Here is a 144179-nt window from a genome sequence, read left to right as displayed (position 1 = left end):
ACTGTTGGGTGTTCAACCAGGCAGGCAGATTAAGCGCCGACAGTGAAGACAAGGGGTTGCATAGCGATGACGACGAGGAGCCCCGGCCGCCGAACAACAATGGACAGAAGGGTTTTCCCCCACAAGTGCGGACGGTGAACATGATATACACCACCCACGTCCCCAAAAGGGAGCGGAAGCGCGCGTTAAGGGACGTATACGCGGTAGAGCCAGTTGCCCCAAAGTTCAACCCATGGTCCTCCTGCCCGATCACCTTTGATCGAAGAGATCATCCCACTAGCATCCGTCATGGCGGATTCGCCGCATTAGTTCTCGACCCAATCATTGACGGATTTCATCTCACTAGAGTCCTTATGGCCGGCGGCAGTAGCCTGAACCTGCTTTACCAGGATAAAGTGCGGAAAATGGGCATAGATCCCTCGAGGATTAAGCCCACCAAAACGACCTTTAAAGGCATAATACCAGGTGTAGAGGCCAGCTGCACAGGCTCAGTCACACTTGAAGTGGTCTTCGGATCTCCGGATAATTTCCGAAGCGAGGAGTTAATCTTCGACATAGTCCCATTCCGCAGTGGTTATCATGCACTGCTCGGGCGAACCGCATTTGCCAAGTTCAATGTGGTCCCGCACTATGCATACCTTAAGCTCAAGATGCCAGGCCCTCGAGGAGTAATTACGGTCAATGGAAACACCGAACGCTCCCTCCGAACGGAGGAGCACACGGCGGCCCTTGCAGCGGAAGTACAAAGCAGCCTCTCCAGGCAGTTCTCCAGTCCGGCCATTCAACGTCCGGACACCGTCAAGCGCGCCCGGAGTAACCTACAACAAGACCGCCTGGCACGTTCTGAGCAGCCGTAGCAATGCGGCCCCAACCCCAACCCCCGCAAAAAGGCGACGCTAGTACTTCGCGTCCATAACTACGCTCTGGAAATACCATGGGCATAGGGGGAGGGGCTCCATCACGGCACGCCCAAAACACGGCTTCAACCGCACCAGGGGCTGCTGAATTTTTTTTACTTTTCTCTTACTTCCAGGACTCTACTCTTCGGAAGGCTTGTTCGGCAGTTTAATTGCCGCACAAACGATGCAAGAACCAGGGAAGCAGACAAGCCATGCCGCATTACGGAAATCACAGGCGGTCTCTATCACGAGCAGTATACCTATTTCGCATACTATTCCGCAGCTTGCCCCTGGAGCAGACATGTTAAATAGTCTAACTTTTCATTTATCGCATTACTTGTATCGTTCTGCTTTGATCGCAGCTATTTTAATGAACAATGCATAGCTTTTGTCTATTTTTTGCATTACCTTTATATATATATATGTGTTCCTTAATGACATGTTGCACCCGTACACTTTGGTACGGCCAAAATACGCCAGGGGCTTCAGTACCCCTCAACATGGTGTAAGAAGTCTGAACACTTTAACAAGTGCGGCACCCCGAACTTATAGCATTATATGCATCGGCTCCGAATCATGTCTTGGGTCAATAGTTGGGTTTGCCCGGCTCCTATGTTTTGGTGCCTTATGTTCCGCTATATCGGCTAAGGTAGCACTAGGAGAACCACTGCGATTGTGCCCCAGTTGAGCTGGGCCGAGCACCTCAGTGGAGAAAGCTAAAATTGACCGTCATGATGAGGCGAGAGCTGGTCGCTGTTCGAGAGGTCTTTTCGAGTCCTTAAAGACTTATGCCGCTTAGGGCGAGGAGTCGTCTCTGTCCGGCCAAGGCGTGGATAGCGCCCCGAACTCGGTCTTCCGAATACTAGGGGCTTCACCGAAATTTAAAATTATAGAATTCTATGGCTAAGTGAGAGTGTTCACGCATTATAGTCCGATTGCCTCGTTCGTTGGGCTGAGCGCCTCCCTCGAAGGACCCAAATATGGGGAAAAGAGCACCCAGGTTTATCCCCGAACACCCCAGCACTAGCGGCAAGGGGGCAGAAGCCGACGACTCGCCATCTCTCAGTATTGAGAAACAGCCGCACAGAAGGTAATATTTTAAATTCAAGCAGCATTGCTCAACACATATGAACAAGTTTTCAGCGCACAGGATAACACGAGCGGGTTTTACTCAAAAAATACATCCTTGGTACATTCATCCGCAATAAGGCGGGCACCCTTCAGAACATCCTTATAATAATTCTCGGGCTTGCGATGCTCTTTCCCCGGCGGTGGCCCGTCCTTCACAAGCTTCTCCGCATCCAGCTTGCCCCAGTGCACCTTAGCACGGGCAAGGGCCCTACGGGCACCTTCAATGCAAACGGAGCGCTTGATGTCTTCAAGCCTTGGATAGGCCTCCACCAGCTGTCGCCCCAGCCCGAAATAGCTCCCAGGCAGGGCCTCTCTAGGCCACAGCCGAACTAGGAGGCCCTTCATGGCCTGTTCGGCCGCCTTGTGGAGCTCGACCAGTTGCTTCAGCTGGTCGCTCAGGGGCACGGGGTGTCCGGCCTCAGCGTACTGAGACCAGAACACCTTCTCCATCGAGCTGCCCTCCATGGCTCGATAGAATGCGGCGGCATCGGATACACTCCGGGGAAGATCTGCAAATGCCCATGGACAGCTCCGGATTCGGGTAAGTATCAAGTAACTCACGTTTGTATGTTTACTTTGCATAAAAAATGCCTTACCCGCCGCTATCTTCTTCACCTCATCCAACTCCCGGAGGGTCTTCTGGGACTCGGTCTTGGTAGACTTGGCATTTTCTATAGCTGTCGCGAGCTCGGACGCTCGCGTCTTCAAGTCAAGCTCCAAACTCTCATGTTTCTTCATGAGAACCTGGAGCTCTTGCCGCACCTTGCCAACCTCGGCCTCATACATCTCCCGCTCGGTGCGCTCCGAGGCCGCACTCTTCTCGGCCTCAAGCAGCGCTTGCTTAAGGGTCGCCACCTCGGACGTGGCCCCTACAATAGCCATGTCAATCCTGTCATTTTTTGCAATTGCGCCTTTTTTATATACATATTCAAACAGGGTATTTCTTACCTTCCTTCCCCTCGAGCTGCTTCTTGGCACGCCCGAGCTCTTGCTCGGACTTCTTGAGACTCTGCTTCAGCATGTCCACCTCCGCAGTCAGTGCGGCGGACGCTAGCAGAGAAGCCTGCATATGCATATTGACTCCTTTTGTTAGACTCCTGCGAATTGTTTGATCCTCTATTCGGCTTTTCTTCCCGAACGCCCAACAGAGCATCAGGGGCTACTGTCTATGCGGTAACATTATTTGAACATTCTTTACTTACCTCAAAGCCTGTTAAAAGGCTTGTACAAGCTTCAGTCAGTCCGCTTTTGGCAGACTGAACCTTCTGGATCACCGCACTCGTAATAGTGCGGTGCCCCTCGTTGATGGAGGCACCTTGGAGCGCCTCCAACATATTGTCCGGCGCCTCCGGTTGGACGGAGGTCACCGGCACGGTAGGCTTGCTCCTCTTGGAAGGAGGTCGCCCGTCGGACTCTGGAACCCTTGAAGATTCCGGAGCTGTGTCCGGCCTTAAGCCAGACTTGGAGCCTTGGGGGGTTTCATCCCCTTTACTCCTGGAGTCCAGGAGGTCGCCTTGCGGCGCCTCCAGGACCACCTCCTCCCGGCTTGGAACCTGTTGGGACAACACTTCGGTGTCGTCCGCGGGGCAGGGGGATGAAGCCGTCGGAAGCGAGTTCACCCCCGACGGGTCCAGTGAGCCGCTCGACGATGCGTCGAGCCGGTCTTTGGGTGGGCTGCATAAACATATTCGACATAAGGAAAAGCTGTGCGAAAAACGAATACTATGAATTACCCCGGTATCCGGACACTTACGATTTCGCCAGGGGCTTGGCCCTGGGCTGCCACTCCTCTTCGTCGTCGTCGGTGTCGGTGGAGCAGTCCGGAGGAAGGGTTTTCCTCTTCTTGGACCCTCCGGCCTCCTCGGAGAGGGCGTCCTTCCTTTTCTTCTCTCCTCCCGCTGGAGGGGAGAGGTCTCTTCTTCTTCCTCCTCGTCGTCACGAGAGGAAGGCGCTTCGGGATCGTCGGATGACGAATCCGACACCTCCCGGCGCCGGGCACTCTTTCGAGTCCCCGTGGCCCTTTCCGTGGCCTTCTTCTCCGGCACCACATAGGGCGTCGGAACCAGCAGCTTCGCCAAGGGAGTGTCCGCTGGGCCTTCGGGCAGAGGAGCCGGACAGTTGATCTGTCCGAACGTCGCCAACCAATCCTATCAAAGATAAGGGAACTCAGATCCCGCATAGAGTCAAACTATGAAAAACTGATACCCTGTAAAAGGACAAAAATGGCTTACCGCATGAGGGTGATGCTGAGTACTAAATCCGCAATCCTCGGCAGCGGATGGAGGAGCCTCGGCGCCCTTGAAAAGCACCCTCCAGGCATCTTTGTATGTCGTGTCAAAGAGCCTGTTTAGAGTTTGATGTTGCGCCAGGTCGAACTCCCATAGGTTGAAGGCCCATCGTTGACACGGGAGGATCAGGCGGATGAGCATAACCTGGACTACGTTGACAAGTTTGAGCTTCTTGTCCACCAGGGTTTGGATGCATGTTTTGAGTCCGGTCAGCTCTCCTTTTTTACCCCACGACAGGCCGGTCTCCTTCCAGGAGGTGAGCCGCGTAGGGGGTCTGGACCGAAACTTGGGGGCTGCGACCCATTTGGGGTCGCACGGCTCGGTGATGTAAAACCACCCTGATTGCCACCCCTTCAGGGTCTCCACAAAGGAGCCCTCGAGCCACAGGACATTGGCCATCTTGCCAACCATGGCACCGCCGCACTCCGCCTGGCTGCCGCGCACCACCTCTGGCTTGACGTTGAAGGTCTTTATCCATAAGCCGAAATGAGGGCAGATGCAGAGGAAAGCCTCGCACACGACGATAAACGCCGAGATGTTGAGGACAAAGTTCAGGGCTAGATCATGGAAATCCAGGCCGTAGTAGAACATGAGCCCCCGGACAAACGGATGCAGAGGGAAGCCCAGTCCGCGGAGGAAATGGGGGAGAAATACCACCCTCTCATGGGGCCTAGGAGTGGGGATGAGCTGCCCCTTCTTGGGAGTCGGTGCGCGATGTCGCTGGCCAGATATCCGGCCTTCCTCAGCTTTTTTATGTGTCCCTCCATGACGGAGGAGACCATCCACTTGCCTCCCGCTCCGGACATGACTGGAGAAGGTCGAGGTGGTAGTGCGGACTTGGGCGCTGGAGCTTGAGTGTGCAAGAATGGATAGGCAAAGGAGGAAGAAGGCGTGGGTGAAAAGGTGGATCCTTATCCCCTTATATGGGTGGGCGCGACTACATGCCCCCACCAGCCTGGTAAAACTTGCTTATCTCCAAGCGCCGTAATCAAAGGCGCGGTTGGGTTACCCATGTTCGTATTGATGAGAATCCAGGAATAAAGGGACACGATCTCTGCTTTGACAAGACGTGCCAAGGAAACCGCCTCGCATAACGCGCTAAGGTGGGATAATGAAACGATTTGGATAAAGGCTTGGCTGTGGCGTGTCGCACCATGGAATACGTCAGCAGATTAGATTTGTGTTAATATTATTATTTTCTCTATGGCAATATGTGGAAACTTATTTTCGCAGAGAAGGACACTATCTTTGTGTTCAAAATCTTCTATGAAGTGCTTGGAGGAGGAACCCCCCTTGCAATGCCGAAGACAATTTGCGTGTCGGACTCGTCATCATTGAAGCCTGGTTCAGGGGCTACTGAGGGAGTCCTGGATTAGGGGGTGTTCGGATAGCCGAATTATACCTTCAGCCGGACTCCTGGACTATGAAGATACAAGATTGAAGACTCCGTCCCGTGTCCGGAAGGGATTTTCCTTGGCATGCAAGGCAAGCTTGGCGATACGGATGGTCAGATCTCCTACCATTGTAACCGACTCTATGTAACCGTAACCCTATCCGGTGTCTATATAAACTGGAGGGTTTTAGTCCGTAGGACAACATACATATCAACAATCATACCATAGGCTAGCTTCTAGGGTTTAGCCTCTCTGATCTCGTGGTAGATCAACTCTTGTAATACCCATACCATCAATATTAATCAAGCAGGACGTAGGGTCTTACCTCCATCGAGAGGGCCCGAACCTGGGTAAAACTTCGTGTCCCCTGCCTCCTGTTACCATCCGGCCTAGACGCACAGTTCGGGACCCCCTACCCGAGATCCGCCGGTTTTGACACTGACAATGAGCCCCCGGACAAATGGGTGAAGAGGGAAGCCCAGTCCGCGGAGGAAATGGGGGAGGAACACCACCCTCTCATGGGGCCTAGGGGTGGGGGTGAGCTGTCCCTTTTCGGGAAGCCGGTACACGATGTCGTTAGACAGGTATCCGGCCTTCCTCAGATTTTTGATATGTCCCTCCGTAACGGAGGAGACCATCCACTTGCCTCCTGTTCCGGACATGGCTGGAGAAGATTGAGGTTTGAGTGCGGACTGGGGCGCTAGAGCTCGAGTGCGCAAGAATGGATAGGCAAAGGAGGAAGAAGGCGTAGGTGGAAAGGTGGATCCTTATCCCCTTATATGGGTGGACGCGACTACATGTCCCCACCAGCCTGGTAAAACTTGCACTACAAGAAATGTGTTAATACATGACGGATTTGTGGTGACAGATTCGGAAACCGTCATGGACAGACTGGTACAGCCCGCAAGCCCACCTAAGCCCGCCTGAAGCCCTAAACCATTCCTCGTATATAAAACCTAACCCTAGAGACACTCCCAATCTTTCTCCTCCTCCGCCGCCGCCCCCATCTTGGCCCTCTCTAATTAGCGACTTTCTGCCCTGCCCACACCGCGTCACCGTATCCTCCTCCTTTGCACGGCCGTCGTGCTGCTCCTGCCCGTCGTCCAGCTCCTGCTCCTCCACCGGAACCAACCGGAGCATGCCTGGAAGTGGAGGAAATTCCCGTCCCTCTCTGTACTGGATCTGGATCGGCTCCCATGATTCTTACTCCCTCTGCTGGTAAGGACGCACTAGCACATCTACTATCTTTTGCAGCAAAGAATCGAACTAAATCCAATTCAGTTCAGGCGGACCTCTTATCTTTGCGAACTTTTGTGCTGATCCGGCATGGAGGTCAAACCCAATAACGGCTTGTCGGAGCGGAGCGGCCGTGCGGTGGCCTACGGCATGGCTCAGTAGAGGGAGCAGCTCAGCGGCATCGCCGTTTCCTTCCTCGTCCATGAGGTCTGATCTCCCGCCTGCCCCATACACCGAAACTCAAGATCCACTTGTTCTTGTTTTTTTTCTTTTTTCTTTGGACTAATCTCATAGCTTCTTGGTCAGTTCGTCTTTTACCCCAAGATAATTTCCACAAATCAGTATCTTCAGTGATTTTGGTCTGTGGCTACCTAATTCTACATCTAGAATAGAATAGAACAGGTTGAGAGGATCGATCTGAAACTGAGTAGGCAAACATTTCAGTCTAGGTTAGTCGGTGTCTTTGGAGCAAAATTGAACGCCCCCAAAAGAAATATCTGCACACAGGACAAAAAACAAAATGGTATTTTGAAACATCTGAATAAAATTTCAATGCAACGAGAGCGCCATATCGGTAGACTGCTAGAGTTGTACTTGTTTTCATTTCTTGCCATTTGATTTGCTATTAATCTTACTTTCTCAATGTACAGATGTGCTTCACAAATGTTAAAAAATCTTGATGGTTAACACTTTAACTTAAGGAGATATTTCCATAAGCAAGTTTAGTTTCTTGCTGTGCTGGGTTTTATTAGCTTATTCTGAATCTGAACATGACATGACAAACCACTGAAACATGATCAATTTTTTTTCTGTGTGTATTTAACAAGTTTCTTTGATTGATTGGCATACATCTCACGCACACATACTGGATTGCAGCTGTGCGGCCAACCTCTGGCTATTGCTTCTTCCTCCCTGATGGCGGCGTGGAACAACAGTGGGTTCCGCTAACCCTGACCGCGACCTAACATTCATGGACTGAAGCGTTGGACAGGCGCCCACTACTCGGCTCTGCATGTCTGGGTCATCTGAGATAAGTTATTATGTCTCTTCCTTAAAGTGAGATCGTGTGCTTCTTTGATCCAGTTGTAGTAAGTTGTACAAGGCCTTAGCTGGTTTTCAGGGAGGAACTTCATCTCATGGCTGAAACTTGGGTAAAACTATGGGCATACAAAATATATCTTTGTTTTTGTTGCCTTACAAACATGGTTATGAACGAACTAAATGTTGGCAAACAACTGTATATCCATCCTCACTTATTCTGATATTTTTGGAAGTGAAAGGGAGTAAGGATAGCGCAGAGAGCAGAGAGCACACCGGTTATATTGGAAAAATTGGTCGAAGTTACAGTCCAGTATCTGGCATAAATATAGGACAACTGGAATGCCTAAATGCACACAACGTTGATGGTAAGACATGCATGACAACTACCTAACACGATCAGATTATTCATTTCATAAATTTAGACAAAAAATAGTATTGCCTTCACAATGTCCACCAATGAATATCTTTGTGCATTTCTAGACCTTGAAGTTACATAAAAAATCCAATTTATCTTCTTGCTTGTGTCCTGGAAGGTTTCAGCATGTGTACCTATATCAGTGATTACTTTTACATGTGTTCTGATTCAGCTTGTACCTTCATTAACGTGAAGTAATTTTTAAGATATATATAGACTAAATTTGTAGTCTGATTCGTGCAAGCCTTCTTCCTACTGTTGCCACTTTGTATAAATATATACTGGTTCGTGCAAGCCTTGCTCCTACTTCAAATTTGTAGTCTGAACGTACCTATATATCCGTGCATCAGACTAAATTTGTAGTCTGATTCGTGAAGTAGGAGCAATGCGTCCTACTACTGCCACCTTGTATAAATATATACTTGTTCATTTCGTTTCATTATTGTTTTTCCTTATAAATAGTAGTACTATGTTGGTCAAGTGGGCAGCATATAAAATTGTTATGCACAGAAGTAACAGGATAATAAAATCAATGGGTTTATGATAGAAAAGCTTTTCTGTATATCCTGAATGAATATAAACGATGCATGATCATTTCAAGCTGCACTTCCCTATCTATTATTTCATTGTTTATCAAGTATTTTCAAGTTTCATAGTCCATTACATTACAAATTTTGTTTTTTCATCTAATAACAAATACATAGCTTAATGTTCCATGAATAAAACTAAGTGTGGGAGATCTCTCAAGGAAATTGTATCATATTCTTTGGCGAAATTTTCCACGCCATTTGAAGTTCACTTGGCAGGCAAGTATTGTTTACTATTTGTTATCCCTTTGAGATGTAGTTGCAACATAAACATTGCCGCTGCTCGTCGACCTGGATGACATAAACTTCAAATGTTCATGTGTCAACAAGTTTACACATCATGGGGGGATATTGTTTGTTAGTGATATGCCATTTCGTTGGCGGGTTTATATGGCCTCAACTACTGCTGCTATAGTACTTAGAGCTCTGTGATGTGTATTTTTTCACTTTGTCATTTGAATTTCATTTGACACACTTTTCTTTGTCTTAATTTTAAGAAACCACATGTTTACTCTTGTTTTATACTCCATCTATAGGCACTATAAGATTTAGGAATTCTGGACATCATGTAATTCATTTTTTATTTTTGTTGCAATTCTCTTATTTCTACCATCCATTCATATCTCCAAATATCTAATATTTTTGTAAATATGCTAGGTAATATTGGATGGAGTGCTACTTGGTGCTGCCCACCACAATCATCCACAGCATGATAGTTGCCATCAAGAGCGTCGACGGCAAGAGCCTGAATAACAACAGACTCAATAGTTTATGTGTTATGTTGATGTAAAATGGATTGTATTGGTTCATATATAACTTTGTTGTGTGGTATATTTTCTCAACCTATGTTGTATGTTATCATTTTGTAGAGGATTTTTTTAAACTGCTATGTTGTAGATACGTATAGATGGACTTGATAAACTTTGTAATGTTTCACACCATGCAAATAATTTTTGTTGGGCCAAAATTGGCATTAGGATTTGTGTATCGCATTATGTTAAAAACATACTGGGACAAACTTTGGCCAAAAGAAATGGGTTAATGGGCTCAAGAAAATTTAAACTGCCTTCTAAATTTTGCCTAAATCCATTACGGATTTCGTGACGAAAAATAGTATCCACGTAGGCAGCCACATCATTCGAAATAGTGAATTGAAAATCCTATGTGGCGTTAGTCCATGACGGATTATTCCGTCACAAAGGCTTGGGCTTGGGTGGGCCCGGGGCAGATCCATGACGGCCAAGAACCGTCATGACTGGTACGATATTAAATTATGACGCGATATACATGACGGATTTCAAATCCGTCAAGGATGGGCACCCATGACAGTTTTTCACTAATCTGTGACGGACTAGATCCGTCACGTATTAACAGATTTCTTGTAGTGTCGCCTATTTCCAAGCGCCGTAATCAATGGCGCGGTTGGGTTACCCATGCCCGTATTGATGAGAATCCCGGAATAAGGGGACACGATCTCTGCTTGGACAAGACATGCCAAAGAAACCGCCTCGCATGACGTGCTAAGGTGGGATAATGAAACGACTTAGATGAAGGCTTGGCTATGGTGTGTCACACTATGGAATACGTCAGCAGATTAGATTTGTGTAAATATTATTCTCTCTATGGCAATATGTGGAAACTTATTTTGCAGAGCCGGACACTATCTTTGTGTTCAAAATCTTCTATGAAATACTTGGAGGAGGAACCCGCCTTGCAATGCCGAATACAATCTGCACGCCGGACTCGTCGTCATTGAAGCCTGGTTCAGGGGCTACTGAGGGAGTCCTAGATTAGGGGGTGTCCGGATGGCCGGACAATACCTTCAGCCGAACTCCTGGACTATGAAGATACAAGATTGAAGACTTCGTCCCCTGTCCGGAAGGGACTTTCCTTGGCGTGGAAGGCAAGCTTGGCGATACGGATATACAGATGTCCTACCATTGTAACTGACTTTGTGTAACCCTAACCCTCTCCGGTGTCTATATAAACCGGAGGGTTTTAGTCCGTAGGACAACATAGACAACAACAATCATACCATAGGCTAGCTTCTAGGGTTTAGCCTCTCCGATCTTGTGGTAGATCTACTCTTGTACTACCCATATCATCAATATTAATCAAGCAGGACGTAGGGTTTTACCTCCATCGAGAGGGCCCGAACCTGGGTAAAACTTCGTGTCCCTTGCCTCCTGTTACCATCCGGCCTAGACGCATAGTTCGGGACCCCCTACCTGAGATCCGCCGGTTTTGACACCGACACTCAACAAACACACCGCAAAAAGAAGATTACATCGAATAAATCTCCACGAGAGAGGGGGAGAACATTGTATTGAGATCCAAAAAGAGAGAAGAAGCCATCTAGCTACTAGCTATGGACCCATAGGTCTGAAGTAAACTACTCACACTTCATCGGAGGGGCTTGGATGATGATGTAGAAGCCCTCCGTGATCGATGTCCCCTCCGGCGGAGCTCCGAAACAGGCCCCAAGATGGGATCTCGTGGATACAGAAAGTTGCGGCGGTGGAATTAGGTTTTTGCCTCCGTCCCCGATCGTTTGGGGTACGTGGATATATATAGGAGGAAGAAGTATGTCGGTGGAGCTTCGAGGGGCCCACGAGGCAGGGGGCGCGCCCTAGGGGGGCGCCCCCTACCCTCGTGACCACCTCGAGGCTTTCTTGACGGAGGGTCCAAGTCTCCTGGATCTTATCTGATGAGAAAATCATGTTTCCGAAGGTTTCATTCCGTTTGGACTCCGTTTGATATTCCTTTTCTTTGAAATCCTAAAACAGGCAAAAAACAGCAATTCTGGGCTAGACCTCCGGTTAATAGGTTAGTCCCAAAAATAATATAAAAGTGGAAAATAAAGCCCAATAATGTCTAAAACAGTAGATAATATAGCATGGAGCAATCAAAAATTATAGATACGTTGGAGACGTATCAAAGAAATGTGTCCCTGTTTCTTGTTCCCTCTTGCAAAGTGGGCAAAGGCCACAGTTTTGCCAACCACGCTTCTCCAGACGATCGGCTGTCCAAATCCTATCTTGCAAGGCCAACCAATCAAATAATTTAACCTTCAGAGGTGCCCAAGCCTTCCAAACCATATGGTCCATGGGGGATAGGGTCAAGCCTAGAAACTGAGCCTTGTAGGCGGTGCTCGCCATGTATATCCCGTCGTTCGCATGCTTCCAAATGATATCATCTTCCACATGCATATCAAGGCAGAAGCCATGCAAGAGCATCCAAAGGATGAAGAATTCCGAGATGTGGTTGACAGAGGTAGTGGTGCCTTGCTTTATTTTGAGGATCCAAGCATTCTCTTTGAGAGCCTCGCGCACCCTCCAATTCTTTCTTGTCGAGGCCTCAAAAATTAGTGGTGCAATGTCCTTGGGCTTACGACCAAGAAGCCAAGGGGAGTCCCAAAAAGGCGTTTTGGCGCCATCCCCGACGATGATAGTCGTAGATGCATAGAATAACTCACGGTCCTCTATGGTGCAGGTGAAGGAAATATTCCCTAGAGCCAATAATAAAGTTATTATTTATTTCCTTATTTCATGATAAATGTTTATTATTCATGCTAGAATTGTGTTAACTGGAAACATAATACATGTGTGAATACATAGACAAACAGAGTGTCACTAGTATGCCTCTACTTCACTAGCTCGTTGATCAAAGATGGTTAAGTTTCCTAACCATAGACATGAGTTGTCTTTTGATTAACGGGATCAGATCATTAGGAGAATGATGTGATTGACTTGACCCATTCCGTTAGCTTAGCACTTGATCGTTTAGTTTGTTGCTATTTCTTTCTTCATGACTTATACATGTTCCTATGACTATGAGATTATGCAACTCCCGTTTACCGGAGGAACACTTTGTGTGCCACCAAACGTCACAACGTAACTGGGTGATTATAAAAGTGCTCTACAGGTGTCTCCGAAGGTACTTGTTCGGTTGGCGTATTTTTAGATTAGGATTTGTCACTCCAATTGTCGGAGAGGTATCTCTAGGCCCACTCGGTAATGCACATCACTATAAGCCTTGCAAGCATTGCAACTAATGAGTTAGTTGCGGGATGATGTATTATGGAACGAGTAAAGAGACTTGCCGGTAATGAGATTGAACTAGGTATTGAGGTACCGATGATCGAATCTCGGGCAAGTAACATACCGATGACAAAGGGAACAACGTATGTTGTTATGCGGTCTGACCGATAAAGATCTTCATAGAATATGTAGGAGCCAATATGGGCATCCAGGTCCCGCTATTGGTTATTGACCAGAGAGGTGTCTCGGTCATGTCTACATAGTTCTCGAACTTGTACGGTCCGCACGCTTAACGTTCATTGACAATATAGTACTATGAGTTATGTATGTTGGTGACCGAATGTTGTTCAGAGTTCCGGATAAGATCACAGACATGATGAGGAACTCCGGAATGGTCCGGAGATAAAGATTGATATATGTGATAATAGTGTTTGGACTCCGGTAGGGTTCCGGAATTCACCGGAAGGGGTTCCGGATGTTTCTCGAAATGTTTGGGTACGAGAACACTTTATTTGGGACAAAGGGGAAAGCCCACAAGGTTTTTGGAAAGCGCAAAAGGAAGTTTTGCGGAGTCCAGGGGCCAGATGCCAAGGTCCCTCGCGTCTGGGTCCATACGCCGGGAACCCTGGCGCCTGGCCCTGGGGTCCGAGAAGGACTCTTGCCTTTTGGGTGAAACCGACTTTGTGGAGGCTTTTACTCCGAGTTTCGACCCCAAAGCTCAACATATAAATAGAGGGGCGGGGCTAGCACCCAAGACAGATCAAGAAACACCAAGTCGTGTGCCGGCTACCCCGTCCCCTCTAGTTTATCCTCCGTCATAGTTTTCATAGTGCTTAGGCGAAGCCCTGCAGAGATTGTTCTTCACCAACAACGTCACCACACCGTCGTCCTGTCGGAACTCATCTACTACTTCGCCCCTCTTGCTGGATCGAGAAGGCGAGGACGTTATCGAGCTGAACGTGTGCTGAACGCGGAGGTGTCGTACGTTCGGTACTTGATCGAGACGGATCATGAAGGTGTATGACTACATCAACCGCGTTGATAAACGCTTCCGCTTTCGGTCTACGAGGCTACGTAGACAACACTCTCCCCTCTTGTTGCTATGCATCACCATGATCCTGCGTGTGCGTAGGATATTTTTTGAAATTACTACGTTCCCCAACAGTAGCATCCGAGCCAGGTTTTATGCGTAGATGTTATATGCACGAGTAGAACACAAGTGAGTTGTGGGCGATACAAGTCATACTGCTTACCAGCATGTCATACTTTGGTTCGGCAGTATTGTTGGATGAAGCGGCCTGGACCGACATTACGCGTACGCTTACGCGAGACTGGTTCTACTGACGTGCTTTGCACATAGGTGGCTGGCGGGTGTCAGTTTCTCCAACTCTAGTTGAACCGAGTGTGGCTACGCGCGGTCCTTGAGAAGGTTAAAACATCACTAACTTGACGAACTATCGTTGTGGTTTTGATGCGTAGGTATGAACGGTTCTTGCTCAGCCCGTAACAGCCACGTAAAACTTGCAACAACAAAGTAGATGACGTCTAACTTGTTTTTGCAGGGCATGTTGTGATGTGATATGGTCAAGGCATGATGCTATATTTTATTGTATGAGATGATCATGTTTTGTAACCGAGTTATCGGCAACTGACAGGAGCCATATGGTTGTCGCTTTATTGTATTCAATGCAAACGCCCTGTAATGCTTTACTTTATCACTAAGCGGTAGCGATAGTCGTAGAATCATAAGTTGGCGAGACGACAACGATGCTACGATGGAGATCAAGGTGTCACGTCGGTGACGATGGTGATCATGACGGTGCTTCGGAGATGGAGATCACAAGAAGAAGAAGATGATGGCCATATCATATCACTTATATTGATTCCATGTGATGTTTATCTTTTATGCATCTTATCTTGCTTTGATTGACGGTAGCATTATAAGATGATCTCTCACTAAATTATCAAGGTATAAGTGTTCTCCCTGAGTATGCACCATTGTGAAAGTTCTTCGTGCTGAGACACCACGTGATGATCGGGTGTGATAGGCTCTACATTCAAATACAACGGGTACAAAACAGTTGCACACGCGGAATACTCAGGTTAAACTTGACAAGCCTAGCATATAACAGATATGGCCTCGGAACACGGAGACCGAAAGGTCGAGCATGAATCATATAGTAGATATGATCAACATAGTGATGTTCACCATTGAAACTACTCCATCTCACGTGATGATCGGACATGGTTTAGTTGATATGGATCACGTGATCACTTAGAGGATTAGAGGGATGTCTATCTAAGTGGGAGTTCTTTAATAATTTGATTAATTGAACTTTAATTTATCATGAACTTAGTCCTGGTAGTATTAGCATATCTATGTTGTAGATCAATAGCTTGCGTTTAGCTCCCCTGTTTTATTTTTGATATGTTCCTAGAGAAAACTAAGTTGAAATATGTTAGTAGCAATGATGCGGATTGGATCCGTGATCTGAGGATTATCCTCATTGTTGCACAGAAGAATTATGTCCTTGATGCACCGCTAGGTGACAGACCTATTGCAGGAGCAGATGCAGACATTATGAACGTTTGGCTAGCTCAATATGATGACTACTTGATAGTTTAGTGCACCATGCTTAACGGCTTAGAATCGGGACTTCAAAGACATTTTGAACGTCATGGACCATATGAGATGTTCCAGGAGTTGAAGTTAATATTTCAAGCAAATACCCGAGTTGAGAGATATGAAGTCCCCAACAAGTTCTATAGCTAAAAGATGGAGGAGAATAGCTCAAGCTGTGAGCATGTGCTCAGATTGTCTGGGTACTACAATCGCTTGAATAAAGTGGGAGTTAATCTTCCAGATAAAATAGTGATTGACAGAATTCTCTAGTCACCATCACCAAGTTAGTAGAACTTCATGATGAACTATAATATGCAAGGGATAACGGAAACGATTCCCAAGCTCTTCGTGATGCTGAAATCGACGCAGGTAGAAATCAAGAAATGCATCAAGTGTTGATGGTAAACAAAACCACTAGTTTCAAGTAAAGGGACAAAGGGAAGAAAGGGGAACTTCAAGAAGAACGGCAAGCAAGTTGCTGCTCTAGTGAAAAAACCCAAGTCTGGACCTAAGCCTGAAACTGAGTGCTTCTACTACAAAGGGACTGGTCACTAGAAGCGGAACTACCCCAAGTAATTGGCGGATAAGAAGGATGGCAAAGTGAACATAGGTATATTTGATATACATGTTATTGATGTGTACTTTACTAGTGTTTATAGCAACCCCTCAGTATTTGATACTAGTTCAATTGCTAAGAATAGTAACTCGAAACGGGAGTTGCAGAATGAACAAGAGACTGGTTAAGGGTGAAGTGACGATGTGTATTGGGAATGGTTCCAAGATTGATATGATCATCATCGCACACTCCCTATACTTTCGGGATTAGTGCTAAACCTAAAATAAATGTTATTTAGTGTTTGTGTTGAGCATGAATATGATTGGATCATGTTTAGTGCAATACGGTTATTCATGTAAGTTAGAGAATAATTGTTGTTTTGTTTACATGAATAAAACCTTCTATGGACATACACCCAATGAAAATGGTTTGTTGGATCTCGATCATGGTGATACACATTTTCGTAATATTGAAGCCAAAAGATGCAAAGTTAATAATGATAGTGCAACTTATTTATGGCACTGCCGTTTAGGTCATATTGGTGTAAAGCGCATGAAGAAAATCCATGCTGATGGGCTTTTGGAATCACTTGATTATGAATCAGTTGATGCTTGCGAACCATGCCTCATGGGCAAGATGACTAAGACTCCGCTCTCCGGAACAATGGAGCGAGCAACAGATTTGTTGGAAATCATACATACTGATGTATGTGGTCCAATGGTCCAATGAATATTGAGGCTCACGGCAGGTATCATTATTTTCTAATCTTCATAGATGTTTTGTGCAGATATGAGTATATCTACTTGATGAAACACAAGTCTTAGACATTTGAAAAGTTCAAAGAATTTCAGAGTGAAGTGGAGAATCATCATAACAAAAATAAAAGTTTCTACGATATGATCGCAGAAGTAAAATATTTGAGTTACGAGTTTGGCCTTCAGTTAAAACAATGTGAAATAATTTCACTACTCACGCCACCTGGAACACCACAGTGTAATGGTGTGTCCGAACGTCATAACCATACTTTATTAGATATGGTGTGATATATGATGTCTCTTACCGATTTACCACTATCGTTTTGGGGTTATGCATTAGAGACAGCTGCATTCACATTAAATAGGGCACCATCTAAATCCGTTGAGACGACACCGTATGAACTATGGTTTGGCAAGAAACCTAAGTTGTCGTTTCTTAAAGTTTGAGGTTGCAATGCTTATGTGAAAAAGTTTCAACCTGATAAGCTCAGACCCAAATCGGAGAAGTGCGTCTTTATAGGATACCCAAAAGAAAATGTTGGGTACACCTTCTATCACAGATCCGAAGGCAAGATATTCATTGCTGAGAATGGATCCTTTCTAGAGAAGGAGTTTCTCACGAAAGAAGTGAGTGGGAGGAAAGTAGAACTTGATGAGGTAACTATACCTGCTCCCTTATTGGAAAGTAGTTCATCACAGAAATCTGTTCCTATGACTACTACACCAATTAGTGAGGAAGCTAATGATGATGATCATGTAACTTCAGATCAAGTTACTACCGAACCTCGTAGGTAAACCAGAGTGAGATCCGCACCAGAGTGGTACGGTAATCCTGTTTTGGAGTTCATGTTACTTGACCATGACGAACCTACGAACTATGAGGAAGCGATGATGAGCCCAGATTCCACGAAATGGCTTGAGGCCATGAAATCTGAGATGAGATCCATGTATGAGAACAAAGTATGGACTTTGATTGACTTGCCCAATGATCGGCGAGCAATTGAGATTAAATGGATCTTCAAGAGGAAGACGGATGCTGATAGTAGTGTTACTATCTACAAAGCTAGAATTGTCGCAAAAAGGTTTTCGACAAGTTCGAGGTGTTGACTACGATGAGAGTTTCTCACTCGTATCTATGCTTAAGTTTGTCCGAATCATGTTAGCAATTGCCGCATTTTATGAAATCTGGCAAATGGATAAACAAAATTGTATACCTTAATGGATTTATTTAAGAAGAGTTGTATATGATGCAACCAGAAGGTTTTGTCAATTCTAAAGGTGCTAACAAAATATGCAAGCTCCAGCGATCCATCTATGGACTGGTGCAAGCATCTCGGAGTTGGAATATACGCTTTGATAAGTTGATCAAAGCATATAGTTTTATACAGACTTGCGGTGAAGCCTATATTTACAAGAAAGTGAGTGGGAGCACTACAGCATTTCTGATAAGTATATGTGAATGACATATTGTTGATCGGAGATAATGTAGAATTATTCTACAAAGCATAAAGGAATGTTTGAAAGGAGTTTTTCAAAGAAATACCTCGGTGAAACTGCTTACATATTGAGCATCAAGATCTATAGAGATAGATCAAGATGCTTGATAAGTTTTTCAATTAGTACATACCTTGACAAGATTTTGAAGTAGTTCAAAATGGAACAGTCAAAGAAAGAGTTCTTGCCTGTGTTACAAGGTGTGAAACTGAGTAAGACTCAAAACCCGACCACGGCAGAAGATAGAAAGAGAATGAAAGTCATTCCCTATGCCTTGGCCATAGGTTTTATAAAATATACCATGCTATGTACCAGATATATTGTATACCCTACATTGATTTTGGCAAGGGAGTACAATAGTGATCTAGGAGTAGATCACTGGACAGCGGTCAAAATTATCCTTAGTGAAATAAGGATATGTTTCTCGGTTATGGAAGTGACAAAAAGGTTACGTCGATGCAAATTTTGACACTGATCCAGATGACTCTAAGTCTCAATCTGGATACATATTGAAAATGGGAGCAATTAGCTAGAGTAGCTCCGTGCAGAGCATTATTGACATAGAAATTTGCAAAATACATACGGATCTGAATGTTGCAGACCCGTTGACTAAACTTCTCTCACAAGCAAAACATGATCACACCTTAGTGCTCTTTGGGTGTTAATCACATAGCGATGTGAACTAGATTATTGACTCTAGTAAACCCTTTGGGTGTTGGTCACATGACGATGTGAACTACGGGTGTTAATCACATGGTGATGTGAACTATTGATGTTAAATCACATGGCGATGTGATCTAGATTATTGACTCTAGTGCAAGTGGGAGACTAAAGGAAATATGCCCTAGAGGCAATAATAAAGTTATATTTATTTCCTTATTTCATGATAAATGTTTATTATTCATGCCAGAATTGTATTAACCGGAAACATAATACATGTGTGAATACATAGACAAACAGAGTGTCACTAGTATGCCTCTACTTGACTAGCTCGTTGATCAAAGATGGTTAAGTTTCCTAACCATCGACATGAGTTGTCATTTGATTAATGGGATCACATCATTAGGAGAATGATGTGATTGACTTGACCCATTCCGTTAGCTTAGCACTTGATCGTTTAGTTTATTGCTATTGCTTTCTTCATGACTTATACATGTTCCTATGACTATGAGATTATGCAACTCCCGTTTACCAGAGGAACACTTTATGTGCTACCAAACGTATTATGGAACGAGTAAAGAGACTTGCCAGTAACGAGATTGAACTAGGTATTGAGATACCGACGATCGAATCTCGGGCAAGTAACATACCGATGACAAAGGGGACAACGTATGTTGTTATGCGGTCTGACCGATAAAGATCTTCGTAGAATATGTAGGAGCCAATATGGGCATCCAGGTCCCGCTATTGGCTATTGACCAGAGAGGTGTCTCGGTCATGTCTACATAGTTCTCGAACTCGTAGGGTCCGCACGCTTAACATTCGTTGACGATATAGTACTATGAGTTATGTATGTTGGTGACCGAATGTTGTTCAGAGTTCCGGATAAGATCACGGACATGACGAGGAACTCCGGAATGGTCCGGAGATAAAGATTGATATATGGGATAATAGTGTTTGGACTCCGGTAGGGTTCCGGAATTCAGCGGAAGGGGTTCCGGATGTTTCCCGAAATGTTTGGGTACGAGAACACTTTATTTGGGCCAAAAGGGAAAGCCCACAAGGTTTTTGAAAAGCGAAAAAGGAAGTTTTGCGGAGTCCAGGGGCCAGACGCCAGGGTCCCTGGTGTCTGGGTCCATATGCCGGGAACCCTGGCGTCTGGCCCTAGAGTCCGAGAAGGACTCTTGCCTTTCAGGTGAAACCGACTTTGTGGAGGCTTTTACTCCAAGTTTCGACCCTAAGGCTCAACATATAAATAGAGGGGCAGGGCTAGCACCCAAGACAGATCAAGAAACACCAAGCCATGTGCCGGCTACCCCGTCCCCTCTAGTTTATCCTCCGTCATAGTTTTCGTAGTGCTTAGGCGAAGCCCTCCGGAGATTGTTCTTCACCAACACCGTCACCACGCCGTCGTGCTGCCGGAACTCATCTACTACTTCGCCCCTCTTGCTGGATCGAGAAGGTGAGGACGTCATCGAGATGAACGTGTGCTGAACGTGGAGGTGCCGTATGTTCGGTACTTGATCAGGACGGATCGTGATGGTGTACGACTACATCAACCGCGTTGATAAACGCTTCTGCTTTCGGTCTACGAGGGTACATAGACAACACTCTCCCCTCTCGTTGCTATGCATCACCATGATGCTGCGTGTGTGTAGGATTTTTTTTGAAATTGCTACGTTCCCCAATAGCAGGGGTTGCCAAGGCCAACCCAAAGCTTTCTGGGCTCCTTCCATTCAAACCATAGCCATCATAACCGCAAGGCCCTTGCGAACTTTTTGGTGTTGAGCACTCCAAGGCCACTGTACTCCTTTGGTCTGCAAACCGCATTCCAGTTGACCTTACATTTGGCTCTCATGGTCTTTTCCGCACCCGACCAAAGGAAAGCCCTCTCAATCTTGTTGAGGTTATCCAGCGTGCTAGGGGGCACGATGAGAGGTGTGATCAAGAACACCGCTTGGGAGGTAATGACCGACTTGACAAGGGTCGTTCGCCCAATAGGAGTGATGTTTTGACCTTCCCAAGTGACGAGTTTTCCGGCCGCCTTGTCGACAAGGTATTGGAAGTCCACTGCCTTCAACTGCCACACCGAAAGCGGAAGGCCCAAGTATTTCATCGGAAAGGAGGCTTGGGTCGCCGGCATACTTGTGAGGATGTGCTCAAGATCAAGATGATTGCAATGAATTGGTACGACCGAGCTTTTTTGGAAGTTGGTGCATAGGCCCGTCACGTCACCGAAGCCCCGCAAGATAGCAGCCAGATTGTCAATGTCCCTCTTGATTGGCGCCACGAAGACCGCCGCATCATCCGCATATAGGGAGGTTCTCATGATGGCACCCCGACCACGAAGCTTGTGAAGAAGCCCTTTCCGTGTGGCTAGGTCCAGAATCTTATACAAGGGATCCTCCAGGACAAAAAGGAGGGGGAAAGGGGGTCCCCCTGTCGGAATCCGCTCCCGTGCAAGATTGGAGGGCCGGGCATGCCGTTTAATAGGATTCTTGACGAAGATGGGGATAGAAGCGCCGCAATCCAAGCCCTAAATTTAGGGGGGAACCCCAAATGTTGCATAAGCTCGAGAATGTATCCCCACTTGACCGAGTCGAAGGCCTTTTTTATATCCAGCTTGAAGAGGAGGGCGAGAGATTTTCTCTTATGCAGACGCCAGGAAAGATTCCGGACGTACATGAAATTGTCGTGGATGCTTCGCCTCTTGATGAAGGCACCTTGAGCATTGGAGACAAGGTCATCCATGTGGGGAGCAAGACGAAGCGAGAGAACTTTGGCAATAATTTTGGTGACGGCGTGGATAAGGCTAATAGGCCTATAATCAGAGATGCCTTCTGCCCCATCCTTTTTTGGCAGGAGGATCACATTGGCAGAGTTGACCCTCTACAGGTTGGAGGTGTGTAGGGAGTCGAAGCGCTGAACAGCCCTCATGACAGTGTGCTTGATAATTCCCCAACACTTCTTGAAAAAAATCCCCGTGAAGCTATCTGGACCGGGCGCCTTATCTTCGGGCATTTCTTTAATGGCAGCCCAAACCTCCTCCTCAGAGATGGTGTTGTCGAGACCTTGCAAATCATGAGGCTCAACATGAAGCTCCTCCTAATTGAAATCTCTGTTGCTCATGCTTCCCCTCCTCATCACCTCAGAGAAGTGGTCATGAACGAGCTTCTCTTTCTCTGTGTGCTCGGTCACCCAACCATTAGCATGCTTGATCCAATGAATGTGATTCTTGTGCCTACGGGCGTTAATGCGGCGGTGGAAGAATTTGGTGTTGGCGTCGCCCTCTCTCAAGTTGGTGATCCTGGCGCATTGGCGCTTCCTCGTCCGCTCAAGCACCGCCAGACTAATACCCTCTGCTTGAGCCTGGAGCGAAGGTTGCGCTCCTCCGGGGAGAGAGATCTTTCCTCTTGAGCAATATCCAACCGAAGGATGATGAGGAGTGTAGCATGAAGTTGAACCTTGGCACTGGAGAAAAACTTCTTGCTCCATTCGGACAGTCGCAACGCGGTTGTTTTGAGCTTATTGTGTAGAATGAGAAACGGCTCAGTGTGGCTCACACGCTCATCCCATGCCTTTTGAACCACCTCCATGAAACCAGGCAAAGAAACCCAGAAGTTCTCGAATTTGAAAGACCGTGGTCTTCTCGGCCCCTTGTCATCGGCAAGCAAAAGGGGACAATGGTCGGACAGGGAAGACGACAAAGCATGCAACACATGCGTGTTGAAAGTCATGTCCCAGTCCGCGTTGCAAAAAAAGGAGTCCAGCTTGCATAAAGTTGGGTTGTCCCGCTCGTTGCTCCAAGTAAAGCGCCTATTTTGAAGGTGGATTTCCTTCAGCTCACACGGTTGCAGAGTTGCACTGAACCGGTTGATCCTACTTCGATTCACATTTCTCTTATTTTTGTCATGTGCACGGTAGATTTGGTTGAAGTCTCCAATGGCCAGCCAAGCAACACCCACCGTTGGCTTGTGGGAGACCAGCTCGGCAAAGAAAGAATCCTTGCTGGCAGAGTCAGAGGGGCCGTAGACGGATGTTAACTTGAAACAGACGTCGTTTGCACGGATTCGAACGTTGCCAGAGAGGCAAAAGGCCGAAGTTGTGATGTCAGTGATCTCAAGAAGATTGTCATCCCACAGCAAGAGAATCCCTCCTCTAGTTCCCATCGCTGGTCGTTGCGCAAAGTTTTTGAGCATGTTACCACCCGGGAAGGAAGCGATAAATATATCTACATTATCGAGCTTCATCTCTTGCAAACACAGGATTTGGCACGAAGAGGCAGCGATCGTGGCACTAACTGTTGCTCTTCTCTCAGGGCAATTTAAGCCCCTCACGTTCCAGCTTAGAGTGTTGATGGAAGGCATTATCATGGATCACATGGAACATCTCATTGACTTGTCCAGGAGAAGATTACGAGTGCGTGGTCAAAGGGAAGAAACCCCATCAGGGAGTGACTACACTTGAGAGGAACAAAAAGACAGCATAAATACATACTACAGGTACGACCCACATACATTGCCCAGCCAGAGCAAGCTCCCTCCAACCTCATACTAAGCAGAAAAACTAACATCAGAACTAAAGGTGCCCCAACAAACAGACTAGGTTGTCAAGCCACCGGCGGCCACGAACCCAGGTTGACTTGGCTCGTAGCACCATCCTGGGCCTGCTCCATGGCTCCCTCTCCGCCATGGTCGATCAGAGCATCTTCAACTTCGTTGACAGCCGCGTCGTCGAGGTGGAAGAACCCTCTCATTGCCAGAATCACTTCAGGGGCAAGCTGATCCTTGAACTTGGAAGTGAACTCCTCCAGGATTGCCTCTGTCACGTCCTCTCCATTCTTGGTGATTCTCATCGTCCTGCAAACCAACTTCTCCGCAACTTTGGCCGCCGTAGATGCACCAGGGGCTCCAGTACGCTTGATCTTCTGCAAGGTGAGGCCGCCTTTGGAAGAGATCCTGACTCAGCCAGAGTCTTACGGCGAGCCACTGGAGGCCTGGGAGGGGGCGACTCAGGTGGGGCAAGGATACCCATCTGCCGATCCACAAAAAGTGGCGCCATGGCATCAGGGGAGCCGTCAGCGACATGAGCACAAGCAGGTGATGGAGTGCGGCGTAGCGGTCCGACACAGGTGAGCGACGGTGTGGGCGAAGAGTTGAAGCCAGGGGGCCTGGAGGGTGACACCAGAGGCTGAACAAGCATCGTAGGAGAGCAGAGCTCGTGCACTGCCGACTTGGCAGCCCCCCTGTCAGCGGGGATGATCTGGCCTCAGCACGCTTGGAGGTTGGGCTCGGCGGCAGCACAGTTGTGGGAGACAGCGGGGGCGACGCCGGAGGAGTTCTCTCTTCGAGGGAGCGCCGCCTGGAGGCATGGGGCGACGCCTGGCGTGTTGGGATGCGCCCACAAGCAGCAGCAGGCACGGACTCCTGGGCGTCCAGCATCTCAAGAGCGTGGACCGACGCCTCGCTGCCTGAGCCTGAGCCACGCCGGACGATAGATGCAGCAGGGGGCACTGGAGGGAAGGCCACAACAGCAGTGAGGGAGCTGACTTGGCGGCGTCCGCCGGACATGTCCCTGGTGCGGTCATGGCCCTCCTAGCATTGGCGCTCACACGGGTTGCGGGAGAGTGAGCGTCGGACCCTGGCGGCCCAGCCCTCACGTTGGCGTCCACCATCCTGACCACGCCTCCCGTCGCGGTCGCCTTCATCATCTCGTCTGTCCGCACGGAGCTCAGTGCACCCCTGAGCCAGGCGGCGATCCCTTGGGATGAAGGTGCCATCGACGACCTTCCTGTACCAGGTGAAATCATTCACTTCCGGAGGAGCGGGTTGTCGTCATCGTCCCTGGCCTTGGAGTGATCTTCGTGGAGGTAGAGGTGGATGATGACGTGATGGCGGAGGCCACGTCACCCATGGCGGCGGCGACCACGGGCAGGGAGCGTCAAGCACTTCACTTTGGGGATGGCATTGGGGTTCGACGTCCACGCCCAGAGCGCCAGGTCCCTGGTGTCCTCCTTGTGGAGCGACCGCTGCTCGATGTAGTCGAGGGAGCACCCACGTCCGATGAGGAAGGTGGCGATGTAGTTGTTCCAGCCGTGCAGCGGAACGCCTTCCAAGCAGAGGCGAACATGGTGGAGCTGGTCCTCGTTGTCTGCGTGTGCCTCGAGTCTCCACTCGCGCACGTAGATGCGGTGGTCGGCGCCTCGAAGATGGCCGCGGGACACGGCGTCGGCGCAGTGGTGTTGGTGCATGAATCAAACAAGGAACTGCTCGGGGTAGTGCTAACCACCTCGACGTCGGCGGGCCTTGTGCCCAGCTCCGTGGCGAGCTCAGCAGCCACCTGCTGGCAGGAGACATCCAAGCGCGCCCCATCAAGCCAGGCAACAACACAGTTGGAGGAGAGGATGGCCGCTTCAGCCTGCATCTCAGGCGTTGCCGGGACGACGACGAAATCTTCCTATGGCCTTAGCAATGCGTCGCTAAGGCATGGCACGGCGTGAGCACGACGAGGCATGGTGGCGGGGTTGGCGTGGAGCTGCAGTAGAGGGGGCGGGCAAGGGGCCTCCCAACGACGGCCCGGGCGAAGCGGCGCCTCGCGAACAGCAACTGCAGGAGCAGGGCAAGGGAGCAGAGGTGGGGGACAGGGAGGCTGTCGAGTGAGCTCAAAGGCTTCCAGGGGTTTCGATAGCCCCGCGACGTGTGCCCGTTTTGAGGCAGCGGGAGCAGCGGATTGGATCTCTGCACAGCGGTGCGGTGCCCTCGGTATAGGCAGCGGCAGCAGCGGCCTAGGAGCCAGCAGGGGATGGGCGCCGGCTTGAATGAGGGGGCGGCCAAAGCCAGGCGGCGCGGGCCTTTAGATGACACGACGAGCTGCCAGCCGCTGGTCACCTCAGCATCGCGCCCCGCGCCCGTCGACCTCGCCACTGGCTTGAAGGCGCGGCAGAGGCAGGGAGGAAGGAGGCCAGCTGCCCCGCATCCCCGCAGTAAGAGCAGCACCCACCAGATCTTGAATGCCCAAGTCGGCTGCAGAAGGAGTGGCGCGCCCCGAATCCGCCAGGGCCTGGCACGAAGACGTTGCGAGCAGCAGAGAGCCGGGGACGAGCACGCCGGTGGATGGCGGACCGCCACGGGCCGCCGGCAGCGAAGCTGGATCTGAGGTAGCAGGAGGCGGCGAGCACAGGGGCAACGCCAGCCGGGCGGGGACGACCGCAGGGCCGCCAGCAGGAGGCAGCGGCAGGGGCATGAACCACGAGGCAAAGCCCAGGTCCGAGCAGGGAGGGTCGGCCGGCGCCGCCGGCGCGGGCACTACGAGTGGGGAGTGCATGGGCGGACACATGACCTCGTGTTTTGGTTTGGATAAGCTACGCAAGAGATGAGTGGCGTCTCGCCATGGTTTGCTCCTATCACGCGGGCGGCACCCAGCCAGAGCAGAACGGCCAGCAACTTGCAGCACGGGAGAAAATTCCCCTATTCCGACGAGATTTCGGCAAAAATTGTAAGCACATGATGAATGATGTGAACCTGAACATAATGTTTTTTTGCTTCCTCGTCGTGATATTTTTACTGTATTTATGTTTTTTTATTCTGTATTTACGTTTTTCGGATCCGTGGTAGTGTAATATTTTACTGTTGACGCCAAGGACGGCGTAGCGGTTGGGATTCCTCCCACTCCAACTCTTTTCTTTTTTTGAGAATTCCAACTCTTCAACTTGAGCAAGATGATGATGTTTGGAGAACAGTGAGCGCACACAGCTGGCCTAACTTAATCTGTTCTCTTTACTGGCCAGAAATGAGTTGCCGGGCACACCAATACTTATCACCTGTTGGATTGGCGCCGTGTCTGTCCGTTGGTTCTTGTCTCTATCAAATACGGTGCCTTGTTTTTTTTTCTTCACAAACCAAAAATATCAAGTCCTCGATACCGACAAATTTGCACGTGCTTTGCGCCTTCGCTGGCTTTGGTATGAATGGACGGAGCCCCACAAGATGTGGGTGGGTTTTGGCAATCTTTGCACGGAGGATGACCGCCAGTTTTGCTACGCCTCTACCACCATCACTGTGGGTGACGGCGCTACAACACCGTTTTGGGACGCCCCCTGGTTTCTTGGTCGCAAATCCAAGGATATTGCGCCGCTAATCTACGAGGCATCAAGACGGAAGAATTGGTCGGTGCGTGAGGCTCTTAGAGGGAATGCGTGGATCTTCAAAATCCGCCACAACACCAATATCTCCGGCAACCACATTCGGGATTTTTTCACTCTTTGGATGCTTGTGCACAACTTCCACCTTGATGAACAAGCCGAAGATCAAATTGTTTGGAAACACGTGAATGACGGAATCTACATGGCGGCTACCGCATACAAGGCTCAGTTCCTTGGCTTGACCCTCTCTCCCATGGACCGCATGGTCTGAAAGGTTTGGGCTCCTCCCAAGGTTAAATTCTTTTCCTGGTTGGCATTGGAAGATAGGATTTGGACCGTCGATCGCTTGGAGAGACGTGGGTGGCCAAATTGCATCCTCTGCCCTCTTTACAAGAGGGAGCAGGAAATGGGTGCTCACCTTTTCTTCAAGTGCCGCTACACGATTAGGCTTTGGAGAGCCACCATCGTGAAGATTGGCTTACATCACATGGATACATCAACGTGGCACCTCCACAAAACCGTCAAAGAGTGGTGGGACAAGAGAACCGACTGTACCGATCCTAATTGCCATGCTATGGCCTTCCTCACCATGCTTGTCTCTTGGACAATTTGGAACCAAAGAAATGCTAGAGTGTTCCGTGACAAGTGCCTGCCACCGCCTATTATCCTTACCACCATCATGGACGAGGCCAAGCTTTGGGTAACCGCGGGCGCTAAAAGACTAGGGAACTTGTTGTTGCGCGAGTAATTGTCATGCCGCTTCTGTGGGTGTGTTGTAACACTCTAAACTATATTCTCTACTTATTTAATGGATGGGGCAAATCTTTTACCTCCGTTTTGAAAAAAAAAATCAGTTAAATCGAACAGACTATTGAAAAAAAAAAGTCTCAAACTAATCATTATTACTCTCTCCGTCCCATAATATAAAAGAAACACGCTTTTATATTATGGGACTGAGGAAGTAACAATTCTCTGCTCAAGCGTTGAATATATGACGAGTTGGTACTTGGTACTGCTACCACAACAACAAACTCGTCAAATTTCATCAAACAGGCACTGGCGAACCAAAGAGGAACCTTGGAACGTCAGCGTCGACGACGGCAGAGCAGGTCAATAGAACGCATGCATGACCCGTCGGAATAACTCCGCCGCGACGTATATGCCCGCGCCGAGCACCGCGGGAGGCCGGACTCGGTCGCGCACAGACACGCCCAAATGGACTCGGTGCTCTCAAAGGATTCGAAGGAAGGTTCTCTTGCCTGCGCACGACGGCACGATCGAGTCAGTACCTGAAACCTGGAGAAGTTCAATGCCGCCACAACTGTCAGGCAATCGATGGTTGCGTACATGAGTAGTAGTACGTTTTTCCAACATCTCGGGACGGATCCCAGCTCCGTTGGTCCAGGTAGGACGCTAGCGCGACCGATAATAATACGCCGGGGGAAAAGCTCATCGAGTCAGCAAAGCGCAGGTAAACGGCCTGCGCCGGAGGCAATGTACCGACCGAGAGCGAGAGCGGGCATACATTTGCGCCTGAGGCTCTGATACGGTGAGCAGCCATTAACGACCTATGGTGCGCGCCCTATCGGCTATCACACAAAACGGGACGAGAAGATTCGATTCGTTGTGAATTATTGCTGGTTTATTCTTTGTCTTTGCAGATCTTGCTGGGGGATCGGGGGCTGGAATTTGACTTGGCAGTGGTGTGCAGTGGCATGTCCCCGTCGTGCTCCGCTCGCATTGACCTGTGAAATACTCCCTCTGTCACGGAATATAAGAACGTTTTTGACACCATGCTAGTGTTAAAAACATTTTTATATTTTGGGACCGAGGGAGTACTACCGGTTTCTGCACTAGCACTACTGCTCTAGTAGTTCAGAGCTTGCAACACAAAGTCTGTTTCCCTCGGGCACAGGGTATCGGACTTGAAGACATAACAATTAGCTAGGATGATGACCTGTTATTGCTTAGCCTGTAGGCAGGGCAATGTCAACCAAATTGATTTCTGGTCCGAACTTCTGACTTTGTGCGTCTAAATCCTGAAAAAGGAAATGTTTCAGAAGTATCGGAATGTTTCTAGGCATGTGGAGATAACACAACCATGAAAGTTTTAAGATTCTGTAAATATTTGTTTGAGATAAAGCTGCACATGTGTTTTTCAGATTTCAAACCGAACAAATTAAATGATGTTCACAGTAAAAAAAAAACCCCTGTGTTTTCAGGTCATGCTATGATAGTCCCTCCCGGCACAGCAAGATTTTGTATGTTAACTCAGAATGAATTCAACTACAAATTATTTTAATTTCAGTGGTTGTCGAATGTTTCCATTACTAGCAAGCCGATTTTGAGTTTATAATTTGTGCAATTTTCACATTCTAACAACCTAAAAATGTTTTGATCATGTGTTCCTAATGTTTTCACCAAAACATAATGATTTGCTTCAATCATTTGCTATTTGTTGGTCATTTTTGTTTAATTTTGTTCGATCTACTCCATTGTCTATCCCTGATCTGTAGTCAAATTGTTGATCTAAACAAAATGGAAAATGTTCCATTGGAACGGATACATTTTCTCCAAGAGAAAGGCAAGTTTTGTTTCTACTCCCATCAATCGAGAATTTCCTTCCACATCAATTTACAATAAAATACTAACCATAGCAGACGCGCAAAACAGAAAATCGGCCATTTATATACATATACAGGAGCTCGCAGCACGGATCTGTTGAATATCTGCCCAGTAAAAAACCAGGTGCAGTTGCTGATATGATAGTGAAATAAACCGTTAGCCTGACGAACTCGTTGAACATCCGACGAGTCTGTAGTTGTACTCCTCCTCCTGTAAAAAGGCTAGTCAAATTTGCAACGAGTTCTCCTACTCTTTTTAATTCTGTAACGTCAGCATCGAACGATGCCCAAGCAAGTCAGCCGTCACAATAACTTGATCAGACGACCATGACCAAACAAGCAGAGCAACATTGGAGTTTACAACTGTCAAGAAAAGAGAAACATTAGACTTTGTACTATTTCTCCATGGAACTAAGCAGGCTTGGACTTGATCAGGGACGCGTGGATATAGGACTCTCGACTCGGAATGCATCTAGGCCAGCAGAGTTAAAGCACAGAGTTTTGCCCGCAGACCAGGGCACGATCAAGTCAGCACAACACACACTGTGCTACAAACCAGGCCGGCTGTAAAAGTTCAGAATTGCCTTCCATGGAAACTGGCTGTGTTTTTCCAATGTGTCGGGACAGATACAAGTTCCCTTGGTCCAGGTGTGAAATGTTCAACAGGCGCGCACGAAGGTAAACGGCCTTTGCCGGAGGCAACCGGCCGAACAGGCGGCGCCGCCATGCGCGCGGCCGGAGACTCAGTTTTGAGCCAAGTTAAATTGCCATGGCGACAAATGAGCTTTATCAGTTTCTCTGTGCTTGATTCTGCGTGCGTGCCGCCGGACAACTGCGTCTGAACCGTAGAAAGTGGGACGTGGGGAGATTCGATTCGCTGTGAACTGGTTGGGAATTGACATCGAAGTGGCATGTCCCGGTCGTGACCTATAATGCCGGTTCTAGGTTACGCAGACGTGTACAGGTTCAGAGTCTGTTTGCAACATAAAGTCCATTTCCCTTGGCTTAGGTTAATATAATGGCTAGGCTGGCCTGTATAACAGGGCAACATGCCAATGTCAACCATGTGATCTTAATTTGGTCTGAACTCTGGACTTTGTATAGTCTCATACGGATCTTTGGAGGTTCGTGTCATGTGGAAACAACAGACCATTAATGTGATGCACAGGTACTGCAAGGCTGATTCGAGCATATGGGGCGCTTCAACAGTTGAGGTAAATAAATTGAAAAAAAAACAGTTAGAGGTAAATATGCTAAACTGCACCAAGGGTGAAACAACTACATACCGGATGTTCGGTCAGAGGCGAACCAACTTGTGGTTGGATGGTTAGGACGACAGTGGTATTCCCAGCCCACCAGGTTCAAATTCTGGTGCTCGCATTATTTCTGAATTTCCGGCGATGCACGTTTAGTGGGAGGAGACGTCTCGTCGACTACGAGGCGCCTGTGGTGACTTCGTCAATTCAAGATTATATATCGGCTCAGTCTCTGGAGATGCTCATAGGAGTAGGGTCTGCGTGTGTGTTTATAGAAATGATTGTATGCGCATATATATGAACACCCTCGTCTATACTGTGTTATAAAAAGAATGTTCGGTCAGAGGTCAAACCTAACGAACCATTCCGGCCCATTCAAAATGGGGCGCGGGAGACGACGATCCCGACCGTAGGGTATGTACTTTATCTTCTCGCGCGTAATTTAGAAAGCTTTTTCAGACAAATTCTTAGGACAATTACCCCAAAAGGCTGATCACTGGAACCTGAGGGCATGTAGTGTTGTTTTGCATGTTTTTCAGGATCCTGGATCTCTACAATGGAAATGATATAGGAATACCACATTAGGATGGTGAGTGAAGTAATGGTCGTTTGAACTAAACACATCTTCAGCCGTTTGGCCCCTTCGGACGTCGAAAATGAGCCGTCTGAGGCCGAACCGGCGTTTGCTTTCGGTGTGGGGGCGATTGCGTTCCCAGTCGTCGCCCCCAGGCCGCCCCCGAAATCACGCAAACTCGGCGATCTGATACAAATTTGGCACAAACTCGGTGGTTTTTCACTTAAATTTGTACAAAAAACTGAGAAATATACAAACTACACCTAGAACTATGCTTAGCCCAACTACGTCGCGGCCGCCGCCCGCCTTCTACATGCCGAGGAGCCTGTAGAACTTGGTGTAGTCGCCGCCGTCGTTGTCATCGTCATCGCCGCCCTGTGTCCCGCCGGAGCCGCCGCCATCACTACTGCACCCCTGATCAGGGTCGCCGACGCGCGGGGGGTTGGACGGCCCGAGCTCGTCTTCCTCGTCGCTGTCGAGGACGACGACGCCGCCCTCCTCGCATCCGCGGTGCCGGGCCTTGATCTCCGCGTAGGCCCGGCGTTGGCGCGCTGCCTGCTCGCGGACATAGTCCGCCTTCACCCACTTGAGGGCGGTTTCGTCGAGATTTGGCACAAACTCGGCGGGGAGGTCGGCTTTTATAGCCGAAGCAGGGCGGTGAGAACCTGCATGCCGGGCGATGCGTGACGGGAGCGGGCGGGACGCGCGTCGCGGCATGTTCGCGGCGCCGCCCGTGAGGCATCAATGGAGGCTGACCAGCGCGGCAGTCTTGGCATTGATTCCCTTGGGAACCAAGGAGCTGAGGACGACGAAGCGGCGTGTCGCTGACTCGGCGGACCCATTCCCGTTCGCGCCAAAATCAGTTTCCCTGGCGCCCCCGGCACGCCGAGTTCGGCCTGAGTCCGCCAACGCTAGTTTCGGACCAAACCGGCAAAAAAAGGGCTCTTGGAGACGCGACTGGCCGTTTTTTGGGCACCGGCGTTAAAAAGGGTCTGGGGGGCTGTTGGGGGCGCGGATGGAGATGCTCTAAGGTGCTAGCCATACGAACAAATGTGTGCAGAGAGAAAAAAAACCGAACTTACACACTCTTCAGGCCGGTCTCAGTAACTTAGCCCATCCCTAACGGAATCCTAAAAAAAATCCTTCTCAAATCTTAATTACTCAAATAATTCAAGTTAAGAAAAAATGTGAGTACATTCGCAAAAGAAATGTGAGTAGGTAATCAAACCTCAAATCCAACTCCTCAAAATCTAAATTGTGCACACACTTCTCATTCAAAACTCAAACTGAAATTAGACTAATTAAGACCACATAGTGCATAATTATACATAATAGTAGTTCATAACACAACATCATAGTTCATAATTAAAGTAGATATCACTTACTTACAGATACATAAAGCTAAACCGAGCTCTGATCCTGGGAGGAGTTGAGGTTTATGACCGCCGATGGGCGGATTGCCAGAGTCCTTGTCAGCGTCGAGCTCATCGAAGAATGCGCGGCATCGATGCCCCTTGGCCAAGAACCGATGGTTGGCTTATGTCTTACGCTCGTCCGCGTTGGACTGCTCGAAATCTTGCTGGACCGCCATAAACTCCTCTTCAGCATCGAGCCCGGCAACTGCCTCCGCGTCGGCGGGATCTGTCGTGATCCGCGCCTTCGTCGCTCGGTCCTCCTCCTTATCGACAATGCCCACTCGTACTTCCGTTTTGCCCCGTCCCACGAGAGAGGGTGGATTTAGTCGCCGGCGCCGCTCTCGTCCTTGGTTTCCTCCTCATTCGACTCACATCTCTTTCTCTTCTTTGGTTCCTTTGCCATGGCCACGGTGAGCTGCGTCGCCTCCCGCTCGTCGTCGAAGTCATCGTCTAAGGATGATGAATCGATGGGGATGACCTCCAACATGGCGACGCCCCACCACCTTGCCACGATAGGCGGTAAGCCATGGCGATTGGAGCGACGGTGGTGACAATTTGGGGAGTCCGGGCAATCGATTTGGGGAGAAATGGGGGTGACAATGAAGGGTCTAGGAATTGGGCAGGGCGTCGACACAAATTTATAGGCATGGGGGTCAATTTGGTCGCTCGCCACCCGTTGAACCATTTTTCCAGCGAGAGGAGAAAAGAGGAGATTTGAGGAGGGTGCGAGCTGCTCAAATTGGAGCTGAAAAGGCTTCTTCGGACGGTTAACTCCTTGAAAAAAAATTGATGTAAAACTCAAATTTTTTAGTAGTTATTGGTATAGGGTTTCCCGTTAGTTAGGGTTTAACTCCCCAAAAGACGTCAATATGAGGAGTTTATTTTAAGTATTTCATTATGCCAGATTCTGTTCTTTCTTTGACGAGTGATTGGAGATGTTCTTACTGGTTAGGTGCTCCCTTGAGGAGATTTAGAGCATTCCTATCGCAGATCGCAACATGTCTATTTAAGTAACGAGAATCCATTCCAACAAAATATATATCAACCTTTAAAGTCTGCAAGCCATGTGATTTGATTATAGAATAGCTACTGTGCAGGCTCCTTTTGGACCTCACTTGGAGAACTTAGTGGAGAAGTATCAGTCGGCGAATAATATTATCAAGAATATACTGCTCCTAGCACCGTGTACACCGCGTCTGCTCGTGAGGAAAAAGCTGAGAACTTAACTGAACTGTAACAATAAAATAATAATAACTAATTAAAGCGGACGCAGATTTTGTGAACATGGTGCGCGCGCACCCTTTATAAATAGTAAATTCAGAAAATGCTAGAAAAAATAAAAAAATCTGAATTTATTTTTTAATATACATAGTCAACCGGTATACTCGCATATGAAGTCTCATGAAGAAATCACATCTGTAGTAATTTAGGCAAAAATGACAAAATCGAAACTAATCGAAGCTATATTAAAAGACACTGTTTAATGAACAGTATGATCGCATTTGTATTTTCTTCACTAAGAATATCATGGATATCAATACATCATGAAACTTCACACGTAAGTAAAATGACCGACTAAGGTTTATACCATAAATTTCAGATTTTTTTTATTTTTTCTCGTATTTTTTTTATGAATTTACTATTCAATGGGTGTGCACGCATCCATGTTCACCTTTGTATTTTCGAATTAAAGCGGGCAAAAATCATCTTGAATGTTGAGGGCGGAAAAGTAAGCAACCCAAAGTTGAGACGCGCTCAAGGCACAGCCCCACACGCGACCAACACATAAAGAACGTTGCTGTCCGATCAGTTTTAGAGTCATGGACGTCTCGTGAGTGAACTTAATTACCTTTATTTGTCTGCAGCTAGCTAAGCAAAGCAAAAGTATTCCCCACAAAAAGATAAAGAAACTCGAAAATATTTTCTGCGAAATCATTCAGATACAGAGGCTTGAAAGGGAATCATCACAAGTAGTATAATTTTTTGAACGGAATTATGACAAGCAAGGCAATCTCAAGTCTCATAGGCACAAACCAAGTGAGAAATTCTGCTGTAGAAAAAACCCCTGAGAATTTGTACCATTCTCGTCCATTAGTAAATCCCCGGAACAGCACAAAGGTAAGCACAGTAATAAAGTTAGATAACACAGAAACTACTAATCCATTTCATTCCTCTGCAAAAATTACAAATGAACATGTGTACAGATTCATACAAGGAGTAGTACTCCCTCTGTTCACTTTTATAAGGGCATGTACAATGGTTGATAAAGCGGTCTTATCTTAAATCTTGCATGTAATTTAGAGATAACAAAAAAACATGTCTACAATGGGTCATCTCTTAGCCTTATCTTCAATAACTAGTTATTCCTAAAAATATGGTGAGACATATTGTGCTAAGAGATCATCTCTTGCCTTCTCTTAATTAAGAGAAGACAAGCCTTCTCTTATGATTTCTCTCTCCTCCACCTCATCATTTATCCTACGTGGCATTGCTAAGATAGAACCATTGTACATGCCCTAAGGCTTTGAAGACATTTCAGACAAGGTTTAAATTAGCTCCTTTTCAGTTATCTGAAACAATTTATAAAAATAAACGGAGGGAGAATCTGCTGGATAAACGGATCCAAGCATCGGTGCGCGCGAAATAGAGGCGCACCGTTCACCACTAGTGACTAGTGAGCTGCGTACTACCAGCTGCGAAGCAGAGCAGGTGAGCAGCGGCCGGCCGCCGTCACGCGGTCACGGTTAGGCGGCCCAGCCTGGACGGCTGGGGCTTGAAGTCGCGGCAGCGGCGGTGGTCGCTGCCGCCGGAGGACGGCAGGCTGACCAGCCGCAGCAGGTGCGCGCGCAGGACGGACCGGCCCTTGCCTGTCCTGCCTCCCGCAGCGACGTCACCGCTCCTGGTGATCCCCTCGACGCGCACCGTTGCGCTGGCGCCCAAAGCCGCCCGGCTGGACGACGGCGGCGACGACGTCTGCGGTCGGCCCCGTGGGTTGCGGTGGCGGGTGCAGCGGAAGGAGCCCGGGTGGTTCGTCGGCGAGCATAGGCAGGTGAGCTTGGTGCCACTGGGAGCCGCGCATGGCGGCCTCGAGCTCGTGGATGGGTTCGCCATGGTGGCCTGGGCGTCTGATTCTTTTTGGATTCTTTGTTGGTTTGTCGACGGAGCTTAGATGAGGAGCGGTGGTTGCGGGTGGAGTCGTGCGCTTCTCGGGGGCGCGCTCTCCGTTTTATAAGCTTGCCGGTCGCCGCAGGGCCCGCGACGACGCATACGTGTGTGTGCGGGGCTTGGTGGCGACGTTTTTCCTGTGTGCCTGTGGAGTGTAAACCACTAGGCAAGTGCCACAAATTATCTCCCAAACCATATATTATATGGTTATAAGCGTAGGTTAGGTTCAGTTTGGTATAAATTAAGGTCAGCTTCACGCGTAGGAGTAGAGTAATTTGTTCCTCCACGTAGTATGTCGCCGAGCTACAAACATGGTGAAGTATGGGAAGCCATGGATCAAACTGAACGCAGGGCAAAGTGTTATTTTTTTTCAGAAGAGCTGAGCTCATGCATAATCTTTAACCCTTTTCGAGAAGAAATTAATCCCATCTTATATAAAATAAAACTAGAAACTCCATCTGCGTTCGGTGTAGCCCGACATCAGCAGTGGAAATCAAGCACTCACTCGAGCTCCCTCCACCACTAGCATTCATCTTCTCTAGCCAAAAATATATCGTACCGACCGGCACTCATTGTTTTATCCGCGACCACGGCGCCGACATCTCTAAGAACAACTCTAGTAGACCCCGCATCCAGCATCGACCCGTAAAATAACTGCCAAAATGCGGCCAGGTCGAAAAACAGCCCGATTAGACCACGCATCATGCCCCGGCCCGCAAAAAGTTTTAGGGGGCGCGGCAAAATCCTGATCTCAACCCGGGAAAACGCGGGTTTCGCCTCCGCCACTGCGGTGCCTTGCATATAAGCGGAAGCGGTTGGTGGGAGGACATTTCATCCCGCGCTTTCTCCCACCAACCACCTCTTCTCTCCCCCCTCGCGCCGCCGCCCAAGATTCAGGCGAACGCAGCCGGCAGGAGCACGCCGGAAGGCCGCCACGCGCGCGAGGCCTCCCCTCCCTCCCCCCCTGCGTCGGCGAACCGCCGGATTTGCAGATCTGCGGCACTTCATCCCGAGCCGCCGGTTGCGGCCTCAAGCGATGGAGTGGTCGGAGAGCCTCTCCCGCAGCCCAGGCAAGGGCGCATCGCCGCATGCAGGTGCGGGTTCGTCCGCCCGCCGTCGCCGAAGGTTTGCAGGCATGGATTCGTCCGGCCGTCCACCGGGCTCGGCGCTCGCGCAACGCCTTTGTGGCTTGCCGATGCCGCTCATAGAGTGCGGCGACTGCACGAGGAAAGTGTTGCGGCTCACTTCGAGCACGCCGAAGCACCTCGGATGGGTGTTCTTCAAATGCGAAAACGACGGGGTACATGCACCTGTGGTAGCTCGTTTCATAGTTCATTCTCTAGTTCAATTGCGGTAGCTCACTTCGAGCTTGCTCGTTCTTTTGTGTAGGACGATGGATGCTTATTTTGGTTTTGAGAAGGCCAATACATTGATTTGTTGATAGAAAGAAACTTAATAAATGTTAGTGCACTCCTTAGTACAATCGAAGGCAATGATGCGGCTGCATGTGCAACTAGAGGGGAAGCAACATCTACTTCTTCCAAACCAAAGATGAAGAAAGAAGAATGCAAAATCAAGAATCCACAGATCAACAACGAATGCATGGAGAAGATATTAGTCCAACTAGTGAGAGCAGTTATGAAAGTTGGAAATCTTCTAAAATGCATACTTGTAGTTCTTGTTTTCTTTGGTCTTGCTATTCTAGCAAAGATTTGGTGATATCTTTTGTATCCAATGTTGTTAAATAAAAAAAGCAATGCAATATGCAAGATCAAATTAAGTTGCAAATTTAAGTTTTACAGGTCGGGAGAAGCTGCGCCCGATTAGACGCCGCAACCCCAACCCGTAAAAAAGCATATTTCAAAAATATTCGTTTTTAGGGATCCATTATGCGGATTCTGCATACGCGGCCGTCCGCGCCGGCTCGCAAAGACGTTTTTCCGCGACCCGCATAAACATTTTGCAGGTCGGGAGGATGCGGGATCTGCTAGAGTTGCTCTAAGTCCGACAGTACTCGATCGAGCAGCTACGGGCGTGCATGAATCGGCCATGACTCAGAGCGCCCAACTTTCGCATCGGCTCTCGTACGACCCTCATGTCGTGCCTAACCATTTTGTTTTGTTATTAAGTGCAACTAGTCTAGCGTGCCAGTACTAACTCAATTATTGGCTTACTGCTTGCGTGGAATTTCTTCAGCTAAAACTCTCATATGCATGCATGCATCTGGATCGTCCTTGTCATCGCGTGTATGTACAGTCAGACAGAGAGAGCAGCACGCACACAACCGTGCATGCACGTGCTATCTCTGTCATCGGGCCGGGGATCGGAGCTAGTCCAGTGCAGATCGAGTTAGACTGACTAATTTTCTGTGCGTACAGAAGAATCGGCCAAGAGGTACCAATTTTGCTTTAGAATTATTTACATGCAAGCACGCCAATAGTAGAATTATCTAGGTACAAGGTGCAGGGACATACTCCCACTTAACTAGCTACTTCCCCGTCTGAAAAATTTTGTCCCTCAAATCGATGTATCTAGCATCAAGTTAGTGCTAGATACAGGACAAACTTGGAACAAACTTTTTCAGACAAAGGAAATACTCCCTCCGTCTGGAAATACTCGTCGGAGGAATGGATGTATCTAGATATGTTTTAGTTCTAGATACATCCATTTTTAGGCATTTCTTCGACAAGTATTTCCGGACGGAGGGAGTACTAGGAAGGAACCTAATGTAATTAGACAAGTGCTAGTATGTCGCGATGATCGACTTGATTAAGCTGAGCATTGCATGCTGGTGGTAAGCTAAAACCCCGGGCTCTTGAAAGTCAGAGAGACAATTCCAAGCCATGACTATGACATGTGGTTTACTTACCAGATGACTACTACTGTATATACTCCCTCCGTTTTTAAATATTTGTCTTTTTAGAGATTTTAAATAGACTATCACATACGGATGTATATAGTCATATTTTAGAGTGTAGATTCACTCATTCGGCTCCATATGTAATCACTTGTTGAAATCTATAGAAAGACAAATATTTAGAAACAGGGGAGTACTATTCATCTTCTCATACTAGACCAATTCAAGCGTGCATGCAGCTACTCTTGATAAGCTTGATTCAACCGTCAGCTCTTTACGTTTTCTGTTTTGAGAAATACTATGTGTGTAGGTCAGGTGAGGTCGCCATCTGCATCCTCAAATTGCACTCCCCGACCAAACCTTTTCGCAGGACCAGTATCTTTCCTCCAGCTACCCAGCAGCTTAATTGCAGATGACCGACCATCAATAACGTCCCTAACTTGCAAATGCTTATCCAAACAGAAACAAAGCTATTTTCCCTTCAAATTTATTTGTCCAAACCAGAATTGTACCAGTGGGATGTTGCGCGGGCCAGGGGCATATGGCCGGCCATGCCTGCCGATCGAGCTCAACATGAAGCCAAAATTAAGGTGATACTGATCATAGCCTAGAGAGAGCAGGCAGACATCTTTAAACTGCGACAACAACATCTTACCCGCCAAAAACTGTGCTTAAAACGACTACTATACATGTACCTGGTAGCTGGGATCTCCTGTGGCAGATAGCAATAACTAGCCAACTAATAACATGAAAACAACCCATTTTCTTTTTAGTTTTTGCATGGGATGGAACCGACTCTGTGTTCACCAAGTACGCTTAATGCAGAGAATTCAGAAACGGTAAACCTCATCATCTTCAGAGGAAAACAATCATTGTGATGAGATGTACATGATCAAAATCAAGCAAACAAATGAACCACTCTTCAACGTAAGTATACACTATTAGTAGTCCTTGTAATCTAAGATAGTATAAGCAGGATAGATGCATGATGATCAGAACAGGGACGGAGGACCATTTTGTTAATTGATAAAGACAATACGTTTGTTTACTGGAGAGAGCAATGCAACCGTGAAATCGAGTATACCTCAGATTAACACACACACACACACACACACACACACACACACACACACACACAGAGCGCAACATAAAAATTATACAAGAAAATTGATGCATGGCTCGTTTACTCTCCAGGGTCCACGTTCTAGAACATGATATGTACTATCTGATGAGTAAAATACCTGTGGCCAGGCTTAGAGTTGGTGCCGGACTTCGTTGTTGTTCTTGCCCTGCGCACAACGTTCACCCTAGTAAATAACTACAGACATATACAACTATTGTTTGAGCAATAATCCAAAACCATCCATCCATAGATTCAGCAAGACGAGCAATATCCAACTAATGGAGAGATAAACTTAAGACCTAAATCCAGAGTAATTTCAGGTTGGCCGTTGAACAAATTTTTTCTTCCAAAAGGATGAGAAACCTCTGGCCTCTGCATCAATTGATGCACACAGTCGTAAGCTGTCTGTTGAACATAACCATGGGTTTTTCTTTTATTTATATACATCACAGTCTACTTTATTTGGTCGTCGGATGGATTCATTACCCTAGATCTTTAGTACGAATTGTTCAAACAAGATTTTTCTGTGGAAAATCTTGCCACCACTAGCTAATTAATTACTTCTCGCCTGAATATCTTTTCCTCTCCCGGAGCTCATACCCACGGTTGGAAATTTGCACGGTTGCAATAGTAATCAGATTAAATATTGATGATGAAGATCGGTCAATCCTTGATGTAACACTGACGACGATGTGCAGGCAGAGCAAGTATGTTGCTACTCCTCATTGCAATGCATGTGTGCATGAGCTGTATGGAAAGTTGATAGAACAACTAGCGTACGTACGTGGAATCCGCCTGTGCTGACTGGCAAACGGTGACCGATATACTATCTATCTAGTGGAGCCAATGAAAGAGAGCTGGAAGACCTAGAAAATTATGCACTTGGCTAATTAGTTTGGAATTTGGATGAACTGCAACTGTTCCGGAAAAATCAGAATCAAAAAACATATCCATCGTATGATGAATGTCATAAGAGTTAAAAAAAAAGGTGATTTCAGAAACCGGCTGGTACAATGTGTGGACCATGGACGATTCGAACAAGGAAATATCATGAGATTTGGCTTTTCAAAGAGCCGATCAAAATTATTTCTGAATCATACAGGAGAAGTGCATGAGAAATATATTGCCTATAGTGGAATATACCCGTTGAGTTCGTAGTTGCAGCAGCTTCCATTCCTTGTGCCCCTGTACTGCCGGTCCTCCCTTCTGGTTACGGCAGAACTGCAGTGACTTACTCCTACTGTAATGGACTTGTCAAATTTGCAACGAGGTCTCCTAAACCATTTAATTCTGGAATGTCAGCATCGAACGATGCCTAAGCAAGTCAGCCGTCACAATAACTTGATCAGATGATAAAACAAGCAAATCAACATTGGACTTCATAACTGTCAAGAAAAAAAAACATTGGACTTTGTACTATTTTTCTACGGAATAATTGAGCAGGCTTGGACCTGAACTTGGACGCACGGACACATCGGCCCGGCTCGGCATGCATCTAGGCGCAGAGCTTTGCCCGCAGACCAGGGCACCATCAAGTCAGCACAACACACACTGTGCTACTAACCCGGCCGGCTGTAAAAGCTCAGAATTGCCTTTCATCATTTCATGGAAACTGGTTGTGGTTTTCCAATGTGTCGGGACAGATACGTACGAGTTCCGTTGGTCCGGAGGGGAAATGTTCAACAAAGGCGCACGAATGTAAACGGCTTGTGCCGGACGCAACCGGCCGAACAGGTGGGGCCGCCATGCACGCGGCCGGAGACTCAGTTTTAAGCTAAGCTAAGTTGGCATGGCAACAAATGAGCTAAATCAGTTAACTACTACTCCTTTGTGTCAAAAACGCTTTTATATTATGAAATTAAAGGAGCGGCACAAAGTACTTTCTGCGTTTGATTCTGTGCATGCATGGCGCCAGACAACTGCGTCTGCACCGTAGAGAGTGGGACGTAGGGAGGAGATTCCATTCGCTATGAACTGGTTGGGTATTGACTTCAAAGTGGCATGTCCCCGTCGTGTGCTCCCTTTGACCTGTAATGCCGGTTCTAGGTTACGCAGACGTGTACAGGTTCAGAGTCTGTTTACAACATAAAGTCCACTTCCCTTGGCTTAGGGTAATATAATGGCTAAGCTGGCCTGTATAACAGGGCAACATGCCAATGTCAACCATGTGATCTTAATTTAGTCTGAACTCTGGGCTTTGTATAGTCTCATACGGATCTTTGGAGATTCGTGTCATGTGGAAACAACAGACAATTAATTGTGATGCACTGATGTGGCGTGGCTGATTCGAGCATATCGGGCGCTTCAACAGTTGACAGGTAAAAATTCTAAACTGCACCAAGGATGAAACAACTGCATACTGAATGTTGGGTCAGAGGCGAACAACCTATGGTTGGATGGTTATGTCGACGGTTGTATTCCCAGTCCATCAGGATTCAAATCCTGGTGCTCGCATTACTACTGAATTCATTTCAGAATTTCCAGCGATGTGATGAGTGTAGAGTATGTATCTTTTCTTCTCGCGGATAATTTAGAGAGCTGTATTCAAACAAAGACATTTCACTGGAACTAGAGGGCATGTAGTGCTGTTTTGCATATTTTTTCAGGATCCTTGATCTCTAAAATGGAAACAATATAGGAATACCACATTATTGTGGTGAGTGAAGTAATGGTCGTTTGAACTAAGGTGCTAGCGATACGAACGAATGTGCGCAGAGAGAAGAAAACCAAACCCAGCTTACACATTCAGACAAAATGTTTAGATTTTATCTTCGGGCCAGTCTCAGTAACTTAGTGCATCCCTAACTGAATCCTAAAAATCCTTCTTAAATCTTAATTACTCAAATATTTCAAGTTAAGAAAAAATGTGAGTAGCTAATCAAACCCTCCAATCCAACTCCTCAAAATCTAAATTGTGCACACACATATAATTCAAAACTCAAACTGAAATTAGACTAAGACCACAAAGTGCATAATTATACATAATACTAGTTCGTAACACAACATCATAGTTCATAGATATCACTTATTTTGCAGCAAGATAAAGCTAAACTGGGCTTTGATCCGGGGAGGAGCCGAGGTTTATGACCGCCGACGGCGGATCGCCAGAGCCCTTGTCGGCGTCGAGCGCATTGAAGACTGTGCGGTGTCGATGCCCCTCAGCCAAGAGCCGATGGTTGGCCTCCATCTCACGCTCGTCCGCGATGGACTGCTCGAAAGCTTGCTCGACCACCATAAACTCCTCTTCGGCAACAGTCCCGGCAACTGCCTCCGCGTCGGCGGGATCTGCCACGATCCGCGCCTTCGTCGCTCGGTCCTCCTCCTTATCGAGCAATGCCCGCTCATACTTCCGTTCTGCCTCGTCCCACGAGAGGGGGTGGATTTGGTTGCTGGCGCCGCTCTCGTCCTTTGTTTCCTTCTCATTTGACTCACATCTCTTTCTCTTCCTTGGCTTCCTTCGCCATGGCCACGGTGAGCTGTGTCACCTCCCGTTCGTCGTCGAAGTCGTCGTCTGAGGATGATGAATCGATGGGGATGACCTCCGACGTGGCGACACCCCACCACCTTGCCATGATAGGCGGTAAGCCATGGCGATTAGAGCGACATCAGTGACAGTTTGGGGAGTCTGCGTCAGCGAATTGGGGAGAAATGGGGGCGACAAGGAAGGGTCTAGGGTTTGGGCGAGGCATCGACGCAAATTTACCGGCATGGGGGGTCAATTTGGTCGCTCGCCACCCGTTGAACCGTTTTTTCCAATGAGAGGAGCAAAGAGGAGATTCGAGGAGGGTGTGAGCTGCTCAAATTTGAGCTGAAAAGGCTTCTTCTGATGGTTAACTCCTCAAATTTGAGCTGAAAAGGCTTCTTCTGATGGTTAACTCCTCAAATTTTCGAGTAGTTATTGGTATAGGGTTTCCCGTTAGTTAGGGTTTAACGCCTCAAAATATGTCAATATGAGAAGTTCTTTCAGGATTTGATTAGAGATTCTTTTCTTTCTTCGATGGGTGATTAGAGATGTTCTTACTGGTTAGGCGCTCCCTTGAGAAGATTGCGAGCATTCTCGCCGCAGATCGCAGAATGCCTATTTAAGTAATGAAAATCCCTTCCCACAAAATGTATGTCAACCTTTAAAGTCTGCAAGCCATGTGATTTGATTATAGAATAGCTACTGTGCAGGCTCCTTTTGGACCTCACTTGGAGAACTTAGTGGAGAAGTATCAGTCGGAGAATAATATTGCCAAGAATATACTGCTCCTAGCAGCGTGTGCACCACGTCTGCTCGTGGGGAAAAAGCTGAGAAACTTAACTGGGTTACTAGAACAATAATAATAACTAATTAAAGCGGGCAAAAATCATCTTGAATGTTGAGGGCGGAAAAGTAAACAACCCAAAGTTGAGACGCGCTCAAGGCACATCCCCACACGCGACCAACACATAAAGAACGTTGCTGTCCGATTAGTTTTAGAGTCATGGACGTCTCGTGAGTGAACTTAATTACCTTCATTTTTCTGGAGCTAGCTCTTTTTTTTTGCGGGTCTGGAGCTAGCTAAGCAAACCAAAAGTATTCCCCACAAAATGATAAAGAAACTCGAAAATATTTTCTGCGAAATCATCCAGATACAGAGGCTTGAAAGGGAATCATCAGAAGTATAATTTTTTGAACGGAATTATGACAAGCAAGGCAATCTCAAGTCTGCACAAGCCATGTGAGAAATTCTGCTGTAGAAAAAAAAACCCTGAGAATTTGTACCCTTTTTGTCCATCAGTAAGTCCCTAGAAGAGCACAAAGGTAAGTAAGTACAGCAAGTTAGATAACACAAAAACTGCTACTCCGTTTCATCCCTCTGGAAAAATTACAAGGAAGATGTGCACAGAGGAGTACCCTAGTCATTATCAGCACTATGACCAGTTCATCACAGTACTAACAAAGCATTGATTCCAGAGTAGTACTGGATCCTAGGCTCGGAGCTAGTATCTGCTAGATAAACGGATCCAAGCGTCGGTGCGCGCGAAATAGAGGCGCACCGTTCACCACTACGAGCTGCGAAGCAGAGCAGAGGAGCAGCGGCCGACCGGCGTCACGCGGTCATGCCGAGGCGGCCCAGCCTGGACGGGCGGGGCTTGAAGTCGCGGCAGCGGCGGCGGTCGCTGCAGCCGGAGGAAGGCGGGCTGACCAGCCGCAGCAGGTGCGCTCGCAGGACGGACCGGCAAGGGCCGGTCCTGCCTCCCGAGCCGACGCCGGCGTTCCTGATGATCCCCTCAACGCGCACCGTCGTGCTCCTGCCCGAAGCCGCGGCCTGCTGCGAGGCCCGGCTGGACGACGGTGGCGACGACGTCTGCGGTCGCCCCTGCGGGTTGCGGTGGCGAGTGCAGCGGAAGGAGCCCGGGTGGTTGGTCGGCGAGCAGAGGCAGGTGAGCTTGGTGCCACTGGGAGACGCGCACGACGGCCTCGAGCTCGTGGATGGGTTCGCCATGGTGGCCTGGGCGTCTGACCCTTTTTGGATTCTTTGTTGGTTTCTCGACGGAGCTCAGGTCAGGAGCGGTGGTTGCGGGTGGAGTCGTGCGCTTCTCGGGGGCGCGCTCTCCGTTTTATAAGCTCGCCGGTCACCGCAGGGCCCGCGACGACGCATACGTGTGTGCGTGTGACTTGGTGGCGACGTTTTTCCTGTGTGTGTGTCAAGTGTAATTGTGTAAACTAACAGGCAAGTGCCTGAAATTATCTTCCAAACCATATACTACTATATGGTAAAGCGCAGGGTTCAGCGTCAAAAAATAAAGCGCAGGGTTCGGATCAGTTTAGTTTAGTTTAAGGTCAGGTTCACGCGTAGGAGTAGAGTAATTTCTTCTTCCACGTACTACGTCGCTGTGCTACGGTGACGGTGAAGTATCAAAATGCACGCAGGGCAAAGTGTTGGTAAATTTTAAGGATATTTATGAACTGAAATTAAGAATGCTTATGTAGGTGTCTGATCCGATCTGAACTACTCTCTCCGTTCGAAAATACTTGTCATCAAAATGGATAAAAAGGAAACAGTGTAATATTTTGTTGTTACCGTTCTGCTAGCAACACACGCATGCTCCACGTTGTAACATAAACTAAACTCTATTCCTCTGCTTAATTAATAAATAAGTCAAATCTTTTGCCCGTTTTCAAAGAAAGAAATTTGTTCTTATGTAGAATAAAACCAGAAACTCCATCTTCGTCTAGCTCTACATCACCTGTGGGAATTAAGCACTCACTCACTCCAGCTCGTTCCCTCTACTACCATACTCTTTCGCCAAAAATCCTACCGGCACTCATTGTTTTATCCGCAATGCCGACATGTCTAATTCCGGCAGTAGGCACCATGATCGATCGAGCAGCTGCGTTCGTGCGTGCAATATGAATAGGCCGTGACTCAGAGCGGCCGCCTTTCGCGTCGGCTCTCGTACTATACTCTCCCGCCTAATCTAGTGTTCCAGTACTAACTCAATTATTCGATTACTTCTGCTTGCGTGGAATCTCTTAAGGAAAAACACTCTCATCAGATGCATGCATGTGGATCGTCCTTGTCATCGCGTGTATGTACAGTCAGATCGGAGAAGGCAGCACGATGTGCCATGCCATGTGGCCGGGGATCGGAGCTAGTCCAAAGCAGATTGATTACACCGACTAACTGGCTGTACTACGTAGTAAATAATGCAAAGAAGTACTCTCTCCATAAACAAATACAAGAGCGTGATCTAAATGCTCTTATATTTCTCTACAGAGGGAGTAACAATTTTGCTTCAAAATTATTTACATGCACCTAAGTGAGCCCCCAAAAAGGAGATTTTGAATGCCATCTCACAAATGAAACCGAATAAAGCACCGGGACCAGATGGGTTTCCAGCTGAATTCTATAACAAATGTTGGCATATTATTAATGATGATCTTATGCCTATGTTTCATGATTTTTTTAATGGTCATCTCGAGCTGTTTCATCTAAACTTTGGTTTGATTACGTTGTTACCCAAGAAAGAAGAAGCAGTTCGGATCGAACAATTTAGGCCAATATGTATTCTTAATGCGAGTTTCAAAATTTCACAAAGGTTCAACAGATTGACATAGATTTCTCATTCAGTGGTACAACCGAGTCAAACAGTGTTCATGCCAGACCGACACATACTTGAAGAGGTAGTCGTTTTGCATGAAACGCTTCACGAAATCCATTCGAAGAAGCTAGACGGGGTTATCTTCAAAGTGAATTTTGAGAAGGCATATGATAAAGTTAAATGACCTTTCCTTTAGCAGGCAATGCGCATGAAAGGATTTAGTGAGGCTTGGCGGAACCAAGTGGGTTCTCAAGTCCAGAATGGTAGTGTCGGAATCAAGGTCAACGATGATATCGGCCATTACTTTCAGACACATAAGGGTTTGAGACAAGGTGATTCCATGTCTCCTCTCTTGTTTAATGTAGTGGCTGATATGTTGGCCATTCTCATTGGCAGAGCCAAGCAACATGGTCAAGTGGAGGGATGAGTTCCTCATTTGGTCGATGGAGGTGTTTCCATCTTGTAATATGCTGATGACACGGTCCTTTTTATGGAACATGACATTGCCAAAGCGCGTAACATGAAACTGATATTATGCCTCTTCGAACAATTGTCTGGTTTAAAGATTAACTTTCACAAGAGTGGGTTGTTCTGCTTTGGGAAGGCCAAAGACGAGCAAGACACTTATAGACAACTTTTCAGGTGTGAATTAGGGTCTTTACCATTTAGTTATTTGGGCATACCAATTCACCACCGTAAGTTGTCTAGTAAAGAACGGAAGTGTATCGAAGATCGAACTGAGAAAAAACTGAGTTGTTGGAAGGGCAAGCTTATGTCTTATGGAGGTCGCCTGGTGCTGATTAATTCGGTACTAACTAGTATGCCGATGTTCCTATTATCTTTCTTCGAAATTCCGAAAGGTGTCTGAAAGCGACTTGATTTCTTCAGGTCTCGTTTCTTTTGGCAGTTAGATGAGGCAAAAAGAAAGTACCGACTGGCGCGATGGGACATCCTGTGCCGGCCAAAAGACCAGGGGGGTCTGGGTATTGAGAACTTAGAAATTAAGAATAAATGCCTTATGAGCAAGTGGCTCTACAGGTTAGAGATGGAGCCGGAGGGCATGTGGACACAAATTTTGCGCAATAAGTATCTACAGTCCAAAACGCTTGCCCAGGTTATCATGCGACCAACTGACTCGCCATTCTAGAAAGGGTTGATGCAAACGAAGGATTTGTTTTTCCGTAGGATCAAATTCTTGGTTGGCAATGGGATGTCAACAAGATTTTGGTAAGACACTGGTTAGGAGGGACACCTCTGGTCGTGCAATATCCTACCCTTTATAACATTGTGCAACGTAAGGGGGATTACATAGGCACAATATTACAAACAATTCCTTTAAATATTCAGTTCAGACGTGCGCTAGTTGGTGAGCGATGGACTGCCTGGTTGCATTTGGTTCGGAGATTGATAGATGTTCAACGTTCGGGGTTTTTACGGTGAAATCTTTCTATATGGACTTGATTAATTCTGGCCCAATCTCACGATCATTGTATATTTTGAAGATTAAGGTCCCCTTGCGTATTAATTGATTGCCCACTGGCCAAATTGCTTTGGAGAACCATTCATATTGCCTTCAACATTAATCCTCCAGTTGATATTGAATCGTTGTTCGGAACGTGGTTAACTGGGGTTGAACATACTACTGCAGCTCGTATTCGGATAGGAATATGTGCGCTTTTGTGGGCTATATGGATTTGTCGAAATGATTTGATCTTTAACAGACAACATAATTTGAATTTCTTGTAGTTTATCTTCAGAACTACCGCATGGATCCGTACGTGGTCATTACTCACTTCTATGGACTCCAGGGAGTCTTTGGTTACTGGGTGCACCCACTGGGAGATGGTAGCAGGGGTTATATTTAACCGGTTCGGATGACGGTTGCATAATAGGATAGGAGTCTAGAGAGCTTATCCTTTATTTCGTCTTACCGGTTGTAATTTTGAGAGTATATTTTATTTTTCTTTATTTTGCTCCGTTTGCGAGCTGTAATATCGGAACGACTTTGTGATACTTTTGTGGCTTTTTAATAAGATGGTTGCATGTATTATCATGATGTAGAGGCCGAGGGTACGCCTCCATTTCCAAAAAAAAACATGACATGTGCTTTACTTACCAAATCAGTACTACTCCGATGAAAAATGTCTTATATTTGTTCAGAGGGACTACTGTATATACTATTCCCGTTGTCATAATATACCAATTCAAGTGTGCATGAGCTACTTTTGATAAGCTCAATTCGAATGTACGTCAGCTCTTTATGTTCTTTTGCTTTGAGAAAGATGTGTGTAGGTCAGGTGAGGTCGCCATCTGCATCCTCAAATTGCACTCCCCGACCAAAACTTTCTGCAGGACCAGTAGCTCCTCCAGCTCCAGCTACCCTGCAGTTTAATTAATTGCAGATGACGAGCTAATGTTTATCCAAACAGAAATAAAGCTATTTATTTATCTAAAAACAGAATCATACTGGTGGGTAGGTGCGTGGGCGGCCACGGGCAAATGGCCGGCCAGGCCTGCTGATCGAGCTAAACATGTGAAGCCAAAATTAAGGTGATGGTGATATTAGCCTGGGGAGAGAAGGCAGACACCTTTGAACACTGACAACTACATCTTACCCGCCAAAAGCTGTGCTTAAAACAACTACTATACATGTACCTGGTAGCTGGGATCTCCTGTGGCAGCTAGCAATATCTAGCCAACTAATAACATGAAAATAACACATTTTCATTTTATTTTTTTGGACGTTGATAAGTGCCACACGCCAGGTACAAGCACATGACAACTTTCGAAGGTTTTTACAAGTTTAGTGACGTGAGGATGACAACTTTAGTTGCTAAGCATGTCAACTTTCGTGCTTCAGTGTATTTTTGATAAAAACTTTCCGTGTGTCACTAGATTTGCCATCCTTGCATGACTGGAATTGCCCGGAGTGTCACGCACCTGATCTGTGATACTTATCATTTAGGTATTTTTTTGCATGGGATGGAACCGAGTTTCTGTTCACCATGATAGGTGAATGCAGAGAATTCAGAAACGGTGAAACTCATCATCTTCAGAGCTTAGAGGAACACAATCATTGTGATTAGAGGAACAAAATCAAGCAAACAAATAGACCACTCTTCAACATAAGTATACACTATTAGCAGTCCTTGTAATCTAAGGTAATATACACATGGTAGATGCATCATGATCAGAACAGGGACGCATGACCATTTTGTTAATTGATAAAGACAATACATTTGTTTACCGGAGAGAGCAATGCAACCGTGAAATCGAGTATACCTCAGATTAATATACACATACATCAAACATACAAAATCAATAACCAGCCCAGCATAAAAAATATATACAAAAATAACTGATGCATGGCTCGTTTACTCTCCAGGGGGCACTTTCTAGAACATGATATGTACTATCTGATGAGTAAAATACCTGTGGCCAGGCTATAGAGTTGGTGCCGGACTTCGTTGTTATTCTCGCCCTGCAAGCAGGCGTTCACGCTAGTAAATAACTACAGACATATACAGCTATTGTCCGAGCAATAATCCAGAACCATCCATCCATAGATTCAGTGAGATGAGCAACCCAAATAATGGAGAGATAAACTTAAGACCTACAATCCAGAGTAATTTCAGGTTGGCCGTTGAACAAATGTTTTCTTCCAAAAGGATGAGAAACCTCTGGCCTTTGCATCAATTGATGCACACAGTCATAAGCTGGCCCTTGAACATAACCATGTGCTTTTCTTTTATTTGTATACATCACAGTCTATTTTATTTGGTCGTCGGACGGATTAATTACCCTAGATCTTTAATACGAATTGTTCAAACAAGATTTTCCTGTGGAAAATTTGCCGACATTAGCTAATTAATTACTTCTCGCCCGTATCCTTTTCCTCTCCCGGAGCTCGTACCCATGGTTGGAAATTTGCACAGTTGCAATAGCAATCAGATAAATATTGATGATTATGATCGGTCCATCCTTGATGTAACAGTGACAACGATGTGCAGGCAGATCTGGTACGTTGCTACTCCTCATTGCAATGCATGTGTGCACAAGCTGTACGAATAGTTGATAGAACAACTAGCATACATACTTGGAATCCACCTGCTGACTTGCTGACTGGCGAACGTTGACTGATCGAGTACCTATCTAGTGGAGCCATTGAAAGAGAGCTTCAAGACCTACCAAATTATGCACACGGCTAATTAATTTGGAATTTGGATGCACCGCAACTGTTGTAGAAAAATCAAGATCAAAGAACATCTCGATCATATGATGAATGTCATAAGAGTTAAAAATGGTGATTTTAAAAGCCGACTAGTACAAGGTGTTGACCGTGGACGATTCGGACAAGGAAACGTCATGGGATTTGGCTTGGCCTTTTGCTTTTCACTTTTCAAAGAGCCAATCAACATTTTTTTTTTGAATCATACAAGAGAATTGCATGAGAAATATATAGAAGAAGAAAAGAGAGTATAGGGTTTGTTTAGTTCTTGCCCGTGGTGTCCCTGCCAACCATCAGCACATCAATATTCTGGTGAAAAGAATTAACGGCCAAGTCTCGCCAACAAATTGGTTGTGGAATGAACGGGGGAGGCTGCTAGGCTTTGCACAAGCCAATTTATTGGAGCCCATCCAAACGAACGCCAATGGATTAGCCAACACCAAAAATTTGGTAAAGCAGACGATGGCACCGATCCAAACAGACCCACGGAGTACCACAAGTTTCACAATAAGGCTACAACCAGCACCCCTTCTAACAAAACGACGTATAGATGCAACGGCTAAGAAACAAGGGAAGTTCTAACTTGACAGAAGACAACACCAAGGAGAAAAAAGGGGGTCCAAGCATTTAGCTCCAGCCTTGCTCCGGTGTAAAACCTCCTGTTTGATTTGATCTACCAAACGATCTAATGAGCAATACCTGTTCAAACACCCTATTGTTGTGTTCCTTCTGGCAGTTGGCCAAAATTCCTATTGAATTTAGCATCTTGTTGCCAGCAATCAAGGTCCCCTGCATGCTAGCAATATACCACCAATCCTTAAAAGATGAATCGACGACATGAGCAACATGTGGGAGGCCAATCTAGTAAAGAATCCGGTTCCAGGTGATGTTGGTTATACAGAACTAACCAACATATGATCGGTGTCTTCATGCGTGACATTGCAGAGGGTACACAAGTGTTTGTGAGGGAGATTTCACTTTGCAAGGCGATCAACTGTCCAGCTAAAAATATCATAGTTAATTAATTTAATACGCTTGTATATGGCATCAACCAGTCAGCAAACGAATTTGTTTGACATCAAGTATCTCACTTTTTTCTATTGCAAAGAAGGTTCACCGTATTTCAGGAGAGATCGAAGGCATAGCCAATTGCTTACATGCTACACGGTGGTGTCTTGCAATCAGGAGAGTGAAGCACGAGCTAGAGCTAGCATCGTCCAACTCAAGGTTGAGTGATGAGACTGGTCAGACTCGGGCCACATTTAGCAATTACTCAACATATTCACGCTTTTGTTAAAGATGCACACATGCATGAATGTAAGCTAATTAAGCTCGATCAAAACATTAACAAAGAACATTAGACATATATTTGCATGGTTTCACCAAAGGTTTGAGTAAGTCTGACTAGGAGATGGCGTCCCCTGAGCTCAAGACAACTCTAATCGATTCCAAACAGATCGAGCCCAAAAAATGTCATTTTGGGGGTTTAACCCACTCTAGTCGAAGCCCCCAAAGGCCTTCACTCCCAAAACCGTCCTGCCATGTCCCCATCCCGGGCAGCCAATATATGCATTTTAGACCTCTCATTCTAATCTCAATCCCACTCCCAAAACCCTACTTCTTGAGACAGGAAAGTGCCCTCTCCCAACGACCGTCGTCACGATCATGGTGCAATATCTTCTAGTTCACCAAGATGATGATATTCACATCCTAATGATGAGAGGGCTGTGTTCATGTGTTTCATACTCCCCCCCCCCCCACCCCCAATGATTATCTTTTCCATGCTAGCTTGTCAAAAGATGTTTTCACAGGGATGTTTAGGCATTGGTTCCACTCTAAAGTCTAAACCTAGCGTTGCTTGGAAAACTTTCTTTTTTATTTTCTACAAGACATCATGGTTTCATTTCACTAGAATGGAGCCGTGAAGGTGTCTCGTCTTGATTTAAAAAAGGTAGGGTAATAGGATATGATTCTACTTGGGAAGAGGTGTATCGTTCGGCCATGTACCTTGCTCGGTTTGTGCCTTTATTTATAAGAGGGGGGGGGGAGCCTGCTTCGAGCAATGCATGCAATGAACGATTTCACTTCATGTGAGGATGGGGTATTTGTCTTGGAACTTGGTATCCCACATTGCTCCCATAGATTCATACTACTTCGGTCAAGGCTGCAATCAAGTGACAATTATTCAACAAACAAGAGTGCCACATTTTCTACTAGTGACTCAGCAGGTGCCATGCACAATTTACAAAATTATATGGAGCATATTTGTAGAGTGAGAACATACGAAATAAGGATTGATTAATTCTTACTATTTCGACTACAACAGTAAAATCTTTAAGTTTCCAGAGAGAACTTGCTCGGTTTTTACGAGATGATCGATGGGTGCACTGCTAGCAATTGTTTTTGTATCTTTAGGTTACTATTATTTTTACTCCTTGATAATATCAGAAATTAAAACACTGTCTTTATTTATGAACATGTACAATACAATACAAATCATAACAACACACATTCATAAAACTCATAAAAAAGGGTATCACATCATTAGGAATCTTATGCTGAATCCCTTAAAAAAGAATCTTTTTTTTTGTAGAAATCGGCTGTTTATGTAGCACGGACGTGTTGAACTTCTGCCCAGTCTAACGAACTCGTTGAACATCCGACGAGTTTGTAGTTGTACAACTCCTGTAAAATCGACTCGTCAAATTCGCAACGAGGCCTCCTAATGTTTAATCCTGGGACGTCAGCGTCGATCGACGGTGCCGAAGTAAGTCAATACTTGACCGGTATGTCAGGATGGCTTGATCAGAACATGCATGACCAAACCAACCAAGGCAACCGTGGAACTTGGCAAGCTTGGACTTGATCTGCAGGGGTGCGTGGACAAATGGACCCGGCTCCGCATGCACTTAGCACAACGAACTAAACCATAAAGCTTGCCCACACACCACGGCACGATCAAGTCAGCACACACTTGTTACTGCCCCTGGTGGAATTATTCTGTGCTCAGCTGGGAACCATGCTCAGTTGCATCTGCAGAAAGTACCCATGGTGGCATTAACCACTAGCATACTGTTTCACTGTGCATATGTCATTTTTAAAAAGGTGGCCTCACCTCTGCATCACAAGATAGCCAATTTATTAAACGTGAATCAAGTTTAAGTCACCGAGTAGCAGACAGTGATATACAAATAAAAAGAAAACAATGTTGTGTACATGCCGCCCGACAACTGCGTTTGCTCCACATAAAGTGGGACGAGGGGAAATTCGATTCGCTGCGTTTGCTAACAATAGATTGACCCGTAATAATGAATCTAGGCTACACATCAACATATCTGTACTGCTTGAGAGTTTGTTTTGCATTTCCAACATAAAGTCCATTTCCCTCGGGCTCAGGGCAACACGGATGATGACCCGTACGTAATCACCATCGTGTAGGCAGGGCAATGTGGTAATGTCAACAACCAACTGAGCTTTGGTCTGAACTCTGGACTTTGTGTACCGTCCGCTTCAACAGATACCGGGAAACCGGAGTTTCGTGTCATGTGGAAAGAACAAACCCATTATCCGGAACTGTATGCATATCAATATGCGGAGATGCGGTGCAGTGATGGTGGCGCATCTTCTTCGCGTATGCTAATTTTGGGCCCTTCACCAGTTGAGAGGTAATTATGTTGATCTGCACATGGTTTCTTGTCCAATTCCTAGCTTAATTCAAACGGAGAAAATCAATGTCTTATCTTTTCTCCAAACCATGTGATCTGTTTTCAGAATAACGAGACCAAGTTCCTTTTGGACCTCACATGGAAAAACTTAGCTGAGAAGCATCAGTCAGAGAATAACTCTACCAAGAGAATATGCTAGCAGAGCAGTGTGTATACCGCGTCTGCTCATGGGGAAAAAGCTGAGAAACTTAACTGAACTATATTCTAACTAATTAAAGCGGGCAAAAATCATCTCGAAGGTTCAGGCCGGACAAGTAAACAAAGGGAAGTTGAGACGCGCTCAAGGCACAGCCCCACACGCAACCAACACATAAAGAACGTTGCTGTCCGATGGACATCTCGTGAGTTAACTTAATTACCTTCATGTCCTTTGAGGAGCACAGCGTACAAGAGTAACCCTTCTTGTCTTCTTTGGTTTAGAAGAATCTTGTAGGAATTTCATAGGATAGGATTTCTATAGGAAAAAAAATTAGAGCCCTTTGGTTTGTAGAAATGGAATCCTATTCCTGTGGAGGAATTCTTCCTATCCTTCACATTTCATAGGAAAATAAACATTAACCTAGACTCAATGGAAAAAATCCTATGATGTGAATCAAAGGGCATCTCCTTTCCTATTCTTACTCATAGGATTTGAGATACATGTCATCTCATTTCCTATGACTTTTCTATTCCTATGATTTTTCTACCCTATGAACCAAAGGAGGTCTTAAAATAAATCTTTCGAGACCAGAATGATACAGATGCTTGATTTTTTGTGTGTGCAGAAAGAAACATGCTTTATGTCTTAGTAATAAATTGTACGTGCTTTGCTCGTCATTTAAATATGTATTTAAAGTTCAATTCATGGATACATGGCCTATTCCCTTCAAACATGGTACCTTCGTATGTAAAGCTTGATCGAGTTCATTATTGTAGCCATTTTGAATCGTGCCGGGTGCACTGCTCTGGTTAAGTCCGTGCTCTCCTCCATGCCAATCTTCTTGCTGACGGCTTTAAAGGCTGACAAAGGTATCCTCAAGGCCTTTGCGAAGATCAGTCGCGGCATGCTCTGGGCCTGTAAGGAGGCGGTTAGTGGAGGGAAATGCAAAGTCAACTGGCAAAAGGTCTGCCGCCCCAAGGAGCTCGGTGGTTTGGGGGTTTTGGACCTGGAGAGGTTCTCCCAAGCCCTGAGGCTTCGCTGGTTATGGTATGAGTGGAAGGCTCCTGAGAAGCCATGGGTGGGCTCTGAAACCCCCAACGACGCCTCAGACCTTGACCTCTTCAATGCGGCTACTCGTGTCACCATCGGAAACGGCGCCAAGGCCTCCTTCTGGTCGTCTTCATGGCTCCATGGCGCCCCGCCAAAAGACCTGGCTCCCCTAATTTTCAAGGCTTCCAAGAGGAAGAATCGGACGGTCCAGGACGCTCTCGCTGATAACAACTGGATCTCGGACATTGCGGTGGATGCGTTCACTGCCGATCACATGGAACAATACATCCACCTCTGGGAGCTCTTGTCGGATATCCAGCTTCATCCTGACACTGAGGACTCCATTACCTGGTCCTTGACCCCTAATGGGTGCTACTCGGCAAGCTCCGCCTACAAGGTCCAGTTCCTTGCCTCTTTGCCCTGCCAGTTCGGGAACATCGTGTGGAAGACCTGGGCCCCTCCAAAGTGCCGTTTCTTCGCCTGGCTCGCTGTCCAGAACCGCTTATGGACCGCTGATCGCTTGGCGAAATGCGGATGGCCGCACCAACCTACTTGCCAGCTCTGTCGTACCTCCCCCGAGATAGCACGACACATTCTCTTCGAGTGCCGCTTCTCCAGACGTATCTGGACGGCCGCGGCCTCTTGGTTGTCTTGTCCAGACCTCATCAGCAGCATCGGGGAGGGTAGGCCTAAAGTCGTGGACTATTGGCTGGCCGTTTCGAAGTCCACCACCTCCTCCCCTATAGGCTTGCGCTCAGCTATCACGCTCATCACTTGGGAGATCTGGAAAGAGAGGAACGATAGAGTTTTCAACAATAAGTCCTCCCTGCCTTCGGTTGTCATGCACAAGATTAGGGAAGAGGGGAAGGACTGGATCCTCGCCGGTGCTAAAAATCTGGCGGAACTTGTAGGCTGATCCTCTTCCCCCTGTGTCGGGGGTGGTGTTCGCCCCCTTCCTCTTTTTTTGTTTTTTTTGGCTCTTGCCATACCCCAGTTTGCTTCTCCTATATCAATATAAGGCAAAAGCTTTTTTGCCCGTTTCAAAAAAAATATTTATTGCCTGAAGAAAGGGGTTCAATCCTATATATAAACCTTTACATGCTTAGTATTAGTATCTTGTAATACACTCAGCTTACTTTGCAACTTCTTGAAAACTTCCAACTTCTCCCTTACGCGATTAGTGCGCGCGTTCCGGACGCTTTGCCAGTGTGTACCTTGACCAGTTACATGCATGAATGGATAACATTAGGCAAGTGAAACTTTTCCTACATTGGTATATAGTGATGGTTCTAGAAATCAGTGGCACGTTCACTAGCTCGTACTGTAGCTGCGAATCCCACAATTTTCAGCCCTCCAATTGACTCTATCAACGACTCGGATTGTTTTTTGGTTTTGAGATCCAAACATGTAAAACTCGTACACTATAGAGTAGTGTATAGAAAAGGGACTCATCACAAGTATGGTTTTTCTAACAGAATTATGGCAAGTAAGGTGATCTCAATTTCCATAGGCACAAACCAAGTGAGAATTTCTGCAGTGAAAGAAGTGAGAATTTCTCCAGTTCGCGTCGGCCCGTCAATAAACGAAAATTCTACACTTACGGACTGAGCCATACGGGCGGCACTTACAGGCAGATGTGTCGCCGAGTTAATGCCTCTCCCTCCGTGATTTTCAATTGCGAGGCCCGGTGCTGCCCAGTCAATTATTGTCATGTCATCCCGTAACTTGCAATCCCATGAACTTTGCCTGTAAGTGTAGCAAAGCTCGTCAGTAAATCCCCAGAACAGCACAAAGATGCAGCAAAGGTCACACAAACTGCTCCATTTCATTCCTCGGCAAAAATTACAAGGAAGTGTGTACAGATTACAGATCCAGAGTTGTTCATCACAGCACTAAAAAGAGTTCCATTCTCCAGGGTAGTACGTGCTAGCCACGATGGATCCATGCGTTGGTGCGCGCGAAATAGAAGCGCACCGTCCGCCACTACTAGTTTTTTCTTTTTTTTTTGAGCATCGTCCGCCACTACTAGTGAGCTCGCCAGTACGAGCCGCGAAGCAGAGCAACCAACCGGGTCACGCGGTCACCGCGAGTCGGCCCAGCCTGGACGGTCGGGGCTTGAAGTCGCGGCAGCGGCGGTGGTCCCGGCCGGCAGAGGACGGCGCGCTCACCAGCCGCAGCAGGTGCGCGCGCAGGACGGACCGGCCCTTGGTGGTCCTGCCAACGGGGCCAGCGCCGACGCCGCCGCTCCTGATGATCCCCTCGACGCGCACCGTCGCGCTGGCTCCCGGTGCAGCAGGCTGCTGCGACGCGCGGCCGGACGACGACGGCGACGACGTCTGCGGTCGCCCCCGTGGGTTGCGGTGGCGAGTGCAGCGGAAGGAGCCCGGGTGGTTGGTCGGCGAGCAGAGGCAGGTGAGCTTGCCGGTGCTGGGAGCCGCGCACGACGGCCTGGAGGTCGAGGTCGGGGTCGCCCTGGCTGAGGCGGTGGCCAATGGGTGGCTCGCCATGGTAGCTTGGGAACTCTTTTTGGATTCTCGGTTGGTCTCTCGACGGAGCTGCGATCAGGAGCGGTGGTTGCTGGTGGATGTCGTCGGGAGTCCTGGCCGTGACTCAGAGGGCGCGCTGCCCATTATATATATAGGCTCGCCGGTCGTCGCAGAGCCGGCGACGACGCATGTGTGTGTCTGAAGACGACGTTTTTCCTGTGCGCGTGTAAAAGTGTAAACCACTTGGCAAGTGCCTGAAACTCTCTTCCAAACCATATATAGCGTAGTTTACTTTAGTTTGAAAGGACAGGTTCACGCGTAGATTTGTTTCTTCTTCCACGTAGTACTCCTACGTCGCTGTGCTACGGACACGCACAACGGGAAGTATCGAAAGCCATGGACCAAAATATGATGTGTTCATTTTCATCGTGCAGTTCGTGTGTGCCCAATCCGCTCTGAATTCTAATACACCGCGGTTCTGTTTTCTGTCAGCAACACATGCTCCAAGAGCTGAGCTCATGCATATTATCTTTCTCAAAGGAGACGAATCTCTTCTTATAAATTGTGGCGCCGGCTTTTGCTCTCCTTCATCGGTGGAAACCACTCACCAGCATGTTCTTTTTCCAAAAAAAATCGTACCACCGGCACGTATTGCTTTATCGAGGATGCTGACATCTCTAAATCGGGCAGGCACGTAGTTGCGTGAGTGAATCAGGCGTGACTCGGATGGGGCGCCTTTCGCGTCGTCTCTCCTACTACCGCCGTGCCTAACCATTTTGTTATTTAGTGACAATTAGTATAGGAAGTAGTAGTACTGGATTATACTGCTTGCGTGGAGTCCCTTCAGCTAAATCTCAGCAAAACATACTCATATGACTCATATGCATGCATGCCGATCGTCCTTGTCATCGCGTGTATGCACAGTCAGACTCAGATCAACACATGCATGCACGTGTGATGTGTCATGTGGGCAGAGCAGTGCAAATTTATTCCGCGGGTTAATATGCTCCACTGAAGGATCGACCAAGAACTAGCAATTCAGTTTTAGAACTTCAGAAATACAACTGATTAGTGAATTAGGAGCCTTAACTAGGCTTGACTAGTGATGCGTCTTAGTCATCCGATTACTTGATTATTGTGATCATTGGTGGTTAGCCAAAACCTCGGAGTCTTAACGTGAGACGGCACTTCCACGACCACGACATGTGCTTTACATTACAGGCGAACTTTCAATACACTAGTATTACACTGCTGCTCAATAATGCAGCATATAAGCTTGGTTCAACCGTGCATGCAAAATTTATTTACCTCGAGATAAATACACGATCGCCCTCATGATCATCTGCTTACTCGATCGGCCCGAGTTACCTTAAAGTATTACAAGGAGCACAGATTAATTCATTGTCAATGTAAAAGTTACCCAGCATACTGTTGTAGAAGCAGAGATGGACAGTCCCCGAGTCTGAATGCGACGCGCTTATATGCGTAGATTTTCTTCAGAGTAATCACATCCACCATCGACTTAACCTAGGCGATCAGATCAGCCGGTGAGTAAACTACACACATCATCTAACCAGCATTCTCAACAAAGGGTTAACTCAATGTGTATACCATGTCATGGGCCATGCATGTGTAGGTTTGGTCAGGCCGCCATGGAGACCAAAGATTTCCGCAGGACCAGTAGCATTCCTCCAGCCAGCCGCAGCTTAACTGCAGATGACCATCAATCGTGTCTCTTTCTTACAAATGCTTATCCAAAACACTAGCAATTTCCGGGAAATTTATCCTAAACAGAATCGTACCAGTGGGTAGTTGCGTGGGCCAGGATCATATGGCCGGCCATGCCTCCCGATCGAGCTGACATGTGAAGCGAAATTAAGGTGATGGTGATCTTAGCCTGAGACAGGGACAACTACATCTTACCCGCCAAAATTTCCTCTCGACACAGCTGTGCTGAAAACTACCTGATAGATGGGATCTCCTGTGGCATGGCCGCTAGCGGTAGCTACAAGTAACATGAAGATTTCTTAGTTCACCAAGAGGCCCCCATAGAGAAATGGGAAGAATTAATCTCTGTGATGTGAGCTTGATTGGGATAGAGCTAGAATCATGATCAGGGCGTGAACGCAGGATCATTGTGTCAAGTTAATTAAGACGTGTTTCCGGAGAGAACAAAGCAGCCGTGAAAACGATTACATATAGCAGATTAATTTACAAACACACACGTCAAAAGGTTTAAAAATCAATAGGTGCATGGCTTCTTTACCTTCCACGGGCCACATTCTAGAACAAATGTTATGTGACGCGTGCTGTGATTAAATCTGCGGCCAGACTGGAGTTGATGCTGGATTCTGTTCTCATCCCCGGCACGCAGCGTTTCCGCTAAACTGAGTAATCAAGTGACCGGTGTCTTAATGATCGAAAACCACCCATAAATTAAGCAAGTTGAGTAATCTAAAGAACGCAGAGATAGACATCTCATGCAATCCAGAGTAATTTCGTGCCGGCTGGAGAACTTTAAGTACTTAACCTACGGTTTTTATTGAGAAAAATATACTTTTCGTCCCTCAATTCTTGGTGAAGTCTAGATTTGGTTCCTCAACTCCGAAACCGGACAACTTGCACCCCCAACTAACGAAACCGGACAAGGTTTGTCCCTGGTCTCGATATGAGAAAATTACGTGAATTTTAGTCGGCACGGTCAAAACCGGATTGGGACAGCACCAATACCGGTCAAAACCGTGACCAGGGATGAATCTTGGCCGGTTTTAGTAGTTAAGGGCGCAAGTTGTCCGGTTTTGAAGTTGAGGGACCAAATCTAGACTTCGCCAAGAATTAAGGGATGAAAAGTATACTTTTCTCTTTTTTATTTCTTTTCTTTGTGTGTCGCAGTCCGTTCTATTTGGTCGTTGGATGACTTGTTACCCTAGATCTTTAGCATGGATTCTCCAGACAATTGGATTTTTCCTCTGAAATACCTGCCGACAAAATTCGGTTGTGAACATCCTCTTCACCCATGGTTGACAGTAATTAAGGTCGCTCCATCTTTGATGTAACAGTGACCACGATGTGCATGCAGAGCGGGTACACGTTGCTACTCCTACTTGCTTAGTATGTGTGCACGAACTGTACTAAAAGTCAATGAGAAGAGCTAGCGTAACTGCGTGACTGCATGAACGGTGATCCATCGAGTGTCTATCTTGTCATGGAATAAACTATTTGAAATCTAGCTTCCTGTTGTTTTTCTAGTGGAGCCCTTGAAAGAGGGCCGAATAACCAAGAAAAACAAGCTCGAGGTTAAATAATTACTATGACATATTGCGTGCAATTGGTCCAGAAAAATCAAAGGTAAAAAACATCTCAATCATGTGATGAATGCCATAAGATAAGAGTTAAAGATGGTTTCAGAAACCAGCTGGAAGAAGCGTGTGGACGATTGGAACAGGGACATTAATTTCCATGGATTGAAGATGGTTCTGTTGCGATATCTTATTATGCTTTTCAATTTTTGTAGAGCCAATCGACATTCAGGGGATAATTTCAGAAAATATCACGAGCTTAATTTGATATGCGCGTATGTCACATCCCCATGCAGTCGATGAGTTTGTTTGACATGAAGTGTCTCATTGAGCATGCAATCACAAGTGAGGAGATCTTATGTTTTCAGTTGCCCGTGCAAAAAAGGTACATATTGTTTCCTGTGCATTCGATGCAGATCTAACGGTCGTCAATGAAGAATGGCAGGCACATTATCATTGACAAACTCGGTTTTTTTATAGGAGTAGAGATATTGTTCATTCTTGAAGTCCATGAATTTATTTTTTTGTACATGTCGCATTTCAAGGTATTTCATCCTGAATTTTTGCTTCCATATACATTTCATCTTTGTATACTTGCATTTTTTTCAGATTTGTTTGAAATTAGAAGGTTTGAATTTTATTAAAAAAAAATAAAAGAGTACATGGACCTCGGTCACCAAAACGCCCCACTCAAACAATCTTTGTACGCTTTTGGTCTCCACCATGGGTGGAAAGCACTCACTTTCTCCACCACCCACTAGCATGTTCTTCTTCCTAAAATCGTGCCGCCGCTCCTCGTTTTATATATCCTCTCGCCGACATTTCTAAATCAGGCACAGACGCAGCGTGATGCGTGATCGTGCAAGAATAGGCCGTGACTCGGAGTAGCTGCCTTCCGCGTCAGCTCTCGTACTAGTCTCGTGCCCAACCATTTTGTTGTTCAGCGCAACTAGTCCAGTGTAGAACTTGCTCAATTATTGGATTGCTACTGCTTCTGTGGAATCTCTTCAGAAAAAACATACGCATATCATCATATGCATGCATATGAGTATTTACAGTCAGCACGGAGATGGCAGCACGCATCCATGCATGCATGTCTGATGTGTCATCATGTGGGCAGTGCGGTGCCAATAAGAAAAATCGAGCGTTTGACAAAAAACTACCACTTTAGGGGTTTTTGTCTCATAGAACTACCACTTTAAAAAATTTGACCGGAAACTACCGAAAATTTCTTAATTTGTTCCTAAAAACTACCAGTTTCACTTGATGATCGTTTTAGACGATTTAAACAGAAAACTGACAAAACTGGCCCACCCGTTAGGGCTAATGTGGCTGAAAAGTCAATGCCAGGGGAGACTGGCCCACCTGCAGCCATCGCCTCCCACCTCCCACCCCCACCCGCGCTGCGGATCGACGCCGCCGGACCTGTCCCCTGTCTCGCCGCCGGACCCGTCCCCCCGTCTCGCCGCCGGCGGACTCCCGGGGTCCGAAGCCTGCTCCCGCCTCTGTCACGGACACGCCCAAGGCCCCCAAGAAGCAGGCGCGCCACCGGCCTATAGCGGACGCGCCCGGACCGGCTACCAAGGACGCGAGTCCGATGACTTGCCGCTGTCGCCCAGTGCCCACACGCGATAGCTCTCCAGGCGCAGGGGCATGGGCCGTCTCGCGCACCAAGACGAGCGGGCGACGGCGCTAGGCACCAGCGACGGGAGGCGGAGATGAGGGGCGACCGAAGGGAACTCCGGCGAGGCGGCGGCCTCGAGGCAGCGGGCGCGGGGCAGCGGATCTGGTCGGCGACGAGCTGCTCAACCTGCTCGCCGCCAGCCCCGACGGACTAGCTTCCGGCAGCAAGGGCTCGCCGTGACGGTGGTCCTGATTCCGGGGGAGGGAGAGCCGGCCTTCGGCAGCAACCAGGACGACGACGCGGAGGACGCCTCGCCGGGCAGCAAGGAGCTGGCGACCACAGCGTGCAGCAGGGGCGTCTCCCCGGCGGGCGCGTCACCGGAGTTTGGCCTCCTTCCCTCCCATGCACAGAAGCTATTTGTGAAAATGTCAAATAAAGATAGAGAGAGGAGGAAGAAGAATGACGTGTAGGTTCCACCTGTAATAACGGTCAACTGAACGGTCAACATGTTTAAATCGTTTAAACTGTCTATTACCTAAAACTGGTAGTTTTTAGTCACAAAATTAAGAATTTTTGGTAGTTTTTGACCACTTTTTAAAAAGTGGTAGTTCTGTGGGACGACGACCCTTAAAGTAGTAGTTTTTTGTCAAACACTCGAAAAAATCCTACGCTTGCAGAAAACACGGTCGATCCACCGAAATGCCTCGCCAAGTCTTGCTGCGACATGCGTGACTAGGTACGTACCTTAATTAGACTAGTCTATAGCGCTACGTTACTCAGCCGATTACTTGATTAGTGTGATATTTAACAGGTAGTTAGCCAAAACCTCGCAGTCTTAACATGAGACGGCACTTCCACGACCACGACATATGCTTTTACTTTACCGGCGTACTTACAACAATACACCGTTTCTGCTGTTTAATATGGTAGCACACAAGCTTAATTCAGCCGTACATGCTGAATTTTTCAGCAGATAATTACACGATCGCTCTCATGATCATCTGCTTGCTCGGCCTGAATTACCGTATATTGTAGTACAAGAAATATCATTGTCAACGTACAAGTTACTGAGTAGTGTTCTAGAAGCAGAGATAAAGTGACAGTTGAATGCGACACGCTTATAGGCGTGCAATTTTCTTCAGAAAATCACATCCTACATCAACTTAACCTAGGCCATGAGATCAGCTGGTGAGTAAACTGTACACACGACGTAACCAAAATCCTAAACAAGCGGGTTAACTCTTATATGTACTCCCTCCGTTCCTAAATAGTTGTCTTTTTAAAGGTTTCAAATGGTGACTACATACAAAGCAAAATGAGTGAATTTACACTCTAAAGTATGTCTATATACATCCGTATGTGGTGATCATTTGAAATCTCTAGAAAGACAAATATTTAGAAACGGAGGGAGTATACCATAATGCCATGCCATGACCCATGTGTAGGTTTGGTCAGGTCGCCATCTGCAGCCTCAAATTGGACTCCGAACCAAAACTTTCTACACGACCAGTAGCTTTCCTCCAGCTATCCAGCAGCTTAAGAGAGAATTCCTTATTTAACACTGTGTCTAAATATTATGCCCTATTTAACACTGCTAAATTGTTTCTTCCTTATCTAGCAACGAATCTAAATTTTATGCCTTTTATGACACTTCTATTCATTTTAAGCATAAATGATACCTGAAAAGATCCTTTTGCTCCTTATGTGGTATTTTCTTTTTGACAGCATTTTTTTACAGCACCCTCATGTGGTATGTTTGTGTGCGCGTGCGTGCATGTGTGATGTTGTGTGTGTGTCGAACGCCTCCTATTGTTCGTCTACTTCTACTAGTTCCTGATCTCCATCTACTAATTACTCCGTTGCCCGTCGCTGCCGCTGCTAATCGTATAATCGATCCATATATTCTAGTACTACACCACGATGCTCCTTGCATCCACTATATTTTTCTTTGGTTACTACACGCCTACCTCTATAATCCATCCATCTAGTCTAGCTACTATTTCTTTCACACGTACACATACACCACTCCATCCATATATCTCCGTCTTTCTAATTTATCTTCTGTTTTCTTAGCCACTGAATAATTCTTCCACATAAATCTTTTAGTTGTTTGTGCGAGTGAAAGATCAGGGCCACTACACTAAATCGTCTCAAACCTATTTGAGCCGTATCAGTGTGTGTTACTACCACACACACATATCACATGAGGGGCAAAAGGGTCTTTTCCAGTGTCATTTAGGCTTAAAATGGTCGAAAGTGTTAAAAGGCATAAAATTTAGACTCATTGTTAGATAGGGAAGAAAAAAAATTGTAGTATCAAATAAGGAAATGGAATTTAAGACAATGTTAAATAAGGAATTGTTTCGCAGCTTAATTGCAGATGACCGACCATCAATCACGTCCCTAACTTGCAAATGCTTATCCAAACAGAAATAAAGTTTCCATTTTCCCGGAAAATCTATCCAAAACAGAATCGTACCGATGGGTAGTTGCGTGGGCCAGGGGCGCATGGCCGGCCATGCCTGCCGATCGAGCTGACATGTGAAGCAAAAATTAAGGTGACGGTGATCTTAGCCTGGAATGGGCATGCAAACATCTTTGAACATGGACAACAACATCTCACCCGCCAAATTTTCTCTTGCACAGCTGGGGTGAAAACTACTGGTACGCCTGTGGGTAGCTGGGGCCAAGGTTTTCACTTTCGGTTTTAGAAAAATTTCAACACCAACCAAAATCACTGAAATTTTCATTGAAATCAATTAAGTATTACTTCATGTGTACCAACCGAAATCAAAATAGGGGGAAAGATTAATCTGTTTGTTGCTGTGAAAATAATCCTCATGCATGCATTTCCAATGTAATATGGACCACCTCATTACCTGAGCGAACTTTCGTACTTATGCATTGTGATGGGATCTACATGAATGAAATCGCGCAAACAGAATCGACCATTCTCACACGTAGTATATACAATCCTGGTAAGGAAAACATAATATGGGCAGTATATAGCTACATGCATCATGAACCGGGCAAGCACGACATTTTGTGAATCAAGACGAGATACATTTGTTTGTTAATTTACGGAGAGAGCAAAGTAACGACGAAAACGGCTATATAGCTCGAATTATTTTACTTGTACAAACACACATATTAGAAATACAAAATCAATAACATGGCTTCTTTACCCTCGAGGGGCCACTTTCTGGAACATATGAATTTTTAGATCATCTTGAAGTGTTTTATGACCCATGCTGTGATCAAATCTGTGGCCAGACTGGAGTTAATGCTGGATCTTTGGGGTTCTCGTGCCTGCACTCAGTATTAGGGCATAAAATGCGTAAATAATATCATATTCATAGACATATGGCTGGTGTCTGAAGACCAGGGGGGTCTTGGTATTGAGAACTTAGAAATCTAGAATAAGTGCCTTATGAGCAAATGGCTTTACCGTTTGGAGACGGAGCCGGAAGGCATATGGGCACAGATTTTGTGTAATAAATATTTGCAGTCGAAAACGCTCGCCCAGGTTGCCATGAGACCAACTGACTCGCCATTCTGGAAAGGGCTTATGAGAATGAAGGATTTGTAGTTTCAAAAAAAAACGAAGGGTTTGTTCTTTCGTAGGGTCAAATTCTTGGTTGTCAATGGGATGTCAACAAGATTTGGAGAGGACGCGTGGTTAGGAGAGACACCCCTGGCCGTCCAATACCCCGCCCTTTATAACATTGTGCAACGCAAGGAGGATTACGTAGGCACAGTGTTCCAAACGATTCCCTTAAATATTCAATTCAGACGCGCGTTAGTTGGAGAGCGATGGAATGCCTGGCTTCACTTGGTTCGGAGTTTGATAGATGTTCAACTTTCTGACCAGCCGGATTCGACGCAATGGACCCTAAATAAGAATGGGGTTTTCACGGTGAAGTCTTTCTATATGGATTTGATTAATTCTGGCCCAATCCCAAGATCGTTGCATATTTGGAAGATTAAAGTTCCCTTGCGTATTAAAATTTGTATGTGGTTTGTCCACAAGCAAGTAATACTCATCAAGGACAACCTAATCAAGAGGCGATGGGTAGGTAGTTCACGTTGTTGTTTTTGTGATCATGATGAAACAATACAACACTTATTCCTTGAATGCCCACTCGCCAAATTGCTTTGGAGAACCATTCATATAGCCTTCAACATTAATACTCCGGTTGACATTGGATCGTTATTTGGAACATGGTTAGCTGGGGTTGAACATACTACAGCAGCTCGTATTCCGATTGAAATATGTGCGCTTTTGTGTGCTATATGGAACTGTAGAATGATTTGATTTTTAACAGACAACACAATTTAACTTTCTTGCAGGTTATCTTCGGGGCTACCGCATGGATCCGTACGTGGTCCTTACTCACTCCTATGGACTCCAGGGAGCCTTTGATTACTGGGTGCAACAGTTGGAGATGATAGCACGGGTTATATTCAACTGCTTCGGATGGCGGTCGCATAATAGGATAGGAGTCTAGGGAGCTTATCCTTTCTTTTGCCTTACCGGTTGTGTTTTGGAGCATATACTTTTATTTTCTTTGATTTGCTCCGCTTGCGAGCTGTAATACCTTTATGACTTTGTGCTACTTCGAGACTTTTTAATAAGATGGCTGCATGCATCATCATGATGCAGAGACCGGGGGTACGCCTCCATTTCAAAAAAGAAAATCCAAAATCCATCCACAGATTAAGCAAGAAGATAATAGTATACACATACAGCTTGGCGTCTAAACGATTCAAAACCATCTACGTACATATTAAGCTAGATGATTGATCCAATGAATGGAGATATAAACACCTTTGCAATGCAGAGTAATTTCATGCCGGACGGAGAGCTTGGCTGAAGATGTTTTTTTTTTCATTTCTTTGCGCATCAATCGCCCTATACGTCGCAGTCCTTTTTATTTGACCACTAGATGGATTAATTACACTAGATCTTTAGCGCGGAAAGATCAGAGGAGATTTTTTGTGAAAAGTCTACTGACATAATTCTCATTCGACTATCCTCTGCAACGATTGTTGAAAATTTCTGTGATTGTAACTAGATTCTAAGTAATTAAGATGGGTCTGTCTTTGATGTAGTAGTGACAACGATGTGCAAGCAGAGCATGAATGTTGCTACTCCTACTTGCTTTGTATGTGGGTACGAACTGTACCAGAAGTTGATGAGAAGAGCTAGCCTACGTAGGTGGAGAATCCGGCTGCTGACTGCATGAACGGTGATTGATCGAGTGCCTATATTGTTGTGGAACAAGCAATTTCCAATTTAACTTGTTTTATTCAGTGGATCCCCTCGAAAGAGGGCTAAAAGACCAAGTGAATTAAGCACATGGATAATTTACTATGATGCATCACATGCAATTATCCAAAAAATTAAGATCAAAATACATCGCAATGCTATGATGAATACCATGAGAGTTAGAGATAATTTCAAAAACTATTCTGTGGAAGGGTGTGTACAATTCGAAAAGGGAGTATCAATGGGTTAAAGATGGGTTTCTCGCAAGCTTTGATTTTGTTTTTCACTTTTTGATGAGTTGATCAACATTCAAGGGATACTTTCAAAAATATAAGAGGTTAATTAATTTGATATTTGCGTGTCTTATATCCCCCAATGCAGTCGACGAGTTTATTTGACACGAAGTGTCTCATTGAACATGCATTCACAAGTGAGGATATATCTTCCTTTTTCGGTTGCAACTGGAAGAAGGCACACCATATTTCAAGAGTGAGCAGAGCACGTGGCTGATTGCTCGTTAGGCATTGCCATATGTAGATAGGAGAGTGAACCACGAGTTGAAGTTGGTGCCCTCCAGGTCAAAGTTGAGTGAGATGAGAATGATCTGAGTGTGAATATTAATACATTATATGTTTTCTGTATACTTAGGTCGAAATAAAGATTTTTTATGTTGCACAAAATTGTTTATGACTAATCTCTAACTCAAAGCCTGATAAAGAATGACACGACGAAGGCGTGTGTCCCCTTCTAGTGTGATGAATGCCATAAGAGTCAAAGATGGTTTCGAAACCAGCAATTTGAAGGGTGTGAATGACTCGAACAAGGGCATCAATTTCCATGGATTAAAGTGGGTTCATCATGATCCCCTTCCTACGAGATGGACCCCCCCCCCCCCCCCCAAACACACACACACGACACTTACAATTATACCTCACTGGGGCATGACGCCCTACATATGAAAAGATCAAAAGAAGATTATGCAGAAGGAGGTGGGCAGATTGAGGACGAGTAAGGGAAGACATTCACACATTGTGCTACTCAAGATAGAGACGCAGAGATCTTCTCCGCGAGTTACCATATCCATCGTAGTCATTTTTCATTAGTTTCGTGGCCAAACAATCTTATTGATAGTTAATTTCATTAGTACAGTTTGTTCAAGAAGTTGCCACGGAAATCTGTCGGCACTAATTCCCAAATTGATATCCATTTCATGGAAAAATCACAAGGTCAGGACGGTTCTGGTGAGAAGAGAGAAAAATATAAGTCGTCTTTAGTTTTTCTTGAACCATTTTTATTTCCAACCTTGTTTCTTTAGCACCAAATGGAATATACATTAAAATATCAATCATAATGTTCCCACATACAGTGGACGGAGAGGGGGACGTGGGAAAAGAACAAGGAGGCGGTGACATTGAAGGGGAGCGGTGGCAAGGAAACGATGTGGGATGGTGGGCGGGGTAGAAAACTCAATAGTTTCAGTAATTGCTTTTCTTAGCATACATGTGGTTTAAAGGTCCTTATTTTGAAACATCATGGGCTACAAATTGTTTCTCCAAATAAAGGAAAAAAACATGATCATGATATTCCGATGAGAACAAATACTATCTTGTTTCCAATTTATGTCGGGCCATTTCAAATAATTTGGTTTTCTGTAGCATTGACTACGATGTATATACGCAACTGACAGCAGCATGTGCTTATAAGTATATATATTTTACTATATAACTTTGTTATTAACACCAACTCGAAGTTAATTACGATCATGATTGAAATTGCGCAAACATCGGACGTTATTTTGCATAGTTCCTGCTGTATGCAATCCTTGTGATAAAAAAAAGGGAGGGGAGGGGGGGGGGGGTGTTGCAGGGAAGAAAAGCATACTATTGGCAGTATATAGCTCATGCATGATGATCAGGGAATGTAGGGTTTTTTATTAATTAAGAATAATACATTTGTTTATGGAGAGAGGAAGTAACTGTGAAAACGAATATGCGTAGTATGGATTGTTTTACATGTACACACACACACACATCAAACATACAAAATCAATACTAGATGCATGCCTCTTTTACCCTTCGGGGAGCACTTTCTAGAACATATGTTCTGTGACGCACGTTGTGATTAAACCTGCTGCCAGACTACAGTTGATGCTGGATTCTTTGGAGTTCTCGTCCCTACCCTCAACGTTTACCGCAATGCGCAAATAATATCATACATATACGGCTAGTGTCCAAGCAATCCAAAACGCATCCATAGATTAAGCAAGATAATTACATCCACATATGGCTGGTGCCTAATCGATCTAAAACCATCCACAAATTAAGCTATATGATTAATTCAAAGATAAACGCCATCGGCAAGACAGCAACGCAGAGTAATTTCATACCGGCTAGAGAGCTTAGCTGTAGAGGTATTACTTATCTTTTCTTTGTGAGCCGCTCATTGTATATATCACAGTCCATTTTATTTGGTCACCAGATGAATTAATTACCTTAAATCCTTTACAACTCTTACGGTGATTCCTTACATTGGATTATTCAGTCAAGATTTTGTGTGGAAAATCTGCCCGACATTAGTTAATTAATTACTCTCAGGTGAATATATTCTCTCCCACCGAAGATTAAAAAATAAAAATTCATGCAATTGTAATCAGATTTTTTTAAAAATACTCTCTCTGATCTATGTTATTTGTCGCTCGAACGGATATATTTAGCACCAAAAGTTGATAGAGATGTTAGCGTACGTACGTGGAGAGTAGTAATTTGGTTGAAGACCAGGTGAACGGTGATCGACCGATTGTGTGCCCATTTTGTCCTAGAACTGACGATTCCAAATCTAGCTTGTAGTTTTTCCAGTGGAGCCCTTGAAAGTGAGGTGAAAGACCTAGCAAATTAAGCACGCGGTCAATCAATTAAGATGCACCGCAACTATTCCAAAAAAAACATCTCGATCATATGATGAATGCTCTAAGAGCTAAAAGATGGAGATTTTGGAAACAAGCCAGCATCGAAACGTCATGATATTTTGTTTTGCTTTTTTTTGCTTTTCGAAGAGCCAATCAACATTCTGGTGGATATTTTCAGAAATATCATGAGGATAATTAGGTAGATCATCTTTATTTCTTATTGTACCATTCTCATTTCCAACCTAGTTTTTGTAGCACTGCAATATGCATGAACACATGGAATAAGGAAGCGGCGACCTAGGAGGGGTGCGGTGGCAAGGAGATGTCCGGTTCGGAATAGGGCATGGGGGGGTAGAAAACTCAATAGTTTAATGATTGCCCAGTTTTTTTGGCATGTGTTGTTTCAAAGGTTCGTGCTTTGAATAATACTTGTCTCAGACAAACTTGCAGCCATATTTGAATTTGTATGCCAAACAAAGAACTGTACAAACCCGTTTTAAGTTGTTGGTTTGTTAAAACTGGTTTTGCTAAAAATCATCTTAAATCTCATTTTGAAAACCTATCTGAAATACTACCAGCTAGGGAAAATATCAGGTGATACAGAAGCTAAAATGCTCCCATGCTACGATGCGATCTCGGCCGTTGGATCTCACATCCAACGTTCAACATCTGAGGGATGTGGACCAGGGCGCAATTATGGTCTTCCTGAATGTCTCTTTTGAAAATATTCTGGGGCTCTTGGGCTGACCATTGGATGTGAGATCCAATGGCCGAGATCACATCGTAGCATGGGAGCATTTTAGCCCCTACATCACCTGATATGCAAATGGGAGCCAAAATATATCTTAGTAACATGGTTTCTTTAGCACCGGCTACAAATATGTGCGTAGCTATCGACTATGTGTGTGCAAACAATACCAAACAACCATCCGACTCACTATGACAAATTAATTAGCACGGGTAACAATCTTTGAATTGAGAAATTGAAGTCTTGTAGTTTTTCCGGTGGTCCCTGAAAAGGAGTTGAAGAACATATATATTAAGGGCTTCTTTGATTCAAAGGATTTTCAAAGGAATTTTGGAGAATTCTAATCCTTAAAAATTTTTTCAACGTGGGTTGTTTGATTCGTAAGATTGTAAACCATAGAATTTTTTTCATATGATTCATTTGCACTAGATTTCATAGGAAATTTTCCATCCACTCAAACCTCTTTGAAAGAATTCTACGTTTTTCCTATGCACAATCAAACACGCGTACAATCCTGTAGGATTCAAGACGACATGCCACTCTAATTTCACATTTTTCCTATTCCTGCATTTTGGAAATCTTACGAATCAAAGAGGCCCTCACCGAGAAGCTCACTGGAAAAGAAGAAAAAGCATCTCAATCCCGTGTTAAAAGATGATTTTGCCAGAGCACCGACCAGTGTAGAAGCTGTGGACAATTCAAATCGGAAGATGCCATGAGGCTCACCATGAGCCACCCAACTCGACGGATCGACAAATCTCATATGGAAATATCGTAGGAATTAATAATTTTTTTTCAAGAACCAACTTGGCATACTAAATATCGCGGGGTTTAATTTGACCGTTTCATTTCTGAACTTGTAGAGATGCATTGGCCTGGTCTATTTAGCAGGTGAACTTCTTGTACGTTAACCGATGACCTGGTATATTTTTGTTTCAAGCATCAATGTTGCATCATTGGTTCATTAACAATTGAAGATATATCTGCAAAGTTAACATGCGAGTACCCAGGTGCCTTGGGCAAGCAGGAGATTTTCTTTGCAGTCTAACAAGCTTATGTGCTCTGCAATGCCCCAGCATCAACATTTTCAATTGGCCAACACCGTCTCAGGAGGCAACCACTTCTTCTGAACCTGAACTGCCTGCGTCGTGGCTGTACTGTTTGTTTCTGAATCTTCGTCAGTTTTACCTCCTCCAAATACTGATTAATAAACCCACACGCAGAGAAGGGACTCTGAAATTCATTTTCATGAATGACCCGTAAATTCACCAAATCGCGAGTAAGTAAATCAGAGTGATTCGAAGTATCCGCTAGCTCAAACAGTGATTGATTTGCTTCTTGAATCTCAATTAACGCCATTCATGCATGCTGGAAAAACGCATTCTGTACAGTTACGGACGGGCTCATCAATCGAATTGGTTCTAAAAACTCCAATTCTTCTGGCAATTTCTTTCCTATGTACTGTAGTACTAGTACTCTACTATCTTGCTACGGCATGTCGACGCTGTTCGTTTAGTTTACTGGCTGTCGCCGGCCGTGGACACGGCGGAGAGCCGGCTGGGCCGGGGGCGGAACCCGCCCGCGCGCCTCCGGTGCTGCAGCGACTGCTGCGCCGCGGGGGACGGCGCGAGCGCCCTGCGTGCCCAGTGCCCGCTCCCCATGGGGATGAGCCACGCCAGAGCGCCGCCCGTGCTCTTCGAGGTGGACGGCGGCGAAGGCGGGGAGGCCGGCCTGCTGCTGTTGCTGCTGCCGGCGGGGGCCGCCTGCTTGCGCTCCTTGTGGAGGCTGCAGCGGAAGGAGCCCGGGTGGTTCGTCGGGGAGCACATGCAGGAGGATCGACGGCTCCTGGTGGAGGACGGGGACGAGACGCTGACGGACTTGCCGGGCGAGCGGGCGGGGAGGTTGACGCGGGTGGGCGAGGCGGAGCGGTAGCTGGGGATCGACAGGACCGGGCCGCTGGGCCGACTCGCGGTGGCCGTCGCCATGAGAGATTGGAGAGATTAGAGTGGATGGAATCCGGTGCGCGGAGGAGATGGCTGCAGGTTTTGGAGACTTGAGAGAAGGGGGCGGGTTGGGCGGGATTTATGTAGCCGGGAGGGGTATTCTGGTAAATTCATGGGTTGGGAACTGGGTTAAGGTCGGGTTAACTAACTAACCGGGGTTAATAACGGGCGTAAAGCAGTGGGCCCGGACGGCTAGCACACAGGAATGGGTTCAGAATATTTTAGGACTCGTGCCAACTTGTTTTGAATATTTTGATTTGAAATGCTGCGTGCTGTGCCCATCCGACGCTTGTTGCTGTCAGAAAACCGGCTCCGGCACGCTGAAAGGCCGGACCCAGAAAAAAAGGGAGTTATCCTTCGAACGCTCGGAGCGAGGCAGGTGACGGTCAGGTTGGCACGGCTAGGCCCTGCACGACGTGACGCGCCAGCAGCCGGACGGACCCCAGCCGCCGGCCGTGGGATCGCCCCTGCTTTGCTTGAAACGCGGCCGGCCTCTGAACGCTCGACACACCGGCATCGGCGGCATCAGTCGCCGTAATGGCAGTGTCCATCGGCGCCGAATCTGTTCACTCACGCCCGCCAATGTTTGTCCGTGGAGTCCGCGCGAAGGAAGGGATCGAGATAACTGTTGCTACTGCGTCTCGCTTCCTTTGATTCTGGTCGACCGGACGATCGATCGTGGCCGTCTCTTTCACTCCCTCTTTCGCTCTCTCTTCCTCTTCCCGTCTTTTGATCTTGGTTGTTTCACTGTGAAAGTCCGTCCCTGGCAACATGCATGCCGGTGGATATTATCGTCGTGTACTCTTGTGCAGTACTGCATGCTCCTCTGTTTAACACACCGTGCCCACTGCCTCTGTGATTCTGTGGGCATAATCAGCAATCCAGCCACTGACAACGCAGTAAAGGACAGTTCTGGTGTTCCGTTTTTTCAACCCATATGCAGATCTAGTGCTAAAAAAACAGCACTGTTCATGTCACGGCCGCGCACATGCGCACGGTCACCACATCCCGACGCCGCGCGAAACGGCTATTCAGGCCGCGGCACATGGTCGGCCGGCCTCGCGGCGTGCCACGGACACAGACTGGGAGGGTGCGTGGCGACGGCCGGCCGCGCGCACATGGCCGACCTCGCTGCGTGCCAAGGATTGGGAGGGTGCGTGGCGACGGCCGGCCGCGGCAGCTGGCGCACGCAGCGCTCTGGGGCGGGCGCTACTAGGGTTCATTTTGTTTACGTTTTCTGCCCACACCTTGTCGTTTAGATTAGCAACAGAGAGCATCCTCAACAGGCGCCGGTCGCGCGCAAAAAACACATATGCGGCGCGCGCATCGGCTGGTTTGACGCGGCGCGCTACGCCCGCTACAGCAGCCGCGCTAAAATGCAGCGCGCAAAAAATGCAGCGCTCACTCATTTTAAACTAAATGCAAGCATTGAAAAATAGATATATTGCATAGATTTTAAAACGATACAAAGGTATTTTACATTCGAAACATAGATTGCATAATAATTAAAAACGACAAACGATAAAAAACGAGATAGATTGCATAAAAAAAAACTACTCTAAGTCGCTATCATCACTATCATCACCATTATCCTCCTCGGCGGTGTCGTCCGAGGTATCCAGCCAGATGTCCAACCACAGATCATCGTTCGGCGTGAAGAACGACTGCCCACCTGCTGCAATGAGATCGGACTGCGCGTTCGCCAACTCCTTGCGCCGACGCCTGTCCAACCGCGCCTCGCGGCGCTTTCGCGTGTCCTCCTCGCGACGCCTTGCCCAGTAGGCCTGCTCGTAGGCGACGTCCTCCGGGTGGCGGTGGCGCCACTCCGTCATGACCCGCTCGTCCTCCTGGGCAACGAGGAGGCGGCGCTGCCGCTCGTTGTGCTCCGCACGGTCTTATGCCGTGTTCAGACGCGGTGGCGGGGCACGGTCGAGCGCTTGTTGGAGCATGTAGACATCCTGAAAGTTCATCTGGCCGCGCGGCCGGCCTAGGCGCCACACCGCCGCGTCGTACGCGCAGCCGGCCTCGCGCGCCGTCCCGTACGTGCCGAGGCCGAGCCGAAGATCGCCGGAGTGTATCTCCGCGTAGTAGCCGCCGTTGGGGCGCAGGCGGACGCCGCGGTAGCCGGACGCGGGCGCTGAAGCGGCGCGTGCCAAAGAGTGGAAGAGGAGAAGAGGAAGCTTGGAGAGGCGCGTGGCGCGTGTCACACTTTATAGGCGCGCCGGAAGCGGTGCGCAAAAATGACGCGCGAGCTAGCGCCTTTTCGCGCGCGCGCAAGCGGTTCCCGCGCGCGTGGTTTTCCCGCCGCCGCTGAAGCGCGGCAAAACGCCCCGCGCACGCTAAAGGCTGCGTTTAGCGCGCGCGTCGTTTCGTGCAGCCGTTGAAGATGCTCTTAGCCCTGCCGAGCCGAGCTGTCGTTGCCTGGCTCCATGCGCTGCACCACTCACGGCGGTTGACACATACATGCCCTGATCACGTGGCCTGCTGATAGACAGTTCCAAAATGTAGATCCGTTTGTGCAAAACATGTGCATCAATCATGCGGAGCTTGGTGGTGGATCTTCAAATCGTGCTGCGCTTATTGTTGAACATATTCTTCGCTTGATTGCGCGCAAATATATATGATTGTCTGCCCGGTTTTGGAAAAATGATAAAATAGTATAGAAGACCTCAAAAACAAAAGTTGATCGTGGGAGATACTAAAAGGGACGAGCCGAACCGGATGCTGCACTTAGAAGAATCTCGTTGATATGTTTTGAAAGAGGAAGATCTTACTAATCCATTTCGGCCAAAGCACGCGCTGCGTGTATCCAATTGGTCTAAGCCTGGACCGACCCAATCTCGATATAGCGTGATATCCTGAGATGCACGTATGCAATCGGTGGTAAATCATCCTAGCCCGCTGGCTCTGTTACAAGTGAAGCAACATAGGCACGTAGTAGACCCTGGCGTGCGCAGTCGAGCCACCGGCCAGTGCGGCCGTGGCACAGAACGGGAAGGTTCGACGGCGACGGCATTCGGTTGGCCGGTGGCATTGCCCCCGGTTCCGGCAAGAGCCAAACGGAGGACCACGTGCCGGACCGAACTGGCCGGTCGGCGAGGCAGTTATCCCGTCCTGGTCAGCTCCGACGCTACTAGCTCGATCTAGCTAGCTACACGCGCGCGCTGAAAGAGACGCCACGTGCATCGACTATCCACCATGCATGGCAGGCAACCAGTAGAAGCCATGCATGCACGTACCCTCCCCTTGCTCCATAACCTACAACTCCGATAGCAAATATTTTGTTGAGCAGAGACAGAAGCCGGCGCGATGTCCTCACAATTATTCACCCTTTCATATTTAATTTACGTTTCGTGCCTGCATTATTTTGTCTCTCTTTGTAGTGCGAGTAGTTTAGAAGGCGGTCCGGTTGTCAAAGCTGGCCGAGGCGATTTATTTACTGCTGTTCGTGCCGACCATGAGCTGCTGAAGCCTGCATTCCATGCATGTGTGCACGCTAATGACACGACAACAATGTAAATCACAAAAAGTTACCACCAAACGACATATACTGAACCTGACACCAGCCACGTACACCCACATGTACGATTAATTAACAAGTTTTCTCGTCAGCAAAAGATCCAGAAATTTAATCGCGGCCGACGACGACATGGATCCACGACGTAACAGGGACACGGTGATGCGCAGGGAAATTAAGCGTTTGTCGCGGTTCCTGTCGTCAGGATCACGCTTGGTGTAGATCAACTCAGCGAGTCGGTGAGGGATCCGGCTTGCCTGTTCCCTTTCCATGCTCCCATCCGTACTCTCACTTTATCTTACGGTTGTTTTTTTTTTCTCTTTTCTTTCTAATCTAAACATCTCCGCTTGATTTTAAGGGGTGGGCCGGACCTTATTTTCTTCCAATCAAATCAAGCCACATACGCGGGAGCACGGATGGGCACACGCCGGGGGAGCAGGCAAGTCTCGTCCGTCGGTGAGAGGCAGAATAGCGATACGTCGACATGTAAATTGAGATAAAATTTCCGCATGCATCCGCCGTTCCTGCAGATATCTGATTTCAGTTTCATCTAGAAAGTTTCCCGTAAAAAAAATCTTCTAGAAAGACCAGGTATACAAAACTTGCATATCCTCCCGATATTAACCAACTACACATGGTAATCTCCGTGATCAGCCACAATAATTAATTAGCTTCCCGAGGAGCTAGCAAAACTTTTAGGAGAAACATAATGAATTTATGAGGAGAAAAGATTCACTGTCATCAAGCGAGCAATGCATACCCCCTATGTATACCTATGTCCAACCCGATCTGAAATCTTGCACATTTTTTTCATGAAACATTTACCCTAGTGCTTCTTCTGAAACAGTTTTCCTTGATCGAGATGCACAAAGTCAGAAGTTCGGACCGTAATTCACACGGTTGACATCGCCCCGCCTACAGGCTATTAGCAATTCCAGATCATCACTCATCATGTCTTGCTAAATAAACTGTCCGGTCCCCCGAGTCCAACACCCTGCGCCCGAGGGAAACTGAATTTATGTTGCACACTCTGAACTTAGAACTAGTGCAAAGAACCGGCGTTGCAGGTCAAAAAGTACACGACGGGGACATGCCAGTGCACACCACTGCTAAGTCAATTCCCAGCCCCCGATCTCCCAGCAAAATCTTATCAGAGCATCTGCAGAAACTTCTACCGCGGATTGCCTAGTTGAAGCGGCACTGAACTTCTCCTGGTTCCTTGTCAGGCAGATCACAGAATAACTCCAGCCCGAGTGACTGTGCAATGACTCGATCGTGCCCTCGCGCTTGGGCAATCATGTCGTGTCAGTGGCAAGAGAGACCGACCTTCCTTCGAATCCTTCGAGAGCGTCGATCAAGCCCATTTGTGCGTCCGCGCGTGCGACCGAATTCGGCCTCCGGCGGTGCATGTCGCGATCGAGTTATTCCGACGGGTCATGCGTTCTGTTGACCTTCTCGGCCGTCTTCGACGCCGACGCTCCAGAGCTTCTACTTTGGATCTGCGAACGCCCGCCTGATTTTTAACGAGCTTGTTGGGGGTAGTAGCAGTGCCGTACCAACTGGATCGTCAGATATTCAACGAGTTCGTTATATGTATTCCACTCTCAGCAACTCCACTTGGGTTTGGCTTGTCGGCTGTTCGACGCATATGCCGGCTGTTCATACAAAAGCAGCCAGTTTTGAGCAGAAAATAGCTAATGATTAATTCGTGTTTTTGAGTTTTTGTCAGTATTCCGTTCGTTCGTCTAAAAAGGCACTGATATTTTTCGTCGGTATAGAAAAAGAAGCACCGCACGCACTGCACTTGAAAGAGAGACAAGAGCCAACTAACGTACTACATGGCGCCAATCCAAAAGGTGACAACTGACAAGAAGCTGGCCAGCTGTGCGCGCCCACCGGTCTTCCAACATCTTCATCTTCTTCCGCAAGTTGAAGAGTTGGAGCGGGGATTTCCAACTGCTAGGTCGTCCGTCGCGCCAACAGTAAAATACACACACAGAAAAACATTGGTTCAGCGGCAGCCTCACTTCCTTCATCGCTGGGATCATGAAATCCTACAGAAACCTCGTCGGAATCGGGGGATTGCTCTCGTGCTCCAAGTTGCTGGCCTGAACCGTCCGGCTGGGGCCACGGGTGCCGCCCGCGTGACGGAGGAAGCGCCGGCGAGACGCCACTGACCTCTTGCGGAGCTTATCCAAAACCAAAACAGGGGCGAGACGCATCCACACTCCAGAGAGAGGAACAAAAGCAGAAAGTTGTTGCGGCAAATCATCCATGATCCGGAATGGATAGGCCTCCGGCCACGGGACAGATTAGATGCATGTATGTGTCTCCAATTTGTAACTCATGATTATGCATATCCAAAACCAGAGGGAGTTGTACACAGCGGAGCAGAGAGGACGAAGAGGCTCACTCTATGACTATGTAAATCTACGAGCTGGCTAATTGGCCAGGCGGGAACCGAGAATTTGGTCTAAAACTCGAATTCTTACGGGATTTTTTCCCCATCTACTTTATCTTGCTATATGGCATGTTGACGTTGGTCTACTGGTGGTTGTCCCCGGCGCGGTCGCCGGCCATGGACACAGCGGAGAGCCGGCTCGGCCGGGGACGGGACCGGCCCACGCGCCTCCGGTGCTGGAGCGACTGCTGCGCCGCGGAGGACGGCGCGAGCGCCCTGCGTGCCCAGTGCCCGCTCTCCATGGGGACAAGCCGCACCAGCGCGCTGCCCCTCTGCTTCGAGCCGGCGCTGCCGATGGACGGCGGGGAGCCGGGCTTGCTGTTGCAAGATGGAGCCGCCTGCTTGCGCTCTTTGTGGAGGCTGCACCGGAAAGAGCCCGGGTGGTTTGTCGGGGAGCACATGCAGGACCGACGGCCCTTGCTGGCGGCGGCGCCGGCAGGGGCAGGGGAGGAGGACGAGACGCTGACGGACTTGCCCGGCGAGCGTGTGGCGCCACCGGCGGGCAGGTTGACGCGGGTGGGCGAGGCGGAGCAGTAGCTGGGAATCGACAGGACCGGCCCGCTGGGCCTACTCGCAGTTGCCGTCGCCATGAGAGAATAGATCGAGGAGTGCAAGCGTTGGAGTGGTGGTTTTGCTGCTGGTTTGGGGGAGTTCGAGTGAACTGAAAGGACCGCGGGTTTGGCGCACTATATAGAGGTATATAGAAGTGGAGGGGTATTCTGGGGAGAGCAGGGGTTCGGGCATAAAGCAGTGGGCGTCTGAGCTGTGGGCCTAGACAGCAGCACACCGGACTTGGTCCTGGGTTCAAGGCAGGTAGGTCCACCCCCCAATATTATAGGACTCATGCCAACTTTTTTTTTTGAATATCTTTTACTCAAAAAAGAAATTTTTTGAATATCTTTTGTCAAAATCTGGTCAATTTATTAAGTAGCATGGTGCTATTATGCAGGTATTGCAAAAAATTACTCCGTCCGAACTAAACCATTGACAACTGCTAATTTAGTGAAGATTTCTCATGACCAAAGATTTCCTCACCAACGAATTGGAACATACTGTTATTTCTGTTGAAACGCACGATTCATAATTTGTTGTCTAGAAAAACCGTCGTATAGAAGCATAAGCATTGGTCCTATTTGGATCACGGGGTTAGAGCTAGTTTGGATTAGTTGGAGGCTTAAATAACCCAAAGTATCCAAACAGGAAGGGTTAGAATGTGTTAGTTCCATCTAACCCAACTATCCCGATGAAGAGGTGCTTATTTGGATTAGAGTGGGTTAAAAAATAACTCTAACTCTAACTAACTGTGTTAGAGTATCCAAACAGGGCCATTGATGTAACTCTAGCAGCGTGGCTCCTAAAACTGTGTGTAGCCCAGGTGCCGCCCATCTGTGGCATTAAACCGTTTCCGGCACACTGAAAAGACGGTGCCAGGAAAAAGGAACCAATATGTCCGAACGTTCAGACCCTGGCCGGTGATTGTCTGGTTGGAACGACTAGGACCTCGTCGACGTGACGCGGCAGCCGCCGGCCGTGGGATCGCCTCAGCTCCGCTTGAAATGCGGCGGACCTCTGAATGTTCGACACAGTGGCATGGGCGGCATATCGGTCACCTTAATGGCATTGTCCATCAGCACCAAACCTATTTACTGGCGCCCATGTACGTTGGTTCATGGAGTCTCTGCGCGAAGGAAGGTATCATGGAGCCCGCCGGTGATGTGTACGTGAAGGATCGCATGCACGATCGCTGTTACTAGTAGTACTGCTCTGCATCTGGCTTCGGTGGGCATGATCAGCACTCCAGCCACTCACAAACACATGAAGGACAGATTCGCTATGGAAAACGCCGCACGCGCGACGCGGCACGCGACGGCTATGGTGGGAGGGGTCAGGGGTGACGACGATGGCGGCCGGCGGGGCAGCTGGCAGCGCACCGGGGGCTACTCCTACTAGGGTTCCTGTTTGTTTTTGTTTCTGGCAACACCTTGTCAATCGTTTTGGATTTGCAACAGCTCATCATCGTGGTTGAGCTCTGTCCGTATAGACGCGGGTCTACAAATTGCTGCATTTGTCTCCTACACTCGCATAAGAGCATCTACAGCCGGATCTTTTAAACACGTATTAACCGTCCAAGCCTGTCCGGTCACTGATCGACCAAAAAAAAAGAATTAATCGGAGTTCTCAAACCGTGGACAAACGCATGGGCTAACCGTCATCGCTCATATCCAGCCCAAATATACGGTGGGTATGAGACGGCCCAGGCGCATTCATCACTTCCGCTTGGCGTTTGTCCACGGTCACTTTCATTGGCGCCGCCGATGCAGACTCCAGAGTCGATGGCACACGCCGCCCGCCGCGAGAGGTAGAGGGCAAAGGGAGATGAGGGGCGCGTCCAACACGACTGCGCAGTTTGCCCGTCGCCACCGCGTGATGTCGGTGCCCGACAAGGAGGACCGACTCCTTCAGTGGGTATACCGTCGGTCACTTACCACGGCGGAGATGGACACCCAGCGGCTTCGGAGGATCAACGCCACCTAGCGTGAGGCGGCGGAGGTGGCGAGGGTGGCCAAGCTCAAGCGCAAGTAGGATCACGTCGTCCGGTGCTTGCAAGGCTACATCATCATCTTCGATTCCTCCTCTAATGATGGGTCCAACTCCGACGTAAACCCACCTCCTGCAGTGGACGGCTACCTCAGCGCCGGCGACCCGAAGGGCAAAGGGCCGGCGAAGAAACGGTGAAGCTCGTCCCTTCCTCCTTTTATATAATCTAGCTTTAGTATCTAGTTAGAATGGAATGTGCTGATCGTTGAACTGTGTAAATTATGTGAATTATTTCTATTTGGTATCGCAGTCGATTTGGTTGTTTGGTGATCAACACACTACATTGCATGATTCTGTATGGATATAGGGTGCCGAATATGAGATACGCAGCCGTGGACCCTTATCTCTCTGCGGAGCAATTTGGACGTCCAAATTCCAGCACTCACGAGACAAACTAGGGGGCGATATGCGGGAGTCTAGACATCGTGCAAGCCAACAAAAACACACCATGTGCCCTCCTCTCTCTCTCTCCGCAGAGCTCGGCAACGCTCCTGCTGCCGCGCAATCTTCCATGCATGTAGACACTAGAACACTGTAGTTGATCTTCTCGCGAACTCGTCAAGACTGTCGCTGCCCCACGTAAAAAGTACGCGCACTGCAGGCATTGGCCGAGCCCGCCGCCATGATGTTGGCAACGGGACGACGCCCAGTACTTGTGGAGCTCCACAGTCCAGGCCTCGTCGGCTCGCCTCCCTCGCCATTGGACCCATGGCCCCAACGAGCAAATGATGTGGCGTGCAGCCTTGGCCACCTGTACTTCGCAGAGAGGCCAGAGAGTGACCCCTTGAAAGCTTTTGAGGCTCGTGCGGTTGTGGGTGGCTACGGGCTCCTCTTTCTATGGCACATCGGCGGTTGCAGTATAGCCAACACGGCGTCGCTGGGCGGTTGCGGCTCCGTCTCTGGCATTGATTCTCCTGTCCGGTTCGAGGCCGATCCGGACTCCTATGAGGAAGAATCCACGGTGCGCGGAAGAGTCCTTAGGGCCGCAACTCTTTCACTGGAGCAGGTTGTCGTGGTACTTGAACATGTCGACACGCTCCAGGAAGATGGAGACCACCATGGTGCCGAAGAGAAGGCTGATGATGGCCACATACACGTACGTCCTCGTGTGAGATAACACGGAACAACGCCCAGAAGATCCCAGCACCACCTTGGACGTCTGTGCCAGCACCAGTGGCAGAGCTATGTGTAGTTCTGAAGAGTTCAATCATTTGGCCCCTTGAAGTTGCATATCCCCCTCCCCTGATTCTCCTCAAGCTTCGCCAGTGGCCACCACCATCTTGGAATGAATTCAAGAACCTGGCGCGCGCGTAAGAGTGACCCTGCTGGAATCAATCGGCATCATAGCGCAGCCTCGACGGCGCAGCAGACCGCGCGCGCCTTGGCTGCCTCGCACGGGGAGCAGGGAGGGGGGAAAGCAGTGCAATTTTGTCCCCGGGCAAGCCTCCGAGCGCCGAGTTCCTCATGGTCGTGCCGCCGCCATACTTCTTGAAGAGCACAGACGTGTTCGTGTACACATCATGTACTGGGTGCCGACGTGCCGTCCCTCTGCTCCCGACGAATGAGTCGTTTCCGTGGCACACGAAATCGGACCGCAACTGCACGATGCCACCGGCGGACTTGGAGCAGAGGAGGGAGAGCCTGGCCTTGGCGGAGTGCATGCCGCCGGTGCAGACATCGGCCGAGTGGTCGGAGCGGCACTGGTAGAGGCCGGCCGGAGGTGTCACAAAACGCACATCGAATGTTTGATAAAAATGTCTAGAAAAATTGAAACGGATGTTTACAGGTAGCATCAGATTGCATGCTTCCGTACTACTGTCCGAATGTAAAAATGGACATATATACGGGAGATATTTGGAGGTCTTCCTTAAAGATGCCCTAACCGCAGCAATATTTTTTTCGTAGAAATCATGTAATCATAGAGCTCGTGCTTATAGTTGCACATTCTTCGATCGGTTGATTCCGTGCATAGATACGATTGTGCCCGATTTTGGAGAAGAAATAATGCAGATACGAAGTGGCAGTGCAGTATCATGTGCCAAATATATTCCTTGACTGATAATGGAACAAAATGTTGAAAATGACGGGCTAGATTAGTGCATGGGTTTGGCCATCTGGCAATTTGGGATCGATTCGACCGGAAATGAAAGGGAATCGGAACAAATATGGGTGGAATGCATTTCGGTGATGCCGATCTTGTTGATACGTTTCGAAAGAGGTGGATCTTGTTAGACTTTTTCGCCCAAAGCATGCGCCGCACGTGTCAAATTAGGCTAAGCCTAGCCCGACCAAATCTCGATGTAGCGTGATCTCGTGAGATGCGTGTACAATCCATCGGAAATCAGGCCTATTCCGGCCGGCTCAATCACAAGTGAAGCAAGCAAGATCAAACATTGTATATAACTGTTGGACCCTAATCAGCACGGTGAATGAGGCTTACTAGCTTTGGGCGTTTGGCAACGACGTGCGCAGCGCAGCGCGGCCACCGGCCAGAGGGGGGCTACGTTACTACGTACGTGTACGTGTGGCCACCTAACTGAAAGTTTACTCTGTGAGGTCACTCGATGATCGTGTACGAGTCTCGGTCGGTTGGCCGTTGCACTACCCCGGATCCGGGCAAGAGGCAGTTGATCCATCATGGTCAGCTCCTACTCTACTAGCTCCGGCTACACAAGCCCAAAGAGATACCACGTCAGTTAAACTCTTGAATCAATCTGAAATGCTTGACACGCTGGCTATAAATAGCACGGATCTGACCACTGATCGGTACTCCCTCCCTAAACTAATATAAGAGCGTTTAGATCACTAAAGTAGTAATCTGAATGCTTTTATATTAGTTTACAGAGGGAGTATATGCTAACCCTAATACTAGACACGTACGCCCACATGTAACGTGCTGTATTATACAGCAATATACGGTTTGAACGCTTGTACGCGCAGGAGCTAAGCAAATTTTGTTCCCTTTTTTCATGTTCAACCATGAAAGCAATGTTAATATCCGATCGATCGCTAGCTAGCTCTCTCTTTCGCGTGAACGTATGTTGGGACATCAACTAGATTCATTTTAGCAATATATCTACTCCCTTCATCCATAAATAAGTGTACATCTAGCTTTTATTTTAAGTCAAAGTTTAAATAAATTGACCAACTTTATCAAAAATAGTATTAACATATGTGACATCAAATTGATATATTGTCAAAGTACATTTCAAAACGAATCTAGTGATACTAATTTGGTGCCATAAATGCTTTTACTTTTTTCTAGGAAGGTGGTCAAAGTATTAAAACTTTGACTTAAGACAAAAAACTAGATGTATACTTATTCGCGGACGGAGGGAGTAGGTTTTTAATTCAGGGTGACGCCGACATGGATCGACACACAACGAAGCGGTGAGGCGCAAGGAAATTGGGCAAGTAGGCGGGACCGCGGGAGACAGAAAAATGAAAAGAAAATATAGCGATAGGTCGATATGCAAACTTAGATAAAATTTCCAGATGAATCCATTAGCTTGGACTAGGACGTCTGTTTCTGCAGGCATCGGATTTCGGTTTATGTTTATGTAAATACTTCTAGAAAGACTGAGTATGAAAAACTTACTTTTTTGGCGAAAGGTGTACAAAACTTACATATCCTTTTTTCTCTGCGGGAGTAAAAACTTACATATTCTTGATTGTAAGCAACTACATAGTGTAATCTTCACTTATAACATACTCCCTATTCCCTACGATAGTGTCAAAAAACATCTTATATTAAGTTACGGAGGAAGTATTAGCCAGCTCGTGATCAGCCACACTAATCAATCCGAGCGCTGAATTTCTGACGGAAAACAAACTTGTAGAAGCAATGCGTAGCTTATGCTATACATATGCACTACCAATCTGATCTGAAACATTTTTTCCTGGATCCGGAAGCACAAAGTCAGAACTTGGGACCGCAACTCAATCTGTTGACATTGCCCTGCCTACAGGCTAGCCATTACTGCTTCAGGTCATCATCCCTAGGCTCTGTCTAATTGTTCTCTCTTCAAGTCCGAAACCTGCGCCAGAGGGAAGCAGACTTTGTGTTAACACTATATACATACTCTGAACTAGAAATAGTGCAGAACCGGTAGTATTTTACAGGTCAACGTGAACACGACGGGGACATGCCAGTGCACACCATACAGAAGTCAATCTTCAACCCCCAAAATCTCCCGGCAAATCTTATCAGAGCATCTGCAAAAGCCATCAATAATTCACCAAGAATCGAACCTTCCCGCCCTGCCTTGTGCGATGCAACTCGCCGACGGCGCGCACCATCCGTCGTTCATGGCTTCTAAGACTCCGGCGCACGTTTATGTATGGCGCCTCCGCCCGCTTTCGGTCGGCGCATTGCCTCCGGCGCGGGACGTTTACATGGACTTTACCGGTAATTCGTTGCACTTTTTTCACCGGCTTATTACTATCGGTCGCGGTTGCGTCCTGCCTGGACCAACAAAGCTCTAATCCATTTCGAGACAGTGGAAAAACGTACACCGGTACGTAGCCATCGAGGTGGCACTGACTTCTCCAGGTTCTGTGCCAGGCAGTCGAGTGACTGCGCACTGGCTAGATCGTGCCCTCGTGCACGGGTAAGCCATGTCGAGGGCTCGAGGCAATAGAGGCCGGCCTTCCTTCAGGAGCGCTGAGTCCATTCGTGCGTCCGCGCGCGCGACCGGGTCCGGCCTCCGACGGTGCTCGCTGCTCGGCCCGGGGCACGTCGCGATCGAGTTATTCCGACGGGTCATGTATGCGTTGTGTTGACCTGCTCGGCCGCCGCCAACGCTGACGCTCCAGAGCTTCTTCTTCTTATGGTTAGCAAAGCAAGTGTCTGTCCAATATTTGACGAGCTTGTTGTGGAAGCAGCACGTACCAACTGGATCGTCAGATATTCAACGAGTTCGTTAAATCACTGCTAGTTCTATTAAACTGCCTGCAGCTCCACTTGGTTTTCAACTGTCAGCTGTTCAACGCATCGATTTGTGTATGTGCGTGTACATACTCCTACATAAAAAGGCCTTGGTTGCTGAGTGCCTACTCATGCCAACTCCTGTATTGTGTATGCTCAGTATTTCTTTCTTTCTTTCTTTTTTCTGAAGAAAACAGGGAGGAGCTCCCCGGATGTGTATCTTGAGTACTCCCTTCGCTCATCTGAAAAGGTGCAATGATATTTTTCGTTCGATAAGAAAAGGGAAATTCCACGCGGTGTGCAGTGTACTATCTGACGTACATGGCGCCAACCCAACGCAACACATTTCCGGCCAAGAACCAAAAGTGATAGCAAGAGCCAGCTGTGTCCGTGTCTGTGTGCGCCCACCGATCTCCAATATCTTGTTGCGCAAGTTCAAGAGCGGGAGGGGGAATCCCAACTGCCACGCCGTCCTTCGCGCCAACAGTAAAAATAGCACGACAGGATCGAGAGAGAAGAAATATCACGAGCGGGAAGAAGAAAAGTCCTCAGTTCATCATCAGTAGCGCGCGTCATGAAATTTTGCCGGGATTTCTCCCGTGCTCAATCTCCATCCAAGTGGCTGGCCTGATCCGGCCGGCTGGGGGCACGCACGGGTGCCGCGTGACCGGAGTAAGCGGCGGCGAGACGCTACTGAGTACTGACCTCTTGCGGAGCTTATCCGAAACCAAAACAGAGGCGAGATGTACTCCAGAAACAGAGACAGAAGCAGAAAGTTGTTGGGCAAACAGATCATCCAAGGATGGATAAGCAAGCCTCTTGTCACGGGGCAGAGCAGATGCATGTACCATGTGTCTCCAATTTGCTACTCATGTACGTATATCCATATATTATCCAAAAAGACACTCCAGGCGTATACACAGCAGAGGGGAGAGGACGAGCTCATCGAATTGGATACTCTAAAACTCCAATTTTCTGCAGCAAACGGGAGACCCCGGCCTGTGAATTATTTGGGGAATTTCTTTCCTACAATGTTGCTATGGCACGGGGAATTTCCCTCCTATGCTCATTAATTTTCCTATGGCATGTCGACGCTGGTTTTTTATTGGTTGTCGCTGGCGCGGTCGCCGGCCACGGACACGGCAGAGAGCCGGCTCGGCCGTGGGCGGGACCCGCCCGCGCGCCTCCGCTGAAGCGACTGCTGCGCCGCGGGAGAAGGCGCGAGCGCTCTGCGTGCCCAGTGCCCGCTCTCCATGGGGACGAGCCGCACCAGCGCGCTGCCCGTGCACTTGGAGCCGGCGCTGCCGACGGACGGCGGGGAGCAGGGCTTGCTGCTACCAGACGGGGCCGCCTGCCTGCGCTCCTTGTGGAGGCCGCAGCGGAAGGAGCCCGGGTGGTTCGTCGGGGAACACATGCAGGACCGACGGCTCTTGCCGGCGGCAGGGGACGAGGAGGAAGAAGACGAGACGCTGACGGACTTGGCCGGAGAGCGGGCGGCGCCACCGGGGGAGAGCTTGACGCGGGTGGGCGAGGCGGAGCGGTAGCTGGGTATGGACAGGACCGGCCCGCTGGGCCGACTGGCAGCCGCCGTCGCCATGTGAGATCAGAGAGCGGGAGGCCGGAAGCAGAGCAGGGATGTTTGCTGTGGTTGCCTGGTGCTTTGGGAGAGTTGAGAGTAAACTGAAGAAGAGAACGGCCTAGCCGGAATTTATAGAGCCAGGAGGGGCATTCTGGTAACTTGAGCGAATGGGGGAAGAAGTGAAGCAGTGGGCGTCTGCACCGTGGGCCCTGACGGCAGCCCACCGGAATCGGTCTTGGATTCAGGACACGTAGGTCCCATCTCCCAATATTGTATGCATGCCAGCTTGCTTTGAATGGAATACCAATTTCAGCGTCAAAATTCTGGTCCATTTCTTGCATGGCAAACCAGCATCTCGCTATTGTTCATACAGTACGTGCTATAGTACTACTATTATATTAGTATAAAAAATATCTTAATTAGTCATGTCTCCGTGTGAACTGCGCTGATTCGTAAGAAAAAGTGCCGAACTGCCGATGCAGCCAGAGTTGGGCAATGCCGAGCGTTCGGATTCCTGCGTGCAGCCGCCCACCGGTTGTGCCATGTTGCTGTCAGTAAACCGGTTCCGGCACACTGGAAGGAAGGCCCCAACAAAAGTCATCCTCGAGTGCGCAGACTCGGGCAGGGGAGGATGGTCAGGTTGGCACGATTAGATAAGACCTGAACGACGTGACGCGCCAGCAGCCGGACGGACCCCAGCCGCCGGCCGTGGGATCGCCTCCGCTTTGCTTGAAACCCGGCCAACTGCTGAACGTTCGACACGGCGGCATGGCTACCAGTCGCCGTAATGGCTGTGTCCATCGGCGCCGAACATGTAGGCGACCTGTTTGCGGCGTCCGCGCCAAGGAAGGGAAGCATCGCACGCACGAGCGCGTCGTGATCCGGCGACTCGGTTCCGCCGCGATAAGATGCTCTAATCTGATCGCTGTTGCCAGTACGGCTCCGCATGTGGGTTTCCTTCGATTATGGTCGACCGGGCGATCCAACGTGGCCGTCTCTTTCGTTGGTAAGTGTTGCGCAAGTTTTTTTTTTTTTTGAGCGCAAGTTTGCCAAGAAGGATTGTCGCAAAAGGATGCCGCTAGGTCTCCTCAGTTGAGTAACATAACATGTAGTAAAAAGGAAACTAGTAATTTGCACAGTCTTAGTGTAAGATCTCATTAATACAACATACGACTGACACATAATTAAGTCTTGGTCGATTGAGATTTAGCAAGGCAGGTTGCAAACATATTGACTAATCTCCTACCCAGTTTTCATGACCATGTGTCTTTGCTTCCAGGCATGTTATACTTTGCTATTAGACATATCGTGTAGAATAGTAACACCAAATTCTTGAAAGGCATTAACACATGGGCCAATAGCTCCTGTGCGACGTTTTTGATGTGAATTTGCTTGAGTGCAACGTTGTTCGAGTGAATGGCTGTGATGCGACACACTTGAGCGTGTAAATAGCTCCAATGCGACATGGCTCTGTTTAACCGTGAAATGAAAAACACGAGGGTTAGCGATTTGAGTTATGACACGCGGGACCCACCAGTTACTCGCATGCGGGTGGGACCCACAACTTATCCACACAAGCATGCCCGTGCTCATCAGCGTGCCCCGACCCGAGCCAGCCCGCCCCCCTCCATTGCTTACCCTGCCCCTTTCCTTTCCCACCTTCTTCTTCCTCTACTCCGGCAACGAAGCGCGCCGCCGGCGAGTGATGTCTAGCTCGACTTCAGCCACCTGCCAACCATGGACGCAGTATGGTCCACTGCCGTTGACAAGATGCCCCGATTGCCCACGCATGGAGCCTCTCAAGCGTTTGACTTGTGTGAGGGAAGAAAATGGCAACCGTGGGCGCGAGTTTGTGAAATGTTTGAGCAAGCCACAGCCGGGGCAGGTTAGATCTGTGTTCTTGACCAATTCTATGGTCTAATTTCTCCCGATTTCTTTCTTTTTCCCTCGAATTAGGGCGGTGGATCTGGGTGGTGGATCTAGGATTCATGCGCCGCCGGCCCCCTGTTTTCAGGTTCTGAAGAAATGTGGGCATTTTGAGTGGCTCGATGAATATGTTGAAAGGTTGAAATTGGAGGGATCAACCCCAACCCAAGAGCTCAATTTTGGGGGGCGGCTTGCCGTGGAACAAGCCCCCAATTTGGCGGACAGAGCCGATCCGATGATGCACAGTGCAGAACTGAAGTGTGAATTGAAGAAAATCGGCAAGCAACTAAAGCATCTGATCGATTTGAAGCAACAAGCAAATATGATGGCGGGAGCATTTTATGGTTGTGTCATTGCTATGGGTTTATTTTACTTGATGTTCATCAATCGCTAGAATTTGTTATAGTTTCAGTTAGTTAGTCAGCTAGTTTCAGGGGTGCCCAGTAGTTTGAGTTAGCCAGGGATCATTTGTTAGATGAACTTGAATTCGTGTGAAGCAAAACTTGCTTGAATTATTGTAATGATATTCTCAGGGGCCATATTCAGTGTTGATGCTCTGTTTCCTCTGTTTTTGTTCTTCAGTTAACAGAGTACACACCCAAATTCAGTTTCTAGTAAAAAAAACAAAACTGGGCTGCCGAATAGATGTTGGGCCGTGAGAAAATGGACCCTGAGAAAATAACCATGCCCAAAATAGAGACCAGCCCGCCCGCGTAGGGGCACCAGCCCACCCGCGTAGCGGCACCAGCCCACCTCTAACTTCGGCAAATAAAATGTTACTTATTTTTACTTTGGCCTTTTTCTTGCACTAAATTTTGTGATGGATCATTTTTTGATGCAATAAAACCAAATGTTAATTGTTTTTATGCATGTCTACGGTTCCATGAACTAAATGAGTTGCATGAAGTAAATTAGTTTGCATTTCCTAGTGGCATGTCCATAGTGGGTTTGCATGGGGCTCCTAGTTGCATGTCCATGGTTTGGCCAATATTTTGAAGATGGTGTGTGTGTGGTGAGATTGAGGTGTAGCAACCCGGGCTCGTAGCAACCCATAGCAATACACAAATAATAAGCAAGAACAACCCATAGCAATCTTCAAATAATAGCACGAAACACACAATATATATAGTAGCATAACTATTGCAACCCATAGTTCCACGATAACCTTACAACTCCATGATAGCCTTACAACTTAAAATACTAATACAACTTAAAAAAACTAATACGATAAGCTAGATAGATCGGGGGGCACCAAACGCGGGTTCTTCTTCGGGCTCTTCTTCTCCTTCTCCCGGGGAACAACGCCACCTCGCTCCTCCGGGCGCCGTCCTTCACTCCTCCCCGTTGTTGATGGGGTACGGGAGCGTGTGCATAACGCCGTTGTTGGGGAAGATGCTCTGGAAGTCGGTGAAGATATTGTAGGTGGTGAAAGCTATGAACTCACAACCAACCCAATACGCTCGCCCGAGGAGATGGAAAGCATCGAAAGGGTTAGTGAACGTGGCGAGGAGCCCAACCACAACGCCGTTGTGGTTGACCTCCTCAACATGGTACATCCGAGGAGAGCCGCGGGGGAGGTGGCGGAAGCCGGCCGCAAGGAAGAACTCCGTTAACTCCCTTGCGCCCCTCCATCTCGAGATCGCCCAAACCCTAAGGGTTCTCTCTACATACACTCCGGCCGGGTAGAGCCTTTCCGGCACGGTTGGGGGGAAGCGGTAGGTGGGGGCGGTGTACTGCATGGTGGCGGGGTGGCTCGAGTGCTCGGTCGGGTTTGATGGAGAAGAATGAAGAAGAAGGGCAGAGGAGGCAGAGGATGGGGTATGATGGATGAGGAGGGAGAGGACGATAGTGCCCGGCTTAAATAGCCCAAGTGCGACGTCGTTTCACCCCGTCGAAACCCTAGAATTAATGGGCGGGCGGCGTTTGGTGGCGCCCCATGAAAGCATGTACACGAGCGTGGCCGTGGGAAACGGACTGCTACGCTTCTGTGCCACCGGTCGTGGGTCAAGGGGGACGGGCTCACGCACGCGTCTGTGCCGTCGTGGGTCAAGGGGACACGCCTTCCCCGGGTTCTCTGCGTGTGCCGCCCGTGCATGCATGCCGTTGCCCATTAATTTGCTCATCTTGCTAGGGCCTGGCTAGAGGGCAAGGTTCGGTCGATGGGAGACGTGACAATAATGTACGCCTTCTTTTGCCCATCTTGTAACGGGCAGCACGCCATTTGAACTGCATCGATACCCACATCGATACCATGCCAGTATTGCGTCGTCAAAGAGGAGCACGCCATGCACAGCGTGCACACCACGCCATGCAGCGTTGGCTTTTTGGTTGTCTTCATCGGGCTGCTGCATTGTGGCCGGGTGCATGCTTTGATGCGACGCTGCATCGGTTCTAATGGTAGGCATGCGACAGGTTACTGCGTTGATAGGGGTGGCGGAGCAGGGCTACGTCGAGGCATGCATGCAACGCACGGGCGCAGTCCTGCGGGTGGGCATGCATGCTGCGGGTAGGCACGGGCACGCATGCAACGATGGAAAGGGCACTCCGTAGGCTTGGTCCATGCACCGCGTCAACTCTTGCCGTTGGATTCAAATGAACGGTCCTGATGCTCCAACGAGAGAGGCTGATCCAAACCCCACCGCGTCAACCAATCAGCGCGTCTCATGCGGATCGCTGCACACTGTAGCTAACCCTAGCGCCTGATCTCAACCGTCCACGCACAACGATCGACGACCAGGTAGTGTGCGGGGTTTTGAGGGGTTTTGAGAGGGGTTTTGAGGGGTTTTGAGAGGTTTTGACTGATTAGGGTTGAGCATAACTAATTCAAAAAAAATCAAAAAAATATAAAACTTGCGCACATAGTCTTATTATGTCGTATAGTAACGAGAAAAAAATATAAATATGGTTTACATACATTTTTACGAAAAATCCTTCACAAAATTGTTATTCCTCAAACAATGTAGTATGGAGTTGAAGGGAGAGAGTAGTGGGCACCCGAGAGTAGGTGGAGTTTTGAAAATGAAAAGTGTGAAAACCTCACCAAAACTTCATTTTGGATTGACTAAGAAAGATCTGAACTTACTTTTCTCATTTTCATGTTTTAAACTTGTTTTATATATAATTTTCTATTAAACCTTGTTTTTTCAAAAAGAAAAGAAAAAATAGAAAATTAATTCAATAAATAGTGAGACTTTAGATTTACACTATATAGGTAGAATAGATGTGTAGAAAAATTATTTGGCTGGTTTAGACAAGGTGCCAAAAAAACTTGCTTAAATATGAGGCCGTTTACCCTACCTTTGGAGGTCATTTGAAACACACTTTTCATGACTATGAGTTCAACTTACCAAAAGGGCTCGGAATGATCAGCAAGCAAACATATTTCAGTTGAGGTACTTTAGATAGCACTAAAACATCAATAGCCCAAATTTAAATTTAAATTTGAATTTTATTTGGCTGGTTTAGACAAACAAGTTCGAATAGAAATATGGGGATACATAGTGACTACCAGTACGCACCAAGTTACAAATATTATTACATGTCCCAAATTTTCAAACTATTCTCTGTTCTACTTCTTCCTACCACGTCGTGTGCCCTTCTTCGCCTTAGCCCTTCTTATTTTTGGTTCTACTACACACACAAGTTCACTGATCATCTTGGTTTTCTTCACTGGTCTTTTCAACACCTCGCCAATACCCTCGTGATCAGTGTCTTCAGTCTCAATGTTGACAACAGTTTCAGTTTCTTTGGTGTGTACCTCAACATGGGTTTCTTCAGTCTGAACCTCGACACGCTCAGGTTCAGTTTCTTCAGTCTGAACCTCGACACGCTCAAATTCAGTTTCTTCGGTGTGCACCTCCACATCAGTTTCTTCAGTCTGAATGTTGACTGCAGCAGGATTTTCTTCAGTCTGCTCAGGCTCAGGCACACTTCTCTTCTTTCTACCGCCATTGACTCTTGCTTTTTTGGTTGGCCAACACTGTTCAACAACAAGGGGCTGACTTGCTCGCTTCCTCCTGTGCAGAAAATGTTATAGATATACTAATTGGAAAAAAGCACCAAATCAAAACACAGACAAATAAACAAGAACATACTTTGGCTTATCAGGAGTGTAACGGCATTTGATAGATCCCACTCTGTGCCCAAGTTCCTGGCACAACTTGCATCTATTTTTGTTACCTTTTTGGGCCCTTTTTGGCTTTTCATCTTTCTTTCCCTTCTTACTACTCCCACCTTTCTCAAACCATGCCTTGAATCTACTCTGTTTAGGCCTGCCAGCCTTTCTTTTCGTCAAGGGAGGACACATGGAAAATTCAATGTCCACTTCAGGCCACTGAGACTGATCTGTAAGTGCTGGAATTGGAGTAGCATATGCAGCTTTGAATCTTGCTACCGAATAATATTCATGCAGATATGGGTGCATGTTTATCTTCGGTTGGGATGCTAAGAAAAGAATGGCATGCTCACATGGTTTACCAGTGTGTTGCCACTCGAGGCAAGTGCAATCATGCAATTCAGTGTTAACAACATGTCTCCTTCCAGTTTTGTTATCTCTAACTTCAGCACCCCAAGGTGAAGATTTTTCAACAAACAAATGTGAAAGACTTCTGCTCCTATTGACCACCTGTTGTACCACTGCTGGAAGCTTATCACCTTGCAGACAATCACCTATCCTTCTTCTCAATTCCCACAACCGCATGAGCATGATCCTAATTTGGTCAACCATGTCATGCACAGGCAAATCTTTTAACTCCTTCACCTTATTGTTGAAACTCTCTGCCAAATTGTTGTTGATGTGGTCACACTTGATGGCAGTGTTGAATGCTGACCTGTACCATAACAAAGAATGGTAGGTGTTCAGCCATGGACCAAACTCATCACATGCTGCCATTATCTTATCAAGATGATATTTGTGTGTCTGTCTAGTGTAAGATCTTGCTGCTGGCCACATGCGCCCAAATTCTTCTCCTCTAAATTTTTTGATCAAATTCATCCACAAATGACCGAAGCACTCCCTCTGCTCAGCATGTGGGAAAACATTTTTCACTGAATTTTCAAGCCCCTTACATGCATCTGTGTGTATAGCCAAAGGTGACACTGGCCCTAGGCATCTTTTCAACTGGATCATGAACCATGTCCATGAAGCCTCTGTTTCTGACTGAAACAAGCCAACAGCAATAGGAAACATCCAGTTGTGTCCATCTAGAGCATTGCATGCTGCCAACTGACCATTCCACTTGCCTGTCAAAAATGATGAGTCTATGCTCAAATATGGACGGCACCCTGCTTTGAAGCCATCTATGCAAGGCTTCAAAGCCATAAAAAACTTGGAGAACTTGACTTCACCTTTGGCTGATACCTCTGTATCTATCTCCACAACACTACCAGGTGACCTCTTTTCCACCTCTGCTTTGAAGTTGTAAAGCATCCTAAATGTATTTGCCCAATCACCATATAAGTTTTTCATTGTCCTTTGTTTTGCCTTCCACACTGTGGTATATTTCAGTTTAATGGGGTACATCTTTTCCAAGTCTACTTTGAGTTTCTTGGCAGTAGTGTTTGGTGTTTTGGCTAAAATTGGGGTGATCTTTTCTGCAACCCAAAGTTGTGATGTCATGGTTGATACTCTCTGTGAACTTGTAATACAAGTATGTTGATTGGGGATTTGGTTAACCCTGACAGTACTTCCATCAGGTTGCAGTCTAGCAGATATGTACCACTTGCAAGGCTTGACACTACCATCAAATCCTCTGCACCTCGCATAAAACTTCTTTCTATCAGTCCAAACAGTCTTGGCATCAAACTCATGTTTCACTGCATAAGTCTTGAAACACATCCTAAACTCCTTCATGCTTGGGAAGAACTTGCCTACTTCAATGACAGGGTTTTCTTTGTCATACACATGCACCAGCTCATCATCATGTGCATCATCTACTTCATCTGCAGCTTGTTCCATCAATTGTCCATCTACATCTTCATCAACATTAGCAGGCAAACTAGATTCTCCCCTCTCCTGCTTATCTCTGTCATCGACTGGAATGCCAAAAAGTTTGGCCATCTCAATGTCAGGCATTGGTGCAATGACCAAATCAGTAGGCTCATCTAATTCAACTACATTCCAATCAACAGTTGCTGCAGTTTCAGTTTCAATTCCAGTCACCTGTCCCTCTTCGGCTATTACTGTAAGTTCAGTACACATGGGAATCAATGGCCTCTGTGTAGCCCAATCATCATCTACCATCTGCGCAGCCAATTGTGATGGCACATATCCAACCTTCGAAAAAATATTCAGATCAACCAGCTCAGCAAAAAAATTAGCTCGTTTGCTTGTCCAGCCGTTTTGCCGATCGATTTCATCAACAATCTGTTCACCATCTTCCATTCTCACATACTCTCCTTTCCAATCATCAAACCGCAACAGTGATACTTCTTGCTCTGGACCCCAAACAACATTCTCCCCAATTTTTTCCACCCATTTCTTCACTGCCTTCTCTCCCATGTTCTGTAGAACTTGTGGATCAATCTCTGTAAACTCAACCTCCCATTTAACAATTGTGTCTCTCTCAATGTTCTGAATGCTACCATCAACTAATTTTGCCTTTGATGGAAAGAAATTGACCGTCAATTCGAAGGTCCGAGCGGCAGCATCCCCTCTGTCAGTGGCAGACAGTGTGAGCCCGTGAGAAAGAGCAGACTAGGCCCTAATTGCATGCAAAATTGGATCAGAGAGAGGAGCATTACCTATTCGAAGTTGAATCTGGGGGCTCCATCTCAGTATGCCCACGGGCTCCCCTCACAACCTATCGATTCAACAAGCGAAAACAGAGGAAACGAGCTGAGATCTACGTGGCCGAGAGAGGAACGGGAGGGGGACTAGGGTTTTCACTCACCATTTTTTGAGGACGAAGGCTCCGCCGCCGTTGAGAACGAGGGCTCCGCCGCCGCCGTTGAGAATGCAAGATCCGCCGCCACCGGAGAAGAAGGGGGGAGGGGGCAGAGTGGCGGGTCCGGCACGGTCGGGCGGCAGGGCACGGTCAGCTGTTTTGAGGAGCAATTAAGTTGGACCCACATGTCCTAACATAAACGGGCTTGGTTGACGACCAATTTAACCACATTTAACACCCCATGTGGCCCTGGGATATTTACCTGCTTAAATGTGTCGCACCACAGCCATTCGCTCGAACAACGTCGCACTCAAGCAAATTCACATCAAACACGTCGCACAGGAGCTATTGGCCCATTAACACATAAGGGCATCTCCAACGTTGACCTCCAAATTCTCTTCGTCATCCATTCGCGGACATAGGGGTACCCCTCCGTGGACACTGATGTGAAAGCCTACTATCCAACGCTACCTGCATACATCCAGCCTGATTTTTTTTAAAGCCCGCATAGTCAAATAGCTGAATATATAGTCTTGGGCAGTTCAAATGTCCAAATGCAGCGGTACTTCTAATCAAATAAGTTCAAATATTACGCTCAAGCATCTGTAGCGAGTCTGTGCACTTCTGGTAACCAGAAAACCCAATCCTTCCCACGACGTTCTTATTCAAGATGAAGTAGTCATCAAAGGACCAGACACCATGGTAGAGACGATCGAAGACATTTTTGCGCATCCAAAACAGCCGGTGAAAATTGTCAGCAAAAAGGGCAATGTAGTCAGACATGAGCGTCAAATGGCCGCGCGCCTTGTTGCGGTTGTGCACTCGACGATCCTTGATCGATCCCTTGAAATTAAGAACATGCTCTGCGTCTGCAAGGACCGCCTGCTCTTCCACACTCGATGACTTGTGTGGCGGTCGGAGGAGAGCATTGGAATGGCAGCGATGGAGGAGAAGCGGCTCGGATCCCCGGTGTACCGTTGAAGGTGCGGGACTCGTCGAGTACCGACAGGTGTGTGCCGGGGCGGCCGGTGTGGTGGAACGGCGACGAAGGCAAGAGAGAAAAGGGGAAGGAGAGAAAGTAGGAGGATAAAGATGCGGGGACCGGGAAAAGTTCGGGTGGGGTTTTGGGTGGGGCGGGGGTGTCGGAGTCCTAAGTGTCTAATGTCCGGACTCTCGTAAAGACCCCCAGTCTCTAATTTGCGGTCAGAAGTGCATCTAGACTGCCCGGCCGACCGATACAGATCCACATTAGATGTCACAACTTGTTCGGGCCATGCGGTCCAAACGTGTGCATATGCTTCTAGTATGGTTTGAGGGTGGGCTTTGACGACCTCCTAAGGCCCACCGAGAAACAAACAATAGCACTTAACTATGAACATAAAAGCAAAAAAGTAGACGGTAAGACAAAAATGATGTAGCAAGGCGTGCATATGGTTCTAGTAATTAACACTCCAATGGCAGGGTATACAAAAATCAAAGTTGATGGGGCTACAAATCGGAACTCACCAGGAGGATCTTAAAGTGTCATTTGCCGGGATTTCACTGGTAAATTTTTGGGCGCTTCAGCCATCAGGTGTCAAGGCATTACAGGCCCGACAGTACTGGAAACACTAGCTTGTCGCGAAGCTGTCAACCTGACTCTAGATCTCTCTTTAACACATGTCATAATAGTTTCGCATTGTCAGGAGCTTATCATGAACATCAATAATAATGCAGGTGGGCTGTATGGCAGTATAGTAAAAGAGAGCAGAAAGTTTGTCACATTTTGTGACATGTTCTTTCATCGTCGAGGGAAGGACGTCAGACAAACATAGAGGCTCATAGCCTCGCTAAACACGCTTGGGACGTCATGTGTGGCTCCTCGCTAAACTAAGAAAGGTTTTGCATTTTTTTCCTTGGAAAAATGCAGTACGTGGCCACGAATTGCCTACTCAGTCAGGGCATCTCCAGCCGCGCATCCAGGAAGGCCTCTCCAGGCGTTTTTTCTGCGCCGGCGCCGAAAAATCGGCTCAGTCGTGCCCCCAGGAGCCCGATTTTCGCCGGCCTGGGCCGAAAACAGCGCCGGCGGACCCAGGCCGAACCCGGCGCGCTGGGGGCGCCTGGGGGCGCCGGGCGAACTTTTTTGGCGTGAAAAAGCCGCGGGCCCGCCGCGTCAGCGACACGGCTCTCTTCTCGGCCCTTCGTCGTCCTCATCGCCTCGTTTCCCGCGGCAAATCAATACCAAAGCTGCCGCGCTGCCGCGCTGCCGCGCCGGTCAGCCTGCGCCATTGATGCCTCACGGGCGGCGCAGTAAAGGCCGGATGACGCGCGTCCCTCGCCCTCCCTCGCCCGCCACGCGTACGCACGGCGGGCACGCGTACGAGCGGCGCCTCTGTCTATATAAGACGCGCCCCAGCGAGCTTGGTGATCTCACGCTCTCTTGACGCCGTCGTTCCCCCTCTCCTCTCTCTCGCCATCTCCAGTTCATCACCCTTGCCCGAGCGCTTCCAAGGCGACGGCGCGGCGGCGAACGGCTTCGGCCGCCGCCATCTTCACGAGGACGAGGCTCGCCTCCTTTACGAGGCCGAGTACCCGGTCCCGCCAGACATGCGGGTGCCCGTGGCGTGGAGGATCAGCGCCGGCGGCGTGCCGGTGCCCCCGGTACCCACCGGCGCGGCGCGGCGCGCGGAGATCGCGCGCATCCGCTCGAACCTGCCGCGGGCGGCGAGGGAGGGGCCACGGTACGTCCCCGACAGCCCGCTCTAGGACCCTTATTTCCGCCGCCGCCAGGCCCAGCAGCTCGAGGCCACCAAACGGCGTAGAGCCCTCTGGCAGGCTCAACGCCGCCGGTCGGCGTCGGTGGTGGGGCGTGCCCAGGCGCACGTTGGAGGCCGTCCTCGAGTACATCGAGGGCGGTAACACGCCGCGCCTCGAGTACCCCGCTCCCCCGTCTTTCTCACGCCGCCGGGGAAGCTCCTGGACCCCGAGGCGCATGGAGACCGGGGGGTCCTCCTCCTCGTCCGGCGGCTCGCCCTGCCTCCGCCCCGTCAAGCCGGAGCCCCAGGGCATGCCGGTCAGCGCGCACACCCGCAACTCCGGCGTCCGCATCGGCGCCAACGCCTCCCCACCCACCGGCCGCTTCATCCTCGTCGAGCCCAAGCCGGAGCCCGTCCTCCCCGCGGAGTACGAGGAGGTAGCCCGGCGCGGCTTCTCCGACGAGAACGCCCTGCGGTGGGGGCGGGAGGACTACCTCCGCGACGAGATGGTCCGGCGGCGCAGGGCCCTGGAGGAGATCGCCGCCCGCAAGCGTGGGCGCGAGGACGAGCACGACGTCGTGGTCCTCGACAGCGACGACGACGACGACGCCCCTGGACCGTCTAACCCGCCGCGCCAACCGGGGGAGGGATGCAGCAGGGACGGCGGAGGCGTATGCGGGGGCGGCGGCGGCGACGACGACGACGACGACGGTGACTACACGCGGTTGTACATCCTCCTCGGCATGTAGAACCGCGTGGGCGGGCGGCGAGGGAGACGGCGGGGGTAACCCGCGGTAGTTTTTTTTATAAAATATGTTTAAGTTTGAACGAACTCGTCGATGTTTGCGTTAAATTTAAGTTATGTTTGCGCCGTTTTTGATTTTTTTTGACTAACTGTGGGCGCCGCGACTGGGGGGCATCACGCCCCCAGTGCGCGGTTTAGCGCCGGTACGCCTCCAGGGGGCGACTTTTTGCCCCTCCTAGAAGCCAACGGCTGAAGATGCCCTCAGATGACAGTGCCACTGAACTTCTCCGGGTTCCATGCCAGCATGCAGATCTTCCAGCCCGAGTGACTGCGCAGACTCGATCGTTGCCCTCGCGCGCTGGCAAGAGAGTCACCGCTGCTCGTGCCGTGTCGGCGGTCAGTGGCAAAGAGAGGCCGACCTCCTTCGAATCCTTCCAAAGTGCCAGGTCCATCTGTGCGTCCGCCGGCGCGAGCGAGTCCGGCCTTGGACAGTGCTCGGTGCTGGCTTGTCGACGACGCTGACATTCCACTTCCAGAGCTTCTTCTGGTTAGCAAACGGCCGTGAGGTATTTCACGAGTTTTTTAGTATACGTACAACCAACTTGTCAGATATTCAACGAGTACTAACTATTCCACAACCATCAGCAGCCCCACTTTTTTTTATTCTACTTAGCAGCTGCATGCCCAACGCATCCAGCGTATTCCAATCTGGTCGATCGCCAGCGAGCTTTATCTTTGCGTCGACGCAGTAGGTTGGGACAACTAATTTCCTATTTAATTATGTCACATCTAAATGTCCACTATGTTTGTGTTTTATTTTTTTCTCAGTTTTTTTGTTTCAAGTTGCTGCATTATTTGTGAAAGCTTAGATGTGATATCTTTAAAAAATATCTTGATGTGAATTAGACAAACTGTTTTATAGGAGTAAAATATCAAGATATTTAGTCGCGGCCGACGACGACTTGGTGAGGGCTATGGGAAATTAAGCGTCCATCCCGGTCCTGTCGCTACGATTACGCTGCGTGTAGATCAACTGGGAATTAAGTAGGTGGGAGACATAATAGTAGACTCGTCGACATGCAAACTGAGATCAAATTTGCACATGCGTCCATTGATTGGGACGGCGTGTTCCTGCGGATATTGGAAATCTCTTTCTGTTTATCTAAATTCTTCTAGAAACACAAAATATTTTGTAGCTAATTAGTTTTTTTTGAAGTTTTTTTGCACTACTATTTCTGAAACATTTGTTACTGGATCCAGACGAACAGGGTCAAAAGTTTGGACTAAAACTCAATGGGGTGACATGGCCCTTCCTACAGGCTAGCCATGATAGTACAGTAGGTCATCGTCCCTAACTATTTGTTCAGCCTCCAAGTCGGACACCGTGCGCCCGAGGGTAGGGAAGCAGATTTCGTGTTGCATACGCTGAAGTACATAGTAGGACTAGTGCAGAACCGGGATATTTTACAGGTCAACGTGGACACGACGAGGGGACATGCCAGTGTATGCCACTGAGAGGTCAACTTCCAACTCCACAATCTTCCAGCAAGATCTTTATTAGAGCATCTACAAGAACAACTGGTAATCCACTTCATAAGAGCTCTGTTGTGGCCATTCGATGCAATCACCTCAATCTAGAGCACATCCTTCAAAGCTTGCCGGCGAAAAGGGCGTCCTTCCCCTTAAGATATTTGGGCCTTCCTCTATCTGTCTGGAAGATTAAGTTGGTGGATTGACAATTCCTTGTGGACAAGGTTGCGAGCAAGTTGGTTACCTATGATGGCCAAAATATCACCACCATTGGACGCACAGCCCTTGTCAAGTCCGTCATCACCTCACAAGCGATCTACTAAATCACGCCGTTGGTCATACCGCCGAGCATTCTTCAAAGCATCAACAAACTCGAGCGAGCCTTCCTTTGGTTCGGATCGGACAAGACGACGGGTGCTAAGTGCAAGGTGAATTGGGAGATTGTTTGCCGACCGCGTGAATATGGCGGTCTAGGGGTCCTCAACACCGACAAATTTGCGAGGGCCTTGCGTTTGAGGTGGCCATGGCATGAATGGACCGCACCTCACAAGATGTGGGTGGGTTTGGGAAACCCATGTGACGAGGACGACCTTGACTTCTTTTATGCGTCCACAACCATCACCATGGGGAATAGGGCTAAAACACCTTTTTGGGATTCTCCCTGGCTCCATGGATGCAAGCCCAAGGACGTCGCTCCTCTCGTCTTTGAAGCATCCTCGAGGAAAAATTGGAAGGTGCGCGAGGCCCTAAAAAATAATGCGTGGATCCTCAAGATCAACACCTCCACGGTCGTATCCATTGAACACATTCGACAATTCTTCACTCTATGGGCACTTTTAACTGATGTCCATTGAGGGAGTCCTGGATTAGGGGGTGTCCGGATGACCGGACTATACCTTCAGCCGGACTCCTGGACTATGAAGATGCAAGATTGAAGACTCCGTCTCGTGTCCGGAAGGGACTTTCCTTGGCGTGGAAGGCAAGCTTGGCGATACAGATATGAAAATCTCCTACCATTGTAACCGACTCTATGTAATCCTAACCCTATCCGGTGTCTATATAAACCGGAGGGTTTTAGTCAGTAGGACAACATACACATCCATAATCATACCATAGGCTAGCTTCTATGGTTTAGCCTCCTCGATCTCGTGGTAGATCTACTCTTGTACTATCCATATCATCAATATTAATCAAGCAGGACGTAGGGTTTTACCTCCATCGAGAGGGCCCAAACCTGGGTAAAACTTCGTGTCCCTTGTCTCCTGTTACCATCCGGCCTAGACGCACAGTTCGGGACCCCCTACCCGAGATCCGCCGGTTTTGACACCGACATTGGTGCTTTCATTGAGAGTTCCTCTGTGTCGTCGCCGTCAGGCTTGATGGCTCCTACAATCATCGATAGCGATGCAGTCCAGGGTGAGACCTTCCTCCCCGGACAGATCTTCGTCTTCGGCGGCTTCGCACTGCGGGCCAATTCGCTTGGCCGCTTGGAGCAGATCGAAAGCTACGCCCCTGACCATCAGGTCAGATTTGGAAGTTTAAACTACATGGCTGACATCCGCGGGGACTTGATCTTCGATGGATTCGAGCTACTGCCGAGCACGCTGCACTGTCACGACGAGCATGATCTAGCTCTGTCGCCGAACGGTGCCCTGGAGGCCACATCTGCATCGGCTCCGACCCTTAATTCGGAGCCAACTGCGCCGATCGAGGATAGGCGGTTGGACGCCACCTCGGGGGCTGCAACCCCAACGGCGGTTGAGCCAATCACCAGCCCCGTACTCTGCGAGACCCGTGACTCCAAGGAGCCGGACTCCTTTCCGGACTCTGAGCCCCCCGCGCCCCTGCCGATCGAATCCGATTGGGCGCCGATCATGGAGTTCACTGCCGCGGACATCTTTCAGCACTCGCCTTTTGGCGATATCCTGAAGTCACTAAAGTCTCTCTCTTTATCAGGAGAGCCCTGGCCGGACTACGGTCAGCAAGGTTGGGCTATGGACGATGAAGAAATTCAAAGCCTACCCACCACCCACTTTGTAGCCACTGTCGATGACTTAACCGACATGCTCGACTTCGACTTCGAAGATATCGACGGTATGGACGCCGATGAAGGAGATGATGAAGAACCAGTGCCTACTAGGCCCTGGAAAGCCACCTCGTCATATGACATATACATGGTGGACACCCCAAAAGAGGGAGATGGCGATGGAACAGCGGAGGATGACACCTCCAAGAAACAGCCTAAGCGCCGGCGTCAGCGGCGCCGCTCAAAATCCCGCCAACAAACACGGTGATTCCAGCACGGGAGATAATAATACTCTGGAAAGCGCCGAAGAAAACCCCCTCCAGCAAGATTTAGCACAGGAGGATGGATAAACCAGCCCTCATGAGAGAGCGGCAGACAGAGAGGTCGAGGATGATAATTATATGCCTCCCTCCGAAGACGAGGCAAGCCTCGACGATGACGAATTCGTCGTGCCAGAGGATCCCGTTGAGCAAAAGCGTTTTCAACGCAGGATTATGGCCACGGCAAGAAGCCTCAAGAAAAAACAGCAACAGCTTAGAGCTGATCAAGATTTGCTAGTCGACAGATGGACTGAAGTCCTTCCGGTCGAAGAGCATAAACTCGAACGCCCCTCCAAGAGCTACCCAAAGCGCAGCTTGCTACCCCAATTAGAGGAGGAAGCACTTGATGCGGCCGACCGACCACCTCGTGGTCGCGGCAGAGAGGCCTTTCGGCCCTCCACTCAAGCCGCACCCCGTACCAAGGCACGGGAATATGCGCCGGACTTACAAGACATGTTGGAGGACAAGGCAAGGCAAACAAGATCGATCTACGGATCGCATGGGCGCCCCACGGCTCGATACAGTAACCGTCACGCCGGCCACAAATTCGGCGGGGCCGAACACAGTAGACAAGGCTCATTGGAGCTATGTCACGATATAGCCCAGTACAGAGGCGTCGCACACCCACTCTGCTTTACAGACGAAATAATGGATCATCAAATCCCCGAGGGTTTCAAACCCGTAAACATCGAATCATATGATGACACAACAGATCCTGCGGTATGGATCGAGGATTATCTCCTTCATATCCACATGGCCCGCGGCGATGATTTCCATGCCATCAAATACCTCCCACTCAAGCTTAAAGGACCAGCTCGGCATTGGCTTAACAGCTTGCCAACAGGATCAATCAGTTGTTGGGAGGACCTGGAAGCCGCATTCCTCGACAATTTCCAGGGCACTTATGTGCGACCGCCAGACGCCGATGACCTAAGTCACGTAATTCAGCAGCCAGAGGAATCGGCCAGGCAATTCTGGACACGGTTCCTAACAAAGAAAAATCAAATAGTCGACTGTCCGGACGCTGAGGCCCTAGCAGCCTTCAAGCACAATATCCGTGACGAGTGGCTGGCCCGGCACCTTGGACAGGAAAAGCCGAAATCTATGGCAGCACTCACGACACTCATGACCCGCTTTTGCGCGGGAGAAGACAGCTGGCTTGCTCGTAGCAACAATATGACCAAGAACCCTGGTAATTCGGACACCAGGGACAGTAGTGGCAGGTCGCGTCGCAACAAGCAGAAGCGCCGCATTAACGGCGACAATGCTGAGGATACGCAGTTAATGCCGGATTCAGAGGCTCTAAATCCGGTCAGCGGAAAAAGCCATTCAAAAGGAATCCTAGGGGCCCGTCCAGTTTGGACCGAATACTCGACCGCTTGTGCCAGATACATGGCACCCCCGAAAAGCCGGCCAATCACACCAACAGGGATTGTTGGGTGTTCAAGCAGGCAGGCAAGTTAAACGCCGAAAATGAAGACAAGGGGCTGCATAGCGATGACGACGAGGAGCCCCGGCCGCCGAACAACAGTGGACAGAAGGGTTTTCCCCCACAAGTGCGGACGGTGAACATGATATACGCAACCCACGTCCCCAAAAGGGAGCGGAAGCGCGCGTTAAGGGACGTATACGCGGTAGAGCCAGTCGCCCCAAAGTTCAACCCATGGTCCTCCTGCCCGATCACCTTTGATCGAAGGGACCATCCCACTAGCATCCGTCATGGCGGATTCGCCGCATTGGTTCTAGACCCAATTATTGACGGATTTCATCTCACTAGAGTCCTTATGGACGGCGGCAGCAGCCTGAACCTGCTTTACCAGGATACAGTGCGGAAAATGGGCATAGATCCCTCGAGGATTAAGCCCACCAAAACGACCTTTAAAGGCGTAATACCAGGTGTAGAGGCCAACTGTACAGGCTCAGTCACACTTGAAGTGGTCTTCGGATCTCCGGATAATTTCCGAAGCGAGGAGTTAATCTTCGACATAGTCCCGTTTCGCAGTGGTTATCACGCACTGCTCGGGCGAACCGCATTCGCTAAGTTCAATGCGGTACCGCATTACGCATACCTTAAGCTCAAGATGCCAGGCCCTCGAGGAGTAATTACGGTCAATGGAAACACCGAACGCTCCCTCCGAACGGAGGAGCACACGGCGGCCCTTGCAGCGGAAGTTCAAAGCAGCCTCTCCAGGCAGTTCTCCAGTCCGGCCACTAAACGACCGGACACCGTCAAGCGCGCCCGGAGTAACCTACAACAAGACCGCCTGGCACGATCCGAGCAGGCGTAGCAATGCGGCCCCAACCCCAACCCTCGCAAAAAGGCGACGCCAGTACTTCGCGTACATAACTACGCTCTAGAGATACCATGGGCACAGGGGGAGGGGCACCATCACGGCACGCCCAAAACACGGCTTAAACCGTACCAGGGGCTGCCGATTTTTTAATTTTCTCTTACTTTCAGGACTTCATCCTTCGGAAGGCCTGTTCGGCAGTTCAATTGCCGCACAAACGATGCAAGAACCAGGGAAGCAGACAAGCCACGCCGCACTACGGAACTCCCAGGTGGTCTCTATCACGAGCAGTATACCCGTTCCGCATACTATTCCGCAGCTTGCCCCTGGAACGGACATGTTAACTAGTCCAACCTTCCACTTATCGCATTATTTGTATCGTTCTGCTTTGATCGCAGCCCTTTTTAATAAACAATGCATAGCTTTCGTCTATTTTTGCATTACCTTTTTTCTTTATATATGTTCCTTAACGACATGTTGCACCCGTACACGTTGGTACGGCCAAAATACGCCAGGGGCTTTAGTACCCCTCAATATGGTGTGAGAAGTCCGAACACTTTAACAAGTGCGGCACCCCGAACTTATAGCATTATATGCATCGGCTCCGAATCATGTCTTGGGTCAATAGTTGGGTTTGCCCGGCTCCTATGTTTTGGTGCCTTACGTTCCGCTATATCGGCTAAGGTAGCACTAGGAGAACCACTGCGATTGTGCCCCAGTTGAGCTGGGTCGAGCACCTCAGTGGAGAAAGCTAAAACTGACTGTCATGATGAAGCGAGAGCTGGTCGCTGTTCGAGAGGTTTTTTCGAGTCCCTAAAGACTTATGCCGCTTAGGGCGAGGAGCCGGCTCTGTCCGGCCAAGGCGTGGATAGCGCCCCGAACTCGGTCTTCCGAATACCAGGGGCTTCGCCGAAATTTAAAATTATAGAATTCTATGGCTAAGTGAGAGTGTTCACGCATTATAGTCCGATTGCCTTGTTCGTTGGGCTGAGCGCCTCCCTCGAAGGACCCAAACATGGGAAAAAGAGCGCTCAGGTTTATCCCCGAACACCCCAGCACTAGCGGCATGGGGGCAGAAGCCGACGACTCGCCATCTCTCAGAATTGATAAACAGCCGCACATAAGGTAATATTGTAAATTCCAACAGTATTGCTTAACGCATATAAACAAGTTTTCAGCGCACAGGACAAAACGAGCAAGTTTCACTCAAAAATTACTTCCCTAGAACATTCATCCGCCACAAGGCGGGCACCCTTCAGAACATCCTTATAGTAATTCTCGGGCTTGCGATGCTCTTTCCCCGGCGGTGGCCCGTCCTTCGACCAGCTTCTCAGCATCCAACTTGCCCCAGTGCACCTTAGCACGGGCAAGGGCCCTACGGGCACCTTCAATGTAGACGGAGCACTTGATGACTTCAAGCCTTGGACAGGCCTCCACCAACCGCCGCACCAGCCCGAAATAGCTCCCAGGCAGGGCCCCTCCAGGCCATAGCCGAACAATGAGGCCCTTCATGGCCTGTTCGGCCGCCTTGTGGAGCTCGACCAGTTGCTTCAGCTGGTCGCTCAGGGGCACGGGGTGTCCGACCTCTGCGTACTGAGACCAGAACACCTTCTCTGTCGAGCTGCCCTCCTCGGCTCGATAGAATGCGGCGGCACCGGATACACTCCAGGGAAGATCTGCGAACGCTCCTGGAGAGCTCCGGATTCGGGTAAGTAACAAATAACTCATGTTTATGTGTTTGCTTTGCATAAATAATGCCTTACCTGCCGCTATCTTCTTCACCTCATCCAACTCCTGGAGGGTCTTCTGGGATTCGGCCTTGGCAGATTTGGCATTTTCAATAGCCACCGCAAGCTCGGATGCTTGCGTCTTAGAGTCAAGCTCCAAACTCTCATGTTTTTCCATGAGAGACTGGAGCTCTTGCCGCACCTCGCCAACCTCGGCCTCATATCTCTCCCGCTCGGTGCGCTCCCAGGCCGCACTCTTCTCGGCCTCGACCAGTGCTTGCTTAAGGATCGCCACTTCAGACGTGGCCCCTGAAATAACCACGATAATCCTGTCATTCTTTGCAATTGCACCTTTTTATATATATTTAAAAACAAGGTAGTTCTTACCTTCATTATCCTCGAGCTGCTTCTTGGCACGCTCGAGCTCTTGCTCGGACCGCTCGAGGTTCTGCTTTAGCGTGTCCACTTCCGCAGTCAGTGCAGCGGACGCAAGCAGGGAAGCCTGCATATGCATATTGACTCATTTGTTAGACTCCTGCGAATTCTATTTGATCCTCTATTCGGCTTTTCTTCCCGAACGCCAAACAGAGCATCAGGGGCTACTGTCTATGCGGTACTACTATTTACACATTCTTTACTTACCTCAAAGCCTGTCAAAAGGCTAGTACAAGCTTCAGTCAGCCCGCTCTTGGCGGACTGAACCTTCTGGACCACCGCACTCATAATAGCACGGTGCTCCTCGTCGATGGAGGCGCCTTGGAGCGCCTCCAACATATTGTCCGGCGCCTCCAGTTGGACGGGGGCCATCGGCACGGCGGACTTGATCCTCTTGGAAGGAGGTCCCACGCCGGACTCTGGAACCTCTGAAGGTTCCGGAGCGGTGTCCGGCCTAGAGCCGGACTTGGAGCCCCGAGGGGTTTCATCCCCTTTACTCCTGGAGTCCGGGAGGTCGCCTTGCGGCGCCTCCAGGACCACCTCCTCCCGGCTTGGAACCTATTGGGACAACACTTCGGTGTCGTCCGTAGGGCGGGGGGAGGAAGCCGTCGAAAGCGAGTTCACATCCGACGAGTCCAGTGAGCCGCTCGACGACGCGTCGAGCCGGTCTTTGGGTGGGCTGCATAAACATATTCGACATGAGGGAAAAGCTGTGCAATAAACGAATACTACGAATTACTCGGGTATCCGAATACTTACGATTTGGCCAGGAGCTTGGCCCTAGGCGCCCACTCCTCTCCGCCGCCGTCGGCGTCGGTGGAGTAGTCCGGAGGAAGGGTTTTCCCCTTCTTGGACCCTTCGACCTCCCCAGTTGGGGCGACCTTCCTTTTCTTCCCTTCCCCCGCTGGAGGGGAAGGGGTCTCTTCCTCCTCCTCCTCGTCTTCGCGGGAGGAGTGTGTCTTGGATTCGTCAGATGATGAATCCGAAACCTCCGGGCGTCGGGCACTCTTTCGAGTCCCCGTGGCCTTCTTCTTGACCTTCTTCTCCGGCACCACATAGGGTGCCGGAACCAGCAGCTTCGCCAAGCGAGCATCCGCTGGGCCTTCGGGCAAAGGAGCCGGACAGTTGATCTGTCTGGAGGTCACCTGCCAATCCTGTCAAAGGTAAGGGAGTTTAGATCCCTCATAGAGTCAAACTATGAAAAGCCGATGCCCTGTAAAAGGAAAAAACAGCTTACCACGAGAGCGTGACGCCGCGGACTGAATCCGCGATCCTCAGCAGCAGATGCGGGAGCCTCGGCGCCCTTGAAAAGCACCTTCCAGGCATCTTCGTGAAGGAAATATGCCCTAGAGGCAATAATAAAGTTATTATTTATTTCCTTATATCATGATAAATGTTTATTATTCATGCTAGAATTGTATTAACCAGAAACATAATACATGTGTCAATACATAGACAAACAAAGTGTCACTAGTATGCCTCTACTTGACTAGCTCGTTAATCAAAGATGGTTATGTTTCCTAACCATGAACAAGGAGTTGTTATTTGATTAACGGGATCACATCATTAGGTGAATGATCTGATTGACATGACCCATTCCATTAGCTTAGCACCCGATCGTTTAGTATGTTGCTATTGCTTTCTTCATGACTTATACATGTTCCTATGACTATGAGATTATGCAACTCCCGTTTTCCGGAGGAACACTTTGTGTGCTACCAAACGTCACAACATAAATGGGTGATTATAAAGGTGCTCTACAGGTGTCTCCAAAGGTACATGTTGGGTTGGCGTATTTCGAGATTAGGATTTGTCACTCCGACTGTCAGAGAGGTATCTCTGGGCCCTCTTGGTAATGCACATCACATAAGCCTTGCAAGCATTGCAACTAATGAGTTAGTTGCGAGATGATGTATTACGGAACGAGTACAGAGACTTGCCGGTAATGAGATTGAACTAGGTATTGAGATACCGATGATCCAATCTCGGGCAAGTAACATACCGATGACAAAGGGAACAACGTATGTTGTTATGCAGTCTGACCGATAAAGATCTTCGTAGAATATGTAGGAGCCAATATGAGCATCCAGGTTCCGCTATTGGTTATTGACCGGAGACGTGTCTCGGTCATTTCTACATTGTTCTCGAACCCGTAGGGTCCGCACGCTTAAGGTTTCGATGACAGTTATATTATGAGTTTATGAGTTTTGATGTACCGAAGTTAGTTCGGAGTCCCGGATGTGATCACGGACATGACGAGGAGTTTCGAAATGGTCGAGACATAAAGATTGATATATTGGACGGATATATTCGGACACCGGAAGTGTTCCGAGTAATTTCGGAGAAAACCGGAGAGCCGGAGGGTTACCGGACCCCCCCCAGGAGAAGTAATGGGCCATATGGGCCTTAGTGGAGAGAGTGAGGGGCAGCCAAAGGTGGGCCGCACGCCTCCTCCCCCCTGGTCCGAATTGGACTAGGAGAGGGGGGCGGCGCCCCCCCTTTCCCTCTCCCTCCCCACTTCTTTCCCCCTCCTAGTAGGAGTCCTACTCCTACTAGGAGGAGGACTCCTCCTTGGCGCGCCTATAGGGCCGGCCGGCCTCCTCCCCTTGGTCCTTTATATACGGGGGCAGGGGCACCCCTAGACACACAAGTTGATCCACGTGATCATATTCTTAGCCGTGTGTGGTGCCCCCTTCCACCATAGTCCTCGATAATATTGTAGCGGTGCTTAGGCGAAGCCCTGCGATGGTAGTACATCAAGATCGTCACCACGCCGTCGTGCTGATGGAACTCTTCCCCGACACTTTGCTGGATCGAAGTCCAGGGATCGTCATCGAGCTGAACGTGTGCTAGAACTCGGAGGTGCCGTAGTTTCGGTGCTTGATCGGTCGGGCCATGGAGACGTACGACTACATCAACCAAACGCTTCCGTTGTCGATCTACAAGGGTACGTAGATCACACTCTCCCCCTCTCGTTGCTATGCATCACCATGATCTTGCGTGTGCGTAGGAAATTTTTTGAAATTACTACGTTCCCCAACAGTGGCATCCGAGCCTAGGTTTTATATGTTGATGTTATATGCACGAGTAGAACACAAGTGAGTTGTGGGCGATATAAGTCATACTGCTTACCAGCATGTCATACTTTGGTTCGGCGGTATTGTTGGACGAAGCGGCCCGGACCGACATTACGCGTACGCTTACGCGAGACCGGTTCTCCCGACGTGCTTTGCACATAGGTGGCTTGCGGGTGACAGTTTCTCCAACTTTAGTTGAACCGAGTGTGGCTACGCCCTGTCCTTGCGAAGGTTAAAACAGCACCAACTTGACAAGCTATCGTTGTGGTTTTGATGCGTAGGTAAGATTGGTTCTTGCTTAAGCCCGTAGCAGCCACGTAAAACTTGCAACAACAAAGTAGAGGACGTCTAACTTGTTTTTGCAGGGCATGTTGTGATGTGATATGGTCAAGACATGATGCTAAATTTTATTGTATGAAATGATCATGTTTTGTAACCGAGTTATCGGCAACCGGCAGGAGCCATATGGTTGTCGCTTTATTGTATGCAATGCAATCGCGCTGTAAAGCTTTACTTTATCACTAAGCGGTAGCAATAGTCATGGAAGCATAAGATTGGCGAGACGACAACGATGCTACGATGGAGATCAAGGTGTCGCGCCGGTGACGATGGTGATCACGACGGTGCTTCGAAGATGGAGATCACAAGCACAAGATGATGATGGCCATATCATATCACTTATATTGATTGCATGTGATTGACGGTAGCATTTTAAGATGATCTCTCACTAATTATCAAGAAGTGTTCTCCCTGAGTATGCACCGTTGCGAAAGTTCTTCGTGCTGAGACACCACGTGATGATCGGGTGTGATAGGCTCTACGTTCAAATACAACGGGTGCAAAACAGTTGCACACGCGGAATACTCAGGTTATACTTGACGAGCCAAGCATATACAGATATGGCCTCGGAACACGAAGACTGAAAGGTCGAGCGTGAATCATATAGTAGATATGATCAACATAGTGATGTTCACCAATGAAACTACTCCATCTCACGTGATGATCGGACATGGTTTAGTTGATTTGGATCACGTAATCACTTATAGGATTAGAGGGATGTCTATCTAAGTGGGAGTTCTTTAAGTAAATTAATTGAACCTAAATTTATCATGAAACTTAGTACCTGATAGTATCTTGCTTGTTTATGCTTGATTGTAGATAGATGGCTCGTGCTGTTGTTCCCTTGAATTTTAATGCGTTCCTTGAGAAAGCAAAGTTGAAAGATGATGGTAGCAATTACACGGACTGGGTCTGTAACTTGAGGATTATCCTCATTGTTGCATAGAAGAATTACGTCCTGGAAGCACCGCTGGGTGCCAGGCCTGCTGCTGGAGCAACACCAGATGTTATGAACGTCTGGTAGAGCAAAGCTGATGACTACTCGGTAGTTCAGTGTGCCATGCTTTACGGCTTAGAATCGGGACTTCAACGACGTTTTGAACGTCATGGAGCATATGAGATGTTCCAAGAGTTGAAGTTAATATTTCAAGCAAATGCCCGGATTGAGAGATATGAAGTCTGCAATAAGTTCTATAGCTGCAAGATGGAGGAGAACAGTTCTGTCAGTGAGCATATACTCAAAATGTCTGGGTATAATAATCACTTGATTCAATTGGGAGTTAATCTTCCAGATGATTGCGTCATTGACAGAATTCTCCAATCACTGCCACCAAGCTACAAGAGCTTCGTGATGAACTATAATATGCAAGGGATGAATAAGACTATTCCCGAGCTCTTCGCAATGCTGAAAGCTGCGGAGGTAGAAATCAAGAAGGAGCATCAAGTGTTGATGGTCAACAAGACCACTAATTTCAAGAAAAAGGGCAAAGGGAAGAAGAAGGGGAACTTCAAAAAGAACGGCAAGGAAGTTGCTACTCAAGAGAAGAAACCCAAACCTGGACCTAAGCCTGAAACTGAGTGCTTCTACTGCAAGCAGACTGGTCACTGGAAGCGGAACTGCCCCAAGTATTTGGCGGATAAGAAGGATGGCAAGGTGAACAAAGGTATATGTGATATACATGTTATTGATGTGTACCTTACTAATGCTCGCAGTAGGACCTGGGTATTTGATACTGGTTCTGTTGCTAATATTTGCAACTCGAAACAGGGACTACGAATTAAGCGAAGATTGGCTAAGGACGAGGTGACGATGCGCGTGGGAAACGGTTCCAAAGTCGATGTGATCACAGTCGGCACGCTACCTCTACATCTACATTCGGGATTAATATTAGACCTAAATAATTGTTATTTGGTGCCAGCGTTAAGCATGAATATTATATCTAGATCTTGTTTGATGCGATACGGTTATTCATTTAAATCTGAGAATAATGGTTGTTCTATTTATATGAGTAATATCTTTTATGGTCATGCACCCTTAAAGAGTGGTCTATTTTTGTTGAATCTCGATAGTAGTGACACACATATTCATAGTGTTGAAGCCAAAAGATGCAGAGTTGATAATGATAGTGCAACTTATTTGTGGCACTGCCGTTTAGGTCATATCGGTGTAAAGCGCATGAAGAAACTCCATACTGATGGACTTTTGGAACCACTTGATTATGAATCACTTGGTACTTGCGAACCGTGCCTCATGGGCAAGATGACCAAAACACCGTTCTCCGGTACTATGGAGAGAGCAACAGATTTGTTGGAAATCATACATACAGATGTATGTGGTCCGATGAATATTGAGGCTCGTGGCGGATATCGTTATTTTCTCACCTTCACAGATGACTTAAGCAGATATGGGTATATCTACTTAATGAAACATAAGTCTGAAACGTTTGAAAAGTTCAAAGAATTTTAGAGTGAAGTTGAAAATCATTGTAACAAGAAAATAAAGTTTCTACGATCTGATCGTGGAGGAGAATATTTGAGTTACGAGTTTGGTGTACATTTGAAAAATTGTGGAATAGTTTCGCAACTCACGCCACCCGGAACACCACAGCGTAATGGTGTGTCCGAACGTTGTAATCGTACTTTATTAGATATGGTGCGATCTATGATGTCTCTTACTGATTTACCGCTATCGTTTTGGGGTTATGCTTTGGAGACAGACGCATTCACGTTAAATAGGGCACCATCAAAATCCGTTGAGATGACGCCTTGTGAACTGTGGTTTGGCAAGAAACCAAAGTTGTCGTTTCTGAAAGTTTGGGGCTGCGATGCTTATGTGAAAAAGCTTCAACCTGATAAGCTCGAACCCAAATCGGAGAAATGTGTCTTCATAGGATATCCAAAGGAGACTATTAGATACACCTTCTATCACAGATCCGAAGGCAAGACTTTTGTTGCTAAATTCGGAAACTTTCTGGAGAAGGAGTTTCTCTCGAAAGAAGTGAGTGGGAGGAAAGTAGAACTTGACGAGGTAACTGTACCTGCTCCCTTATTGGAAAGTAGTGCATCACAGAAAATTGTTTCTGTGACACCTACACCAGTTAGTGAGGAAGCTAATGATGATGATCATGAAACTTCAGAACAAGATACTACTGAACCTCGTAGATCAACCAGAGTGAGATCCACGCCAGAGTGGTACGGTAATCCTGTTCTGGAAGTCATGCTACTAGATCATGATGAACCTACGAACTATGAAGAAGCGATGGTGAGCCCAGATTCCGCAAAATGGCTTGAAGCCATGAAATCTGAGATGGGATCCATGTATGAGAACAAAGTATGGACTTTGGTTGACTTGCCCGATGATCGGCAAGCAATTGAGGATAAATGGATCTTCAAGAAGAAGACTGACGCTGACGGTAATATTACTGTCTACAAAGCTCGACTTGTCGCAAAAGGTTTTCGGCAAGTTCAAGGGATTGACTACGATGATACCTTCTCACCTGTAGCGATGCTTAAGTCTGTCCGAATCATGTTAGCAATTGCCGCGTTTTATGATTATGAAATTTGGTAGATGGATGTCAAAACTGCATTCCTGAATGGATTTCTGGAAGAAGAGTTGTATATGATGCAACCAGAAGGTTTTGTCGATCCAAAGGGAGCTAACAAAGTGTGCAAGCTCCAGCGATCCATTTATGGACTGGTGCAAGCCTCTCGGAGTTGGAATAAACGCTTTGATAGTGTGATCAAAGCATTTGGTTTTATACAGACTTTTGGAGAAGTCTGTATTTACAAGAAAGTGAGTGGGAGCTCTGTAGCATTTCTGATATTATATGTGGATGACATATTACTAATTGGAAATGATATAGAATTTCTGGATAGCATAAAGGGATACTTGAATAAGAGTTTTTCAATGAAAGATGTTGGAAATATGCCCTAGAGGCAATAATAAATTGGTTATTATTATATTTCCTTGTTCATGATAATCGTTTATTATCCATGCTAGAATTGTATTGATAGGAAACTCAGATACATGTGTGGATACATAGACAACACCATGTCCCTAGTAAGCCTCTAGTTGACTAGCTCGTTGATCAATAGATGGTTACGGTTTCCTGACCATGGACATTGGATGTCATTGATAATGGGATCACATCATTAGGAGAATGATGTGATGGACAAGACCCAATCCTAAGCCTAGCACAAAGATCGTGTAGTTCGTATGCTAAAGCTTTTCTAATGTCAAGTATCATTTCCTTAGACCATGAGATTGTGCAACTCCCGGATACCGTAGGAGTGCTTTGGGTGTTCCAAACATCACAACGTAACTGGGTGGCTATAAAGGTACACTACAGGTATCTCCGAAAGTGTCTGCTGGGTTGGCACGAATCGAGACTGGGATTTGTCACTCCGTGCAAACGGAGAGGTATCTCTGGGCCCACTCGGTAGGACATCATCATAATGTGCACAATGTGATCAAGGAGTTGATCACGGGATGATGTGTTACGGAACGAGTAAAGAGACTTGCCGGTAACGAGATTGAACAAGGTATCGGGATACCAACGATCGAATCTCGGGCAAGTATCATACCGATAGACAAAGTTAATTAATACGGGATTGATCGAATCCTCGACATCGTGGTTCATCCGATGAGATCATCGTGGAACATGTGGGAACCAACATGGGTATCCAGATCCCGCTGTTGGTTATTGACCGGAGAGTCATCTCGGTCATGTCTGCATGTCTCCCGAACCCGTACGGTCTACACACTTAAGGTTCGGTGACGCTAGGGTTATAGAGATATTAGTATGCGGTAACCCGAAAGTTGTTCGGAGTCCCGAATGAGATCCCGGACGTCACGAGGAGTTCCGGAATGGTCCGAAGGTAAAGAATTATATATAGGAAGTGCTATTTCGGCCATCGGGACAAGTTTCGGGGTCACCGGTATTGTACCGGGACCACCGGAAGGGTCCCGGGGGTCCACCGGGTGGGGCCACCTGCCCCGGGGGGCCACATGGGCTGTAGGGGGTGCGCCTTGGCCTATACGGGCCAAGGGCACCAGCCCCAAGAGGCCCATGCACCAAGAGAGAGGGAAAGGGGAGAGTCCTAAAGGGGGAAGGCACCTCCGAGGTGCCTTGGGGAGGATGGACTCCTCCCCCCCTTGGCCGCACCCTTCCTTGGAGGAAGGGGCAAGGCTGCGCCCTCACCCTCTCCCTTGGCCCTATATATAGTGGGGGGAAGGGAGGGCAACCATATCTAAGCCCTGGCGCCTCCCTCTCCCTCCCATGACACATCTCCCTCCTCCCGCAGCGCTTGGCAAAGCCCTGTTGGAATCCCGCTACTTCCACCACCACGCCGTCGTGCTGCTGGATCTCCATCAACCTCTCCTTCCCCCTTGCTGGATCAAGAAGGAGGAGACGTTTCTGCTCCGTACGTGTGTTGAACGCGGAGGTGCCGTCCGTTCGGCGCTAGGATCATCGGTGATTTGGATCACGACGAGTACGAGTCCATCAACCCCGTTCTCTTGAACGCTTCCGCACGCGATCTACAAGGGTATGTAGATCCACTCCTCCCTCGTTGCTAGATGACTCCATAGATTGATCTTGGTGACACGTAGGAAAATTTTGAATTATTGCTACGTTACCCAACAGTGGCATCATGAGCTAGGTCTATGCGTAGTTACTATGCACGAGTAGAACACAAAGTAGTTGTGGGCGTTGATTTTGTTCAATATGCTTGCCGTTACTAGTCTTATCTTGATTCGGCGGCATCGTGGGATGAAGCGGCCCGGACCGACCTTACACGTACTCTTACGTGAGACTGGTTCCACCGACTAACATGCACTAGTTGCATAAGGTGGCTAGCGGGTGTCTGTCTCTCCCACTTTAGTCGGATCGGATTCGATGAAAAGGGTCCTTATGAAGGGTAAATAGCAATTGGCATATCACGTTGTGGTCTTTGCGTAGGTAAGAAACGTTCTTGCTAGAAACCCATAGCAGCCATGTAAAACATGCAAACAACAATTAGAGGACGTCTAACTTGTTTTTGTAGGGTATGCTATGTGATGTGATATGGCCAAAAGGATGTGATGAATGATATATGTGATGTATGAGATTGATCATGTTCTTGTAATAGGAATCACGACTTGCATGTCGATGAGTATGACAACCGGCAGGAGCCATAGGAGTTGTCTTAATTTACTTATGACCCGCGTGTCAACATAAACGTCATGTAATTACTTTACTTTATTGCTAACCGTTAGCTGTAGTAGTAGAAGTAATAGTTGACGAGACAACTTCATGAAGACACGATGATAGAGATCATGATGATGGAGATCATGGTGTCATGCCGGTGACGATGATGATCATGGAGCCCCAAGATGGAGATCAAAGGAGCTATATGATATTGGCCATATCATGTCACTATTATTTGATTGCATGTGATGTTTATCATGTTTATACATCTTGTTTACTTAGAACGACGGTAGTAAATAAGATGATCCCTCACTAAAATTTCAAGAAGGTGTTCCACCTAACTGTGCACCGTTGCGAAAGTTCGTCGTTTTGAAGCACCACGTGATGATCGGGTGTGATAGATTCTTATGTTCACATACAACGGGTGTAAGCCAGATTTACACACGCGAAACACTTAGGTTGACTTGACGAGCCTAGCATGTACAGACATGGCCTCGGAACACAAGAGACCGAAAGGTCGAGCATGAGTCGTATGGTAGATACGATCAACATGAAGATGTTCACCGATGATGACTAGTCCGTCTCACGTGATGATCGGACACGGCCTAGTTGACTCGGATCATGTAATCACTTAGATGACTAGAGGGATGTCTATCTGAGTGGGAATTCATAAGATGAACTTAATTATCCTGAACATAGTCAAAAGGTCTTCGCAAATTATGTCGTAGCTTGCGCTTCAGTTCTACTGTTTAGTTATGTTCCTAGAGAAAATTTAGTTGAAAGTTGATAGTAGCAATTATGCGGACTAGGTCCGTAAACTGAGGATTGTCCTCATTGCTTCATAGAAGGCTAATGTCCTTAATGCACCGCTCAGTGTGCTGAACCTCGAACATCGTCTATGGATGTTGCGAACATCTGACATACACATTTTGATAACTACGTGATAGTTCAGTTAAACGGTTTAGAATTGAGGCACCGAAGACGGTTTTGAAATGTCGCAAAACATATGATATGTTTCGAGGGCTGAAATTGGGATTTCAGGCTCGTGCCCACGTCAAAAGGTATAAGACCTCCGACGATTTTCTTAGCCTACAAACTAAGGGAGAAAATCTCAATTATTGAGCTTGTGCTCAGATTGTCTAAGTACAACAATCGCTTGAATCGAGTGGGAGTTGATCTTCCAGATGAAATAGTAATGGTTCTCCGAAGTCATTACCACCAAGCTGCTAGAGCTTCGTGATGAACTATGATATATCAGGGACATATATGATGATCCTTGAGATATTCGCGATGTTTGACACCGCGAAAGTAGAAATCAAGAAGGAGCATCAATTGTTGATGGTTGGTGAAACCACTAGTTTCAAGAAGGGCAAGGGAACAAAGGGATACTTCATGAAACGGCAATTCAGCTGCTGCTCTAGTGAAGAAACCCAAGGTTGAACCCAAACCCGAGACTGAGTGCTTCTGTAATAAAGGGAACAACCACTGGAGCAGAATTACCCTAGATACTTGGTAGATGAGCAGGCTGGCAAGGTCGATAGAAGTATATTGGATATACATTATGTTAATGTGTACTTTACTAGTACTCCTAGTAGCACCATGGTATTAGATACCGGTTCGGTTGCTAAGTGTTAGTAACTCGAAATGAAAGCTACAGAATAAACGGAGACTAGCTAAAGGTGAGATGACGATATGTGTTGGAAGTATTTTGAAGGTTGATCAAATATCGTACGCTCCCTCTACCATCGAGATTGGTGTTTGCGTTGAGCATAGACATGATTGGATTATTTCTATCGCAATACGATTATTCATTTAAAGAGAATAATGGTTACTCTGTTTATTTGAATAATACCTACAATGGTCTTACACCTGAAATGAATGGTTTATTGAATCTCGATCGTAGTGATACACATGTTCATGCCAAAAGATATAAGATAGTAATGATAGTACCACCTACTTGTGGCACTGCCACATAAGTCATATCGGTAGAAAACGCATGAAGAAGCTCCATGTTGATGGATCTTTGGACTCACTCGTTTTTGAAAAGTTTGAGACATGCGAGCCATGTCTATTGGTGTATATGCATGAAGAAACTCCATGCAAATGGACCGTTTGGACTCACTTGATTTTGAATCACTTGAGACATGCAAATCATACCACATGGGCAAGATGACTGAAAGCCTCGTTTTCAGTAAAATGGAACTAGAAAGCAACTTGTTGGAAGTAATACATTTTGATGTGTGCAATCCAATGAGTGCTGAGGCATGTAGTGGATATCGTTATGTTCTTACTTCACAGATGATTTGAGTAGATGTTGAGTACATTTACTTGATGAATCACGAGTCTGAATTATTGAAAGGTTCAAGTAATTTCAGGGTGAAGTTGAAAGATCGTCGTGACAAGAGGATAAAAGATCTATGATATGATCGTAGAGATGAATATCTGAATTACGAGTTTGGCACATAATTAAAACATTGTGGAAATTGTTTCACAACTAATACAGCCTGAAACACCATAGTATGATGGTGTGTCCGAACATCATAACTGCACCCTATTGGATATGATGCATACCATGATGTCTCTTATTGAATTACCACGATAGTTTATGGGTTAGGCATTAGAGACAAACCGCATTCACTTTAAATAGGGCACCACGTAATTCCGATGAGATGACACCGTATGAACTATGGTTTAGAGAAACCTAAGTTGTCATTTCTTAAAAGTTTGGGGCTGCGACGCTTATGTGGAAAAGTTTCAGGCTGATAAGCTCGAACCCAAAGTGGATAAATGCATCTTCATAGGACACCCAAAACAGTTGGGTATACCTCCTGTCTCAGATCCGAAAGCAATAAGGTATTGTTTCTAGAATCGGGTCCTTTCTCGAGGAAAAGTTTCTCTCGAAAGAATTGAGTGGGAGGATGGTGGAGACTTGATGAGGTTATTGAACCGTCTCTTCAACTAGTGTGTGGCAGGGCACAGGAATTGTTCCTGTGGCACCTACACCAATTGAAGTGGAAGCTTATGATAGTGATCATGAAACTTCAGATCAAGTCACTACCAAACCTCGTGGGATGACAAGGATGCGTACTACTTCAGAGTGGTACGTAATCCTGTCTTGGAAGTCATGTTGCTAGACAACAATGAACCTACGAGCTATGGAGAAGCGATGGTGGGCCCGGATTCCTATAAATGGCTCGAGGCCATAAAATCCGAGAGAGGATCCATGTATGAAAACAAAGTGTAGACTTTGGCAGAATAGCTCGATGGTCGTAAGGCTGTTGAGTGCAGATGGATTTTAAAAGGAAGACGGACAATAATGGTAAATGTCACCATTAAGAAAGCTCGACTTGTCGTTAAGAAGTTTCCCGACAAGTTCAAGGAGTTGACTACGGTGAGACTTTCTCACTCGTAGCGATGCTAAGAGTCTGTTGGAATTATATTAGCAATTACTGCATTATTTATGAAATCTTGCAGATAGGATGTCAAAACATTGTTTCCTCGACGATTTTCTTGAGGAAAGGTTGTATGTGATACAACCGGAAGGTTTTGTCAATCCTGAAAGATGCAAATAAGTATGCAAAGCTCCAGAAATCCTTCTAAGGACTGGAGTAAGCATCTCGGAGTTGGAATGTGTGCTTTGATGAGATGATCAAAGATTTTGGGTGTATACAAAGTTTATGAGAAACTTGTATTTCCAAAGAAGTGAGTGGGAGCACTATAGAATTTCTGATGAATATATGTTGTTGACATATTGTTGATCAGAAATGACGTAGAATTTCTGGAAAGCATATAGGGTAATTTGGAAAGTGTTTTTCAATGGAAAGCCTGGATTAAGCTACTTGAACATTGAGCATCAAGATCTATAAGGATAGATCAAAACGCTTAATGGTACTTTCAAATGAGCACATACCTTGACACTATCTTGAAGGTGTTCAAGATGGATCAGTCAAAGAAGGAGTTCTTGCCTGAGTTGTAAGGTATGAAGTTAAGACTTAAAGCTCGACCACGGCAGAATAGAGAGAAAGGACGAAGGTCGTCCCCTATGCTTAAGACATAGGCTCTACAGTATGCTATGCTGTGTACCGCACCTGAAATGTGCCTTGCCAGGAGTCAGTCAAGGGGTACAAGAGTGATCTAAGAATGGATCACAGGACAGCGGTCAAAGTTATCCTTAGTAACTAGTGGACTAAGGAATTTTCTCGATTATGGAGGTGGTAAAAGAGTTCGTCGTAAAGGGTTACGCAGATGCAAACTTGAGTGTTAATCACATATCGATGTGAACTGGATTATTGACTCTAGTGCAAGTGGGAGACTGTTGGAAATATGCCCTAGAGGCAATAATAAATTGGTTATTATTATATTTCCTTGTTCATGATAATCGTTTATTATCCATGCTAGAATTGTATTGATAGGAAACTCAGATACATGTGTGGATATATAGACAACACCATGTCCCTAGTAAGCCTCTAGTTGACTAGCTCGTTGATCAATAGATGGTTACGGTTTTCTGACCATGGACATTGGATGTCATTGATAACGGGATCACATCATTAGGCGAATGATGTGATGGACAAGACCCAATCCTAAGCCTAGCACAAAGATCGTGTAGTTTGTATGCTAAAGCTTTTCTAATGTCAAGTATCATTTCCTTAGACCATGAGATTGTGCAACTCCCGGATACCGTAGGAGTGCTTTGGGTGTTCCAAACGTCACAACGTAACTGGGTGGCTATAAAGGTACACTACAGGTATCTCCGAAAGTGTCTGTTGGGTTGGCACGAATCGAGACTGGGATTTGTCACTCCGTGTAAACGGAGAGGTATCTCTGGGCCCACTCGGTAGGACATCATCATAATGTGCACAATGTGATCAAGGAGTTGATCATGGGATGATGTGTTACGGAACGAGTAAAGAGACTTGCCGGTAACGAGATTGAACAAGGTATCGGGATACCAACGATCGAATCTCGGGCAAGTATCGTACCGATAGACAAAGGGAATTGAATACGGGATTGATCGAATCCTCGACATCGTGGTTCATCCGATCAGATCATCGTGGAACATGTGGGAACCAACATGGGTATCCAGATCCCGCTGTTGGTTATTGACCGGAGAGTCATCTCGGTCATGTCTGCATGTCTCCCGAACCCGTAGGGTCTACACACTTAAGGTTCGGTGACGCTAGGGTTATAGAGATATTAGTATGCGGTAACCCGAAAGTTGTTCGGAGTCCCGGATGAGATCCCGGACGTCACGAGGAGTTCCGGAATGGTCCAGAGGTAAAGAATTATATATAGGAAGTGCTATTTCGGCCATCGGGACAAGTTTCGGGGTCACCAGTATTGTACCGGGACCACCGGAAGGGTCCCGGGGGTCCACCGGGTGGGGCCACCTGCCCCGGGGGGGCACATGGGCTGTAGGGGGTGCACCTTGGCCTATATGGGCCAAGGGCACCAGCCCCAAGAGGCACATGCGCCAAGAGAGAGGGAAAGGGGAGAGTCCTAAAGGGGGAAGGCACCTTCGAGGTGCCTTGGGGAGGATGGACTCCTTCCCCCTTGGCCGCACCCTTCCTTGGAGGAAGGGGCAAGGCTGCACCCTCCCCCTCTCCCTTGGCCCTATATATAGTGGGGGGAAGGGAGGGCAACCATATCTAAGCCCTGGCGCCTCCCTCTCCCTCCCATGACACATCTCCCTCCTCCCACAGCGCTTGGCGAAGCCCTGTTGGAATCCCGCTACTTCCACCACCACGCCGTCGTGCTCCTGGATCTCCATCAACCTCTCCTTCCCCCTTGCTGGATCAAGAAGGAGGAGACGTCGCTGCTCCGTACGTGTGTTGAATGCGGAGGTGCCGTCCGTTCGGCGCTAGGATCATCGGTGATTTGGATCACGACGAGTACGACTCCATCAACCCTATTCTCTTGAACGCTTCCGCGCGCGATCTACAAGGGTATGTAGATCCACTCCTCCCTCGTTGCTAGATGACTCCATAGATTGATCTTGGTGACACGTAGGAAAATTTTGAATTATTGCTACGTTACCCAACAAAAGACCTCGGTGAAGCTGCTTACATATTAGGCATTAAGATCTACAGAGATAGATCAAGACGCTTAATTGGACTTTCACAAAGCACATACCTTGACAAAGTTTTGAAGAAGTTCAAAATGGATCAAGCAAAGAAAGGGTTCTTGCCTGTGTTACAAGGTGTGAAATTGAGTAAGACTCAATGCCCGACCACTGCAGAAGATTGAGAGAAAATGAAAGATGTTCCCTATGCTTCAGCCATAGGCTCTATCATGTATGCAATACTGTGTACCAGACCTGATGTGTGCCTTGCCATAAGTCTAGCAGGGAGGTACCAAAGTGATCCAGGAGTGGATCACTGGACATCGGTCAAGAACATCCTGAAATACCTGAAAAGGACTAAGGATATGTTTCTCATATATGGAGGTGACAAAGAGATCATCGTAAAAGGTTATGTTGATGCAAGCTTTGACACTGATCCGGACGATTCTAAATCGCAAACCGGATACGTGTTTACATTAAACGGTGGAGCTGTCAGTTGGTGCAGTTCTAAACAAAGCGTTGTAGCGGGATCTACATGTGAAGCGGAGTACATAGCTGTTTCGGAAGCAGCAAATGAAGGAGTCTGGATGAAGGAGTTCATATCCGATCTAGGTGTCATACCTAGTGCATCGGGTCCAATGAAAATCTTTTGTGACAATACTGGTGCAATTGCCTTGGCAAAGGAATCCAGATTTCACAAGAGAACCAAGCACATCAAGAGACGCTTCAATTTCATCCGGGATCTAGTCCAGGTGGGAGACATAGAGATTTGCAAGATAAATACGGATCTGAATATTGCAGACCCGTTGACTAAGCCTCTTCCACGAGCAAAACATGATCAGCACCAAGGCTCCATGGGTGTTAAAATCATTACTGTGTAATCTAGATTATTGACTCTAGTGCAAGTGGGAGACTGAAGGAAATATGCCCTAGAGGCAATAATAAAGTTATTATTTGTTTCCTTATATCATGATAAATGTTTATTATTCATGCTAGAATTTTATTAACCGGAAACATAATACATGTGTGAATACATAGACAAACAAAGTGTCACTAGTATGCCTCTACTTGACTAGCTCGTTAATCAAAGATGGTTATGTTTCCTAACCATGAACAAGGAGTTGTTATTTGATTAACGGGATCACATCATTAGGTGAATGATCTGATTGACATGACCCATTCCATTAGCTTAGCACCCGATCGTTTAGTATGTTGCTATTGCTTTCTTCATGACTTATACATGTTCCTATGACTATGAGATTATGCAACTCCCGTTTGTCGGAGGAACTTTGTGTGCTACCAAACGTCACAACGTAAATGGGTGATTATAAAGGTGCTCTACAGGTGTCTCCAAAGGTACATGTTGGGTTGGCGTATTTCGAGATTAGGATTTGTCACTCCGACTGTCGGAGAGGTATCTCTGGGCCCTCTCGGTAATGCACATCACATAAGCCTTGCAAGCATTGCAACTAATGAGTTAGTTGCGAGATGATGTATTACGGAATGAGTAAAGAGACTTGCCGGTAACGAGATTGAACTAGGTATTGAGATACCGATGATCGAATCTCGGGCAAGTAACATACCGATGACAAAGGGAACAACGTATGTTGTTATGCGGTCTGACCGATAAAGATCTTCGTAGAATACGTAGGAGCCAATATGAGCATCCAGGTTCCGCTATTGGTTATTGACCGGAGACGTGTCTCGGTCATGTCTACATTGTTCTCGAACCCGTAGGGTCCGCACGCTTAAGGTTTCGATGACAGATATATTATGAGTTTATGAGTTTTGATGTACCGAAGTTAGTTCGGAGTTCCGGATGTGATCACGGACATGACGAGGAGTCTCGAAATGGTCGAGACATAAAGATTGATATATTGGATGGATATATATTCGGACACCGGAAGTGTTCCGGATGATTTCGGAGAAGACCGGAGAGCCGGAGGTTTACCGGAACCCCCCCGGGAGAAGTAATGGGCCATATGGGCCTTAGTGGAGAGAGAGAGGGGCAGCCAAAGGTGGGCCGCGCCTCCTCCCCCCTGGTCCGAATTGGACTAGGAGAGGGGGCGGCGCCCCCCCTTTCCCTTTCCCTCCCCACTTCTTTCCTACTCCTACTAGGAGGAGGACTCCTCCTTGGCGCGCCTATAGGGCCGGCCGGCCTCCTCCCCTTGCTCCTTTATATACGGGGGCAGGGGGCACCCCTAGACACACAAGTTGATCCACGTGATCATATTCTTAGCCGTGTGCGGTGCCCCCTTCCACCATAGTCCTCGATAATATTGTAGCGGTGCTTAGGCGAAGCCCTGCGACGGTAGTACATCAAGATCGTCACCACGCCGTCGTGCTGACGGAACTCTTCCCCGACACTTTGCTGGATCGGAGTCCGAGGATCGTCATCGAGCTGAACGTGTGCTAGAACTCGGAGGTGCCATAGTTTCGGTGCTTGATCGGTCGCGCCGTGGAGACGTACGACTACATCAACCAAACGCTTCCGTTGTCGATCTACAAGGGTACGTAGATCACACTCTCCCCCTCTCGTTGCTATGCATCACCATGATCTTGCGTGTGCGTAGGAAATTTTTTGAAATTACTACGTTCCCCAACACTTCGTACGTCGTGTCGAAGAGCCTGTTCAGAGTTTGGTGCCGCGCCGGGTCGAACTCCCATAGGTTGAAAGCCCGTTGTTGGCACGGGAGGATCAAGCGGATGAGCATAACCTGGACTACGCTGACAAGTTTGAGCTTCTTGTCCACCAGGGTTTTGACGCATGTTTGGAGTCCGATTAGCTCTCCTTTTTTACCCCATGACAGGCCCGTCTCTTTCCAGGACGTGAGCCACGTTGGGGGTCCGGACCGGAATTCGGGGGGTGCGACCCATTTGGCGTCACGCGGCTCGGTCATGTAAAACCACCCCGATTGCCACCCCTTCAGGGTCTCCACAAAAGGAGCCCTCGAGCCAGAGGACGTTGTCCATCTTGCCCACCATGGCTCCTCCGCACTCCGCTTGGCTGCCGCGCACCACCTTCGGCTTGACGTTGAAAGTCTTGAGCCATAGGCCAAAATGGTGGCGGGTGCGGAGGAAGGCCTCGCACACGACGATAAACGCGGAGATGTTGAGGACGAAGTTCGGGGCCAGATCGTGGAAATCCAGGCCGTAGTAGAACATGAGCCCCCGGACAAATGGGTGGAGAGGGAAGCCCAGTCCACGGAGGAAATGGGGGAGAAACACCACCCTCTCATGGGGCCTAGGAGTGGGGATGAGCTGCCCTTTTTGGGGAGCCGGTACGCGATGTCGTTAGACAGGTATCCAGCCTTCCTCAGCTTTTTGATATGTCCCTCCGTGACGGAGGAGACCATCCACTTGCCTCCCGCTCCGGACATGGCTGGAAAAGGTTGAGGTGGGGAGTGCGGACTTGGGCGCTGGAGCTCGAGTGCGCAAGAATGGATAGGCGAAAGAGGAAGAAGGCGTAGGTGAAAAGGTGGATCTTTATCCCCTTATATGGGTGGATGCAGCTACATGTCCCCACCAGCCTGATAAAACTCGCTTATCTCCAAGCGCCGTAATCGATGGCGCGGTTGGGTTACCCACACCCGTATTGATGAGAATCCCGGAATAAGGGGACACGATCTCTGCTTTAACAAGACGTGCCAAGGAAACCGCCTCGCATAACGCGCTGAGATGGGACAGTAAAACGGTTCGAATAAAAGCTTGGCCGTGGTGTGATGTCACACTACGGAATACGTCAGCAGATTAGATTTGTGTAAATATTATTCTCTCTATGGCAATATGTGGAAACTTATTTTTTTCAGAGCCGGACACTATCTTTGTGTTCAAAATTTTCTATGAAGTACTTGAAGGAGGAACCCGTCTTGCAATGCCGAAGACAATATGCGCGCCGGACTCGTCGTCATTGAAGCCTGGTTCAGGGGCTACTGAGGGAGTCCTGAATTAGGGGGTGTCCGGATGGCCGGACTATACCTTCAGCCGGACTCCTGGACTATGAAAATGCAAGATTGAAGACTCCGTCCCGTGTCCGGAAGGGACTTTCCTTGGCGTGGAAGGCAAGCTTGGCGATACGGATATGAAGATCTCCTACCATTGTAACCGACTCTATGTAACCCTAACCCTATCCGGTGTCTATATAAACCGGAGGATTTTAGTCTGTAGGACAACATACACATCCATAATCATACCATAGGCTAGCTTCTAGGGTTCAGCCTCCTCGATATCGTGGTAGATCTACTCTTGTACTACTCATATCAGCAATATTAATCAAGCAGGACGTAGGGTTTTACCTCCATCGAGAGGGCCCGAACCTGGGTAAAACTTCGTGTCTCTTGTCTCCTATTACCATCCGGGCTAGACGCACAGTTCGGGACCCCCTACCCGAGATCCGCCGGTTTTGACACCGACATCCACCTTGATGAACATGCTGAAGACACCATTGTGTGGAAGCACACGACAAGCGGGCACTACTCTATGGCCTCCGCCTACAAGGCCCAATTTCTAGGCTTGGTCCTCTCCCCCATGGATCAAATGATTTGGAAGGCTTGGGCGCCGTTAAAGGCTAAATTCTTTGCTTGGTTGGCTATCCAAAATAGAATTTGGACCGCAGATAGGCTTGCAAAGCGGGGATGGCCAAACTGCGGGCTTTGCACTCTTTGCAAGAGAGATCAAGAAAGTGGACCACATCTCTTCTTCAAATGCCGCTACACCATTCGGCTATGGAACTCACTCATCGCGAAATTCGGCCTTCACCACTTGGACACTAATACTTGGCAGCTACATGATTCGGTAAAGGAGTGGTGGACAAAATAGAACCGGTGCCGGAGTCCCCAATAGAAAGGCTATGGCCTCCTTACCATGCTCGTGTCATGGACCATTTGGAACGAGAGGAATGCCCGTATTTTTTCGACAGAAGAGCGCTCCTCGATCAATCTTGCTCAACTTCATCGTTTGCGAGGCAAACCTTTGGGTCACTGCCGGAGCAAAGAAATTAGGGGCTATTATTTTACGCGAGTAATCAGTCATGCCGTGTAAGAGTGACTTCTGTAACAAACTTTTTTCTTATCTTAATTAATACATGAGGCAAATCTTTTGCCTCCGTTTTTTTTAAAAAATAAGCCGGCAATAATTCGGAACAAGTCGAAGGTCACACTCGCGTCCTACCCGGACCAACGAAGGTCGAGTGACCGTGTAGTGGCAGTGGAGGACTTGGGAATAATTCCAGGTCGAGTGAGTGTGCAGTGACTCGATCGTGCCCTGGTGCTCGGGCAAAGAGAGTCCCTGAAGCGAGTGTCGTGTCAGTGGCAAGAGAAACTGACCTTCCTTTGGAAATGCCAAGTCCAAGTGTCCAACTATGCGTCTGACCGAGCCCGGCGATCAAGTTATTCCCAAGGGTCATGCGTTCTGTTGACCTGCTCGGCCGTCGACGTTGACGTTCCAGAGCTTCCTTGTTAACAAATGCCCGTTGAATATTTGAGGAGTTTGTTGCTGGTAGTTGTATTGGCAAATACCAACTGGTCCGATATTCAACAAGTTTGTTAGTTAAACTAGTCAACTTGGGAGGTAGCTGTTTCATCTTGATATTCCTTTCAGTCGATGCTATATTCCTTTCATCTTGCATTGAGATCTATACAGACTTTTTTTTTAGTTTTTCCTTTTTTTATATAATATGTCACTTAACTGAGACTTGGTTTAATCTCCGTCGATTGAGATCTAGCCACACATTTTTTATGTTCCTTCATCTGAAAATATTCGTTCAGAAAAAAGAGCACCGCAGGCACTTTATTTGATACAGCGACGAGAGCCAACTGAGAGACATGGCGCCAATCCAATAGGTGGTAGGCATTGATGTGCCCGGCAAATGATTTCTGGCCAAGAAACACAACTAATTGTGTATCGCCTTCAATAACTAACAAGAAGCTGGCCAGCTGTGCGCGCGCCCACCGTTCTCCCAACATCATCTTGTTGCGCAGGTTCAAGAGTTGGAGGGGCTGTCCAAAGTTCCCAAAACAGAAAGAAGAAAAATATACAGTAACAAGCAGGAAGAACCAATCCTCGACCCAGGCCCAATTCGTGAACTCAACGGAAATGTCGTCGGAATCGGGGATTTCTGCCGTGCTCTAGCCTGATCCGGCCTGCTGGGAGCTCCACAGGCGCCGCATGATGGGAGAAAGCGACGGCGAGACGCCACCGAGGAGCTTATCCAAAGCCGAAACAGGGGCAAGATGTGCCCACACTCCAGAAGCAGAAGGTTGTTGCGGCAAACAAATCATCCATGGATGATTAAGCTGATTCACTGGCGGCGCCACTAGCTCCCGGCCGGTACATTGCCTCCCGCGCATGGCGTTTACCGGCGGCTTACTGATTCTGAACCTTTTTCCCCGGCAGGCCTATCGGTCGCCCTCGCGTCCTACCTGAACACTGGACACTGGAAAAACGCAGTGCGTAGCCATGGATTGCCTGCCCGGTCAGGTGTTACTGAACTTCTCCAGGTTCCGTGCCAGGCAGATCGTCCAGCCCGGGTGACTCTGCACTGACTCCATCATGCCCTGGTGCGCCGGCAAGAGAGTTTCTTCTGCCCACGTCCGTGGCATTTTGCGTCCGCGCGCGCGACCAAGTCGGGCGACGCTGACATTTCAGAATATCTGGTTAGAAAAATGGATATTTTACGAGTTCGTTAGAACGTACTACCAACTCGTCAGATATTCATCATCAACCCCACTTGATTTGTTTGCTTAGCAGCTAGCCAACGCATCCAGTGTACCTACAGTCCTACACAGACAGCGGTTCTGAACAGAAGATGCTAGAGATGATTTTTGTGTGTGTCTGCGCCGGTACAATGTATGATCAGTATTCGGATCGTTAAGCAAAAGAAACACCGTATTTGATAGGGAGATGAGAGCAAACTGACAAGTACTGGTGTGGCGAGCAACTCGTTTCCGGCCAAGAAACATAACTGATTAAACAAGAAGGTAGCCAGCTGTGCGACCCGACCATCATCTTCTTGCGCAAGTTCGGAAATTGGAGAGAATCCCAACCGCTACGCCGTCCGTCGAGCCAACAGTAAAATATCACAACTAGGAAGAAGAAAAATCTCGGTTCGTTCATCGATTCGATCATGAAAATTCTACAGAAATCTCGCCGGAACCGCCGCGTGCGTGTTTCGCCTCGCCTGGTCCGTTCGGCCAGGGGCGCTCACGGGTACGGCGTGACCGGAGCAAGCGACGGCGAGACGCCACCGATCTCACGCGGAGCTTATCCGAAACCGAAACAGGGTCCAGAAACGGAAACAGAAGCAGAAGCAGAACTGTGTTGCGCCAAACAAATCATCAAAGGACGGATAAGCCTCCCGCCACGGGTCAAAGAATTAGATGCATGAACCATGTGTCTCAATTTATAACCCGCTCATGTAGTTATATCGAACATCAAGGGCGTTCGTTTTACACCACGGAGAGCACAGGACGAGCTCACTCTATGTACAGATTACACAAGAGAGGAGGTAGCAAAATGGATCAGATCGGGATCAAATTGGGTCAAAACTCAGAAACATCTAACTGTATCTTGCATCTTGCTATGGCATGTCGACGTTGATTTGTTTACTGGTACTTGTTGATGGGACGCTCGCCGGCCGTGGAGACGGCGGAGAGTCTGCTGGGCCTGGGGCGGAACCCGCCCGCGCGCCTCCGGTGCTGCTGCGACTGCTGCGCAGAGGGGGGAGGCGCGAGGGCCCTGCGGGCACACTGAGCGCTGTCCATGCGCTTCGAGCCCAGATTGCAGGCGCTGCGGACGGACGGCGGGGAGGCGGGCTTGCTGCTCCCGGCGGGGGCCGCCTGGTTGCGCTCCTTGTGGAGGCTGCACCGGAACGAGCCCGGGTGGTTCGTCGAGGAGCACATGCAGGACCGCCGGCTTGTGGTGGTGGAGGACGGGGACGAGACGCTGACGGACTTGCCCGGGGAGCGGTTGGCGCCGCTGCCACCGGCGGGAAGCTTGACGCGGGTGGGCGAGGCGGAGCGGTAGCTGGGTATGGACAGCACCGGGCCGCTGGGCCGACTTGTGGCTGCTGTCGCCATGAGAGAGCGAGATCGAGGAGCGGGAGCAGTTGGAATGGGGTGCGTGGAGGGGATGGAGATTATGGCGTCGCTTGAGTCGGGAGTGAACCTGAGAGAAGCGGGTGGGCCGGAATTTATAGAGGACTCCGAGCTTCAGTGGGCGGGGAGTTTGGTCGAGTTAACTAACCGGGGCTGTGGGCATAAACCAGTGGGCGTTGTGGGTCGCTGTGCCGTGGGGCCGGACGGCAGCACACCGGAAACGGTCCGGGATTCAGGATTCAAGGCAGGTAGGTCAGCTTCTCAATATTCTAAGGACTCAGACTAGGCACAGTGGGAGTAACTTCAGCAGTAACATCGAGTCTAATTCAGCAAATTTGCTTATGTGGCAATGAGTTAATGAGGAGAGAGGTAGTTACAGTAACTTAGCTAGTTACTGTAACATCACATGTCCCAATGCAATATAAGTCTATAACCTAATAAATGAAGCTTTGCATGTTACCACACTTATGTTATTACCCACTATGAAGGTAGTAATATAGTCTAGGGATATGTGTATGTTACTAGTGTATGTTACTATGCATTGTGGCTAGTCCTCATGCCAACTTTCTCTAAATATTTTGCGTGTCAAAGTGCTGGTTAATTTCTTGCACCACAAACCCGTACTCTTTTTTTTAAATGGACACAAAATATGTCGCTACTCTTCATACAGAAATATCTTAACATAGGAACGGTTTCCGTGTGAACAGCACTGATGCGTAAGTTTCTCTTCATTAAAAGCGTGTTATTAGGAGCAATGCCGATCCAATTCCTGCGTGCAGCCGCCCACCGGTTGTGCGAGGAGCAGGACCCTTTTGTCCTTCCTTCGGTTTTTTTGCTGTGAACGGCCGGGTGTCTAAAGATCGTGACCGTCTCATCATCAGGCCGTCCTTGCTACTCCGCGTCGGTTAAACCTTAGCTAATCCTCGCAGATTTAATTAGTACAGGCTTCCTTAATTACAGCCATGCATGCGTGCAGACGCGTATTTCCGCTGTGTTAAACACTGTGATCAGTGCGTCAGTGGGCATAACCCAGCCATTCACACGCAGTGAGGGACGTATCTTGTGCTCTTTTTCCTAACTAGACTGCAGATTTAGGTCAGGGCAACGGTACAAAGCACGAACATGTGCTGCCCACATGCGCGCCCACGCTTAGGGCATGTACAATGGTTGATAAGATAGTCTTATCTTAGATATTGCATATAATTAAGAGATGACAAAAAAAGATGTCTACAATGGGTTATTTTTTAGCCTTATCTTCATAACTAGTTATTCCTAAAAACGTGATGACACATATTGTGCTAAGATATCATCTCTTGTTTTATCTTAAATAAGAGAACACAAGTCTTTTCTTATAAATTCTCTCTTCTTCACCTCAGTATTTATCATACATGGCACTTCTAAGATAGCACCATTGTACATGCCCTTATGGACGCGGCGCGCATGGTCGACCTCACTGCGTGTCACGGACTTGGAGAGTGCGTGACTCACCACGGCCGACCGGCCGCGACAGTTGGCGCACTCTGCGCTTTGGGGCAGGGGCTACTAGGGTTGTTTTTGTTTTCGGTTCTGGCCGCACCGTGTCGATCGTCTGGATTTGGAACAGCTCGTCGTGTGCCGGCCCGACCCGCCATTGCCTGACCCCGTGTGCTGCATCACTCACGGTGGTTGATGATCAGATGGCCTACTGATTAAGTAAAGGCCATCGACGGGAGGCGTCCCTTTGGTTGTTGTTGAGAGCGGGCCAGACAGTCCTAAAATTTAGTTTCAGACAGATCTCCAATCATACAGAGTTCTGTCCGTATAACTGTGGCCGTGGATCTCCAAATCATATATTGCTTTTGTCCATAATACTCTCATAATTGCAGTGCAATTTTCTAGAAAGCATATAATTGAAGAGTTGGTGATTTTAATTGTTGATTCTTCGGTTGATTGCGTGCACGTGAATATGATCGCATCTGAATTTGGAGAAATAATAAACAATACTATATATGGCACCATCTGCTCTACATATCCCTTGGTTGATTTGGAACAAACACAAAATAAGACGAGTTAAATTAGTGCTTTGGCATGGGATTTGGCCGGAGATGTGTTACGACGAACACGATGCAGCATTTGGAACAATCTCGTTGATATGTTTCGAAAGCGGAAGATCTTGCTGATCCTTTTCGGCCGTAGCATGCAATACTGACCGCACCTTGGTCTGATGTGCCACTGTATATGATTCGCCAAACATGATGCTACATTTGGCTGGGTTTTAAACTGGCCAGTTGCAACCGCGCACGCCTAATATGTTTAGGGATGGGAGGTGGGGTAAATCTGCCCAGTTCCTCACCGTCCTTCAACAATGCAGATGGGCCGTCAGCAACAAACAAGATGAAAACAGGCAGAAGAGATCGCCTTGCCCGCGCGTCGGTCCGAATGAATCAACAGGGTTCCATTGAATTTAATTGAATATCTCGCCAAGTGACGCACATCATAATCCAGTCCACCCACCGGCAAGCAAAACACATCTTTTGCATCATTTGCTTCAAGTATGTCTGCTACAACTATGGTGAAATGAGGGGAGGAGGGGGGGGGGGGGGGGGATGCCCCCTACAAACTTGATGGCATATGTTCTGCAAATCACATAATGTAATTTATTTACATGTGTAACTGCATTGGGCCCTTATTTAACATGTTCCCTAGCCAACCGCACCTTTTGTCATGGCCTAGGGCCGGCCCATGAGTGATGTGTTTTTAGGAAGATTGAGACTGTGGAGACTAAAGGAATCGTGGAGACGCTCATGGTGCGCTCGCTTTCGGGTTATTTTCGATGATTTTTTTTTGTTTTTGTTTTGGATAAATAATAAGCGGTAGTACTTCCTCTCTAAAGATAAATAAGAGGTGATCTAAACGCTGCTATATTTCTTTACAGAGGAAGTACTATATAGCACCATGTGCTCTATATATTCCTTGGTTGATGGTGAAACAAAACACAAAATCCGGTAAGTTAAATTAGTGCATTGGCCTGGGAATCGACCTGAGATATGTCATACAACGAACAAGATGCATCATTTGGAAGAATCTCGTTGGTATGTTTCGGGGAAGATCTTGCTGATCCATTTCGGCCAGAGCATGCATCGCACCGTATGTGTCAAATCAGGCTTACCTTGGCCCAACGCAACCACGACGTAGCATGATCTCCTGAGATATGCAAACAGAGATGATCCTAGCTAGCTAGCCCGCCGGCTCAGCCACAAAAGTGAAGCAAGATCAGACGTCAATAACTATTTTCAAGGCTTCAACACGTATGCAGTTCCATGGCACGCACAAACCAATATCCTAAACTCCTAATTAATCACTCCTTTCTTTTTTGAGAACTGCCCTGCTAGGCAACTTTATTCATCATTCTGGCGGTATACATCGGATTGCACAATGGCAATCAACGGTACAGGAATTACATCCAAGACTCGTACACTCGAATCACTAGAAATACCATATTTAGCACACCAATGAGCAACCTCATTAGCATCTCGTCGAGTATAAATGATGTCAGACCCCTGCAAATCTGCGAGAAAAAAGCTGATCTCTCGCAGCACGTGGCCTCCAACTGAACGAAAGCCTCCAGTCCTCCACTCTTCATAGATTGTTTGGCAATCTGTTTCTATCACCACCTTCTGCCATCCTTTTTCTACTGCTAAGGCTGAAGCATCTCGAACAGCCAACAGTTGAGCCGCATAAGCATCTGTCATCTGTGGGATCTTTGTCGTGCGAGCAACGACAACCCGTCCACCATGGTCCCGAGCCACCACCCCGGTTGCCGCCACACCAGCTATGTTGTCAATGGCAGCATCTGTGTTAATCTTAACCCACCCTTCCTCCACGGTTTCCATTTAGCCTTCTCATTCCTCCCCTCATCCCTCTTCTGACTTGGCATATACAGTCCCTGAATGAGCTCCTAGATCAAAATCATTGATTTCCCTGGCTGGTACTTCACTTCATCGTGGGCATATTTATTTCTACTGCTCCATATCGCCCACATGACTGACACTGCCACTGCTGCCCTATCCTTTCTTAGAAAGGAAGTATCAAGTATGTCCCGTGACCAAGTTACTGGATGTAGATGCGGGACCTTGAGATCAAAATAGTCAGTGGCCTTTCTCCAGAAAAGCTTCGCGTGGTCACATGCAAGTAGTGCATGGTATAGGGTTTCATTATCATGTCCACACATTGGACAAAACGCCCTGTCACCTATGTGTCACCGAGTAAGCTCTCCTTTGGATGGTAGAAAGTCCTTCAGAACTCTCCACCAGAAAATTCTGATTTTCAGTTGCACATTCAGCTTCCACAATGCTTTCCAAACCTCTGGTTCCTGAAGCGAGGAGCTTGGTTGCTCTCCTTCAATACCTTGCCCCCCTATAAGAAGCCTGTACGCCGAGCGAACGGTAAACAGTCCGGATCTTTCAAATCCCCATGACCAAAAATCCTCCATGGCCACCCTTGGCCTTGGCATGTTGAGTATAGCATTGGCATCTGAAGCGATGAGCGTGCTCCGAATCACAGCTTCATTCCAGCCCCCTGTCTCCAACAACAGGTCAGAAACAGTGTGTACGGCCTCCTACCTATGTTGTAGACTGGTCGGAAAGTAGGTGTTCCTTCTATCCATTTATCATGCCACACCTCCGTCGTCCGACCATCTCCTACCCTTCGAATTAACCCTTTTTTCAGCGCTTCTCTTCCTGATATGATGGCTCTCCAAGTGGCCAACGCACTAGCTGGACATCCAGCCTGCAAAAAATCACCATCAGGGTAATACCTTCCCCTCAGGACACGCGCACATAGACTTTCCAGATTGTCCAACAAGCGCCAAGCTTGTTTTGCTAACATTGCATCATTAAACACTTGCAAATCACGGAATCCGATTCCTCCTCTCAGTTTTGAAACAGACATCTTCTCCCATGATTGCCAATGCATTCCTTTCTTATCTAGTGATCATTCCCACCAAAACTTTGACATAATTGCCATAATTTTCTTGCACAAGCCTCTTGTGAGCTTAAAGCAGCTCATAGAATAGGCCGGTAGAGCTTGGATCACAGACTTAAGTAGGACTTCCTTTGCCGCACACGAAAGCAGCTTCTCACAATATCCTTGTACCCTAGACCTTGCCTGTTCACGGACATGAATGAAATTGTTCTCCGTGAGCCTACCTGCTGCTGTTGGCAGGCCTAGGTACTTTTCAGCCAGAGCTTCTCTGTGTATTTGCAACGCATTCCGAACCCCAACACGTACCGATGCCCCACACTTCGGGCTAAAAAAGACTGAGCTTTTTGCCTTGTTAACACGCTCACCCGAGCCCACACTGTATGCCTGCAGAATCTCATTTAGACGGTGTGCACTTCTTGAGTCAACTTTCATGAAAATCAAACAGTCATCCGCGAAAATCAGATGAGTTATCCATGGGCCCCTCAGCCCCGGTCTTATTCCTTTGTCCACCCATCCGCCATCATAGTTCTTCAGTAAACATGACAATCCCTCTCCGCACAAGAGAAACAAATACGGGGAGATAGGGTCTCCTTGCCTTATGCCCTTTGATGGTCTAAAGGATGGGAGCAGCTCACCATTCACCTTGACTTGGAAACAAACCGAGTTAACACATTTCATTACCAAAGACACCCACTCTTCGGAGAAGCCAAGCTGGAGCATAATTCCCAGAAGATAGGGCCACTCCACGCGATCATACGCCTTTATCATGTCAATCTTGACAGCACACCACCCCTGCTTTCCTTTATTTCTTCTCATTGCATGAATACATTCATAGGCGGTGAGTACGTTGTCAGTGATTAATCTTCCTGGAACAAATGCACTTTGTTCTTTTGCAATGATCTGATCAAGAATTTCTCGAAGTCTATTAGCCAAGACTTTTGAACAAAGCTTATAGATAACATTACACAATGAAATAGGTCTATATTGCATAATATTTCTAGGATTTTTAACCTTGGGAATCAACACAATTACCATTTTATTGACCACTTCCGGCATATGGCCACCATTTAAAAAGTTTAGGACTGCCCTGGAGAGGTTAAGCAGATACGACTCGTGCATGACGGGCACGCAGATCTTACGTGCGCGGCGAAGCCACCGGCCGTCACGGAGCTGGGAGCATGCAGTTAGACTGTGAATATGTTCTCTGTATTGATCGATACCCGCCCGCCAGTACATGGTATACAACAAGAGGAGCCCGAGGGAAGCGGCACGCAGGCCTGGGCGATCGGTCTGAGCCTAAAAACTAGGAGAGTACATGCGTACGTGTATACGTTACCTGTTAACACGTCCGCTGTGAGGTCTTACGATCTGCTGGCCGTTGCGTTATTAGCCCGGGTCCCGGCAAGAGCCGAATGGGAATGGAGCAGCACGCGTCGGACGGCTAGGAACGAAAGCCCCATCGATCACCAAAAAGTCACTTTGGAACCCAGGTGCATTGGAGCCCTATTTTTTGAACTGTGCCAAAATGCTATTTTAAAGTTATAAAAAATTCTGAAAATAAATCAATATGTTCATATGAATCTATATTACACATGTGCAAATTTTGATGCTGAAATAAGTAACCATGTGAGTTACACAAAAATGACAAAATCGTAATTTTGGAAAGATGAACAGTGCATGCCTTATTCACTATTTGGAAATCACCATTTTGTCATTTTTGTATAGGTTGCATATTTACTTATTTCATCACCAAACTTTACACATGTGTAATATACATCCATATGATCATGTAGAATTTTTCTCAGAATTTTTTGAAACCTTAAATGTGATTTTCAAAGTATTTAAAATAAGGTCCTCCAATACACCCGGGATTCAAAAATCCACTCTCCATCGATCGCCAGCTATATCTCTCGCGCGCGCGTCCACGTAGGGAGGGACATCAACTAAACATTTTAGTAAAATATCTAGTAGATATTTAATCGCGGCCTAACGACGGCACAGACGCACGGCCTAACAGCGACACGTATGCCTCCTTTCTAAAAAAGGATTACACGGGCGATCGGCCATTAGGACGTGTGTAAATTAATGCGACAAGTTGGTGGGAGACAGGACAGCGACTGGTCGACATGCCAATTGAGATCAAGATTAGCTCTCGCCCTACTACGTACGTAACCATTTTGTTATTTCGCGCAAGTGGTAGTGCAGTACGTGCTTCAAAACTGATTGGGTCGTACAGTATGTTCCTTGCGTGGAATCTCTTAGGAGGAAATCCATGAGAAAACCACTTGCCATCGTGTGTGTATGTACAGTCAGATGAGACAAGGCAAGACAGGAACCCTGTGCATGGCGCGTCATGTGGGCATATGCCCGAAATATCCTGCTAGACGTTGGGTCGACATGCTTGATTATACAAGACTAGTCGAACGCCCTAGTCGATCGGTGACTCGACTAATTTTGACATTTGGTCCATGCATGTGGTTGGCCAGAACCTAGGACTTACGTCACACGACACTCCCACGCGACTACGAAATATGGTTTTACATATACAGCCGCTGAATGCACCGGGCGTACGCCTACGTTTCCAACCGTCATCATTGGTTGACTACCGAGGCTATCAGAATCCTCAACTTTTTAACACAGTACATACTCAGGCGTTAGCATACACGTCTACACTTATCACTACGAACACATATACGCACATCGTATCCCTATGAGCACATTCGAGGACTGATCCGGCATATCATTTTGAGAATGACAAAGTTACCATAGGCGCCTCGTAGTTGACGGAGACGTCTCCTCACACTGAACGCCCATCGCCGAAAAGTTTGAAATAAATCGAGAAAAATGCGAGCACCACGACTTTAATTGTGATAGGCTGGGGATACCACTGTCCTCCAAGCCATCTGACCATAGATTGGTTCGCGGCTAGCAGGATCAGATCATCACCATCTAGTGGGTGTATTTTTTCTATGGCAAAAATCTTCTGGCGTGTAAGTTATACAATGGATTGATCTGTTGGATTATGGATGGGCTTAGGCCCATATAAGACACTAATCCCTGGTTAATCTTGAGGCCCATGTATGAGATGACAGGTGGTGGGAAGTTTAGTCCCACCTTGCTAGTTGAGGAGAGTTGAGACCCTTTTACAAGGTCTGCTCTACCACTTGCCATTGGGAGCTTGGGAAGAGGACTGGTACACGCGCGCTCCTCCTCCTCCGCCGCCCGCCTCGCCACGACGCGCCGCGCCGCGCCACGGGAATGTGCCGAGCCGAAGCTTATTTTTGCCGCTCAGGAACGAATTAATTAATCAGGGATTAATTAGCTAACAGGTGGGCCACTGTTCAAGACGTTGGACTGTGGGCTGACTCGATCGTGGGCCTCGGCAAGGCCCACGACTTTCTTCCTTATGGACTATATAAGAAGGCTCTGGCCAGTTAAGTAACCTAGTTCGGTTCACTCACCCCCTCTCGCGTGACCTAGCCGTCATCTACTGTTCCTCACTCTGTGCTGCCTCCGGCGATCCCATCCCGACGACCGCGTGCACGGCTGGTCGGGAGAGCAGGTGCGTCCGGAACCCTGTCGTTCGAGATCCTGCCCGGGAGAACGGCAATTAGGTTTTTGGGGAGCGTCTCGACGCGACTGCTCCCGATCCGTCCCCAACTCTGTTCGCCTCTGCTTCCACTACTTCCTCTGCATCGACACCATGGCCGCCGCCGCCGCCGCTAAGAAGAAGGCCACGGACGACGCCGAGGCTGCTGCTGCAGCTGCCGCGTTGGCCTGGCCAACCGGAGGGTATGATCTGTTCATCCCTCGTTTACTCGTACTTATGCTAGCCGTATATGTGCTGCTCATAGAAGGTTCAATTCTATGTTCTACACGCGCTACTATGCTTAGGAATCACTATGAGATGCATACCTTTTATGCCATGCGCACTGTTTACTCGTGGATAAGTCTAATCGGAAAAGTGCTAATATTTCCAACAATCCAAAAACCTTATTCTAGGCACTTTTCGATTCAAGGCTTTCCTGCTACTCTGAAACCGGAAAAGTTTACCGGGACGCATTTTAAGCGTTGGCAGACTAGGACCACCTTGTGGCTCACATCGATGAACGTGTTCTGGGTTGGTGGTGTGTCTTTCACAGAAACGATTGCTCCTGAACAGGAGAAGGCGTTTAGGGAGGCAACCACAATCTTTTTGGGAGCAGTTCTGAGTGTGATTGGAGACAAGTTGGTTGACGCCTATATTCATATGGGTGTTGCCAAAAACTTGTGGGATGCGCTCGAAGTCAAATTCGGCGCAACTGATGCTGGCAGTGAGCTGTATGCCATGGAGCAGTTCCATGATTACAGGATGGTTGATAACCGTTCTGTATTGGACCAGGCTCATGAGATACAGTGCATTGCTAAGGAGCTGGAGCTCCTGAAGTGTGAGTTACCGGACAAGTTTGTCGCGGGTTGCATTATTGCAAAACTCCCTCCTAGTTGGAGGAACTTTGCTACTTCTCTCAAGCACTTGAGACGTGAATTCTCTGTTGAGGATGTCATTGGTCATCTCAGTGTTGAGCAGAACTCGAGAGCAAAGGACTCACACGTGAAAGGGGCAGAGGGTTCTTCTAGCGCCAATGTGGTGCAGAAGAACTTCCACAAGTTCAAGGGAAAGAACTCTGTCCAGCAGAATACTACCTTTAAGAAGAAGGGTAAGAAGAAAGACAAAAGAGAGATGGCTGCTTTACTTGTGGTTCAGATGAACATTGGGCAAACAAGTGCCCAAACAAGTACAAGAAGCCAGCACAGGACTCCAAGTCTGTGAATGTCACTCTGAGCAACAATGATGCGGCATCTGGGTATGGTAATCTGTTTACCATACTTTCAGTTTGTCAGTCCACCGATTGGTGGATTGACACTGGGGCCAATATTCATGTGTGTGCTGATGTGTCT

The 144179-nt window shown here is 47.8% G+C and overlaps 7 protein-coding genes across 7 annotated transcripts; all 7 read right to left on the bottom strand.

The window, feature by feature from the left end:
* Positions 1-35269: 35269 nt before the first annotated feature.
* LOC123131223 (uncharacterized) lies at positions 35270-36545 on the bottom strand. The gene has a single exon (XM_044550946.1). The coding sequence runs from the start codon at positions 36237-36239 to the stop codon at positions 35859-35861; it is 381 nt and encodes a 126-aa protein (XP_044406881.1). The 5' UTR covers positions 36240-36545; the 3' UTR covers positions 35270-35858.
* An 8537-nt stretch (positions 36546-45082) lies between these two features.
* Positions 45083-45854, bottom strand: LOC123128823 (uncharacterized). The gene has a single exon (XM_044548920.1). The coding sequence runs from the start codon at positions 45742-45744 to the stop codon at positions 45349-45351; it is 396 nt and encodes a 131-aa protein (XP_044404855.1). The 5' UTR covers positions 45745-45854; the 3' UTR covers positions 45083-45348.
* A 12438-nt stretch (positions 45855-58292) lies between these two features.
* On the bottom strand, positions 58293-59176 carry LOC123128822 (uncharacterized). Its single transcript, XM_044548919.1, has one exon. The coding sequence runs from the start codon at positions 58991-58993 to the stop codon at positions 58559-58561; it is 435 nt and encodes a 144-aa protein (XP_044404854.1). The 5' UTR covers positions 58994-59176; the 3' UTR covers positions 58293-58558.
* A 14967-nt stretch (positions 59177-74143) lies between these two features.
* Positions 74144-74858, bottom strand: LOC123131222 (uncharacterized). The gene has a single exon (XM_044550945.1). It carries the CDS (start codon positions 74800-74802, stop codon positions 74335-74337), a length of 468 nt encoding a protein of 155 aa, XP_044406880.1. The 5' UTR covers positions 74803-74858; the 3' UTR covers positions 74144-74334.
* Positions 74859-80660: 5802 nt separating this feature from the next.
* On the bottom strand, positions 80661-81450 carry LOC123131221 (uncharacterized). Its single transcript, XM_044550944.1, has one exon. The coding sequence runs from the start codon at positions 81386-81388 to the stop codon at positions 80882-80884; it is 507 nt and encodes a 168-aa protein (XP_044406879.1). The 5' UTR covers positions 81389-81450; the 3' UTR covers positions 80661-80881.
* Positions 81451-89197: 7747 nt separating this feature from the next.
* On the bottom strand, positions 89198-90016 carry LOC123131220 (uncharacterized). The gene has a single exon (XM_044550943.1). It carries the CDS (start codon positions 89918-89920, stop codon positions 89426-89428), a length of 495 nt encoding a protein of 164 aa, XP_044406878.1. The 5' UTR covers positions 89921-90016; the 3' UTR covers positions 89198-89425.
* Positions 90017-133576: 43560 nt separating this feature from the next.
* Positions 133577-134349, bottom strand: LOC123131219 (trinucleotide repeat-containing gene 18 protein). The gene has a single exon (XM_044550942.1). The coding sequence runs from the start codon at positions 134259-134261 to the stop codon at positions 133788-133790; it is 474 nt and encodes a 157-aa protein (XP_044406877.1). The 5' UTR covers positions 134262-134349; the 3' UTR covers positions 133577-133787.
* Positions 134350-144179: the final 9830 nt, after the last annotated feature.

Source organism: Triticum aestivum, chromosome 6A (assembly GCF_018294505.1).
Source record: "Triticum aestivum cultivar Chinese Spring chromosome 6A, IWGSC CS RefSeq v2.1, whole genome shotgun sequence".
Taxonomy (NCBI): Eukaryota; Viridiplantae; Streptophyta; class Magnoliopsida; order Poales; family Poaceae; genus Triticum; species Triticum aestivum.
The sequence above is the reverse complement of the archived record's forward strand: the minus strand, read 5'-3'. Positions and strand labels throughout refer to the sequence as shown.

Coding starts and splice junctions, on each gene's coding strand:
- LOC123131223 (XM_044550946.1), bottom strand. CDS start 36,239: ATGGCGAACCCATCCACGAGCTCGAGGCCGCCATGCGCGGCTCCCAGT.
- LOC123128823 (XM_044548920.1), bottom strand. CDS start 45,744: ATGGCGAACCCATCCACGAGCTCGAGGCCGTCGTGCGCGTCTCCCAGT.
- LOC123128822 (XM_044548919.1), bottom strand. CDS start 58,993: ATGGCGAGCCACCCATTGGCCACCGCCTCAGCCAGGGCGACCCCGACC.
- LOC123131222 (XM_044550945.1), bottom strand. CDS start 74,802: ATGGCGACGGCCACCGCGAGTCGGCCCAGCGGCCCGGTCCTGTCGATC.
- LOC123131221 (XM_044550944.1), bottom strand. CDS start 81,388: ATGGCGACGGCAACTGCGAGTAGGCCCAGCGGGCCGGTCCTGTCGATT.
- LOC123131220 (XM_044550943.1), bottom strand. CDS start 89,920: ATGGCGACGGCGGCTGCCAGTCGGCCCAGCGGGCCGGTCCTGTCCATA.
- LOC123131219 (XM_044550942.1), bottom strand. CDS start 134,261: ATGGCGACAGCAGCCACAAGTCGGCCCAGCGGCCCGGTGCTGTCCATA.